Below are 130,056 nucleotides of genomic sequence, written 5' to 3'. Positions count from 1 at the left end.
GCCAGCAGGTCCCAGCATGCACCACTGCACCCCAGCCCTGGGGGGATGACAGCTCCCAGCATGCACCGCTGCACCCCAGCCCTGGGACATGCCAGCAGGTCCCAGCATGCACCACTGCACCCCAGCCCTGGGGGGATGACAGCTCCCAGCATGCACCGCTACACCCCAGCCCTGGGACATGCTAGCTCCCAGCGTGCACTGCTGCACCCCAGCTCTGGGACATGCCAGCAGGTCCCAGCATGCACTGCTGCACCTCGGCCCTGGGACATGCCAGCTCCCAGCATGCGCCCCTGCACTGCAGCCTTGGGGAGATGACAGCTCCCAGCATGCTCTGCAGCCACACACCCCACTGGGATGGCACAGCCCATCAGTGGATGTGCCACTTGATGCTGGCAGCCCACACTCTGCCTCCCCTTTGCAACTTAGATTGAGACAAACCCCCTCATTTTAATCCCAGGAGTCCTTGTGGCCACACACAGCTGGTGTCCCTGTTACTTTTTTGGTTGAAAGGTAGCTACCTCTGAAATGCAGTCACTGCACCCCCATTCAGGATCTTTGTCACACACTGCATCCCAGTGTGTGTGTGGGGAGGGGGTCTGGCAGGTTGAGAGGTGTGATCAGGGCAGAGCACTGCAGGCTGCACCTCTTTATTAATGACACTATGTATTTGTGGCTGAACTCGGGGGGGGAAAGGGCACATTCTGCCTTCCCCTAGAGTAAACTTCCAATCTTCCTCTCTTGTGCTAATAGCTCAATAAGTTAACACGTTCATGGATGCTTCCCTTCTTATGTATTGGGACCAGGTCCCTCTGCCTTCATTTCCTGGACTATGCTTCTCACCTCCTCCTCTGTTAGGTCAGGCTCAGGCACCACATTAAGATCATATGGTGGCACTTCTGCCCTAAAATGGGTTTGTCTATTTAAGAGACTCTCAAAGTATTGTTTCCAACTGTCCTTTTTCTTGTTTGGGTATTACTAGCAATCTCCCATGACCATCATTTACAAATGGTGTTACAATACCACCCTCTTTCCCTCAGCCCTTCATATGGGTTATATCTCAAAATTAAATAACTACTGGATCTTACAGATTTTTATCACAACATAAGGCACAAATCCTCATCATACCCTCTGATACCAGAGAAAGCATTTTTAAATTCATAGAAATCTGGGGCTAGGTACAATGCTAGGTACCTCCAGGAAATAGCCAAAGAACTTTCCCTAGAATGTGTAAAGTATGGTCCAGTAACATCTGTCAGCAGCCAGCATTCTGAAATTGACACCGCAATATAAGAGCCTAAAGGAAGAGATAAAGAACTAAGCCCCAATTCAGGAAACCATCCCTATTTGGGACAGCACTTGAGCACATGCTTCAGGGCTTTCTTGAATTGTGGCCTTAGACTACTCTGCTTTAATACTCATTTAACAAACAGAAAATCAACACAGAGATTTGAGATTTAAGCAAAAGAAGGTCACTGCCCCTGCCCGGATGAGCAGATTAATTCTTCTTCATTATTCATATCACTTTCCTGCACACAGAAAGGAGCAATATTCAGTGCAAGGTTACTGATTTACCTCTAGGTTACATTTAAACCAGGAACTTGTAGTATTTTTATTTTTCTGTAAGAAAGGAAATGTGATTTTTTTCTAGGGCAAAAAAGCAACCATTTATGTTCAAGGTCACCAGATCGTCACCTTGTGAGTTTTTTTCCAGGTCACTTGACGACTGGTTCATACATTTGCATTTATACACACCACTGGTTCATATGGGTATTTTTATGTAAAAGAGACCTTACTGGACAGGGGCAGGAATTCATCCTCCCTTCTCTTCTTTATTTTCTGTCTGAGTCATGCAAGCTTTTAAAATGACACTATCCACATTAAAATCCAAGGAGAAATGTTGAACATATTCAGAAATCCATTCTTATGGCCTTGCAAAACTACCTAGAGAGGCATCACTTTTTAAAACTGAATTTGTTTTTGATTGCTAGGCCAGTAGCAAAAGAGGATGAAATTTCCTTTCCTTCTTACAGTCTGTGATGTTGTGCATGCACACACAGACACACACACACACTCTTTTGGTGTGAGTAAGATGGATGAAATTTCTATTAATGACAGATCCTTGATTTAGTTTATTAAGGGGAAAGAGTGCTAAATGAGGCCCTGTTTTTAGAAACTGTGGAAGACAAATGAAAAGAAAGCAACATTACAGCTGGTCTGCCTATCTGTGCTGGCAACAAGTCTGCCTTGTCTGATTTATAAGTAACTTTGAGGCTTACTGCAAACGGAGAAAAAAGTGAAGCAATAATTTTCCTGAAAAAGCCCTGCCAGCTCTAGTACTTTTTCTGAGAAATGACTCACAGAGACTTGGGAACTTTTCTCTTCGTGCTTTGTGCTGGCAAAAAAGCTTGAACTTGGACCAGCCTGTGCACTGACCGGACCTTATATGAAGTAGGAAAAATTGCTTTGATTTTATTCCAGTCCACTGGGCTCAACCTGTACTCTGCTCAGCCATCTGTCTTTGATTTAGTTTTCTGGTGATATACGAGAATGTACAGCTCCCAGAGAGCCTCGTAAATATTTCTCTGTCTGTGTAGTTACCCCAGAGCCCTTCTGGTAACATTAATTTTCTATAGCCTCATCCCTGAGGAAATTTATCTCTAGGGATGGGAGGGCACTTATGTTATCCATATAGCTGAGGGGGGTCACATGAACTTGAACTGTTACCTACTGGGCCAGGGTCCCTACAACATCACGGCCAGTTTCCATGCTCTGCCAGAGTCCCCACGGTGCCCATGATCACACAGGCACTGAGGAGGGGAGCTGAGGGGGGGTGTTGTAAGGGGGGCCTCCACTCATAGAGCCAATGGGGGGGGCTGTGGGGGACTCCCCTTGGGACACTGGGGGGAGGGGAGCTGAGGGGGCTCCCCTTGGGTCACTGGGAGGGGTGTTGTAAGGGGGGGCTCTGCTCATAGAGCCGCTGAGGGGGCTCCCCTTGGGACACTGGGGGGGAGGGGAGCTGAGGGGGCTCTCCCCTTGGGACACTGGGGGGGTATTGTAAGGGGGGGCTCTGTTCATAGAACCACTGAGGGGGGACTGAGGGGGCTCCCCTTAGGACACTGGGGGGGAGGGGAGCTGTGGGGGGATCCCCCATAGAGACACTGAGGGGGAGGGGCAGTGGCGGCAGGTTCCCCGGGGGTGAGGGGATTCCTTGCAGCACCTCACGCACATGTACGTCCTGACGCGAGGGTCACGTCGTACGCGTGACCTCCATCCCGGAAGTGAGCTTCTAGCCCGCGGTTCGCGCTTGCCTCGGCTCCTCCGCGTCCGGTGCCGCTGCCCCACGGAGCCCCCTGGCCGGGGCGCCGCGTCCGTTATGTGAAGGCGGCGGCCCCAGGCTGGGCGGGGGAGAGCGGCCCGTCCAGGTGCGCGGCCTCCGGCTGGGGAGTCCGGGGGCCGCGGCTGCCATGGGGCGGGGCTGGGGGTCCCCATCCAGTGGGGTCCTGCAGGGAGAGGGGTTCCCTGGGCGGGGCCCGGAGGGAGAAGTGGGGACAGCTGAGGCCCCCGGGGAAAGGAGCGGGGCTGGAAGGGTCTCTAGCCAGGCACGAGCCCTTTCCAGACGGACACATCGCTAAAGGGTCCACATTTCCGCCTTGGGTAGGCGGGGCAGCACTTTACCCCGCGAGCATCTCTAGCGGGATGAGCTCTTGCTCTCGGGGGAGGGTGAAGGGCTGCAGGGGCTAGCGAGCAGCTTTGGTCTCATTGCTGCAGGTCTGGCTGGTCCGGTAGAGATTCTGCTCTCTTCCTGCCTCAGGGATCTGACTGTTGTGGAAAACAGCTTGAGGGTGTCTGCTGCTGCTGTTAATTGTTGCACGGGCCGGTGGAGGAAGCTGCTTTGTATTTTTATGAGCTGCCCTATGAACTTCCCCTCTGTATCTGTATCCCTTCCTGCAGGCTGCAGTGTACAGTAAAATGGAGCCCACAGCCTCCGGTGTGTTTTGCAGCAGGGTGCTAAGTATGGTGAACTCTGAAGACGTGAACGCCATCATTTTGGCTCAGAAGAATATGTGAGTGACGTGGAATCTTATCAGCCAAAAAACCCTGCTGTTCTGTCCAATAAATATACAAATGTCCTTCTAATTGTGTCACGGACTCACAGATCATGCCCACTCGTGGCCCCATGCGGTCCATGGGGGGTGCCCCTTTCGGTGAGACAGCCCTTTTCAGGGATCCACTCTCTCTCAGGGTCAGGCTCCTCCACCTCCTGGAGCTGCACCTCTCTGAGCCTTAGCACATCTGTCTCTCGCCGTGGGCCCCCTCAGGGAGTCCCCTCACTCTGGAACCCCCAGGCCTCCACCCCCAAAGGGATTGATGCAGCCCTGTTTTCTAGACAAGAGCAACTCTCAGCCAACATAAAACAGGAGGGTTTATTGAGAGTTGAACACAGCACAGGAAACTCGCAGGGTCTCAAGCCTGGCCTCCCTCAGCCCAGCATATCCCAGTCCCCCTGCATCCAGGTGGGCTCTGCCTGCTCCCCTTCTCCAGCCCCCTGCTTCCCAGTTGGGCCTCCAATATCCCGGTCCCAAGCCCCACCTCTGTCCATTGTCTTCTCTTCAGGTAAACAGGGTCATAAACAGGAAGGCCTGGGTCTCCCCCCCCTCTCAGCCCTCCTCTGGCTGGAACTGGCTGGTCAGGTCACCAGGGTCCTCTCTTCACAGCCCATTGTCCTCCCACTGGCCAGAACTGGCTGTGACTCCTGAGCTGGGCCTCCAGGTCACTAGTCACCGATTGCAGGGGTCTCCATCCTCCAGGCCATTGGCCAGGGTCCAAAGTCCCTCTCCAGTGTTCTGTAACAACAAACTCCCTCTCCCCTCCCGTCATTAAACCAGTAAGGCCCGGGGACACTGAGTCCCACCCCGTGTGCATGCAAACCACTGGAAAACCCCAAGAAACCCCCCCACACTTTGTCGCAGTTAGTAATTCATAGAAACTGAATGATTCAATGGGGTTAGGATGTGATACAAAACCCCTGGTCACTACTTCAAATCTGTCCTAGGTTGCCAGTGAGTAACTGACAGCTGTTCTGTTCAGTGCCTGTCAAAATGAGTTGCAAGGTCTTCGTTCAGTTCCTGGTGGGCATGTATCTGGGCTGCAGAAGAGAAGGTTACATTTGCCACTTGTAGGCTGCCCTAGCTGAGAGATCAAAACGGAAAGAGCTGATCTTTCCAGGGCGTGGGTGAGCCACTTTGTGGTAATGGAAGCTTCCTCAATTGCTGGTGCTTTGTCAATTCTGGGAATAAACAGAGGCCTTTAGTCTGCAGTTCTGTCAGGTCAGCACCATTCTTAGTGCTGAATTCATTTCCTTTTTTAAACAAATTGTAAATATTAAGAAAAGTCCATCCGGCACATCTTAGCTGATCTTCATGTCTGTTCTCCCTCTTGCTGCTGCTTCAGACTCCTCAATTCACTTGTTTTGAATTCTTCCCTCCAGCCCCAAATTTCTTGACAACTTTCCTGTCAGGAGAAATAGTCAATTAGACTCTGACTGATTTCACTAGGGTTTTGCCAAGGGTGGAATTTTGCATGCCAAAGTTTTCTGGGCAGGTTTGGGGCTTTAATCACTTTGAAAGCTTTTCAAGGTGGGGAAAAGAAGGATATCATTTTCTTTCTGACTTTTGTGGGTTTGTGCATGTTTTGATAAAATTGTGAAGAATCTTACCTGGTGTGCTTTATTTTTAGGAAACTCATGGACAAATTTCCCATGTTTCTTCCTCACTCTAGGCTCGATAGATTTGAGAAAACCAATGAGATGCTGCTCAACTTTAATAATCTATCCAATGTACGCATGCAGCAGATGAATGAAAGGTTCCTGCATCACACTAGGACGCTGGTGGAAATGAAGAAAGATCTAGATAGTATATTCCGAAGAATCAGGTGGGTTCTGGATTCAGGATCTGGGATGCTGCGTCTCTCTACAGTGCCTCCTGTTGGATGATAGAGGAAGGGCCCTGAGAGGATTCCAAGGGTGTCCTGCCCTGCTTTCCCTGTCCCAGACAAGGTTACTGAGACACAGTGACCTCTGTACAGCACCGCAGGAGGGTCACAAAACAGCAGAATGGTGACTAACAAACACGTTCAGAAGGGGAGTGAATAAAAGGCATAGGTTGCTTTTACTCTGCAAAAGAAACCAATGTGAGAGGAGGAGGGATGTGGTGCTTTCCATAGTACATTGGGTGTCAGGGCTCCTGGCTTCCAGTCCTAGCTCTGCCACTGACCGTGTGACTGATCAAGCTACTTCACCTCTCCATGCCTCTGCAAAATGGGGATAATGCAGACCCACCTCACAGGAGCCGTATGTGGCTTAATGCTTATGGGGGTGTGATATTCTTGGGTAATAGGCTGTAGAGAAGGTTTAAATATTATTTAAAAACTTCTGATTTCAGTTCTGGGGACAGCCTTGTCTTTGCTAAGGTGGAGGTAAAGTCATGAGACTGTCGAGTCTGCGCAGTAGTAGAGTATTTGTTGATTTGTAGTGAATTACTTTATTTAAAAGCTCTGGGGCGGGGGAGTGTTTTGGCCCCCTTACTTATCAGTGCATGGAGAGCAGCAGCAGGTGCCCCGGTCATATGGTGGGGAGGTGCAGCAAGCAGACAGTCCATGAAGAGACTGGGAGGCTGCTGGAGCCATCAGGTGTCCTGGAGCTGCTGCTCCTTGGTTGGGGTGCATGACACATCTCAACGCAGCAGTGCCCCATTTCCAGGGTGGGAAGGGACCTCAGGCTCCCTGCTTGCAATGGGGTTTAATAAAGTGCTTGAAGGGAAATGTCCCCTTGGGGAACATCTGGCAAGAAGAGATGTGGTCAAGACTGTATCACTTCTCTCCTCACATCTAGCCTTTGTTCAGCAGCGTCCAGAGCTCAGGAGGGCCTGGGATTTCTGTTCCTGCGACAGCATGAACGAGCAGTGCAAGGGCATTTTATCTTAATCCACTTAAAGGGTTCCTGCAACAAAGCTTGTTCTGCTGAATACTTGGCAGCTCTTTCGTTGGAATGGAGGGGGGCAAAGGGTTGTTAGATATATTTATGTACTTTGTTAAAACTCAGCTCTCTCTTTCTTCTCCCTCCTGCCCCCTTACAGGACCCTGAAAGGGAAGCTGGCCAAACAGTACCCAGAAGCTTTCAGCAGTGAGTGTCTCCTTGTTATTCAATCTGACTTACAGCCTTTATACTGGCTTCCTTCCACTCTGATAAATCAGGACTTCTGCTTACTCTAGAGTCCCAGGGCATCCGAAGTTAAAGAGAGAGGTTGTTTGGGCCAGGGGCTGGCAGCTTGCAGTGGGGAGTCTCTAGTAAACACCTCTGTGTTACCCAGTGAAAGGTGGCTGTGTGTAGGGACAAAGCTCCAAATGGCTGCCAAGTTGAGTGCACATCACAGCAGAAGAGCTGGCAGGTTTTTTGTTACTACAATAATGAGCAGCCGGAGTTTTTTGAAACAGAAATTGTAAGTTCTAGCACTCTTGAGTCCTTCCTGAATCCATTTGGGTGGTGTTTGAGGATTCCTTCTGCACTCATCTGTTTCCTCTTGCTGATACCTGTACCATGTCTTCTTTACCCTGGGTAGCTGGAGCAGCTTATGTGGCAGATACCTGGAGTCCTGTCATCTTTATGCAGATAGAATAAACAGCCAAGGTAAATTGTCTCTCTCCTTTCAGATATTCATGAATCTCCAATTCTAGAAGACGATGATGATTTTGACCTTCTTCCAAAAAGCACGGCCACCACCATTGCTACCTCTGAGCAGAGCACAGAGTCTTGTGACACAAGCCCTGACATTATTTCTCCAACCATGAGTCAGGATTTTGAGGATTTATCACAAGGCCAGTATGATTCTCCAGCTGTAAATGGACAGAGTCTAACAGATGATGAAATGGCCAATGAGCTGGACTAACACATACTAAAAACTAAGGCATCAGCTGAATCAGCTGTGTGGACTGTGGAGTGCAACCAGAGAATCTCCTGTCCTCTATTTATATATCTGTGTTTCTTTGGCCATATATTTTTTTGTGGGGAGAGGGAAAGTGAAGGCTGAGTGGAGAGGAGCCCATCCCATGGTATTAAAACTGCCATTTTAATGCAAACGTCAAGTCTGGATATGGCAAACGTGCAAAATGTTTGGATTAAAATGATTCTCGTCTGTTCTTGTTTGTGTGTTCAGGGGAGAGCAGTAAACCCAAAGTTCAGCTTTGATCGTTAGTTTCTGGACAGAGATCGTCTCAGAAGAGCACTCGAATGGCTTTTGTTTACTTTTCTTAAATAATTTACTTTGTTTTACACAGAAATCTTGAGGCTCTGTAACTTACAGTGCATGCAAACCCAGCCTATAGCCTCCTTACTGGCATGAACAAATATCTCTCAGCTGTGGCTCGCAGGAGCGTGTACTTGCAAAACAACAGCAGCTTGCTTTTTGGGGTCGTCTCTGCCTTCTGAGAGGCCTGCCTGCACTACAGGGCCATGTAGCTAATTAAGATATGCTAATGATTTCTCTAGCACCTGCAGAACCTCTTTTCCCACACAGTGGCAAGAACCTGAAGTCCTCTTTCCTTAAGTGCTCAGCTGTCCTGTGCCGCAGCTCGGATTTTCATGAGGGAGTCTTTCATAACTGCACTTACATTGCTTAATGGAGATCCTTGAATGGAACAGTTTGACAACTGCTGTGGCTGTACCTTGCTCTCTGTTAGTGTTCATCATATGTTAAATTATCAGATAGTTTCTTTGGGTAAAACTTTTCATTTTTCAAAGAGTGATAAAGACGCTGTACCGAAATGTCTGCTTCTTGTCTGTTTTCACCTGACTTTGTCAATGTCTGTGTTACTGTATTGCTGAGAGCTAGGGTGGTAATAACTAACCCTGTGTAAACCTAGGACGGAGGGGAAAAGTGCCCTCTAATCCTCAGTGGTTGGGATCAGCATATCTCCAGAAATATTATAGTGAAAAAATATTTTTGTATAAGATGTTTACAAATGCTAGACGAAAATAACCACTAGAGACTCCGTTAATAAAACATCCATCCAAACCACTTCACGTTCCTTCTTTATTAGGTGGAATTTGTGCATGAATGCTCTAACTTCCAGTCATTAGAGGTGACATTTGGTTTCTCTGATAGCTGTAGTGGCTGTAACTCTTTTAGCCTATCACATAAGGGACATAGGAGTGAGCCTAATTATAGAGATGCGATCACTACACCATGATTAAGAGTGTGAATTTAAATGAAAATAGGAGCAAAATAGGTGAGCTTTACTGGACAAAGCAAAGGCCAGATTTTGAGAGCAACTGAGGGAAGCAGGTCAGTGCTTTATGAATCTGCCTTTGCTCCCAATTCAAAATATTTAATAGCAGTGGCCAATAGCACCACTAAATTAGCTATAGCACAGCGGTATATATTGCTTTAGGCAAATGAGGATCCTGCACAAGGTTCACAACCTCAGCCCTGGATTTTATAGCCAGATACAGAAAAGTGGCCATGTTGGTGGAAACTAACACTTTAAACTAAAGCTTCTTTGTTTTTAAAGTGAATTAGTGTTGGTGCTACATACATTGAGAAAGCATTCATTGCTGTAGAGCTGGGGTCTGCCCAGGCATGTGAACAATGCATACTGGGAAAGTTACTTCCAGAAGTTAGCAGAAGTGATCAAAGGCTTTCCGGTAAATGAGAAAGGAATGTTGTTTAATACTGGGAGAAAGAAGCAATGCAGACCAGGAATGAGTAACAATGACAAATGGATATGAGACAAAACCCCAACATGCTGTGAATTCTGCCCTGGACAAATGCTTGGTGCGTTGGTGGGGAGATTTAATCCCCAAACACTGAAGCTGTTTCCTGGGTCAGTGTGTCACGTACAGCTGGTGTTAAGCCCCAAACACAATGCAGAGTCCTGTAGGTATTTTATCTACCTCTGAGAACATCTTACATTTTGGCAGCAGCTCTACAGTACCTGATGCTGAGAGAGCATTTTGAACTGTCCATGTGCATGTGTAGCATGTGGGTATCACACGGAATCCTAGAACCGGAAGGGACCTCAAGAGGTCATCTAGTCCAGTCCCCTGCACTCATGCTAGGATTATGTATTACCTAGACCATCTCTGACAGGTGTTTGTCTAACCTGCTCTTATAAATCCCCAATGATGGAGATTCCACAACCTCCCTAGGCAATTTATTCCAGTGCTTAACCACCCTGACAGTTAGGAAGTTTTTCCTAATGTCCAACCTAAACCTCCCTTGCTGCAATTTAAGCCCATTGCTGCTTCTCCTGTCCTCAGAGGTTAATAAGAACAATTTACCTCCCTCCTCCTTGTAACAATCTTTTACATACTTGAAAACTGTTATCATGTCCCCTCTCAGGCTTCTCTTCTCCAGACTAAACAACGCGTTTTTTCATCTTCCTCACTAGGTCTGCTTTTCTAGCCTTTATCTTTTTGTTTGCTCTTCTCTGGACTCTCCAATTTGTTCCAAATCTTCCTGAAGTGTGGCACCAGAACTGGAACATACTCCGTTGAGGCCTAATCAGTGCGAAGTAGAGCAAAAGAATTATTTCTCGTTCTTGCTTACACACTCCTGCTAATATTCTAGAATTGTTTGTTTTTTGCAACAGCGTTACACTGTTGGCTCATATTTAGCTTGTGAAAAGAATAGTACTTGTGGCACCTTGGAGACTAACAAATTTATTGTAGAATAGCTTCATGGCCTACAGCTCACTTCATTGGATGCATGTAGTGGAACAGAAGGAAGATAGATATTATATACAGGGACATGAAACATAAGAACGCTGTACCGGTCAGACAAAGGTCCATCTAAGCCAGAATCTGATCTGACAACTGTGGCCAATGCCAGGTGCCCCAGAGGGAATGAAGCTAACAGGCAATGATAAAGTGATCTCTCTCCTGCTATCCACTTCATCCTCTGACGAACAGAGGCTAGGACACCATTCTTTACCATCCTGGCTAATGCCATTTATGGACTTCACACCATGAATTTATCCAGTTCTCTTTTAAACACTGTTATAGTCCTAGCCTTGCACAACCTCCTCAGGTAAAGAGTCCACAAGTTGACTGCTGTGCCGCGTGAGGAAGAACTTCCTTTATTTGTTTAAACCTGCTACCTATTCATTTATTTGGTGACCCCTAGTCTTATATTATGGAATAGTAAAATAACTTTTCCTTATCCATTTTCTCAACTACTCATGATTATAGACCTCTATCTATCCCCCCTTAGTCCCTCTTTCCAAGCTGAAAAGGCCTAGCCTCTTAAATCTTCTCTCATATGTAACCCTCTCCAAACCCTTAATCATTTTATTTGCCTTTTCTGACCGTTTCCAGTATATCTTTTTTGAGATGGGACAACCACATCTGTACACAGTATTCAAGATGTGGGCGTACCATGGATTTATATAAGGGCAATAATATCTTCTCAGTCTTTTTCTCGATCCCCTTTTTAATGATTCCTAACATCCTGTTTGCTTTTTTGACTGCTGCTGCACACTGTGTGGACATCTTCAGAGAATTATCCACGATGACTCCAAGAGCTTTTTCCTGACCCGTTGTAGCTAGATTAGCCCCCATCCATATTGTATGTATAGTTGGGGTTACACCCATTGTTTCATGTTCCCTGTGTATATATATATATCTTCCTTCTGTATTTTGTCCTTATTGAATTTCATCCTATTTACTTCAGCCCATTTCTCCAGTTGGTCAGGATTATAATTCAAAATGATCTGATTCTCCAAAGCACTTGCAACCCTCTCAGCTTAGTATCATCTGCAAACTGTGTAAGTGTGCTCGCTATGTCATTATCTAAATCACTGATGAAGATATAGAACAGGACTAGACCCAGAACTGATCCCCGCCGGACCCCACCCGTTATGCCCTTCCAGCATGATTGTGATTCACTGATAACTACTCTCTGGGAATGTTTTTCCAGTCATTTTTGCACCCACCTTATAGTAGCTCCATCGAGATTGTAGTTCCCTAGTTTGTTTCTGAGACGGTCATGCTAGACAGGATCAAAAGCTTTACTAAAGTCAAGATGTAGCACATCTACCACTTCCCCCCCATCAACAAGGCTTGTTACCTGTGAAAAAAAGCTCTTAGGTTGGCTTGACAGGATTTGTTCTTGACAAAGCCATGCTGGTAGGTAACACCTTACTATCTGCTGGTGTTTGCAACCTGAATGCTTCATTGTCTGCCCCATTCTCTCTCCTGGCACAGAAGTTAAGCTGACTGGTCTGTAATGCCACCTGATTTGCCCTTCTCCAGGAGTCCGTCCTCCTCCCGCGGCTCGGCTGTCTCCTCAGGCGGCCCCTCGGCGCCCCAGGGTGCAGTATTGGGGCGGGGGGGTGGGGGGTTAGACACGTGGGCGCACAGCCCAGCCCCGGACCCCGCCCCAGCCCCGCGCTGACTCCGCCCCCGGAGGGACTCTCCTGCCCGGGAGCTGATTGGTGCGGAGCTTGAATAGGGGCGGGGCGCTGGTTATGACGCAAGAGATAAAGTGGGCGGGGAATCTATTATAATCCTGCGTGCGTGGGGCGTCTGACGTACAGCCCGCGTGCGCTGGGCTGTTTCCGGTTCCGGGGGAGGCTCTTTCTCTTCTCTCCAGCGAGGCGGCGGGGTGAGCGGCGTGGGGCCCGGCGGGTGGGGCTGGGCTCGGGGGAGCGGCGGGGGGGGCAGGGCTGCGGCCCGACTCTGCAGCCGGGCCGGCCCCCCCGCACGGTGGCCGCTTGGCCCGCTGGGGGGGACCAGTGCGGAGCGGGGGTGGGCCGCGGCCCGGACTCGCCCCGCGGGCTGCGGCTGGCGCTGAGCGGCTGTTGGCTCTTGCAGGGGTCACGCGCGCGCCAAGATGCAGATCTTCGTGAAAACCCTGACGGGCAAAACCATCACCTTGGAGGTGGAGCCCAGCGACACCATCGAGAACGTCAAGGCCAAGATCCAGGACAAGGAGGGTAAGGGGCGGAAGGACGCAGGGGCTCGCTCGGCTCGAGGGCAGGGGCCACAGTTGGTAAATCTGGGGCAGTCAGTGCCCGTCCCCTGCACCGCCTTTGGGGGCCCTAATGTCTCCTTGGCAGCTTTACTCTCCAGTGGGGTCTGGACACACCCCCTTTATCTAATATGGGGGGCTGGCCCCTGCTCAGAGACCCGGGGGGGCGGGGGGCTGGCCGTACTGGGTCTCATCTGTTTTGATCCTGTCCTCTTTGTCCACCTCCGCTCCCCTGCTGTGCCCCAGGTCACAGATGAGGGGACAGCTGGGCCACATTTCAGTCAGTGGTGGTGTTGTCAGTGTTGGAAGTTGCAGTTTCTGTGACAAAATTGTGGTCTCTGACCTCTTTACAGCTTTACAAAGAATGGTCCCTGACATACCTTCTGTCTGAGCTCTTGGGCTCTGCACTCCTGAAAAAGGGTGGTGGGTAGATCAGATGAATGCTGTTTACCTACCCCTAAAATGCAACTGCGAAGACATGGTAGCAGTTAAACACCTGCACAGCATTGCTGCACATAGGGCTGTGCAACTAAGTGCCCATGTGGTTCAGAGTGGGGTTCTAGCCATGATGGTCCCAGGATGTTAGAGCGGCAAGATGGATGAGGCAACTTTTCTTGATCCAATAAAAGATACTGCATTGCCCATCTCCTCTCTCTATTTGGTTCTGCGGCAAATTAAAAAAAAGTTTAGTTTGACCCAAAACATGTTTTGAAACTTTTGGTGAAAAGTTTTTTGTCAACCAAAATATTTTGTTTAACTTTTGAGGAAATTCCAAAACAAAACTGAAATGTTTTACCTCTTCATTTAGGAAGTGGCAGACTTTGTGAATTGTTTTGATTGACCCAAATCTGCATATTTTTTTTGGTGAGAAGGTTTTGCATAAAAATGTTGTGGAGTTGACACGAGTGCCACCACCCCAGTAGTGCTAATGAAGACCTCCTTATGCTATGCTACAGCAGATCACTTCCATCAGGTCTGCTGCCTCCCTGTAGTATAGTGCCCCATGGGTCATGGTTTGTTCTTCAAATAATCTCAATGTGATGACGACAAAAACAATTCTGTATTCCATGCATGGATGTCTTGTAGGTATCCCTCCTGACCAGCAGCGTCTGATCTTTGCTGGAAAGCAGCTGGAGGATGGGCGTACCCTCTCAGACTACAACATCCAAAAAGGTATCGTTTGACAGCATATTACCACTGTAAAAGACTTGGGCTCAAGTGTAGTTGCTGAACAGTAGCTTAAAGAACCACTAGTGGAAACTCAGCTCTTTCTGCCTGCAGAAGCTATCGCATGGTGTCTTCTTCAAGCACTGGGGAATACTGAAGTGAATTCACATCTCAGAAAAGGATTTCAGGGTCATGGTGGATAACTTCTATAGAATGAGTTTGATACAATGAGGAAGCTAAGAGCAAATGTCTTGACAGTGTAAGTAGGGCAATAATGACTGGAAGTGTAGTGAGGAGTGGTGTGACATCAAGTGTTAATAAGATGGTTATTGGGATACTGTGTCCAGCTCTGGTATGAACATGGACTGGAATCTCTTCAGAAAAGAGTTACAAGAACAAGGCATTGTCTTGGAGAGCCTGCAACTAAACAAGCTCAGTCTATATTAGATTATAGGTTAGATTATCTCAGGGTGGTTGAAGGTTAGATTATCTCAGGGTGGTTGAAGTACCCACATGAGGACTAAACTTGATAGCAGTGGGCTCTAGTCAAGGCATAACAAGATCCAATGAGGCTAGATAAATTCAGACTAGAAATGAGGTGCACATTTTTTAGTGGAGTGTAATTAACCATTGGAGCAAATCATCTAGTGATGTGGATTCTACATGTGCAAGTCTTTAAACCACAATTCATAAGTCGCTTTACAATGTGTGTCATCTCAACTGGAAGTTGTGGTCTTGATGCAGGAACTACCTGGTGAAACAGTCTGGCCTGTGATGTATACAAAGTTCTTCTAGATCACAATGGGCCCTTCTGGCTTTCAAATCTAAGAATTTGAGGTTTCATGTAAGATGCTGTTGCTGTCTTCTGTGTCTATAGTGTATGGACTCTTAGAAATGGCTTTGAAAAAACTGGCTTGGTGGTGTTCACCACTATCCATAGATGACCTGGGTTTGTGGGGTTTAGGCTGTGACACCCGTACAGTGTCATAAGAACAATAAGGGGGGCCCAGGTGTCTAAAGAACTGGAGAGCTTGTCCCATTTGCCTTTCGGATATTGCCAGGAGGGAGGGTTGGGAGAGCCATGACAGTCTGGTTCTGCAGTGGGAATTGAGTTAATTTGGGGTTGAGACTGAAACCACCAGAACTGATGTAGTCACTTTTCTGTGGCAGTAGCACTTGGAACCTGGAGTCCCATTGTGCTCAGCCCTCTGCAGACAGTCTATGTGCCAGCTCTGAAATGCTGCTAACTTGGTATTTCTACTTTCAGAATCCACTCTGCACTTGGTGCTGCGTTTGCGTGGAGGCATCATTGAGCCTTCCCTTCGCCAGCTTGCACAGAAGTACAACTGCGACAAAATGATCTGCCGCAAGTATGTGCATCTTATGCAATAGACTCAGCATTACAGCCTCTGGAGGGAGTGTAGCCGCTGCCCTCCGGGAGTGAACAGCTTTGAGCAGCATTCTTACATCCTTGTTTGTGCTCTGATGTGTGGTGGATATCATCAGGTGATCAGTGGGCTAGGAGGCAATTGGTAATGGAATCTGTCATAGAATAGACTGCTCTGTCTTTGGCCTAAAGAGCCTGAGGAGGAGCTGGGCTGAGTAGCTAACTGCATTGGGCAACTACAGCAGTATCCTGGCAGCTTTAACACCTTTTACCTGTATCAATCTCCTAACCTTCAGTCACTGGGGCTGGGAAGGGCCTGCGATGGGTCACCTTGCCCATTCTGCGTGGGAAAGAAGAGATGCCATTATTCCTCAGATTGGTGGGTGTCGCATTCTCTACTGCACTGGTAGCTGTTCATTAAAATTTCTTTGCATCACAAACCCAGAAGGCTAGAACAGATTTACATTTGTCCTTCCTATATAATTTAAACTGACCTCATTCTCTTCAGCTGCATATTCTTCCCGTTTGCTGCCTCTAGTACGTATGCTAGTAGTGTTTACAGGGGAGTTGACTGGAATCTTGCCATGTGAGGCAGAGCCTCTTCGGAGTTCCCAACCCCCAGAAGAATTAACCACTGTTCTTTTGCCTGTTTCAGGTGCTATGCCCGCCTGCACCCTCGTGCTGTTAACTGCCGTAAGAAAAAGTGTGGCCACACCAATAATCTGCGTCCCAAGAAGAAGGTCAAGTAGAGGGAGCTACCTGTCTTCAGCCTGTGTGGCTGTGCGCTGTTGAATTCAAGTTGGGTAGTCAGTCTGCTGCAATGTAGCTTGGTCCTGTGTGAGGCAGGGTGTGTTGAATAAATCTACTTCCAGTGCTCAGCCATGCATCTGTCATCTGTCATTTGTCCTCTGCCCTCTTATCTGCACAGTTGCTGTCACATACTTTAATGCATGATCGTCTCTGCATATCCTGTAAAATGTGTTCTCACTGCATGTCTTTTCAACATGAAATGTAGGGCTTGATTGAGACACTTCTCTGCCAATATTCCTGTACAATAGAAACAGAATTCAGGAGCTAAGTCCATGGAGTGTATAATTTGCTAAAAGCACACATCAGATTCAAGATGATACCTATTTTCTTGTTGGTTTAAAGGGAATAGCCTCTAGGAATAGGTTGAAGATTTCTGTGGCTAGTTTACACCATCCTAAAGTGGCAATCAGGGTTGCACCAAAACCTGTTCTGGTGGCTGGGGAGGGTGAACCCTGGGAGATTCCAGACCCCAGTGGTTGGAATAAAAGCCCAGCAGTAGTGAAGCAGCAGCTACAGTACTATAGGGGCAGCACTGGGAAGACAGCTTGTTCCTCATCTCCATCCAGAAAGGACCATGTCAGTTGGGAAGAGGGGAAATGCTTTTCCTCCTACCAAAATAACTCACCGACGGGTAAGAGGGGGCAGGAGAGAGTTAGCCTCTTCCCTTGTGTTCTAAGTGACTGCCCCTTGGAATGGACAGATCCTGGTGCCACACTGAAAAGGCAAACTACATGGCAAAGCAACAGAACAGAGCTTGGTGCCATCCTAGTGAGCTGAAAGCCTGGACAATCCATTTGGGGAATTGTTTGCTCCAGTTCAGCACAAGCTCCTGCTCAGATGTACTAGTGCCTGGCTGGTGGCTGGAGTTTGATTTGAGCTTGACCCTAAATCAGCTGCCCTTGTAAGGAAGGGGGGTTTACTAGCCCATTGTGTCTGAGAGGGGCTTTTACTCAAAACACAGAGATAAAGGGTAGGAATACTTGTGGCACCTTAGAGACTAACAAATTTATTTGATGAAGGGTGTTTTCTAGAATGAAATGCAGGTGGAAGGTTCCTGGTTTAGCTCTGCCAACATACCTCATGCCTGGCCTGTGATCTTGTATATGAGAAGAAACACCATGAGAGCCCCCCACTTCATGGCCACTTGTTACCTAGGTCAGGATTTGAACTTGGCTAGTGCACAGTACAGCTCTGAGAGATATAGTATTCTAGTTCCTAGCTCAGAAGATGGGGGTCATGGAGCTGAGTGAGTCTCCAATTCTAGAACCCAAAAGAGCAGGTGTAGACACCTTGTTCTAAATGAGGAAATATTTTACCTCTGCTCTGGGACTTTTCATACTAGTCTCCAACATCAGCTTGTGTGAGCTTTAGCCCAGCAAAATCTGCATCAAGGCTCCACTGCAGGAGGCTGCCCTCTGGTTCAGGTGACTGGGAATGGCAGTGTGGGCTCAGGAACAAGATAGGGTTAGGAAATGGGATACCTAGTCCTGGGTCTGCTGTTGTCTCTTGGCTGAGTCCCCCCTGTAACATGGGGATGATCCTAAGCTCCCAGTGAGAGCTAATTGAGTGTAAGTTCTGTGGCATAGGGACAACCTTGTTCTGTTCCTGCTCTGCATGTCCAGGTAGAACAGCAATATAAATAGTGATCTAGCTCAGAGGTTTTCAACCATTTTCTTTCTGTTCCTCCTTCCCCTGCTATAAAAACTCCACCGCCCACCTGTGTCAACTGCATAGGAAAGTCCTGGGTTGGCACGGGGGGCATACCAGGTAGGGCAATTGCCCCAGGGGCCCTAGTGAAGCCAGGGGTGGTGAGTTGTATGGGCCTGTGGTGCCCAGGCTCCAGGAATATTCAGGGCTTGGCTCCACCAATGTTCAGAGCTGGGTCTCTGCCCCAGCCCTGCCTGTGGCCCCTGCACACAGGGGTGGCTCCAGGCCCCAGCCAAGTGCGTGCTTCCGGCAGCATGCCACAGTGGGTGCTCTGCCGGTCGCTGGTCCCATGGCTCTGGTGGACTACCTGCAGTGGGTCCATTGGTCCCACGGCTCCAGTGGACCCTCTGCAGGCACGCGCAGGAGGCCCACCAGAGCCACGGGACCAGCAGAGTACCCCCCGCAGCATGCTGCCATGCTTGGGGCGCCAAAATGTCTAGAGCCGCCCCTGCCTGCTGTCACAGAGTCCCCGGGCAATGCTCTGGAACTGCTCCCCGCAAAGCCAGTCAGGACTTTGGGGAGCCTCCTCTCATTTGGAGCAGACTTTTTTAGGGCAAGAAGTTCACACATCTTCACCTGGGTCTCTCCTTGGAGCATTCAGCATCCTCTGCCTCTCCCTGCGCTTCCCACAGCGAGCCCACCCCAGCGGGGTCCGGGGGGGGCCACAGGGTCCTGCACCCCCACTTTGCAGTCAGACTTGACTCTCAGCCAGCCAGTATCACAGAGTTTATTCGATGACAGGACAGGGTCCAAACAAAGTTTGTAGGCACCGCAAACCGGACCCCTCGGCCGGGTCCATTTGGGGTCAGTGAGCCAGACACCACGTCTGCCCTCACTCTTCGTCCCCAGCAATCTCCAGACTAACCACCCCCTCCACCCCTCCTCTCTGCTCAGCCCCTTTCCCGGGCCAGGAGTCACCTGATCCTTTGTCTCCAACACCTTCAGCTGGCACCTTTGCAGGGAGGGCCCAGGCCATCAGTTGCACAGGAGACAGAGTGCCAGCATTTAGGTGCACTGGCCTTTGCTCTGCAGCAATCACACACCCTTATCCACCACCTAGATACTTAAGAACTGCCATGGGAACACTGAGGCACCACACAGTATTCAGAGCAACATTAAGAACAGTCCAGTTCGTCCACCTGCTGTCCCCAGGGTGATTTAAAAGGGCCTGGGGCACCCACCACCACCGAGCTCAGGCAGCTTCCGCCCAGCCTCGCTCCTAGGCCCGGGGAGGTGTCTCTGCCGCTCCCCCTCTGGGTGCCAACTCTGGGCACCCCCAGAAATGATACAAACCTGCCACCGGGCTGAAGCTACATTGCTCAGGCTTCAGCTTCAGCGCCTGGAGCCCGTGCTGGCGGGACCCCAGCCCTGCTCGCTGGGGCAGTTACCGGGCTGCACCCGTGCTGGGCTCCCGCCCTGGCCCGGCCCGCCCTGAGCTGCAGGCCCTCCCTGCTGCGCGGGGCGGCGCCGGCCGGGGGAGCCTGGGCCTGGCTGAGCCTCCTGCCATGGTGAGCGCGCTTTCCCGGGGGGTGCCGGGCCGAGCCGGCCGAGCCGCTTCCCGCGGGAGGGCGGGCAGAGCCTGGCCGGGCCGGGCCGTTTCCCGGGGGGGGCCGGGCCCGTTTTCCGGGGGGGGGCGGGCCGAGCCGCGTTCCCCGCGGAGGGGCGGGCAGACCTGGCCAGGCCGGCCCGTTTCCGGGGGGGCCTGGCGGGGCCGAGCCGCTTTCCCCGCGGGAGGGCGGGCAGAGCCTGGCCGGCCGGGCCCGTTTTCCCGGGGGGCCGGGCCGAGCCGCGTTCCCCGCGGGAGGGGCGGGCAGAGCCTGGCCAGGCCGGGCCCGTTTTCCCGGGGGGGGCCTGGCGGGGCCGAGCCGCGTTCCCCGGGGGGCCCCCCGCTTCCTGGTCGTGCACAAGGAGGAGGCTGCAGATTCGCTTGGTAGCTCGGAGCCGGGGGCGAGCGGGGGGGCTGGTTTCTGCCCCTTCGCGGGGCCGGGGTCGCAGCCTGAACCCCTCCGCCCCGGATGCCGGGCTCGCCGTTCCTTAGCGCGCTCCTGGGGCCGAGACTGCCCCCATCCCGCCCCGGGCTTGTGGGTCTGGGCTGGGGGCTGCACACACGCAGGGTGGTGGGGATAGGAGGGGGCTGGGACTGGAGCCGGGTGGGGCAGAGGGGAAGTGACTGAGGTGAGCATGCCAGGCGCTGTCAGGTGAGGAAACCCGTCTATACAGCTCCTCAGCCTGCCCCGGGCTGGGCCCCTTCCCACTCTTCGGGGCAGGAGCCTTGGTCTGTGCTGAGACCTTTCTCTCCCTTCCTGGGTTCCTGACTTCAGCGGAGGCTCCCCAGTTGTGCCCCCAGCAGAAGGCTCAGGAATGCCAGCCCAGTTAAGGGGACCTACCCATAGAAATGGCCCTGTGTTGAGAGTCAAAAGCTGCAGGATGTGTCTGGTCCACCTGGCCTGTCTTCATTCTTCTGCCACCATTTGCCATCAGTTGGGTCGGTTGTGACAATGGCTCTTTACTGAGCTGACCTGTCTTAACCCTTTCCCCTTCCACTGGTTCATTTACATCACGAATAGCCCAGGGATAATGTTTCAAAGGGAGTAAATACAAAAATAAGATTCTTTAAAAATGAGCAAACAAACATGTTTTTCCTCTCATAATTCACAGTCTCAGCAGGGCAAGAGCAGAGCTGGCATCTTTGTGATGCGAGTTGGTGCTTTGTGGCTGCAACTCAAAGCTGCAAAATCCCAGGTGGAAGCTCAGTTTCCCCCAGCAGCCCTCCTTGAAATAAAATTGAGACAAGGGACCAGGGCCAGCGCAACCCATTAGGCTATTTAGGTGGTCACCTAGGGCACTAACATTTGGGGGGCAGCGACCACAGTGGCTGGATATTCGGCTGCCGCGGTCGTCAACGCCATTTTGGGGGCGAGACCCTCCGCTGCCTGGAGCGCCAAAAAGGCTGCCGGTGCTCCTGCGAGGGATAGAACAGGAAATCCTTTCCTCACGTGTGCAGGGTCCCTGTGGGACTCCCTGCCACAACATCACTCTGAGACCAGGAGTTTAGCAGGAGTGAGAAAAGGGCTTAGGCCTGAATGTGGATAACTAGATCTGTGCTCCTCTCCTACTCCTGCTGGAGTTCTGTGCCAAAACATTAAAATTCTGCACACAATATTTTAAAATTCTGCATATTTTGTTTGTTAAAATAATGCAATTATTAACAGATACTTTAAACTGTCAGGGGGGTAGCCGTGTTAGTCTGGCTCTGTAAAAGCAGTGAAGAATCTTGTGGCACCTTATAGACTAACAGACGTATTGGAGCGTGATCTTACACTATAGTACAATGGATGGAGAATGGGAGTGGGGGGCACTGGAGGAAATCCCCAACCCCCCTCTGTCTAATAGTAACATAGCTAATAATGACCCTTTACTTCTAGTTATTAGTCAGAAAATATATGCAGCCATATGCTCAGTGTTACATCACAGGCTACTGAAGACCAGGCAAGGGCTGGGGACTCCAAGCTCACAATTTATACTGGCTACTGACCGTCTCGGGGAAGGTCAGTAGCAAACAGTTCATGGAGCCCATTTTGATAGGAAACTTTTTCAGTCCAAAAATTTAGACTAGTTCTAATCACTAAAGCGCCATAATCATTTCGAAGGTCATACTGTGACCTTTACAATCACTCTGGCCATGCAAGGGAGCCTTAACATTTTTACACCTGTTTTATACTCCTGAGGGAATTCACTAATAACGGGAACAATTCACTAAACAGGCAGGCTGCTACATTCTGCTCTGCCAGAGGCACAATGCCTGCCCCACACTTACCCCGTCAGAAACATCCCAAAGCCCTGCCCCTCTTCACCGAGCGTGCCGCAGTAGGGAGTGAGCACTGAGAGGGACAGAGTGTGTCTCTCTCACACGCATGACCGTCTAGCCCCCTTGCCCCAACAGTGATTTATGTCTCTAGTGGTTACTCTGAGCACCCAGAGCAGCCTGCCTGCGCTGCTCAGGGGGGATGCATGATGGCTCTTGCAGCTCACCTTTGCTTCCCTGTCAGAAGTCATTTTTCTGTGCGGAAGCAAAGAAATCTGTGGGGACCATGAATTCTGCACATGCACAGTAACGGAGAATTCCCCCAGGAGTAATCTCCATGTGAGTCGAGAACATGAATAGCTAGCGCTAGAATAGTAACTATTAGAAAACAAACCCTTATGCTACAGGGCACAAGCCAACCTATGACCAACGGGGTCAGGAGGGATCAGGTCATCCTGTCTCTGCCTGCTGTTCCTTCCCCTGATGCTGCTGGGGCTGGCCCTGGAGGAGAGAGGAATCTGAGCTAGATAGGCTGCTGCACTGCTCCAGTCTGGTGATCCCAAGAGGATGCCATGGCCAGTGTCTGCTGCCACCCTCTCAGGTGTGCACCCTCTAATGCCTCATAGAGCTTGGGCAATGGCGTGCTGGGTGTGGTTTGAGCTCCTCGTGGGCAGTAGCCGTGCATGGAGGATCGTTAGGTCGGAATTTACTGTCCCTATTAATTGGGTGGGATACCGCAACTAAAACGCCAGCCGGCCAGCATGTTGCTAAGACAGCGCTCCCTCCCGCCCACTCTCTGCCTCCCCCAGCCCTCGCCCCATTTGGAAGCAGAGGCGTTAGGGAGCGGAAGGCGCTTTGCTAAGCCCTGGCTTAGAAAGTGCTGGAATTGTGCTTTGGAGACTTGTCAAGCATGCAACCCGCTCGGAAGGTCGCAAGGTCGCGGTGCTGGCTGCAGACGGCGGGGGCGCTCCCGCGGTGCTGGGTGAGATGGTGTGAAACCTCCATCGCCCGGCGAGGGGCTGCCCAGCCCTGGGTGCTCACAGGTGGCTGGGCGGAGCTCGTGGGAGTCCTGGGCGAGGCTGGAGCAGAGCCTCCCAGCTTGGTGCTGGGGGCCAAGGAGTCGCTCAAAGGCGATGGGGTTGGAACTGGAGAGGCCGGCCGGGGGCTTTGCCAACAGGAAAGAGCCTCTGGAGCTGCCAAGTTAGAAAACACAGCTGTTGTGTTGGGGGTTGGAGGCCTTGCCGTGCGCTAGACCCCAGCACGGTGAGAGCTCTGGGGAGGCTCCACGCACGCACTCAGGCTCTGCGACTGCTCCGCAGCTCGGAACAGGCCCATGGAAAGAGGCTTCTGGGAGCCTGTGGAACCTTCTTTTGGAGAGTGAGAGAAACCGGATCTCGCAGCTGCGGCAGCGAGGACTCTGGCCCCAGAACAGCCGACTCTGAGGCCATGCACTCCTCACCGGGCTCCCCACCCCGGCCTCCCTTTGAGGAGCAGCTGCAGCCCCCTGCACCCCCTGCCCCTCTGCCTCAGGCGTGGCATCTGAGAATGGTGGGGAAGTGGGAGTGCATGCAGGGGGTGGCCACAGTCCATGTTGGTCACTGGTTCGAAGCCAGCCCCAGGTTAGAGGGGACAGGATGGTCCCTGGTACTGGGGGAGCCCTGGGGTGCTTTCATCTCCGTGGCCCTGGCTCCAGCCCATCCCTCGGTGGGGCGATGCAATGGGCCCCAGGGAATGGGATATAGAGACATTCCTCGCTACAGCCCTGGGTTCCAGCTTATCCCTGTTTTGGGGCGACTGGATGGTCACAGGGTTAGGAACCCCTAACTCCACAGGGTGGAGGGCCTGTCACCGGCTCCAATCTGGGCTCATTCTGGTGCACTGGCTGGCTTGGGGGTTGTGGAATAGGACATGGGCCCTTTCCCATCCTGCTCCAGGGCAGGGAACTGGCTGGCTCAGTCAGGGAAATGGGACACGGGGCCGTTCCCTTTATGGGGCATGGCTCTGATCCGTCCCAGGGCGGGAGACTGACTGGCTCGGAGGGCCAGGAATGGGGCATGGGGTCTTTTCCCTCTAGGGCACTGATTCCCATGTGGCCCCAGGTCGGCAGTGGCAGGCAGCTGTGACATTGTGGCTGGGGTTAGTGTCGCAGTCCCTGGGTGGGGAGCCCTGCAGTGGGGGAGGAGGAGGTGCCCCATCACCATGCAGTGCCCTCCTGGGGCTGGTCGAGGGGTGGAGGGGCTAGTTCAGGGGGGCTGCAGCAGGGCCTGTCTCGCTGGTTCAGAGCCATCCGGGAGCCCGTTGCCCCAGGGCCGGCGGACGCCCTGAGTTTTACGCTGTCCCTTTCTCTCTCCTGCTGGCAGATGGACGACGCTGTGAAGCTGCTGCTGCACCGCTTTTACACCCTGCAGGGGGAGCGGGTGGAAGCCTATCGGCTCTTTGAGGAGTAAGTGACCCCAAGGCCGGGAAATCCCTGGCGGCTGTGGGCTCCAGCCCTGGTTCCCTCACGTGCCGGATCCCATCCTGTCCTCTGGCCCGGTCGTTCTTAGGGGGATCCGCACCCTGGTGTGTAAGGGCAGGCTCAGCCCCGTTGGAGACACCGATGTGCTGGGGCTGGGTGGGGCTCCAGGGTCTCAGCCTGCATGCAGTGTGTGTTTGGGTGCAGACTCTGCCCTGGCAGACGACGCGGCCCCAGGCCGGCTCGGGCTGGGAGAGCACCCTGTAGTGACTTCTCCTTCCAGCCCCAAAACAAGGGAGGCTAACTCCTGCCAAACAGAGACTTTCAGGCAGATTCTTCCTGCTGCTGGCTCACCCTGGCCGCTCCCGTTATTCCCAGGCACACGTGTGGGGGGTGTCACTCCACCTGGAGGCCTATGCTGGCCCCTCTGCCTGCAGGGCGCCCCAGACTGAGTTTCTGATGCTTCCCGCTGCAGCCTTCTTCCTCTCCCACCTGTGTCCCAGGGGCATTGGAGGGATTCCTGGTGGGGAATGAAACAGGAGGGGAAAACTGGGCCGTCCCCTGCCCCATTGACCTTAAACCCCATGGCTCCGGCTGAGGCGCGTGCTGGCCCCGGGGCCATTCCTCCCTTGCTCCTGTGCATGGTACCCAGTCTCTAATGTTCAGACCTCCCCACCTGGCTGGCACAGGATCCCAGGAAGCAGCAGCTGCCGCTTGCTGCCCAATGCCTGGGCCCGGCCCCCGCACTGGGGCTGAACATCGGCTGGCCAGGGGGACCCAGCACACCAGACACCTGTAGCCCATTTCAGCGGCGGCTGGGAGATGATTTACTCATCCGGATCCAGGCCCTGGATTTTAACAAACAAACCAGCCCCGAGCCAGGCCAGCGAAGGTTAAGCTGTTGGGCCTGGTAATAATCCTCAGTAATGAGCCCTTCCTGAGCACTGGCAGCCAGCGGAGGTACTAGCTGCTAATTCAATAATATCGTGGAAAGGCTGAAGAGGAAAATACCTGAGCCGCTGACTGCAGGGGTCATGCAGAGGGTAGGGAGGGGGGCCGTGCGCCTCTCTGCGGCACCGAGCTGAAAGCAAAGGCTTTGGGGCTACGAGTCCCTGCCTGCAATTTGCTGCGCCTGGAAGTTATTACTGTAAAACCCACAGGCAGGCCTCCATTGTGCCAGGTGCTGCACAGAGAGCCAGGGAGAGACTGTCCCTGCCCCAGGGAGCATCATTACTCCGTTGAGGGGCTGAGGCCCAGTGGCCCATACAGAGTCAGTGGCAGAGCTGGGATTTGAACCCAGGTCTCCTAAGGCCCAGTCCGGGGGGCTCTCGGGGGGGCTCATTCATGTCAGGTGACCAGTTGCTTTGTCTGACTCGCAGGGGCCACCGGGCGTATCTGGGCAGCGGGCCGCACTACGACTTCCTCCGCTACCGGCAGCTGGTCCATGAGATCACACTGGCCTTCAGCGGCATCTCCCGGGAGATCCTGCAGCTCAAGGAGCAGCTCCAGACGGAGCACGGGCGGCCAGAGCTCGCTCAGCACCTGTCCAGGGTCCAGCAGAAGGAGAAAGACAAGCTAGAGCTGGTGAGAGGCCCTGTCTTCTCCCCTTGGGCTGGGGTCTTGGTTTACTCACAGAGCAGGTGCAGTGCCAGCGTAGGATCCCCGCCCCCACCCTGTAGGGCCCCTCCTCCCCCATGAACCATCCAGCCTTCAGAGCCCCATCAGGCAAGGGGGCCTGCTGGTGCCCGCTGTGGGGTGGGGTTGTACTGTGGACGCTGCTTCCTAGGGGCTGGGCTGAGCCCTAGCAAACTCATCTCATGCAGCACCCCCCAGCCGTGAAAGGGCAGGAGCTTGCACTCCCGGCTGCTGGGCTACTGTTGTGTGTGAGGCCCCAACCGAGATCAGGGCCCGATCGTGCGGGGCACTGCACAGCCCCAGACCCTGCCCCAGAGAGCTGCCACGCTGAACAGATGAAGTGAGGGAGGCAGTCGTCTCCCCACAGCTACGCGGTAGGTCAGTGGCATTGCTGCTCATAGCCCCGAGGCCCAGCCACAGGGTCACATTGCCCCAGCTGCAGCCTCTGCTTAACTGGGCAACTGAGCATTTGGCATGAGCCTCTGCTCCCATCACTCTCCTGTGCCCGGGGGGCCTTCGGTACAAGGCTGGGGTGAGGTGGGGTCACTCTGAGCCTGAGCCGCCCTGGAGTCATGTGGCGTTGGTGTTATTGTGTGCGGCAGCCTGGGGTAGGGGTTGGGCCCCGAGGTGCCAGGTACTTTGTGTCGCTCTGTGGGTGGGGTTGGTGTCTTCTCCCTCGACTCCGCTGCCTCCCCCTTGCAGACGGCCCAGCTGCAGCTCGCCAGGCAGAACGCACAGGACCAGCCCGGGGTGCCGGCCCACCAGCAGGAGGTGCAAGAGCTGAAATACAAGTAGGTGCCCCAGGGAGCTGGGCGCAGCAGCACCACCCCATTGCCGCCCACGGCACTCTGAATGCCGCACACCTCTGAGCCCTATGGTAGGGAGGGGGCATCGCCCCCTGGCATAGGGGCCAGCGGGAGCCCCCCCATGAAGCCAGGCAGGCATGGCTCCAGCTGAGCGTGTGGCACGACGTGGGGTGAGGGCTGGGCACTCAGCAGCCTTTGGGGAAGGAGCAGTGGGGAAGTTGCACTGGCTGTTTATTTGTGTAGTGTTTTGCATCTCGGACCCTCCAGGCTGGGGGGCGACGGACGTGACCGGCCAGGAGGAGTGGGGGGAGTGTGAGCTCTGGGATGGGATCCACCAAGGGGGCGGTGGAGCGGGCTGGACTTGGCATGTGCTGCGCCAGGCCCTGGCAGCTCCTTTATCATCGCTTTCTTCAAGGCTGGGGCTGGAGGAAGGGGGCCGGGGGGGATGAAAGCGCCTTCCCCAACCGCTCAGCCCCCTCCCCTTCACCAGGGCTGAAGGAGACCCAGATGGTGCCTTCAAAAGCTCTCTTGTTTGTAGGCCCTCTGGATTGTTTAGCGCTGCCGCATGGCTTTGGTGCCGATCAGCCTCTCCCCGGCCGAGTGTTTCATAAACAGCGCCGGGAACGCGAGGCGGCCCAGATAATATGCTCCATATGGCCTTTATTTATAGTTTCCATTCGCTCTTCTAGGCTAATTAAAACCATTGAGGCAATCAGCGAAATTCTCCAGGACCTCAAGTACGATTCGGAAGAAGCCGAGTGATGGGTCTCCCCGTGGGAATGGCCGGAGGAGGCGGGAAGCGCTGGAGGGGCCCAGCTGGGCAGAGCACTGGGCTGCACTGCGGGGCTCTTGCTCACGTCGGGGTCTCGCTCCATGGCGGGATCCTCTCCCCAGCAAACCCCGGCCCTGGCACCCCTGCAAAAGACATGTCCAGGGCCCTCTCTGCCAGGCGGGCAGCGGCCTTTGCAGTGGAGGAGCAGCTTGACGCTGGGCTGTCCCAGCACAGGGGCAGGTTTGCAAAAAGGCTCCACAGCCAGCAGCTCCCACTGGGAACAATGGGGAACCCACTCCCGTGCTTAGTGCAAAGGAGAACCCCCCACTGAGAGCATCAGGAGCTTTGGAGGCTGAGCCCCCTTGACAAGCTTTCCCCTAGCGTCCAGTTCGGTGCTGGGGGGGTGCCCTCAAGCCCGTCGGGCAGGGTCAGCGTGCAGCCTAGACATGGCGCTGTCTGGCCAGCAGGGCTGAATGCCCCCTCCTGCAGAGCCAAGGGCCCTTTGAGTACAGACAGAGCCAAACCTGCAGAGTCGGGGAGGGATCTTCCAAGTGCCAAGGTGGCTGTGGGGGGGTGCTGTGCTCCTAAATCCTCTGGGTGCTTGGGAAAGGCCCCCCCAGTGCAGCAAACGACGGGCTGCGACCTCTTTCCAGTCAGTTTGTTTTAAGAATGAAGCAAAGAACTCTGGCGTTATGGAGGCAGGTAATGTTCTGTGGCGGGGTCTTGTCCTCGCTGACTGAGGCGGCTGCGCTTGTTTGTGGCTCAATAAAAGGCAGGTGAGAGCTCAGAGTCCTGTCGCTGTCTCCTTTGCTCAGTGAGATCCCACAGATGCTGCTGCCAGCCCAGGCTGGTGGTGCCAGGGGCTGCCCAACACCGTGCCCTGGAGGGCCAGGCTGAATGGTGAGAGTGTCCCCTTTTGTACCCAAGCCCCTGGGTCACTCTGGCCACTGGCTACTGTCTCCCCACGGACCTTCCCACGAGCACTGTGCCGGGCACCTCACAGCCCTGCCACCTGGCATGCCTGGGAACGGGCATGCCCCATGCCCCAGCCAGCTGGTCAGATGCTGGGCCAGAGCAAAAGACAAGGTGGGCCAGGCTGTGCCCGTTCCTCCACAAACTCAGTCCTGACCTGCAGGCCCCCTCTCCCCTGGCTCTGCCGAGGCCCCTTGCCATAGGGGAGATGAGTCACAGCCAGTCGTGTGACCGGTGAGTCATGCGATTCAGCCAGGCCCTGGGGAAGATGTGCCCTTTGGGTGGAGCAGAGGAAGGCACCTCCAGTAGCCCTGAGATCCCGGGGTGGGGGGCAGCCCAGTGAGGGAGTGACCTGGGCTGCAGGCCGGCAGTCTGCGCCCAGCGGGGAGGCCTCAGGGGATGTGGGGCGGCTGTGGCAGGGAAGGCTTTTCGCTTTCTTTGTGGCCAGCTGGAGAGGCAGGGCTCAGGGAGCAGCTCTGGGAGGAGGGCAGTGGCGTCTCAGCCAGGAGGGAGGGGTTGCGTCTGCAGAGACCCTGGCAGCCATGTGTAAAGCCTTGGTCAGTTGGACCCCAGACAGGAGAGCTTGGTTTAAATGCTCGTTACTGGGAGAAGCAGGAGGGACATGAGGCTGGGGTGTGTGCAGGGCCGCCCCACGCCAGGAGAAGGGGTGCAGTGGAGCTGGTGTCCCCACTACACCTCAGGCCTGACCTCCAGCCTCCTGCTAACCTGCCCTGAGCTCTGCTGCTGCCCCTCAAGCACACACAGCTCCCTTCATGCAGTTCCGCCAGGGCATCTCAGGCCTGAGCCCAGCACCTCTTGTTTGGGCCTGCGCCAGTGCTGGGCATTCACTGCAGCTTCTTGTCACACCTCCCCTGGGAAAGGAGCTGGATCAGGAGTGCCAGCCAGGCTGTAGCGTGATCAGTCACGTCTGGCAGGGCCCGGGCCCAGGGCTGAGGGATATGTAGCTAGCCGGGCTGTGCTGCATGTGGCTGCGCATCCCACTCAGGCCTGGGCTGCACACACTGCACTGATTTAGTTAAGTAGGGGGCAGACTTGGGGTGGAGGCCGATTTGGTCTGAGTGCTTTATTGGGGTTTAACTCAAACCAGTTCCTGATCGACTTCTGCATCAGCAAATTATCCCTGAGCTGGTGCCAGCTAAGAGCAGCCAGGTGGCCTTTTGCACTGTTCTAACTACACTGGTTTGAAGTCACACCTTACATTAAAGTGGTGCACCACGGGAGACAGACAGACACACACCCGCTTTTACACCCGCAGCCCCACGTGCCAGGGGCCGGTGGCCCCTTGCTCACACCCACTCAGGCCAGACCCTTTTTTCTTCCTGGTTTTCTTTCCTTTATTAAATAAAACCAAGGGGCGCGCGCCTCCCCGCGCAGACCAAGGTAGGGGTTGGCTAAAGTCGGCGACGCTGAGTGTGCAATGAGCGAGTCCATGCAGGCACTGGGAGTGATGTCTGTTTGGAGCCCAGTGCTCGGAGAACCACGGGCCTGGCTTCAGATGCAGAGGCCTCTGCGCTCTGGTGTTTAATGTGCAGCCAGAAAACAAAGACAGACAGTTTCCCTGACACCTCGGGGTGGGGCAGGACTGGGCTGGGCTTCAGGCCCCCAGGGGACCCAATGGGGGAGGTGGCCGTCATTTCCATGAGGCACCTCATGATGGATTCTTATGGTGGCTGGGGCCCTTTGGTGCAGCGTGGGCAGTGTAAAGGTGCCATGCAGTCGGTGGCACTGCCTGGCACCCCGGTGCGCTGGCAGGGCCATGCACAGGGGCCTCCATGTGCAGCATCCTGCCTGTCGTTTGGACTTTGCCCGAGGGGGATTTCTGGCAGGTAAAAGGTCCCGCTGTTTTTCCCACCCAGCAGCGGTGCCCCTCCGTCCAGCCTGGGAGTGCCCTTGGGGTGAGGGGAGCTGGTTCTACTCTCAGCCCTCCCAACAGTGCAGCCTGGTTAGCACCAGTTACCGTGGTTGGGGGGCTGGGACGCTGCTCCTGTGGGGACGGAGCTAAGACCCTACAGACTCATTTCATGCAGGGGCTGCTGATGGCAGCGGATGTAGGTTGCCAGTGACCAGGACTGGCATCAACCAGTGCCCTGCCTGTGAATGGTCCAAGGTGCATTAGACCCCTCTGGCCCCCCCTCTTAATTCTGCCCCAGGAGCAACCTGCAGCTGAGGCCCAGCTGACAGCAGCCTGATACCCCCCACCTTTGGGGTGTGCTTTGTAGGCACTCATAGCGCCACCCTCCAGTGCTGGGAGGGCCCCTCCTCACCGGGGGTGTCTCGGCAATGCTGGGAACCCCACCCAGCAGTGACAGGGAGGCTGCACCAGAAGCAGGGCTGGGTGCTGGGAGAGGAGCGCCTGGGGGAGGCGTTCGAAGTCCAAGTCTGTTTCTTCCTATCCCTGCTGGAGAAGAATGATGGGGGGGGGGGTCTGTGCCCTTCCCCCAGTCCTGAGGGCTGGGTGAGGTCCAGCCACACGCGGGTGCCGTGCAGCTCCAGCCCACTGCTCCCTCTGCTCTCCTGCCACTGCCGAGCGCGGCGCGGGCTACAGCTTATCGCCGGGCAGCACCTAGAACGAAAGCACAGCCCAGCTTCCAGAGGCAGTAACCGTGAAGCCAAATGTGCCCCCCTGCACCCGCCCGGCCAGCCACAGAGCACCCCTCCCCTGGTCCCAGCCTGTCTGCGTCCCGTCAGCCTGTTTGCCCTCCAGCAACTGTAAAGCATGCTGGGTGCGTCTGCTTCCTCCTATAACCTCGAGTACTGGCTGCTGCATGGGCACCGAGGGCTGGGGCATGGGCTCAGGGCCAGGCGGGAATGTCTCTGGGAGGCCGGTGGGGCAGGGGGAACAGAGCCGGCTCCAGGACCCAGATTCCCCAGAGGCTGCAGCTCAGCTTTGCTGGGCAGGATGTGCAGGCAGCTGCTTTGCCTCTCCAGAGTGGGGCAGGACAGCCAGAGCCTATGCGTGCTACTTTCCCCTCAGAGCCTCATGGCCGGGGCAAAGCATGCTGCCTCCGGTGGATGAGGGCATGTATCAGGGTGCCACCCTGCCTGGAGCCAAGGACCCTGCAGGCTCCCCTGTATAAATCCAGAGGGCAGCCCTGTCTCTGCTTCAGCCTCTGTGCTACAGGAAAGTGCAGAGGCCTGACTACCTCCGAGTGCCGGCTCCCAGGTGCCCCAGCCTGGGCCCCCATCTCCAGATCACCGGGGCTGGCGAAACCGTGCCCCGGGGCAGGCGCTGCAGCAGGTGAGATGCCCCTTCAGGGCCATAGAGAACAGCTCCCAGGGGGCAAGGGGGATCTGATGGTGGAGAGCAGCAGCCCCCTGATGGAGGCAGCCTTGTGTATCTGGAGACTCTGCTCCTCGCAGGGCGAGGTGACGTGGGTGGGGGGCACCTGACGCCCAAACTCCCTGCCCACCTCCCTCTCGGCACAGAGATGTAAGGAATCGGAGAAGGGTCCTTACCTACCTGGTTCCGTGTTTTGTGAGATTTCTGCAGCCAGACGCGCCACTGGTCGTAGAGCTTGATGCTGAGGTTGGAGCAGCCGTAGGCGTGTTTCTTCACCCAGCCGAAGAACTGCTTGAGCTCCCGCCGCAGCGTGGTGTTGTGCTCGCCACTCTTGGGGTCGCACACGCCCGGGAGCCGATCTGGGCCAGGGAGAGCAGAGGGGGTCAGAGCGGTGCTGCTGGGAGTCGGGATGCTGGGGGGAGGATGGCCAAGAACCCTGGCACGTCTGTGGCCCCGGATGCGCTCGTCTTTGGCCATGTTCTGGGTTTCATGAGCAACATGGGAACTGCGGCCCAGGGTGCAGCTGTGGCAGTGCCAGCACCGGAGGGCGGGGCGGGAACCCTGCCGTTCTGGAGCTGACGCGAGGGGGCCATTTCTCCCCGGTGCATGTTCCCTGCTGCTTAGCTCACCTGTGGAAGCAGGAAGGCTCCTACCCCAGCTCTCTGGGGCTGGGCCTGTGATGCCTGGGAAGGCGATTTGCAAAGCTGTCTAGACAGGACCCTCCTGAGTTTTAATGCCTCCAAATGACCTAAAATCTTCTGTCTGCCTAAGAATTCCCCTCCCTCTGGCGCTGAGCCCCCAGCGACTTTTCCTGGCTGGGGGCAGCTGTGGGGGTCCCAGTCCTTGCACTGGCAGGTCCCGGGCTCCCCCTGTAGTGCAGTCCAGAGGCTGAGCCTGCGGGTCCCCCAGCGAGTGCTAGGGTGGGGCAGAGCTGTTCCCCCACTGATCCTGTGTTACAAATGCCCAGGGAAGGTGTGACATCGACGTCACATCATAAATAAGGGCAGGCGAGCCCTGCTGAACGGCCGGGCCGTGCTGGCGCGGCGGGAGGGGTGGAAACAAGGTTCACGCTCTCCCTGCTGGGAAATCAGAGCTCCGAATTGGCTCCTTTGCAAGAAATCCAGGTGCTGGGCACAGAGCGGGGCCAAGGGGGGAACAACCTCTCCGCACGTCCAGCGCTCTCCGGAAAGTGGGGAAGCAGAGGCTGGGCTGCTGGGGCCTCTGCAGCCTGCCTGGCCCCCCACCCCACCTGTCCCTTCCCTTCCCAACCCCACTGCCCCAAAAGACAATGGGAATAGCAGCCAATTTGCATATGGCGCGGGAGGAATGGCTGCCCCAGCAGGACTGAATGCTAATCTAATTACTGCCAGAGCCAAGGGGCGGGGAGGGGTGACCCTGAACTCCAACAGCTGGCGGGGTGCCAAGACCCCCGGCACGCCAAGGAAAGTTACATCTCCGGGGGGAATGGGGGAGTCGGCACTGGGCTGGATTTCCGGCCCTGGTCTCTTGCTCCCCACCCTGGGCTGAGGGATGTGTGGGGTGTTGCAGAGGCGCTCGGCCTGCTGGGGAGCCCGGAGGGACCCCTCCAAGGCAAGTGAACTGGGGGGGCTGTGATGAGCGACAGCCTCAGCTGGAGAAGGTGGAGTTGCCGTGCTGCCTGCAATGGAGCTGGGACTGGGGCTTTCCATAGCAGCTGCCCCAGCTGTCAGAGCCCCCAGACACCATCTGGGGGGCAACGGCTCTGCCTCAGCCCAGGCCAGGCAGCACCTCTTGGACAGGGCATGGCTGGTTCCGACCATCCTGCAGGGAAGTGCCGTGTCCAGTGCCCCCAGCACTGCAATCCCGAGGTACCCTGTGGCTGAGGGCATTCACCTGGCTCTCTCCCACCAGCTGGGAGCCCATGCGCCTCCTGGCAGCCAGGCCCATGGGCCAAGTACCCGCTGCCAGCCTGAGGCCCCTTGCTGCAGCCTCTCCCACTGGAGGATCCCGGGTCCTGCTCTCCAGTGACCCATGCAGATCAGCTGGGAGCTGGGTCCTTGGCAGATGCCCCAGGGCTGGACATTGCCCCAGTCTCCTCCCCTGTGACCTGCGGGCCGTGCTAGTGTGGAGGACTCAGAGGGGCCCTTTCCCTCCTCCCCCACCATGGTTATTGCTGCAGGGCCGTGCTGCTCACCGCTCCGAGGGGTTGAGGCCGCCGTGGGGTTGCTCCAATCGCTCCAGATCCCGGCCTTTTTGGAGCCATAGATCCCGAAGGGGTTACACCGAACTTGGACGAAGTACACGGTGCCGGGCCGCAGCCCTGCCAGCCGGCAGGATGTCTGGTTCCCTACATCATCCACCACCTGCCGGGACAGGAGGAAGGTGGGTTCCAGGCCTGTAGCAGAGCTGGCAGCTGTGCCCTGGAATATGCCTTCCCTTGATGCCCAGAGATCCACTCGGAGCTTGTTCCCCAGGGAGGAAGGATGCTCAGAGAGCCACATGGCTCCCATGCTGAGCGAGGGACAGGCCAGGCCCAGGCAGGGCTTTGAGCACCAGCACCAGGCCAGTCCCTCTCTAGCAGGCGTGCACGGCTCCAGTCTCCTGGGTCCCAGCCATGCACGTGTTTGCTCCCTCACGCTCACCTTCCACTCTGAACTCTCCTCCACCCGGTACTGGATCTGGTACTTGGCTTGAAACAGAAAATCCTTCAGCGCAGGCGGGGAGCTCCAGCGAACGCTCAGCTGGTCCTCCAGGTCCCCAACTCGGCTCACTGTGACGTCCGCTGGCGGGTCGGTGGTGACTGCCAGGGGGAGAGATGCATTAAGCGCACCAAGTACAGGCAGTGCCGGGGAGAGGGCTGCTCGCAGGACCTAGATGAACACCCCAACCCGGAGTGCTGCTTTCGGGGGGCCCACGGTGCCACAGAGAGATAGATGGGGCATGTGCATGGAAACGGGGAGTCACTAGCAATAGGGCCTGGCCAGACAGCAGCTGTGCCCAGGTCGTGGCTTGCGTTTTCACAAGGCCTGGGAAGGGATTGGGTTGCTCCTCCAGGGGAGGCTTTCAGGCAGGAATCTGCTCCTGTCTCGTTACTTTCATGCCAGGGCAGAGTAAGGTGTAAAGTGCAGAAGCATCTTGCATGCAGGCAGCTCTCCCATTCTTGTGGCCACTAGCGTGTGATGCAGGGAGCATGTAGTGGGGTGGGTACCCCCTCCTGCCCTGTGAGGCTTGAAACAGCCTCGGAGAGGGCTGGGGCTGGGGAAGGGAGCAAAGCCCCGGCTGATTGGGGGAAGTGGCTGCAGCTGGGGCCATGCCCCAGCCCCAGCCAGACTAACCCGGCCTTATAAGAAGGCCAGGGCAGCCAGAAGCTGAGGAGTCTCTCTCTGTTTGTAGGGAGAGAAGGGCTTGGCTGCAGGGAGCTGAGGAGGGTCCTGGGATGAAGCAGGGCTGGGGGAAGGCCAGAGCAGCTGGGGAGCTCTGGCCTAGTAAAGCCCCAGGTTGTGGGCCTAGCTGAGGGCCTAAGACAGTACTGGAGCTGCACAGGGGCAGCCCACCCTTGCCTGTGATGAGTGGCTGACACTGCCCTCTGCTCCAGGGAGGGGGGCCAGATGGGGACTGGCAGTAGCCTTACACTGAGGTGAGGTGAGGTTAGTGGGTGGGGAGACCCAGAGTGTGGGGGTACTGCCAGGGGGACAGCAACCCAGAGAAAGGGGCAGTGGGATCCTGGGAGGGACATGGGGGTCAGCAGTAAGGCGGATCACCAGCCTGCAGGGGGCGCTCCAGGATGCTGAAAGAGCTAATTCCCATGGATGACCAGCAGGAGGCGCTGCAGGGGTGAGTCCACTCGCTTACAGAGCATGTGGGAACAGGAGCCTCATGTGGCTGTGGGGCCCACTGGTGCTCCTCTGGCCACGGAGGTGAGCTGCTAACGCTCCAGCCTGGGGGGAACTCAGGGGGTGGGGTGCCGGGGTGATGAGCACCCAAGCCACTGGGGAGCTCTCTGACCCTCTTGGGGCTGGGGGTGCAGGACCAAGCACCAACAGTGTTTTGCTGTGCTAGACCAGCCCGGTGCACAGATGGAAGGGAGGAGAGCTGGGACTGGGGAGGGGGGCTCTGAATGAAGCCCTTCTTTCAGCCTCTTGCCCCATTGGCTGCTGGGGCAATCAATGGGCATTGTCTGGGGCATTTGCTCGCTTTGCTGCTGTTGCTGGTGTGTGCAATGCGGGGGGGGGGGTGCATGTGCATTGTGGGACACCCACTCCCCATACTAGGGGGAGGGATACTCAGTGGTTTGAGCATTGGCCTGCTAAACCCAGGGTTGTGCGTTCAATCCTTGAGGGGCCATTTAGGGAACTGGGGCAAAAATCTGTTTGGGGATTGGCCCTGCTTTGAGCAGGGGGTTAGACTAGATGACCTCCGCAGGTCCCCTCCAACCCTGGCATTCTATGATCATGCTTCTATGATCTATGGGCCTTAGCAACTGCCCATTCCTGGCCCGCGAGGGGGATGTGACATCTGCCTCCTGGTGGGCCCCATGGATCAGCACATCATGCTGGGGTTACACTGCCTCCAAAGTCTACGATACAAGAGGAAAAAGGGGCATTTCTTCCTCCGGCCATGAACCAGGGATGTTTTATGTTCTCCGCAATGCAGGTTGGACATCTGGTCTCAGGTCGTGGCAGCCCTGCCCCCCTTGCCTGGGCCTGGCAGCAGGCCTCAGGATGGGGGTGGAGCTCCTTTCCTGGCCATGTGCCTCATGGGGCAGAAAGGATTAAGGAACAACAGATGCCTCCAGGAAAACGTGGAGAAACATCCTAATTAGATTAGAAGCAATTCTGCTCACATATCGTCCATTTCCTGCTGCCCTTCTCCGTCCTTCTCTATTACCAGGGAGGATGCCATGAACCCAGGATCCTGGTCCCCCTTGGAGCTCTGCTATGCCTCCCCTGCAGCTGAGGTCATGATCCCTTATGTGTGACATCACAGTCATCTCCGCAGCAACCAGCTGTGACATCACAGTTGGGAGGGCTGTGGCTCCACCTGGGGAAGGAGCAGGGCAGGGACTATCCTGTTTGCAAGCAGTGCAGCAGGAGGGGAAGGGAATGCAGAGATTGGGGCGCTCAAGGAAGGATCAGGTCTCACCGCAATGGGCTGTAACATTCTCCATGAGGTGTCAGCAGCTCTTTAGCATGTGAGAAGCCCCCCAACTCCTGTTGGCGCTGCTCCAAGCAGCCGGGGCTCAGATTACCAGAGCCGCTGTGCTCCACCCGTCTCGCCTTCCAGCACAGCCAGAGGAAGGAGGTTAGCTGGGAGCAGAGGCACGCTGGTAATTAGGGACGGGCCGCCCTAGGCCTTCCCACCAGACTTTGACTGAAATCCTTCGGCTCCCCTCTCGTCCCCTGTGCACAACTGCTCCCCACGGTGTCCAGCCCCACAATGGTGCGTTCAGCCCCACGGGGAGTGGGCAGCAATGGGAGGTTCCAATGGAAGCCCTTTGGGCTGGGATTCCACCCCGGAGCACCCAATGGAGTGGCTAAGCCCCTCCTGGGCTGGGGAGGGGGCGGAGATCATGGGCTGTTTCTGAAGGATTTAGATCCCCCTCTCAAAAATAAAAATCTACTCTTAAAAAAAAAAGAAAAAAAAAAAACAGCCTAAAATGGAAAGAAAGGAAAGAGAGGCGGGAAGCACATGAGCAGTGGTCCCATGCAGGAAGGGGGTGGCACAAGCCAATGTCTCACCCACGTCCAGTATGTCGAGCATGACGACTTCAGAGACAGCCACGCCGAGCCGGTTGGAGGCCTCCACCCAGATCTCATAGGGCGTGAAGAGGGCCAGGTCTTTGGGGATGTGGCAGGAGTACTGCCCTGCAGTGCGGTACTCCTGGCACGTGTTATCCCGGCCGTACCACCTGCAAAGAAGAGGCACCAGCCCTCCTGTCAGGTCGAGCTCTCTGCTGGTGAATTGGCTCTGGAGTCAAGGGAACTCAGTCAGTTTGCACCAGCAGAAAATTTGGCCCTTGGTTTCCGTCCAACCTTCCACAGACAGCTGAAACTGCTTCCGGAACTCTGCACATGCACATTGGCTCCACTGCGTGTGCAGGGATGTCTGGTTTCCTCACTAGCAGCTTTTGATATTACTGGTATTAATCCGTTGAGCGATAGGCATGGACAGCACTGCCAACTCTACACCCTCCCAGGAGTGGCTCTGTGTATTTTGCCATCCCAAACACGGCAGTCAGGTGGATTCGGCAGCATGCCTGCGGGAGGTCCCACAGTCCTGCACCTTCAGTGTACTCGCTACCAAATTGCTGCCAAAACTGCGGGACCGGCAGGCCTCCCGCAGGCATGCTGCCCTCATGGCGACCGGCAGGCCACTCCCTGCGGCTTGCTGCCCCAGGCACACGCTTGGAGCACTGGTGCCTGGAGGCGACCCTGCACCCTCCATATTAACACAGGAGTTAACTGCTCCTAACACAAACTGTGGTTCATTCATCTGCTGTCTAATACTGGCAACATCTCTTTGCAAGGTATTAGATTCCCAGCCCAAAAGGCCAGCGTGTGCTGTTTATCCTGAGCAAAGAATTCATCTCCCTTCCCCCGCAGCTTGCCCATACCTGAGTTTGTATTTGAGGGTGTAGTTGGTGTGCAGGTAAGTCTCGCCTTCCGTGCCAGGGGCCCATTTACAGGTGAGGTCTTTCATGTTTTTGGACCAGCAGGTTATGTTGACTGGTTTTTCTGGTGGCACTAAGAGAAAAGAACCTTAACATGAAACTAGTTCTGCAAAGAAACTGCCTAAGCTTCCCCAGCTCAAAGCAGCATAGAGACTTACAAGGGCTGAGCCTGAGAACTTTGTTCAATAGATTTAACAAACTGTTTTAAGATTCCTGACTAAATGCATTTAGATGCTCAGCTAAAATCAGCTCATTTGTCACTCACCTGCCAGGATCCAAGGTTGGAATTCTGTGATTCCTATGCAAGTGTGGATGATATCATCAACATCCAGAACACCCCAGGGAACACAGGAAAATACCCTGAGCTGGGTGCCAAGAAAACTATCCACTGTTCTAGGAGGAAGACAGGCTCCTGAACTCAGGTCTTGGCAGGTGCATGAAAGAGCAAATGATTTCCAGCTCTTCATTTAAAATGTAAGTGCTTTTGTTGGGTTGGTTTTTTTTTAAACATCTGCCCATTTATTCTGTTGCTGAGCTGAGATCTGAAGCAGTTTTCTTTTGGGAACAAACAAAAAAAACAAATGGTTTTCTGTTCCCAGTTAAGCCTCTGTATTCTGAGAAACTCCTAGAAATGTCCTTAAAATAGCCTAAGATAAAATCTTATGATCGTTGATTTGGACAACAGTAATTTTACCAGTGGTTGCCAAATAGTCTTTCTGCTGTTGTGCGCTCTCATGCAGAGGCTAAAGCCAGCTCTGATAACTCCCAGAATTAGAGTTCCATTAATGAATGCTGGGAAATGAGCAGGTAGTGCAAATTATTACAAGGACATTAAAGGTGCAAAGGATTAGTGTACAAATTACTGTTATTGCGGGGCTTCTCTGACTCTGTCCTTGGTAACCAGCTACACTGTTTTAAATTACTCCGTTTGTTCTAATGAAATGCTCAGCCCCTAATGAAATAGGCGGAGACATGACAACACGCGGCTTCTCATCTGGAAAAGAAGCAAAATCCCTCTGAACGTCTTGCCACTGGTAGAAACCAGGGGAACTTTTTTGGCAAGAGCTGGAGTGTTAAGCCTAGTGTCTGGGCCAAATTCCAACTCGAGTGGTTCTCTCCTCTCTAAATACCCCAGGGCAGTTTTGATTAGAGATTTTATTCTTAATTTCTCCTCCTAAATGCTATTGAGCAGTGCTGGCCAGGAGGTTCCACCCCAGAAACAGCTGCATGTCGGTGGGTGGGCAGCAACTGCTGTATCTGTACAGTCCGTGCTTTGGGACGCCTTAGGATAAAAGGTGCAATCTAAAGTTAAGGTCTATCAATGAACAAGGTAAATATCCCTCTGTAGCCAGATTCATCCCTGTGTAAGCTTCCAACTCAGCAGACTTGTACCAGGGATGAATTTGGGCTGGCTTGTTTTTCTGGCTGTGCCTGGGGTGTTTGGGGCAAAACATCTCTCTAAGCAGAACATTGCAAACATACATCCCACATAAAGACAGGAGCCAGCCAGGATGCTGCCGTCTCTGCTGTGACACACCAGGTTATCTCCTGACTGCTGCCTGGACCCGTTCAGGTTGGCTAGAGCCACGCTGAGGGTGGTACCATTGAGGACCTTGTAGGACTCTGGGGGGAGACGTCTGCCATTCAGAGTCCAGTATAGGTCCTCTGCTTTCAGGTGTAAGTCAGAGTTCACTGAGCAAGCGGCGATGAGCGAAGAGCCAATCACCAGAGTTGGATCTTGGGGGGATATGACTGCAGGATCTGCAGCAAAAAAAAAAAGGAAAATCAAGGAACAATCTCTTACAGGGCTCAACCTCTAACTCTTCCCCCAAATAGACTCTGATCTGCCTGCCGGGTAAAAATCCTCCCTCTCTTTTCCTCTGATGAAAGCCTAGGAGATGCCTGGGATTTATATAAGCAGATTTGGCAGCTTTTTCCCGCTTGGATGGTGAGATGGAAGTGGAGTGTGGATTTCTCTCCAAGAATAAGCTGCTTGTGTCAGTGGAGAAGGTGTCTCTCGCTCAGACTGTTTGTGGTTTGCTCTGGCTTTGGTTGCTGCAGCCTATGGGGCTGGGTTTTGGTAGGGCACGGCTGCCTGTGGCTGGTGTGGTGGGTGGGGCTTGTGGCAAAGGGGATTTCAAAAACAGCTATGGAAACACTTTTTCAAAAAACACATTCACAGCCAGCCCTCCCTACACCAGAGAAGGAAGTGTCAGGGACCCAGAGCTGGCCAGTTACGCACTGTTCTGGGGGGCTCCAATTCAGCAAGGCACCAGAGAACCTGCTTAACTTTAAGCATGTGCGTAAGGCCTGAGTTTGGAGCATATGTCCGTCTTGTAGGCACCTGCGTCCAGTTTTGGCCCACAGTGATGCACAGGACTCCTGCTGAGACCCTGGAGGTGCCTAAATTTCCTTGTTGTCTAACTTTTGGCAGTAAAAGCTCCCTAGACACCCATGTTTCTGCCTGTGAATGTGCACGTGGCTGCGTCCCTGCACCCAACCGATTCCCAAACCAGGGAAAGACAGGCCTGTGTGTGGCCATCTACCTTGTCCAAGGTGCTGCTCAGAGGAGAACTTCCCTCCTATCCTGTATCCTAGTGATCAGGGGTACTCACCTGGGATGTGGGAGCCCCCCGTCCAGTTCAAATCCCCCTTCCGCCTGATAGGGAGAAGGGATCTGCCACCTTTCAGGTGGGGGCTCTAACCACGGGCATATGGGATAGTCCAAGCTGGGGAAAATCCCTCAAAGCTCTCACAGTGAAGCTGTTGTACTCTGGATAAATAGTCATTGGAGCAGCGGGGCTGGATCCTGGGTTTCCTAGATCCTGGGTGAATGCTCTAACCACCAGGCAACAGAGTCCTTCTCACAGGGCTACCCCTCCTCCTCCCCAATCAGCATGAGGCGCACTGGACTCCAAAGCAGGTTCCTGGCTGTGAATTGGAGCAGAAGCAGGTGCCTCCTGGAGCTTGGAGACCCCTCTCCTTGGCATCTCCCATGGGAGAGCCTAGCATACTGGCTTTTGTGAATCGCAGTCTAAGGAGCCCCTCTCGCCCCATTCGTTGTACAGGAGCCAAGATTCCACTGCCCGGCACCTGAGAGCTTTGTTGAGTCGGAGTCTGGACCTGCAGATCCATCCCCTACGCTTGGGAGCACGATGTGTACCCAGAGTGTCACCCAGTGACATTTGTACACTCCGGTTCGCACACCTAAGCACCACCTGCTGAAAAGACGCAAGCTGTTACAATCACGCTCCCTCCCTATGCCCCATTACCCACTTGACACAGAGCTCAGATGCCCATTTGACAGTGCAGCCCTAAATGTATAGCCAGAGTCGCAGTATTGATCTCACTCCGGGCAGCAGTGAAAGATACCGATTCAGCACAACTCTTAAGCTCATACTTTCATTAGCAGTACTACTCACCTAACTGGAATTGTTCATGTGCTCAAGGCTAAGCATGTATTTAAAGGGTTCGCTGAGGCTTTATCTGATTTGGTTGTTTATATTCCACCCTCTGTGCCACAGGGCCGCCCTGCCGAGCTCTGGGAGATTTACACAACATTTCTAGCTATCAAAATATAGGAAACGCCACCGATCTCCTTCCCATAGAGACTAAGACGCTCAATGTTCCAATGCCACTTTGGTTGCCCTGGAGATACTAGAATCAATCACTGCTGAGCAGATGCCACTTTAGAGCTTTGTCAGCCGTGCAACTGCTTCTCCAAAAGGCTCATGTTCTGCTCCTGGCGGTGATCTTCCCCCTGTGGCCACCTGCCCAGGGATGAATTACGCCTCAGGGAGCTAGACAAGGCATTTATTTGGGATTAATTCTCCGAGCCCCTGGCCTTCGGGGCACCCTAAAAGCTCCCAGAGTGAGCAGGCAAAACAGCCCCCCTGGATTGCAGCGCTGATGACAAAAGAACACATTGTGCCTTAAGCCCCAGGCTTGTACAGATGCTGGGCAAGGAGCTGAGTCCACAGCGCGGTCCCTGATGTCAACGGAGTTGGGCCCTGGTATTCCAGTGGCAAACTGGGCCCCCACTGCATTACTATTTACTCATATTGTGCTAGTGCCGAGAGGCCCCAGGCAAGGCTCAGGGCCTCGTTCTGTCTGGCACGTGTTCAGCACTGCCCATGAACAGGGCTGCCTGGCATGGGGATACCTTGACATCGCTTAGCAAGGGGGTGGCATTTTCTCTTGGGCCAGCTTAGTCAGCATGAGCCTAAGCTAGCCCCATAGAATGGCCTACGCGTAACTAGACGCCTGAACAAGATGAGGAACCGCAGCCAGAGGGACCTTTCCCTCATGTCTCTAGCGTGCAGAGCTGCCACTGGGGAATGTGCAGTACAGGTGCTGCACAAAGCTTTGCCTTTATGTTCCCCTTTGCTAAAAGCAAAGGCCCATCCCACTGCTGTACGGCCCGAGAGCCCCCCAAGTTCACAAAGAATCTCTGCAGTTCAGAACATCCAGCCCGATGTGTACGACAAAATGCGCCTTGGCCTCCAAAAGGGCCTCTGAAAACGTAATCACCCTACACACAAGCATTTCCATCCACTAGCATGTCAAAACCCCGAGGAGCTCTCGGTGAGAAAGCTGCAACCCTGCGGATAAAAGCAGCCAATGCTCTGGACCCTAATTCTAGTAAATCTTAATCTAAACACCACTGGAAACACGTCCGAGCATCATAAAACAGACACGTTTCCCGTCCTCCACGCAAAGCCTTAGAGAGGGCGTGTCTGCAGGGGCCAATTTTTTAAGCAGTGTTTTTTCGAGACAGACCCAGAAATGAACATGTGTTTTAAAAGGGAAAAGTGTGAAGTTTTCAGATTGGAGAGGAATGGGCCAGAGAGACACAGTCAATGTGTGGAATGTGCAGCTCGGAACTAAAATACCTGCTAGAAGTTTTATTACTTTCCTATTAAACAAAAAATGCTGATCAGGTGCTAAGTAATACTATAAAGTAAAACCACACGTCTAAGGTGTCAGGAGCGTTTTTTCTTTTCTTTTGAATGGCTGGATTTCATTTTATTTTTATATTGGAAGTTTAAATGCCTGGGAAAGGAGGGAAAAATCTCTGAGAAAAGCCTCTGAGATCACACAGCAAGAGTGTGCGTTAACTGGGAATTGTAAAGATTTAAAAAAATAATTATCTGCAAGTTCCCCAAAGGGGAAAACAAAGGAGAATTTGTACCGTCTCAAATTTTGTAAAAAATACAGTTAATGTTCCCGCAGATCCTGAGAAATGTGGTGCACAGACGCCCCATGTTGCTGTGTCAAAGTGATGTGACAGTCCCCGGAAACCCCAACCAAAAGAGCCATTTCAGCCAAAGGCTTTGTTCCTTCGCAATCTTCCTCAACCTTTTTTTTTTCCTTTCTGGTTTTGAGGCTGAATTTCTCATGCTCCATCCCTCAGGTGACTCTTTTTAAATGTTTTATCAAACTCACTAGAGTCAAATGTGTATGTGTGGCGGGGGGGGGGGAACCAGTAATTTTAAAAGTGCTTTGGTTTATTTTTGCGTTCTCGTCACTTGAAAGGGCTCATTTCTGCATGTCAAAGTTGGCATGGGCTTAGCCTTCAGGCAGGGTGAGTGCCTTGGACAGAATTGAAAAAAAACGTATAAAGTTATAAGTGACTGAAAATTACCCGCTGGCCTCTGAACTAAGGGGGGGGGTCTGTGTTTTCCATTATTCAGAGCAATCCTAAGTATATCCACCCATGCAGGCTGAGTTCATAAAAGAGCACAGCAAAGCCGTATACCTTTGCCGAGGAGAAAGGACGGGCTTGTGGGTAAAAGACGGTTCAAGTCCTAACCCTCTTAAGAGACTTTCTGGGCACATCACTCTCTGTGTACACCAGCCCCTGGGGGTGTAATTCCAACACACACCCCAGAGGAGGGATTTGGTACTCATGTACCATGGTCTATACCTTGGGAGTGTCCTTGCATGTCTCACAGCCCAGGAGCCCCATAGGAAAGTGTGAGTCCCCAGGTGGGCATTGTGCCAAGTCTGTGGGGGCAACAGAAATGCCATACGCAGGCCCGTGCCTGGCTTATTGTGTTCTCATCACCATTCCCTGCCCGTTTCCATTGTGACCCTCTTCTGGGATGTTTTGTGGGGAATCTAGCTGTGATGGGGGAACATGTTCCCAGCCTAGAGGGGCCATCCCTCTCCCCCACCAACCCAACAGCAAAAACGGGAGGAAAGACTTTCGACTATAGACTCTGGAGATTTAGGGAAAGGGCACAATCCCCCCCCCCTCATGACAACTCCAGACAAGCCACTGTTAGACATTTCCCCTGCTCTCCCCTAGCCCTGTTCATTTAACAGACCCTCCTCCATTTCTGGCTGTTCCTTTGGGTTAAGAACATAAGGTACACCTGGCTGTACCGGGTCAGACCAAAGGTTCATCTAGCCCAGAATCTGTCTACCGACAGTGGGCAATGCCAGGTGCCCCAGAGGGAGTGAACCTAACAGGCAATGATCAAGTGATCTCTCTCCTGCCATCCATCTCTGCCCTCTGACAAACAGAGGCTAGGGATACCATTCCTTACCCATCCTGGCTAATAGCCATTTATGGACTTAACCACCATTAATTTATCCAGTTCTCTTTTAAACGCTGTTATAGTCCCAGCCTTCACAACCTCCTCAGGCAAGGAGTTCCACAGGTTGACTGTGCACTGTGTGAAAAAGAGCTTCCTTTTATTTGTTTTAAACCTGCTACCTATTCATTTCATTTGGTGACCCCTAGTTCTTATATTATGGGAATAAGTAAATAACTTTTCCTTATGCACTTTCTCAACATCACTCAGGATTTTATATACCTCTGTCATATCCCCCCTTAGTCTCCTCTTTTCCAAGCTGAAGAGGCCTAGCCTCTTTAATCTTTCATTTAAGGGTTACCTTTTGATGCATGGGAGTGCTCCAGCCAGGATCAAAGGGCTGGATCCACTGAACTCCAGGGAAACCAGGAGAGTTACCCAAGGAGGGGGTTAGGGCTGGCAGGTCACATCTAGCCCAGTTCTCCCCAACCCCAGGTGGGTGCCTGAAAACACAGACTCCAAGGCAATTCCATACAACCTATGCTGCCCTGGAAAGACTGCTCCCCAGCCTAACAGACAAGGTTTGTCCGCTAATTGAGCTTGAGTTTCTTACCATCACCCTAATCTGGCCACAAAACCCCTAAACAATCACCCCCTGCCAACGTAGATGCCCATCAAATACCTCCAGACTTGGACATCAGTGTCTGTGCATACCTGGGACCTTGCTGACTGTAGCAATGCCAGGGCCAGCTGGCATGTGGGACACCCACTAACACAGCAAGTGCCACCCACAGAGTATTAACCCAGGAGTGCCTGGGGACTGGTCCTGTGAACCTTCTCCATACAAAACTTCCATTGACTTCAATGGAGTGGGAGTGCAGGATGAGACCCGGGAACTTTAACTCCAAATTCCTCAGTTTGGGTTCGTTTCCTTGGCACGAGCCCAGCTTAGCTGTTATTTCAGTTCCAAATAACTAGCTATTGCTGTTTAATAATCAGCTGCTAATGGTTCTTATTAATCAATCCTTAAATAAGTCATTGCAAGCTACTTACTGCCTGTCAGGAAAACACAACTCAGCACTGTGGAGCCACAGCCTGTATTGTTACTGTTAATATTGGCCATGTCCAGGGTGATGCTACTGAGAGTGCGGGAAGTCACAAAATACCCCTGGCACTGTGTGTTCCCAGGAGCATCCAGCAGCAGCATCCCAGGCAGGTTCTTTCACCACAGGTGCTTGGGAGCAGGACTGTCCTGGCTGAGGTTTGGGGCGTCCTGCTGCAGCGTTATGTGTCACTGGGGTGGTCTGTCCGGCCCAGGCCAGGCTAGGGGGATGGCTGATGCTTCCTAAACAACAGCAGCAGCTTTTCTTGGCCAGACTAGATCATGTGTTTGCAGCAAATATCGTCTTGAGAAATTCCCATCATAAAAAGGAAGCACCAACTTCCTGCTACAGGAGAAAGGGAATTCCCCCCCACCCCCTTGCTTGGGAAACAAAAACACAACTCCAGGAACCAAAGGCTAATTTGTGTTAACAGCACTTCTGGGGCCTTAGGAAATACACTCCCTGCTCTGAGATACAGGCACACACACACACTTGCACACAACTGTCCACACCCAGATACAGGCACACACACATCACAAATACATACACACAGATACACTCCCTCCACTACACCCAGAGACACACACCACATACACACATTTTCTTGGTGAAATGCTCATCCCAACTGAAGGAGGCAGAAACTGGCCCCTACCCAAACCCAAACCCAAACCCAAACCCTTCCCCTGGGGGGAAATATCTGGGTCCTCAGGAGCCAATGAAGGGCCTGTTCTGCTCCCCTGAGTGAGCAGAGGAGCCCCGCTGCCCAAACGGGACCCGAAGTGGGACTGAGAAGTCCCTTCTATTGTTCTCAATGGGGGGAGGGGGATTCTCCATTGTTCTCAATGGGGGCTGCGCTCTGCGGGTCCCGAACTGGGAACGGGGCCCTGCGGGAGTGCGAGGCTGACCACACGTCCCCCGGCCCGGCTGCCTCCCGGATCGCTGGGCCCCGCGCCAGGCGGGTGCGCCCCCGGGGTTGGGCTGGGCTGGGGTGGCGGCAACCCCAGGGCACTGCCGGGGCTGGGGCGACCCGCTGGCGGCGGGGGGGGGGGGACAAATGGTGAAGGGAGCTTCATTCCTGGGGGAACCGCCCGCACCTGGCCTCAGCCTGCGCCCCGGCGGCTCTGCGGAACGGCACCCAAAAGCGGGGGCTGGGCGGCTGGTGACGGGGAGACGAAGCCCGGGGAGTGATTTTTTCCGCCTCCCCCCGGCCTGGCTGGTCTCACCGAGGGATCTGTGCGGGGGCGCAGAGCCAGCCCAGCGCAGGGAGACGGGCCCGGCGTGCGCCCCGCGGGGGATTTAGATTTGCAGCAATAAAGCCCTTTGTTACGGCCTTGGGGCGTTATCCTGCGGCGCGCACCCCGCCTTGCTCCCGGCGCGCAGCGCTGCGCCAGCGCACCCCCCCCTTGCGCTTGGCGCGGAGCGAAGGGGTCCCCCTCTCCAGGTGCGGTTCCAGAGGCTCGCGGCGGAGCGAGTCGCGGACAAGAGTCCCCCTCTCTGCGCGCAGGCTGGGAGCCGCTGTGGGGGCTTGAGGGCTGGGAACCCTTTGTCATGTCAAGGGCCCGAGCCCGGCACGTTCGCCTCGGACTCGCCCAGCCAGGCTCGCAGTGTGCCTGAGACAGGATGTGTGAGACCCGGGGAGCACAGCTGGACCCGGGGGGGTAGAGAGAACCTGGGCGGGGGGGTTATTATAGGGGCCGGGGACCCCCGACCCGCGCGCCTCGGAAATCCACCGAGAGAAATGAATGGGTCTGGCGAAGGAAGAAAAGTGAGGACTAACGAATGAGGGGGCAGGGGCCTTAGAGGACCCCCGGGGAAAGCGCCCCCCCCAGCCAGGGGGCCGGGTACAGGCAGGGAGGGGGGCGCATTTCGCCGTGGTTTGCTACAGACGGTCAGAGGAGCCGCATTTCAAACCAGCATCACCGATTTCTGCGCTCGCCTCTCCGCAGCTGCGCCAGGGGCGCATGGAGCTTCTCCTGGCTTCCATTGCCATTGTTGGTGCCTCTCTCTCTTGCACGGTATTTTGGGGGCAGATCCGTGCAGCCGCCGTCCCATGTGCGCGGGGCAAAGGGCTCGAGCAGACCCCGAAGCGTTTCGCGGGGAATTCAACAACTCCGGGCGCCTGAAAGCAAAATCTGCCCCGCGCGCCCCACCCCACCTCTTGGATATGGACTGGCCGTTTGCGCCACAACCTTGCTCAGCCCTGGCGGGCTCTGCCCCTCCCCTTCTATCTACAACGATCCTTCCCTCCACCTTTTGTCTTGTCTCCGAGGCAGCTTTGCCTGGGCCAGGCGACCCCCTTTTACCAAGCGCGCGCTCCCACCTTGCAACTGCCAAGGTGACTTTCTCCGGGCTTCTAAAAATTCCATCTTGCTGGAGTTTCCTATTTCCCTAATACCACCCCCCCACACACACCTTTTCGCTTGTTCCCAGCCAGTTATCGATTTCTTGCTAACATTATCCCATCAGATACGGTCTATTACTGACTTGCGAAACATCCGTTTATCTGCTGCCCACCTTCCCGAGAGCAGGCCCGGAGAGAACGGAATGCAGGCGTTACTTACATGTCAAGGATTCCACTCGAGGAAGACAAAGCCAAAGGAACAAAAAAGTGATCATATTTCAACACTTTTTGTGTGTGTGTGGGGGGGACGTTCTTCACCTCGAGGGGCAGAAATGTTTCCTTTCCCCCGGCAGATGTTCCCAATGGGGAATGGGGCTCCCCGCAATTTTTTTTCCGGGTGTGTATTTCTCACACCCCAATTTTAAATTTCAGGAGATCTTGAGAAATGCCTGAAAGAGGAGCGGGGGGTGGGGGGACAGAGAAATACCGACAAGTTTTGGAAAGTCCTAAGCAAGTCTGAACAACTGAAATTGACAAGCTCCTTAATGCGCCTCTGGCCCCGCCTCACACTGCCCGGTCCCGCCCCCATGGGGGGACAGAAATTTACAAACCCGAGTCAGAAGAGATCCTCTAGTATTTCCCCTATTGTCCCCCCCTCCGCTTGTCTCTGGGTTGCGGCAGAGCGAAAGAGAGGGGTGTGGGAGAAAGCGCCCCCCGGCCCCCCCATCTCAATGACATTTCCTGAAATCGCTCTCCTCTTACTCAACCAGCGACTTGCAAAGATCAGCTGTGAGTCACGGCTGTAAATCCTGACCCGGCCCGGGTTCTCTGTGCGCTGGTTGTAACCTTTGGGGGCTTTGGAGTCTGTTCGCAGCCAGCCTCCCGGAATAACGCGCCCCGGTGTCCCGCCCGCCCCCAGAGCTGGGAAGAGACACATTCCCTGCGAGACGAGGTGAGTAATCAACCCTCCCAACGGAGCCCAGGAACCGGGATTTCAGCCCCCAGGAGGGCGCCTGGAGCTGGGCTCTCCCACGTGTGCCTGCCTGGGAGCCCTGGCCGCCTCCCCCCAGACCACAGCGGCTCTTCCTCCTAGTCTGGGGCTTGTCTGGCTGGGAGTAAACCCGCCATTTCTGGCCCCCTACCCCAGAAAGTTCGTTTGCTCATGTGCTCCTGCCCTTCCCTTATTAATAACACTGCTCTACAGCCAAAATGCTTCTGAAATAAATGTAGTCAAACTTTACTAATTCTGGGTCACTGAGAACGAAAATGATGCTTAAAATTGTTGATTGGCTCTAGTCTAGCTGTTGGGCTCCAGACTACAGCAGTGGAATCTCCTGGCAGGTGATGTTAGGGTTTCCATGTTCCGTGACCGTCAAAAGGATCTTGTCCCATTCTTCTTCATGGAAGGTGATCTTGTAGCCTGCAACAACATCGATGGTGTGATGGCAGCCCTCAACATCGTTCACGATCCAGATGAGTGGAGACTGTTCATTGATTCATCGAAGACGAGTCTTAAAGCTGTTTTGCTGCATAATGGCAATGTTTTGCCATCAATTCCAGTTGGTCATGCAGTCCATATGAAGGAAACCTATGACAACATGAAACAACTTTTGAGGTGCATAAACTATGACCAACATCAGTGGCAGCTTTGTGGCGATTTGAAGGTTGTTGCTCTCTTGCTTGGTCTGCAGACTGGATACAGAAAGTACTGCTGTTTTCTCTGCGAATGGGATAGTCGTGCAAGAGATTCCCACTACATCAAGAAAGATTGGCCACTCCGACAGTCATTGGAGCCTGGGAGGAAAAGTGTTCAGCATCCACCACTTGTTGAATCAAGGAAGATTTTGTTACCACCCTTACACATCAAGCTGGGTCTGATGAAGAACTTTGTCAAGGCCATTGACAAAACACAAGCAGCTTTCAAGTACCTCCGTGGAAAATTTCCAAGGTTAAGTGAAGCTAAGATAAAGGAAGGTGTCTTTGTTGGTCCTCAGATTTGTGAACTTCTTCGAGATGATGCATTTGACCATGCACTGCGTGGCAAGGAAAAGACGGCATGGAAAGCCTTCCAGTTAGTGGCAATAAATTTTCTCGGAAACAACAAGGCAGACAACTACAGGTTGTTGGTGGAAAACCTCCTCAAGGCATACAAAAGCCTTGGTTGCAACATGTCACTAAAGATACATTTTTTGCACTCTCATCTAGATTTTTTTCCACCGAACTGCGGAGCAGTGAGCGACGAGCACGGCGAGCGATTTCACCAGGACATTGCAACAATGGAGAAATGCTATCAGGGCAAATGGAGCCCATCAATGCTTGCAGACTATTGCTGGACAGTGACAAGAGATGCTCCATTTAATGAATACAAGAGACAAGCCAAGAAGCGCCGAGTAGACACTGAATAGGACTAAACTATGTACATAATAGTTTTTTGCCTTTTGTTTCATAATAAATTTTATTTATATAACCCTTTTGCTGATTTTTAAAGTGTTACATAAACAGGACAGGTGAAATATTATCATGTAAAGCAACCATAAACACATGAAAAGACCTAGGTTTACAATTTATGATTAAAACTCTACTATCTACACAATATACATAGACATAAAATGTAAAAACTTAAATATCTTAGAAACAGTAGCCAATCAGTTGTTTTAATTGTCATATTTGAATTCAGCACATCAAAATACATAATAAATACCACATTTTAGCTCTGAAGCAGACAACTTCTCAAAAATTGTAGACCAGTGTAACAGGAGCCGGTGTCTTCCGTCCTGCAGCCACATAGAGCCCCTAGGAAGCGCTCAGTGCCTGGTGTGCTTGGGGATGTACAGACAAGGGACAAAGGGCTTCTCTCCGCACAAGGGTTGCGCTGGTTTAACTAAGATCGGCAGAGAAATCAGTTACTTGCCAGGCACTCTTCACAGCAGGGTGGGAATCGGTTTTCTTCCCATGGACAATTTGTCTTTCTTTGTGTGTGTGTGTGTTTGTCCCCCAAAAATTAAAATACATTTATTTTTAAATTATGGGGGGATTTTGGCAATTTAAAGACATTTGTTTTTTTCAGTGAAACCAAAATTCAAGAAAAATAGACTTTTCCGCTGACCATTTCCATTTATCTGAAAAGGCAAGTTTCCCTTCCCTGTAACTCGGCCTTATATCTGTGGAGCTGAAGGCAGCAAGGGGGCCAGGTCCATTTAAATCAATATAAACCAGGTTTACAGGGAATTAAAAGTGACCACAGGCTTTTTGAGTGATACTGATGTAAAGACCCTTATGTGAAACTGGTACAACTTGGTGTGTGGACTGGGTCAATAAGCCAGTCCCTGTCTCTGTCCCAGTCCAGGGCTCACAGAGTAAAGCCAGCCCGCCAGAGGGCCTATCCAGTTAAGGATGGGACAAGACAGAGAATATGCTTCTTTCAGAGAGAAATTGGGCTCTTAATGATCTGTCCAGGATCTAGACTCTGCTGCTGCTGAGGGCTTCCTACAAACATAAATAAACAGGGTGTTCTTGGCAAGGCTGGATTTTCTCACAGCAGAATTTCCTTTCTTGCTCCTTGCCAGCCACCTTGGTTCCCAACACACCAATTTAACAATCCTACCTCCATTCACACCTAATGCGAGCTAGCCAATGTGGCGTAAGGGTTCTCTCCAATGGCCTGTGTTCATGTCATTACAGAGGGTATCCACGCATGTGCACGAGGATTAAAGCAGCCTTCAGTCTGGCCTTCCTAACTGGGCAGTGCTTCACTCTGCAGCCTTCAAGTTCTTTGATGTAACTCGCTGGGACATGGTTTCCTCATTTCAAACCGCCAATAAAATGGAACACTTGACAAAACAAAAGTTCCATGCAGTGGACCCACAGCCACACACGGGTCCTTGGCGGAGCTGTGATCTTTAGCTCTACCAGAACGATGGCAGTAGAAGGCTGTTATGTTCTGTGGGGACCCAGCAGTAGAGGGGAATGGAGACACACTTTGCCGGAGGGCTGCAGAGCTACCAGCCGACAGGGAAGGAATGCAGAGACGGGAACCCTGGGTTCCACGCCAGGGTCTAGAGAGGGGTGCATAGTTCTGGTCACAGACTCTTCTACCCTCCCCAACCCAGAAACTCTCCCTGCCTCACCCCCTTTACCCCCAGCTCCCGTACTTTGCCTGCTGCCCTTTGGAACTGCTCCCTGTCACGGAGTGTGGGGGAGTCAGGGCCCTGCACCCCAGCTTCCTGCGATTCACCAGGATTCTCAGCCAGCCAGTAAAACAGAAGGTTTATTAGATGACAGGAACACAGTCCCAAGCAGGACCCCCCAGCCAGGTCCCTCTGGGGGGCAAGGATCTTAGACCCCAGACTTGGGGTTCCCTGCCTCTTCCCAGCCAGCCCAGAACTTAAACCAAAAATCCCTCCAGCAGGCTCTGGCCCCCTTCCTCTCCCCCTCTCCCTTTGTCCAGTTTCCAGGGCAAAGGTGTCGACTTGCCCCACCCCCCTCCTGGCTCAGGTCACAGACTCAGGTACCGTCCCTCACCTAAAGTTACCCCCTGCTCTCCCATCCCCCATGCAGACAGCCCCAGTAAAACTAAATGACATTCCCAGGTCAATCCACCCCGCACTCTCCTGTGTCACACTCCCTAGCTCCTGTTCCCCACCCTGTATCTTCCTTCTTCCTCACCCCTCTGTGTTCCAGTCAAGCTGCTCTTCCTCCTCCTCCATGTGGCCTGGGCCTGGCAGGTGGGTAATGGAGCACCTAGGAGAGACAGTCACCACTGATGCCTACTGCAGCCCCACACTGTGGCAAAGAGCAATCACAGGGCCAGTCCTGCTCAAATTAATTATAGGTGGTGCTGACAGCTGTTCGTACGATGCAGTAACATCTTTCATCCCAAACGATCCCATCACGTTTCACTGCCTCTGAATAAAGTGCATTGAAAAGCATCTGCCTCTGAAGTGGCATCTGTTTAAACAACACAGAAAAATATTACCCAGCAGTGCTGCAGGAGAAGAAGCAAAACATAATTTCTCCACTTCAGAGTCCAGGTGGAATCATAGCAATGGACCTTGATAGGTCGTCTAGTCTAGTCCCCTGCACTGAGGCAGAGCCAAGTATCACCTAGCCCAGTGTTTCTCAACTTTTTTGATACCAGGGACTGGCTTGCTGCCTTCCCAAACTGTGTCAGGGAGCTTTCAGGGGCTGGCGCCAGTCCACAGGCTGGCTGTTGAGATTCACTGATCTAGCCCCTGACATCCCTGACAGGTGTTTGTCTAACCTGTTCTTAAAAACCTCCAGTGATGGAGATCCCACGACCTCTCCAGGTAATTTGTAACTTACAGCTAGGAAGTTTTTCCTGACCTAAATCTCCCTTATTGCAATTTAAGCCCATTATTTCTTGTCCTGTCCTCAGTGGCAAAGGAGAACAATCAGTCACCCTTCTCTTTAAAACAACCTTTTCTATAAATGAAGGCTGTTATCATAGCCCCCCTCAGCCTCTCTTCTCCAGACTAAACAAACCCAGTTCTTTCAACCTTTCCTCACAGGTCAGGTTTTCTAGACCTTTAATGATTTTTGTTGCTCTCTTCTGGACTTTCTCCAATTTGTCAGCACCCTTCCTGAAGTGCGGTGCCGAGAACTGGACACAATACTCCAGCTGAGGCCATATCAGCGTGGAGTAGAGCGGAAGAATTACTGCTTGTGTCTTGCTTACAACCCTCCTGCTAATACGTCCCAGAATGAGGTTTGCTTTTTTTGCAGTGATGTTACCCTGTTGACTCATATTTACTTTGTGACCCACTATGATCCCCAGAGCCTTTTCTTCTGTGCTCCTTCCTAGGCAGTCATGCCCGTTTTGTATGTGTGCAGTTGCTTATTCCTTCCTAATTGGAGCACTTTGCATTTGTCTGTATTGAATTTCATCCCATTTATTTTAGACCAGTTCTCCAGTTTGTCCAGATCATTTTGCATTCTAATCCTGTGCCCCAAAGCACTTGCAATAGCTCGGTATTGTCCACAAACTTTGTAAGTGTGCTTTCTGTGCCGATATCCAAATCATTTATGGAGACACTGAACAGAACCAGCCCCAGGACAGATCCCTGCAGGACCCCATTCGATTTGTCCTTCCAGCTTGACTGTGAACCATGATCATTACTCTCTGAGTACAGTTTTCCAACCAGTTGTTCACACACCTTATAGAAGGCTAAATGCAGTTACCCAAGTTGACGGGTCCTTTGGTCGAACTCCTCTTCTCTTGCAAAAAGGGCAGTGGGGTTTTTAATAACCACGAGTTTTCAGGCTCTTGATTGTTTTTTTAATCTCATCTACAAGGTCCCACCAAACCTCCAACCCAGGATCCAGTGCAGGGAGCTGTGCGGGGCCTGTGGGACAGACACCCAGAGGGTAGTGCCACTGCAGCAGTGTAGCACAGCATGCGGATGGACAGAACCCGCGCCAGAAAAGCATGTGAACACGCTGCATATTTGTTGCTTAGGACAAGCAACTGGCTCAAAGAACAAATGCTATGTTTTTTGGGGAACAGAATCGGAAGCCACCACACGGGGATGTTATGAGTTTGTCTACCAGGATTCATCCCACTCTGCTCTGGGAATGCCTCTGGAAACATGAGCAAATGACCTGCATGAGGGCACCCATGCAGATGCTGCTGAGGTGCAGGAAAGCAAAGTGGGTAAATTAATGGCTCTAGCAAGGAAATTGCAGACTGAAGGCAAATCTGGGGGCTTTCTTATAGGCTCCAGAGGTCAGAGCAGCTGTGGGGAAATAGTTAGTTATAAAACCCATATGCTTGTGAATGGAACACCAGAGTGTGGGAAGAGGGAGGGACAATCTGTTCCTGGTGGCAGGACAGAGGGTGCTAGCAATGGCCAGGAAATGACCAGGGTGCACTGAGTGGGACTGAACATCAGAGCAGCACATTCAAGGCCATTCAGGCCCTTCCCTCACTGAGAGACCCACAGACTGTGCCCTGGAAACTTTGATTATTCAGTCTTATTTGTGCTGCAGGCCCCAGGCAAGGCCAGGATTGCGTTGGGCACTGCACCGGCACACAAGGAGGCCTTGGGGGTTGGCAATGACTGTTGTGGAAGGGGCGGGAAAGGCAGATTCTCCTGGATAAAAGCAGGGGAAGAGCCGGACCTCTCTGTCCCTGTTTGATTTTATGGACAGGAAGGAATTCTATCCTGGCTGACAAAGCCCCAAACACAGCACCTCCCTTCCCCCCACAAAACAGGAAGAGGGGAGCATGACTGTCCTGGGAGAGCAGGTGCTGGCTGCCAATAAATAATGACAGATGCCGCAGCAGGCAGCTGAGGGCGCAGGAGGCCTGGCAGGATCAGGCCCTCGGAGGCAGAGGGGGAGTGCCAGAGACAAAGGCAGAGCGGAGAGAGCTCCTTTCCCCACTTGCTCTGAGTCAGCGCTTCCACCACAAACCAGATGTGGTTCGTTTCGCCCTTTGACAGTGACCTTTAAAGAGCTGGCTCCGTGGCTGTGTCGTCCTGCCCACAGACTGACCGTCACCTGTGGCTCACCAGGCGCCACTGAGCGAAGAAAAGGAGCCACGTGGAGCAGTGGCCGTAGCCTTTCGTGGCGGGGTAATGCAGCCCCAACATGCAGCATGATTTAAACTGGGGACTTGCTGAGCCGCTTTGCACAGATTGTGTCCTGCCCACGGGGGAGCAGCCACAACCATCCCTAGAAACCACTTTCTAGGCTGCAGGGTCCTGCCACCCCACCAAGGCCAGCGCTGGAGGGGACCCCCTTATTGTGTATGCTATGGAAGTACCTGGAGACCCCCGCCCTGCTGTGCAAGGCGCTGCACAAACAGTATTCACAGCTCCATGGAACCGCGTGGGGAAGAAGCCTATGACACAGCTGGGTCCCCCCGGCACAATCAACTCTGTAGGGCAGATAGGACTGTCCCCCCTGCATAGGAAACCACATGTACCATCCTCTCCTCCTGCCCTGTGTCTGCCTTGCCTGATCCGCCTGTTTCTCCCTCTGGGTCTGTGCAGCCCCCGGCAGGAGGGGGCTCAGAGCTGGGCTGACGAATCGCACACGTGTGGAACGAGGGCCGTGTTGTAAGCTGGTCAGCAAGAGCCCCATGGTAACGACAGCCCCTGAAAGTGGCTCAGGTGACTGAACCCAGGGCCCCTTCGTACTTGGCTCAGGTTCAGCACTCCTTTGGTGCGGCCGGTTTGATTGGCCAGTGGACCCTCATCGTCCTACCTTGTGTATCCTCAGCGCAGATAGCTCTTGAGTTAATCGAATTACTTCATTTCCCAGCCAGGGGCTTACTCCATCAAGTCCTTGGATAGCGAGAGTATCTGGCTCCAAAGCTACGGTGTAAAAAACCCCAGAAGAAATCCTCAACCAAGCCCACAGCAGATCTTTGCATATTACTTTCTGCATCCTTTTAAAGTGACCTGGGGGAAAAATAAAGAAGCTAGAAATGCAAAGAATCCAGCAGTCAGGCTTTTCCTTATATTCTTCTCAGTAACATTTCCACATTAATGGGTAATTTACAACCCGTTTAACCCCTTCCGCACTACTGACACAAATCTGTTCTCCTTTGTGCAATAGCCCTCTTTGAAAAAAGCCAGCCCCGCCTTTTGGCTAGTGTTTGCATTGAGACAGCACAAATAATTCCAGAGAGTGCGGGTGGATTGGTTTGCTAATCTCTAAGGAGGGGAAAAAATGTGACAAATGTTGAGCATGGTGCTTGAGTCTGAGAGTGGCTGGTTCTCTGGGGGTCACTCCAAGGGCCAGGGAGGGTCCAGCCAGGGGAGGGGAGAGGTGTCTCACCGCATGGGACAAGTGCAGTTTTGGTGGAAAAGTGGATTTTCGCCACAGACCAAAAAACCAAAGCCCTCATTAACTCAGGTGTGTTCGCTGGGATCCGGGACCCGGGGCCGCGAGTCATTACCTGTTGTGCATTGGGGCTCACCTGGATGAGGTATTCAGGTAACCATGTGGCCCAAAGGCCCCTAGCAATGAACCGGCCAACCCAGTTGGAAGGATCGGCGTGAGGCGCCAGTAGGAAGCAGGGGTCATTTCTGAGAAATGCAAAAGGCAGTAAGTGTTTGTACTGAAAAGGGGAGAGCGGGAGGGGGAGGGAGGGAGGTTGATGATCAGGTGTAAATATTTGCCAACTGGAATAGGATTGCACGGGAAGGTTTTTTCCATTAAAATGTGAGTGAATTTAGTGCTTATGAAGTTGAGGAGCTGACAGCGCAGGCTTGAGCCAGGCATCTTGCAGACAGGTGCTGTGTACCTTTTCCCGCACACAGCTCTGCCAGTGCACTTCAGTCCTGACCTGCAGCCCCCCTGCTAGCCCAGTCTTGGGCCCCACACAGCTCTGCCAGCGTCCCTCACACTCTGCTTGGGCTCCCTCCAGCACACTGTTCGTTCAATCCCTGTAAGCCTTACCTCCAGCTCCCCCACTTCTCTAGTGCGGGGCATCAGTCCCGCCCGGCAGCCCACCGTGCTATTCCAGGCCTGGGTTTCTCCTGAGTAGGCTGAAAGCTGCATGGATGTATTTGTGATGGGCAGCAAACCAGGCTGAACTGAGCATTTTTCTCTTTTAACTACAACCCCGTGTCTCTGAGTGGGGACTCCTAACTGAATGGTGATGGCATCACTCCACTCGGGGAGTCGTGCCACCCGCACCCATTCCCCCCCAAGACTGAAAATGGTACTGTAGCTTCTCCAGCCACTGAGCCCTTAAGATCCAAAAAGACCATAAAAGTGATCCCTTCCCAAGAGCCTTGGCACAGTGCTGGGGCAGGAACTTTCCCTGACATCTGGTACAGGGTACTGGCCTGGCACCTGGGCTTTGCACCCCTCACTGCCATTGCTCTGCTGCGTGCCCTGGGGCAGGCCCCAGCTGCTCAGTGAGGATAATGATGCCACCTTTGTACTTTGCAATTGAGGGATTAAAGGTAGGTGCAGAGCATGACTCTTACTGGAGAGTTTGCAAGAAGAGCAGAGTATCAGGGTCCTGCAAAACCCAAGCCAGATTAGTTTAGGGTTTAAGTCCCAAACTTTCAGAAGCATCCTCCACTTCTGATTGCCCAACTTGAGACCCTTAGAGTCTGATTGGCAAAGGAGTCGAGCACCTGCTGCTTCCCAGACTGCATCTCTGCGGGCCCACAGTGCTGCAGCCGGGGCTCCCCATGCGCAGGGCCCTTGATGCCAGGCCAGAGCTTCTGGCAGCCCCCCTTCCCTGGGTGGCTCAGTGTCTTGAGCGTTGGTAGTTCAAGACACAGGCATAGATCCCCAGCTGGTGCAATCGTAGCTCTAATGAAGCTACAGGAACGGTGCAGGCCTTGGCCCACGGGTTTGCTGACACCCCCGGGCAATCACCAGGAACGCGGATATCAAGGCCTTAACTAAACTGGAGTGGCTGAGAAGCATCCGTGCAGAGCTTCGTCCACTTGTTCAGGGGAGTGGGCGGGTGCTTCCCAATTACTGCCCTGAACAAGTGGACGAAGCAAGCCTGGGACACAGCGTTCTTGCTGCAAAGTGCACAGCGTCCTGCTCCCCCTCCCCCAGTGCCAGGGGCTTGGCATGCTCGCAGGGGAGTGCGCCTAACAAAGGCAGGGCTGTGCCTTGGCCGGCTCCTGTGAATCTGCACGCTTTGCCAGTGAGATCAGCGCGAGCGAGCAGCTCTGGCTTTTTCTGTGCAGCTGGGAGGGAGTGCTGGGCAGAGGGATTCTGCTGGCCGCAGGGCTCTGGAAACCCTATCTGTCAAGCATGTGACTCCGCTCCCTGCGTGATTTACTGTGACGGCTTCAATCTATTCAATTTACTTCGCCATTACTCACTGATGCAGGACTTGGAGCCTGGCTCAGATCCAGTGGGGGGGACGGAAAGGGCGGAACAGGGGAAGAACTAAAGCCAAACTGGCAGCATCATGAGCAACTTTTCACCCTGGCCCCGTTTTATTGAGCAGAATAAGCTGGCAGGACGTGTCAGTGTGAGCCACCTGCCCCTTCGCCTTCTCCCTCCACATGGCCCGGATCCTTCTCCCATGCAAATCCACCAACTTCGGAGAGCAGGCGGAGAAGCACAGGGAGGGTGGGGAGAGCAGGACTCCCTTCCCCCTCCGCTCCCTGGCTTGGGTAAGCAGTGCTCCCCCCGCCATGGGTAGGTCCAGGGAGAGGGCTGCCCTGCTTCCGCTCTGCTCTACACTCACTGCTGGCGATGCTGCTCCATGCCAGCTGAGGATCCTGCCCCACGTGTTCCCCATTAGGGGTGTGAGGTTATCAAAGCCCGTCAGCAGCTCCAAGCACGCTTTGGGGGGCTGTGATAAATAACCATAATGAATGGAGCAGTGACAGCCCACGAGGAAATATTGCTCTCCCAGCACGAGATTGACATGATAAAGACGAGGATGTTGGGGTGGGAATGAGGCACAGGTGGGGGGCTGGTGGGCATTTTTCCTCCTGCCTTAAAAAAACCCCCTGTGAAATAAAAGTTATAAATCTAGCGTGTCAGGAAAGGCCCAACAATGTGTATCTTTGTTTGGTAATGTCCCTCGCCTAGGAACTGGCCTGGCTCGGCGGCTGATCCGTGTGCACAGGGATGTAATGAAAGATGCTCACCTCAAACCCTAACTGCCGCCCTCCTGATGGCCAGCTCCACCCTCAGGATCATTAGGGGCATGGCAGCTAGACAGAAACACTGGCACTCCCACCTCGCCAGCCTTGCCCTCTCATGCAGCGAGCCGGGAAGGGCATGACCCGCAGCCTGTGTTCCAGCAGGGCCTGGGCACTGGGGTTGCAGGTGGTGACCATTCCAGAGGGCAGCAAGAAGGATTTCTGGAAACCTGACAAGAACGCAAAAGCTGGGCCCAGCCTCAGACCTGCCGAGCCCTTTACGGCTTCTTCAAGTAACGAAAGCCAGGAGGTAGTGGGAGAAGTAAGAAAGGAGCCTAGAATCAGTGCCCAGGTCTAGGCCCAAAGCCACAAACGGAGTTAGGATTAGCGCTTGTTGTGGAACCCAGGAGTCTCTGGCTCTAACCATTAGGTCTCCAGAGTAGGAGTGGGGCACAAGGTCATGCGGTGAGACAGTGGCAGAGATGAGAATGGAACCCAGGAGGCCCAACTCTCAGTCCTGCTGCTGGAACCACAAGCTGAGGATGAACTGAAATTCTCACATACAGGAGGAGAATGATCGGTTTAAGGGTGCCCCCATGCTCAATTAACGAGGTGCAGCTGCACCGGTGTTCCTGGGGCAGCTCTGGTGCCATGGCCCATAATCCCTGAGGCAGGTCCACTCTCCAGCCTGCTAAAGTCACTACGGAAATATCTCAGGCTTGAGGCATGGCAGACGCCAGCGGTCCTTTCTGACTGGCCGCCAGTGATGTCACAGCCACGCCACTAATGCCCAGGAAACGCCTGCATCTGGTGTCTTTCCTCTTTGCAGATTCCATCTCGTGCTAGGCCTCAGATGCTCCCTGTGATTAGCTGCTCTTCTTGGGTGGTGAAAGCACGTTGGCCCCCGGCCCTGCAGCCCGGCCCGATGCATATGGTATAATTGCCCGGGAATGCACAGCTCCACGGGGCTCTCCCCAATCCAACATACACTTGCTCAATTAGCTGCTGCTTCTCACACCACGGATAAGAAGCAGCCAGTCGCTTGGCCTCCGCTTTAATGCTGGAAATGTGGCCGGCTCTCTGAAGCTGCCCGGGCCTGGCTCTTCTCTGTGCCAGCCCTCATGCTCTGTGCCCACCCAGTCTGTCTGCAGAGGCCTCCGGCCACCTGGCTGGGTGCTGCAGGGTGTGGACCTGCCCTGCATGGCTCTGGAGCCCGCACAGACAGCTTTCATCAGGGTGTGAGTCTGCCAGGACCTGCGTGCAGAAGGGAGATGCACTTTCAGGCTGGCTGGGCCAGTCAGAGAAGCCCAATGGGCTCCCATGTCAGGTGACTGAGTCTGGGTTAGGTGCCACCCCCCCTTCGGGGCCCCCAGAGCCTGAGAATGTCTAGAGAGGGAGGGACACATCCACGGGCCAGGCCCTTCGCCAGTGCAACCCGTCCCGTCCCTGTCTCCTTGCCCATGTCGCACAAATCGCCTTCATGACCACAATGGGCACTGACCGGCCCCCTCCACGGCACCCCCAACATGAGGCAAAGCGCTGGATGGGCTGCAGAGGCTGGGCGACCCACCTGTGCTCTTAGGGCCTGCATGGAGTAAGCAGTGCCAAGGGCTTTGACTCGGCACCAATCCACACAAACCCTGGGTATGGGTGGGGCATGTAACGCTGGCTGGGTACAGACCAACCCCAGCCCAGCCTGCCCCCAGCCTGGCCCATGGGAGGTGACTCATCCCAGCCCAGCTCCATGTGGCTCATTCTGTCTATGCCTCTGAGCCTCTCCTCTCACCTGACACAGCTGGTCTCTACCAGGCTGGACTCTCAGCAGTGGTAGCACTCAGGCCACATGCCTGGCATCCCGCACCAGCGGCTGCTGCCAGGTTCCTTTCCTCCCCAGACCTGCCCTCAGCTCCCATCGATCCCAGCCAGCACCTTGCAGGATCGAGCCCTTGTGATTCAGCAGGTTCCAACCAGGGCTGGCTCTAGCCATTTCCCTGCCCCAAGCACGGTGGCATGCCGCGGGGGGCGCTCTGCCGCTCGCCGGTCCTGCGGCTCTGGTGGACCTCCTGCAGGCGTGCCTGCGGATGCTCCACCAGAGCCACGGGACCAGCAGAACCTCCGCAGGCACGTCTGTGGGAGTCCACTGGAGCCGCCTGCTGCCCTCCCAGCAACCGAAAGAGCGCCCCCCATGGCATGCCGCCCCAAGCACGCGCTTGGCGCGCTGGTGCCTGGAGCCGGCCCTGGTTCCAACAACAGGGTCACTGCAGGGTCACTGTGCCTGATTCACACTTTGCTCTGAAGAGTCAATAGCTCCTTTCCATCCCTTTAATGGCGGCTCTGTTACTTTCGAGGTGAGGCTGAGTAAAAGCCATTCACTATAACTGAACAGTGCATAGTCTGTCTTTCTGTCTGTCCGGACTAGGCTGTTGCTCTGTCTGAGGGAGAGAGGAAGCTGCCACCAGGAAGGCAATGACTGTAAATCAACTCACTGGTACTAAATTAGCCCCCACTAGCTCCCGTCCTCCCTATCCCCCTCTCCCCAGCTGATTCACCAGAGATTTGGCTCAGCCTGGGAAATGGAACCAGGCCTGTTGCACTTCCCTGGGCCTTGTCCACCCAAGGGTCTCATCCCTTCATCAATTAATGCAACCCTCGCTGTGATAATTTCACCTGCCACTGAAATGCAGCCAGCTCTAGGGTAGAACGTGGTACCTGTTGAACAGCTCACAGCAACACCACACAACAGTTTTAGGATAGGAAGTGAGAGAGAATATTGTTGGCAATTGCATTTGCAGTGGGGGGGGGGGGCACAGTGGGATGACTTAGGGCCCCAGTGGAATGGAATAGGCAATGATTATTGCTTTATTCTTGGCTGTTCCCAGCATCTCCCTTGGGTACTGTTCACCCAGCTGCTATGAATCCAGGGTGCTCCTCCACCTGTCATTTCACTGATGCCCTTGTTAGTTCACTAGGAACATGCAGGGGTGTGCACTGCTGTTCTCCGTCTCATCTATCTCACTAGCATGCTGGGAAATGCCTGGTGCCTTAAGTGTTAATCACAGCAATCAATAATCATCTAATCCAAAGGAACGCACTAAACGCCTGACTCATGCACCAATGCTCAGTGCTTTGTGCTCCCTCCTAACATGCTCTGGCCTTGGCTGGAGCGGGAAGATCAGAACCGTTTAGCAGAGAAAGGCAACAGCTGGCCAGCTGTTCAGGTGCCCTTTGCAGCAGAGAGCTGCATCTGAGAGGCCTGGATACGAGATGCTGAGCTCCCTCACTCCCTGCTTCCTGTGCTGTGCAACCAGTGCCGCCCAGCTGCAAAGGTGCATCCCTTGAAAGCCACCATGCACCCTTGGTTTGGCTGGCGTGACCAGTCAGTGCAGAGTATGTCGTACTCGTGGACAGTGATGCTAATATAAGAGTGTCGGGCCTGTACCTAGGAGCATGCTGGGATTTCCGCTCCACCTAAGAGCCCAGGAAAGGTGCCTTCACCCAAACTCTCCTATCATGCATCAGCTGGTGAACCTCCAGAGCCCCGCCCGGGTCCTCTTGCAAGATGATTGCCTCATAACAGAGCATCTCTGATAACGAGGAGACTCCAAGACACGAGATGGGCAGGTGGCCCTGACATCTTCTCTGCCTCTGCACTCCAAGGCAGGAAATACAACACTCTCCTGGAGGACACATGACAGAACTCTTCGGTACCGTGGAGTCCCTTGCCTGGGCCCCAGGCAGGATTTGTCCTGAGGATCTACTCTTCATGGCTTTCCCTTGTCCTGTTCTGAATGACTCAAGTCACGGGGCTTCCACCACTTCCTTGGGGAGACTCCATCTGTCCATGTTTCGGATGTGCCGATTTCCTAGTACCTAGATGATGCACTTGGCTTATAGAAAGGCACTGGCAGGGGACAGCCAGTTCTCCACCCTTCTCTTGGTTTAGCCACCGTATCCCACTGCTCGGCAGATCCCACACTAACCTGCCCCCTCCACTTTCCATTGCCTCCTTCCCGCCTCCGGCCCACCCTGCTCCAGTCCTCTCCCCGCTGCAAGTGAGCTGACGTGAGAATTCGTGATCCCAGCCAGGCCAGCCCCAGTGCGGACTGCGCTGCAGGAGAGCAGGCCTGGCTGCACCATCCTCCCTAACGGGAAATCCCACGGCCCATCAGGCAGCCCCAGTGCAGGAAGGGCAGGGCCGCCGGGTTCGGGCCCCCCAGCAAGGGCCGACCGGCTAAACAGGTGGACGATAGGGTGACCAGATGTCCTGATTTTATAGGGACAGTCCGGATATTTGGGGCTTTTTCTTATATAGGCTCCTATTACTCCCCACCCCTGGTCCCGATTTTTCACACCTGCTGTCTGGCCACCCTAGCCGAGGAAGCCGGGCCCCCTTCCGGACCGCAGGGCCCCGGTAATTTGTACTGGCTTCCCCCCACCCCCGGTCCCCTGGGGTCCCTGTGGCCTTGTTACAGCCCCGCTGAGCTCCGGCCGGAGGGAGCCCAGGCTCCGGCTCTCTGCTTCGCCAGCCGGCAGCCCCTGCAGCAGGGAGGCATGTGGCTCGGCTCCAGCCCCGGCTGCCCGCCCTGCCTCCGCCCGTCTCTCTCCCAGCCTCCCTCGCTCTGTGCAAAGCGCGTCACGGGGAGATCGGCACCGCGCTCTGCCCGGGCTGCAGCCCCGCACTGCGAGCGGCCGGGGGGAGCCATGCGAAGGGCCGGGATGGCGGGGCCCCTGCTCGCCCTCTGCCTGGCGCTGGCATCCGCCGCGGGCCCCGGGGCTTCCTTCTCCGCGCCGCTGGGGGACATCGGCGCCTGCCAGAAGCGCTGCGGCCACCCCCCAGGCGCAGCCCGGGTGAGTGCGGCGGATCCGAGCCCGGGCCGCTCGGTCTCTGCCCGCCTGGGGGCGGGGGAGAGGAACAGATTTATCTGGGGTGGGGGGGACCTGTGAGCAAAACACCGGGAGTGCGGGGGAGGCGTCCATCTTCCAGTGTCTTTGCATCGTGCCCAGGACGCTTTCGGGGGCGGGAGGGGCATTGATTTGTTTTGCAAGGAGGAAGGGGGCTGATGGGTCTCGTTATTTTTTTGCAGCAGGGAGAAGGTTTGTCATGTGGAAGGTGCCCGGGCGGAGGCTGCTGCCCAAGTGCGGGGGGCTGGGGCGGGCGATGACGGACAGTGTTGATAAATTTGCTGTTCATCCATTTTATTCTGCAAGGCACCAGGTGTCCAGTTAAAGAGCAGGAGCCAGTGACTGGATCTGGTTGTATTATGCAGCCGGACACCTGCTTTCTTTCCCACGGCTCCCCCCTCAGCTGAGAGGTGCCTGTGTAGTCCTCTCCCCGCCCCAGCCATTCCCCAAAAAACCCATGAGTGAGAGAAAAGCACTGAACCCCGGGGGCAGCTTCTCCTTCCAGCATGCGTCCTCCCCAAGTGGGGAGGGACATGTGGGAGATTGAGAACTGTCAAACTCCTCACACACAGCAGTGGATGCAGCTGTGTTAGTGCTGGAGCCAATAGTGCTCTCAGGAAATCGCTTGAGTATCATTCCTCAGAGCTGCAGTGACAAGAGCCATGCAAAGAGCTGCATCCGACGCAGTGGGTATTCACCCACGGAAGCTCAAGCTCCAACACGTCTGTTAGTCTGTAAGGTGGCACAGGATTCTTTGCTGCTCACACAAACAATAATCATTGAAAAACCCCCAGTTCTGGCTTCTAGACTAATAACTTCTAACTAAGGCCTGGGCTCAGAGTCTGCCTAGCCTTGCTGGGATAAACCTACTGAGGCCCTACATGGGCAGGTAGAAAAGGCCATTGAAGATCCATGTGACATATCCAAACACAGCAGGGAAAAAGCCCAGGTGATTGTTTTAAAACCAGTCACACTTTCTGCTGTTAAAACCGGCTCAAGGGAGGGGGGATGCATGCCGTCATCAGACACCTGCCATCCGTAATACACCAATAATAACAGTTTAGTTAAAAAGTAATTGAAATACTCCCCACCCCCATTCGTGGTATCCACTCTGGTCATTCATCAGAAAAGAAGAATCCGGTCTTTGTCCTCCCAGATTTGGTAACTGATCCTTTGGAACAGGATTATCTGCACTTGGTGTCGACCCCTTTCAACCAGAAATGGGACCAACTTTTGTTTGTGCAGCAACGATAAAAATCCTTTAAAAATGCCAAGCCCAAGAGTTTTCCATGTCCTGGTCGTGTCCATTTTAGCTTTTGTTTTCTGGATTGTTCGTTTGCAATAAATAATGCTTCAGGGGAAGGATTTTCTCAAACGAACAGGAAGGTGGAGCGGGCAGGACTGGGGCTGTTCTGTTTTTGTGCATGTGAGAACTTGTGTTATTCTAGAATGGGAAGGCTGATTTCCAAGCCATTTGGGCTGCTTTCTGGTTAGCAATCCTGCTTTGGAGGTGAAAGTGTGGAGTCCCTGTGGGTTCAGCCACAGGAGCAGGGTGCGAATTGAAAAGATTGGGGGGCTCTGTAACTTTATATCTCGCAAAGACATGCTTAAAATATGAAACCTGCTTGAAGTACATGACACGTGCTGCAAAAAGGAAAAGCGTACAGCTGGCCTTAGCACCTAGCCCAAGTGTGTGAGGGCAGAACCTGGCTTGTATGCTGTTCAGCTGGTTGCAGCCACCTCACTGCGGCTTGTGGAGACTACAGGTCCCAACATGCAACTTTCCATGGAGAGCTGAGTGCCTTTGCTGGAACACGGCATGCTGGGATCTATGGCTTCTGCCCACTACACCTCCATGATTAAAAAAATCGGGGCAGCTTTGGGCTGTGCTGTAGAATTCCCGGGGTTGCTTTTGCACAAGGCTTTGGCTGCCCGTGATGTAGCAGAGAATGGAGGGGAGTGGATGCTGCTGCAGGCCTCTGGATGCCAGCATCTCTGTCCTGCTGGAATAACTCCTCTGAGCCAGGACGTGCATAAAGCAGTGATTTCAGGGGAAGAGCTACCGTCCTAAAGAGTAAACTGGGCAACTTAGGCTCCTCTGGTGTATCCCCTTGCAAGTGGCTGTTTGTTTGTGGTGATAAAAGTTGTTTGTTTTAGTGACCCTGGACAGTGTGGTGTTAGGTGCGTCTCCCTTTCTTAGCAAGGATGATCCTGCCCTGCTTCCGTGCCCTAGGGCGTCCCTCAGTGTACAGGCCAGTTGCCTGATACATGGCGCCTTGAAGAGGAAGTGTTAACTGGATCCTTCTAAAGGTTTATGCCGAAGGGCATCCAACGGCGTCTCTGTTCTCCGTGCAGCATTTAAGCATGAAAAATGCAGGGCTGCGCTCCCATTGCCTGGCACGGAGACGTTTGGGATTCAGCCCTGGTGTTCTGTGCAAAGCAGAGGTTATGAAGCTGTAGACTTAGGTAAATAGTGTGTCTTTGTCTGTCTGTATGTCTTCAAACGCGACCATAGAAAAATACACATGGAGAAAAATACACTCCCGGGCTGGGAGGTTGCTGAACAGGTCGAGCTGAAAGACAGACTGGTAGAGATGGGAAATTTCCTTGCCCCCTTTTGGAATAAATCACTCGTGGTCTCAGAAAACTAATGGTGCAGTTCTGTGGGCCCCATTTGCCAGCCAGTGCTCAAGTTATTCCTAGGCATTTTCCTTTCTTGCCCTTGTGTTAGTTCTAGGTTTACTGGCATTTAGTCTCATGCAGTGAGATCGCCACGCACGTAGGGAAGAGGAACCGCAGCCCTGCTTACAATTGCTGGTCCAGGGCCACTCGGACTTCCTGCCAAGCTTGCCTTAAAACTCACCTCTTTCACCCTCCCTGCAGAGTGCTTGGCGGTGACTGGGTCATGTGCTTGTCAGCCTGATGGGAATATCTCCTGCCTGGGGGCTCCTGCCTGGTCTTTGTTGGGTCTGTTTGCTGTCTCTTGGCTAGAACATTGGCCTGAGACTCAGGAGATCTGGGTTCTATTCCTGGCTCTGCCACTGGCCTGTTAGATGACCTTGGGCAAGTCACTTCCTTGCTCTGTGCCTCAGTTTCCCCATCTGTAAAATGGGAGTAATGATTTCAAATCTACTCATGCAAGGAGCTAGGTAGTGGTATAGCTACTTTACCATGGGACAGGGACCATCCTTTTGTTATGCGTGTGTCCGGCGCCAAGCATAATGAGCCTTGATCCCAGCCAGCATGATCCCAATACACACAATATTGGTGATACTGATACTGGGGAGGAATCAATACTTCACACCCGTGCCAAGTGCAGGGCCTGAGCTGTGCTGCCACAAGAGACTCAGATGGATGGCTGCTGCAGGTGGAAGCATCGCACAGCTGGTTTCCAAGCAGCCTCCTCAGTGGCCATGTGGGGCAGAGGTGAGCCCAGGTGAGAGGACTCAGTGTTGGCCTCGCCTCACAGGGCTGCTCTGCGTGATTGCCTGGCAGAATCTGGCCCTGGGAAAGACACCTAGGCAGGGCGGAGCGGGCTATGTCTCCTGCCCCGAACTCCCCCACTGCTGGTCAGTGATGATACGGGTGCAGGTTGCTGGGCACAGCACCCAGGAGAAGAGTGCAGCAAATGGCACCTCAGTTCTCTTGCTGAAGCTGCTGTGTTTGCTGAGGCCGGAGCAGCTCTCGCTGGGGCCCGGCCCCATGGTAGGAGCTGTTTCTCTCAGGCCAGTCAGGATTCTGGGCTGGGGGTGAAGGTGCCCTCAGAACTGTGCCCACTCAGTGAACATGTGTGTGCACAGCTACACGCAGACTCCCCCACGTGCATGGGCCCACAGAGTCTGTGTGTGAGAAACGCATATCCTGTTGGCTTGCCAGGCCTATAGTTCTTGGGCAGCCAGAGGTTTCCAACATCACGCTGAGTTTTTCAGAGAAACATGTGGCGCTGCAGGCTGCCCAGTGCCATGAGGGACCAGTTAAAGATGCAGAAGGCCAGCTTGGTCTCCTCTAGTTCAGGGGGTTTTCAACCTTTTGTCATTTGCGAATCCCTACAGAAATTCGAATGGAGGTGCGGACCCCTTTGGAAATCTTAGACATAGTCTGCGGACCCCCAGGGGTCCATGGTCCACGGGTTGTAAACCACGGATCTAGTCCATTCCCCTGGGAGCCCTATCCCCGTTCCTTCTCTACCGTGTATTCTGCAGGGCCATGTCCAGCCTTGCTGTAAATGCCCAGCGCACTGGGGTTCCACCACCCCTCCTGGGGGACGGTGCCAGCATCTAGACGTAGTGCTAGGTCTTGGTGCTTGTGTTCCATTGACAGGTAGGAGGGATCTGGAGCTGGTGTCCTGGTCCCATGCAGTGGATAGCACCCTCCCACCCTGCCCCTTCCCTGCTGCCCCAGTCCCAGAGCACAGCTGGGTCCTCAGGGGCATTCGGGTATTTGCAGGGCGCTGGGGTGCAGCTACTGCACTGTGCGTTGTACCGGCTCCTAGCTCTTCTCTTCCTCTCTCCAGGATGCTGTGCTCAACGCCTGTTACCGAGGGTGCCGGCTGTTCTCCATCTGTCACTTTGTGGATGCAAGCGCCGAGCTGAACACAACCAGAGCCGAATGTGAATCAGGTAAAGAACAGCGCAGTCAATTAACTTTCCCTCCCCTCTTCTCCCGTGGCCCCCTTAGTTACATTGTCCAGAAGTGGCTTCTCCACTTATTCCTGTCAGGACAGAGGTTGCTTCTGCTCCTTCTGCGCTCCCATGCTGTCCAGACAAAGTTCCATGGCCATGATGCACCGGCAGTGCAAATCCAGGCTGGCTCTGCTCACTCCCTTGTGCAAATCTGGCCCGGCTCTGCTCGCTCCCTGGTGCAAATCAGGGCCAACTCCACTAGCTCCCTGGGGCAAATCTGGGCCAGCTCTGCTAACTCCCTGGTGCAAATCTGGGCCAACTCCGCTCGCTCTCTGGTGCAAATCCTGGCCAGCTCCGCTCGCTCCCTGGTGCAAATCCGGGCTGGCTCTGCTCACTCCCTGGTGAAAATCTGGGCCAACTCCGCTTGCTCCATTGTGCAAATCCTGGAAGTTGGAGGGTCACGTGGATGCAAGGCCCCACATGAATCCATTAGGGCTGTGGCCACAGCAAATACCAAGGGGATTAATGATGTTCCGACTGTGAGTTCAACCTCTCAAAGGGATAGGAGAAGACAGGGGAGGATCCTCTGCTGAAGCCAACCCCCCTGCCCCCCTGCAGTTCTAGCCTCACCGCCAGGGAACTGCGAAGATGGAAGTTTCCCACAGCAGCGACTGAATCCCCCCGCCAGGCCAAAGGCTGTCCAGCAAGTTCCCGGTGCCCTGTGAGCAAACCGGGCTTCCTCCCTGACCCAGGGATGATGCGCTAACCCCCTGGTGCCTCTCATCACAAGGGATCTCAAAGCACTTTGCAGCCTCACTGAACTGCAGCCACTTCTGGGGCAGGGCAGAGCAGCCAGTATTCAGCACCAGGACTGGGGGACTTTTTAGCCGAGTCTATTTGGGCAACCCCCGCTACTCTTGTGAAAGTGTTCTGGGGGCTTTAATGTCCCTGCAGAGGAGAAAAGGCCTCAGTGTCTAAGGTATCATGGGGAGACGACCCCCCCATGCCATGCCGCTGGGATCTCAGGATAGCTGCTTGGAACATTGGCTAACGCTCTGCTCATGGGAAATCTGGGTGTTTCCTGTTGGAAGCTGAGACCTGTCTGGGAACGTTGTGCTGATTGCCTTGATTGATTAGTCTTTGGGCAGAACTGAACTAGGACATGGAACCTGTCAGGCAGCCCTGTGTGTGCCCAGCTCAGCCCGGGGTGGGGCTCTCCGGGTGACTCCGATGGGCTGGTGGACACACCCTGGAGCTGGGTGTTTGACTCAGAGCTGGGGGGGGGTCTCATCCGAGTCCAGAGGGGCGTTTGTCAACGTCACAGGACTTGGACTGTGACCTGCCTCTCTCTGTGCAGGAGTCCAGCCCTGGAATAGCAGTCAGGGCTGAGGAACGCTGACAGCTGCCCGTGGGAGCCCAGGGCTGGCATTGGAAGGGGCTCTGGGTGCCCTGGCAGGGCAGAGCAGCGTGGGCTGGATGAACACCCCCGCTGCACTCTGCCTGGCTCCAGGCCGTGCTTCCAGCCCCTTGTTGTCCTGAGCTCCGAATTCGCTCGTGTCCGATGGCTGCAGGGTGCCCAGGTCCTGACCGTTCCCTTCCCCTCCTGTCTTGCAGCTTGTGTCGAAGCCTATGGCAGCGCCGAGGAGCAGTTCGGCTGCACAACTGGATGCAGGAAGCAGCTGCCCGAGACGCAGAGCTGGAAAGACAAGGTTTCAGCCTCCTCTTTCCCTAGTGCCAAGGGGCTCTGCTGCCTGGGTGATGGGCCTGAAAAGAACAGATCATAGCAGGGGGGACTGGAACAGTGTGTACAGTGGGGGGCTGGGAGCCATTGAACCAAACTGTAACCTCTGGGTATGATGGGAACCACTGCAAGCTTGGGGGGCAGCAGCCCCCCCCAGCAGCCCTAGTTCCAGCGCCTATGGATCGTAGTGGGAGATGAGCACCAGCAGAAGGCCCCTCCCATCTCCAGCTCTGCCGCGCTGGCAGGGAAGCCAAGGAGCTGAAGGAGTTTCATTCTCCCACACAGGGAACTCCCACCATGGCCCAAGGCTCCTGGGAGGAGGATTAGAGCCAGGGTCCATTCCAGGTGGGGGCTGGAAGCCAGCTATTGCTCATCTCTCTGCAGTGCTGAGCTGACCATCTGGCCCGCAGATTGGGTGAGCTCGGCCTCTTGCCTGGGACAGCTGGGAGGAAAACCTGGCTTGATTGCACCTGGAATGGAGGCCCCCTCCTGCAGACAGAGCCCTGCCCGTTCCAGGGTCAGAGGGATTGAGGGGCTGTCCTCAGCCCAGCTCTGGGGGATCCCTGTGGGAAGGCACAGGCAGCAGTTCATGGCAAGGAATGGGGGAGGGCAAGTTGGGTATAGGACCGTTCCCTTCCTCCTCATGCTCTTGTTATCTCTTGGGGGCCAAAGCCCAGAGAGCTCTGCCACCAGCGCCTGTTGGCTCAGGGTGCCGTGGACGTACCTTGCCGACAGGGTGTCCTGGAAGAAAACGATCCACTGGGCAGCTGGGGAGATGAGTGCAGGACTGGCGGGATCTGCAGATGCAGAGGAATTCGCTGTCTGACTGAAGGATATAGGGCGAGTTTGCCCTGTCCCCTCTGTCTAGACTCTGCATCCCGGAGTAAGTGGAGCAGAGGAAGGGCACATGGACCTTGCATTGATTCGACCTGGCAGGAACGCGTGGAACCCCCTTGTCCGGCAGCACGTTCTCCTCCCTTCCTTTCCCCTTCTTCCCTCGTCATTGTTTGTGCTGGCTAAAGGTGCAACGGGAAAAGGGACCCAACCCAGCTGTGTTCAAAGGGCCACAGCCAGGCCTCCCCTAGAAAGGCAGCGGGTGGATCCGGCTGCACTCATGGGAGCATTTGACCTTGTTTCCCCCCTTTCTGGTGGTGGTTCTGGCACAGTCCCCCAGGGGAGCTCTGCACTTTTTGGGCAGGCGATGCAGAGCTCCATCCCCTCTTGGCAGCTGTCCATGGTGCAGCATTGGTGCCAGTGCCCTCGTGGGGCAAACCAGATTCGCCATTTCCAGAGCTGGGAGCGGGAAGCAGCAGAAGGGCACAGTTTCTGGAAACCGACTCTAATCGGATTACAGCTCCGTGGTCTTTCCGTCCCAGGAGGCCGAGGCTTGTGCATTGGCTCCTTCTCCAAAGTGCTTGTGGGCAGAAGGCGGGGAAGGCAGGGGCTGGGAACATCCCCATGTGAGAGAGTCACGGTGCATCTTTTCCAGAGGAAGTAGGCATCTGGGTTGCCATGTCCTCAGAGCCAGTCAGGCAGTGCCATCCGGCAGTTAGAGCAGAGAACAGGGAGGCAGGACACTTGGGTTCTCTGCCCGTCCTTGGAGGGGATTGCTAGCGAGTGAGCCAAGCAAGACACTGGGAGACAGGACTCCTAGCTCTGGAAGTGTCCAGCGAGTGGAGCACTGGGGCTGGGAGGCAGGACTCCGGGGTTCCATTCCTGGCTCTTGGAGGGGATTGGTATGTGTCTAGTGATTAAAGTGCAGGAGTGAGAGATTCAGGGGAACGGCCGGTGTATTTCCCCCTACGTGCTCCCTCACGGCTGTGTCAGGAAGCGTCATTCAGCTCTCAGCCATCATCTCTCCTGGGTGGAGCCTCGTGTCTCACTCCCCTGTCACTGCCCAGCTCCCCATGGCGATATCCCCAGCGGGCCAGGCAGCCCAAACAGCCAGCGTTGGTGCTTTTCTCTCTCTCCGAGGGCTGAGACCAGCACGTTACCAGTTACCTCCCAGCTCTTGTCAGCAAGCGCATTTATCCTGGAGGGTAAAAGCAGTATAGAGAGAGCCTCTAAAACCAATAAAAGACCCTACCTGCCTTCTACTGAGAGGTCACCCTGACTCCGGCCCAGGGCCCTGGTAGTTGTCTGTCCAACTGGGCCTTTCCTCTGGTTACAAGTTCATATCGGTCTTGAGATCAGGAACCAGAATGAAGTCCTGGTCAGTCCCAGCTCAGGCTGTCCAGGCCAAATCTCCTCTCTCTGTCTGCTCGGCTCTGGAGAAGCCAGGCTGGACCAGAAGCCTGTAATCTGAGTGATTTGCCTTCATCACCCCCTGCTGTTTTCCCTTCCTGGAGGGGCTGTGGTAACCCTCCCCCTCGGTGGAGCGCATACAGTCCCTGGTCCAGCCACACAGACACTCCATGCAATGTGCTCTCCTCCCGTCTCTGCTCCAGAGCCCCTCAGTACTGATGGTCTGGCACTGTGCAGCCAATCTAGGGCCAGACCCCCCACTCCAGACTGATTGCAAGCCCCCACCGTGACCCTCGCACCCCTTGGGAGTGTGTGAGGTGTGAGCCCTGTGCCTAGCAGAGCCCCAGGGAATGTGGTGAGGGGGCATTGCTACCCAGATGCCACTTTTATTGTTTTCAGCGGAGAGGGGTTGGGTTTCATTCAGCCCCAGCATGAGGTGTTGCATTGAGAGCACTGGGGTGGATTCGGCCCTGGGATACCCTGACCTCCACATGCCCTGTGGGGCGTTGGGGAGGCTGCCTGAGACTGGGCCCCTGGACGTTCAGTTTCACGGTCGCATGGCAAAGCTGCAATGATCAGACCTCTCCTGCTGCAGAGCGTGAGAAGACTGCCTGGAGCAGCGGGGGCTGGGAGCAAATCCACTCCTTGGCCCCACGTACAGCACCCTGCATCTCTGCCCAGATGCACCTAGGGAGCTTTTGTCTCCTTTGGCAGCACTGGGATTGGCAGGAGGAGGTGGCCTGGTCTGGGATTGCAGATTGCAGGGTCCTGTGGGCGTGTGATCAGTACCTTCTCCCTGGGAGATGGGGCCTCCATGCTGCTCCAAGCAGACACATGGCTGCTCCTCTGGGAGCCGTGCTCAGGGCCTGGGTGCAGGAGGATCCATGCTCACCCTCCAGTGGCTGGGGCAGTGGATCCTGCTCTGCAGCTGTCTCACAGGGGCTGTTGATGGGGTGGTCTGGGGGCCAGGGGATGTGGACACGTGGGCGAGAGAGCTGCGCAGGCAGGGCAGCCTGGAGTCGCTGCGGCAGACGTATCTGTGCTGACAGCTGCCACGGCAGGCAGCCTCAGAGGAGTGACTGGCTGTGCCTGGCAGTGGGGAGGGAGAGTTGCTCCTGGCCAAACCTGGGGTTTAAAGCTTGCTGGTGGGTCTGGTGTCTAGTACAGCTGCTGCCCCTCTGCACAGAGCCCAGCCGCATGCCAAGGGGGTGATACCCTGGGGCTTGTTCCGGTGACGGGGTCAGGGGCAGAGAGGATTTTAAAGGGACTAGGAGACAACTTCTGTCTCAGAAACCCCAGGAGGAGAGAGCGCTGTGTGTTCCGATCCCAGCTGACCTGCCCCTGTGTGGACAGCAGAGGCAGTGAGAGCTAGTGGGCAGGGTGCAGCATTGACACCTAGGTGGAGCCATGTCTAACGTGTCTCAGCCTGCCCGTCAGGAAGATGAGGTCAGTCGCTCTCTCCCTGCAGTCCCGCCATGTGGGTTAAACACTCTTCCACTGGAATGGATTCATCTTCCACCATGCCACCTCCCTGCCGGTAATCCCCCCGCTCGCATTTTGGGAAATGCTGGTGCAGATCTGTACAGTCTGACCTGTCCTCTCCTTTCTCACATGCTGTGATGAGCAGGGAGGTTGGATCTGAGCTAGTACTGGTTGAAATGCATGGGGCAGTGACCATCTTGGAGCTATTGCTTCAGGCTCTCTGCAGACTCAGGCAGGCATCACTCCACCTTGTACGCTCATGTCACCTTTGGAAGGTTTTCATTCCAGCCGTAGCAGCTACAGGCTGACTTCTTTTGTAAAATGAAAGCTGAGAAGATGCGAGAGGTCTGTCCATGCCCCCAGCTACTCCATCAAGCCCTCTACTGGGGTGTACCCTGCCCGTTGGGAAGGACTGCTTTATGCTTCCCAGCCTCCCAAAGGTCCCAGCATGCTTTGCAAACTGTACTGAAACAGGAAAACTGTAGAGCCCGGTTGCCATTTCCCCTTCCCGATGTCTCTCTCTTTCCCCCACAACACACACTCAGCAGATCAGCTGGCTGAAGATGGAGGCGGCTGTGATAACTCCTCGTAGGCCGCCTGTCTGAAGCACAGACATCTGGCCAGCTGTCCCCTGTTATTCAATTGCCCCATGTCCACCTTGCCACCACATGGCAGCAGCCATGTGCCGTACCCCTACATTGCAGTGTCATTACACCAATAGCTGCAGCCCTTTGGAAGAACGCTGTCCTGGCTCTGCGCTCTGCAGCTGGGCATTTTGAATCTCTGCAATCTCAGGTCTTTGCGGCCCCTCGCGCAGCAGTAAAGTTCCCCATTAGCAAACAATACTTACAAATATTTGACAGCAAAAAGGGATCTTTGCTTATTTCATGTCCTTATCATTTCCCCTCTGAGAATCCCACCAGCATGGCACACCTTCGGGGTGTTTGATGGTCACCAGGTACCTGGGATGCAGGAGACAGGTGAATGGCGCCAGTGCTTCCAGGGAACCTTCAAATAACATTGCCCAGGGAGTGGATTGGTCTGGGCTGTGTTGGAAGCAGAACCACCCAGTGCAGGGCTGTTGTGCTATTTAAATCAAATCATAAGCAGCAGGTTCATTGCATTGTGCTAGGCCTGCCGCTGATTTGGGCTAAGCTGGGGGATGCTGTTGACTTCCCAAGATGGAAGGTTCTTACCGGTGATTATTCCAGGCTCCTTGGGTTTTGATTGGCTATCCCTTTCTCCACCTCTTTTCCTCCTTCATTTAACTGATTCAGCTTTTGCCCAAATAACTGTGTTAGCCTTTGCCCCGGGTAGAGGCTTTCACCTTTGCAGGATGGCTTTCTGCAGTAAGGAGCAAGGATCAGGCATGGGAATACAGTGCTGCCTCTATAGCTTCTCCGTGCAGGAGCTCAAAGTGCTTTCTACTAATTAGTTAATACTAATCTGGGAGGCTAGTAACAAGCATTAAATATGGGGAAACTTAGGCATGGAACGGTCCAGGGACAGGCCCAAGGTTGAACACAGAATCAGTGGCAGAGGTCAATGTTTCTCTTTGTGAGAAAGACGCCTCAGTTGCTTGGCTGTATTGGAGTGGCAGCTGTCCCTGTAAAGGGGACAAGCATCTGTCCCTGCTTCCCCTGAAAGACTAGGTGGATGAAACTCTGTGAAAGGCCAGGTCCCAAACAAGATTGCCCCCTGGCGATAGCGTTCCAAACATTCCCTGATTCCATTCATTCCACCCAAAGCATGTTTCCTTTGGATTCCTGGGCAAGCAAGCAAAGCAGATTTAGCACAATAATCAGCTACAGAACCTGACCTATTTCTTTCCTGTTTGCTCATCTAACCGTATGAGGGGCTCTGGCATTCCCAGCCTTGGAAAATGTTCTACATCCATGGCAAGGAACAGCCAAGCAGATTCCAGCAGGGATGCTTTAAAACATAACAAGCCTTGCAAAGAGCCAAGAATCTGGGGCATGGCTAAGCTGCCAGGAGAGAAACAACCTCAGCATCTCAGCTCCTCTTTAAAACATTTTCATGTGGGTTTAGTGCTGGTTGAAGGAGCTGGGCTGGCAGCCATGCAGCCCCCTGTTTATCCCCAGCGCCTCCTGCCCGGGTGTATCGACTCTGAGCTCCGTGGCCCGCTCAGCTTGGGGCCTTCGTGCTGAGGCTGACAGTGCTGAGGCCAGTGGTCCTTCGAGAGGGCACGGGTGCCTGTGCAAGGGGCCCTAGACTGAGTCCTACTAATGCATTTCATGCCAGCCACTGCTCTGGGTGATGTGGAGGTTAGCTGTCTTCTGTCCCCCTCATTGCAATATCTGAGAGTCTTCATATTGTCAATGGATTAATCCTTGTGGTGCAGGGCTGTAATCCCCATTCCACAGGTGTGGAAACTGAGGCACAGAGAGGCTAAGGGACTTGCCCTTGGTCACAGAGAGACTCTGTGGCAGAGCTGGGAAATGAGGCCAGGTCTCCCAAGGTCTAGGCTAGTGCTCTAACCACTAGACCATCCTGTCACTTTCAGGAGGGTTCATAGCTCATTAAGGCCAAGAGCACTGTGTGGGTCATTCAGCATTGGTCAATAGACCTGCTTTAGAGCCCTCAAGCAGAGCCTTGAGCCCTGAACTGCCTCTCCTGTGCGCTAGAGAGCTGGGGCTGGGGTGGGGCAGGACGACGTGGAGGTTCCCAGCACAGCGAGCTGGTGCTCTTCTCTTTGCTGATTTGCAGAGTCTGGAGCTGCAACCTGTGTCCTTCTCCATGTTTGACTTGGTCTCCAGCTTTTGCAACGACATCGTCAGCTCTGCCCAGAGCTTCATCTCCTCCACCTGGACCTTCTACCTGCAGGCAGATGATGGCAAAGTGGTGGTGTTCCAGGTAGGGCAGGATCATGCTGCTGAGGTCATCAGTGGCCCTGCGTGGCTGTGGGAACAGGGCATGGAACCCCATGCTTCACGGCAGAAGCTAATGCTGCAGATTCCCTCTTATCCCACCCGTGCCGAGCATTTCACCAGTGACCAGGTATATTTGCCTTCCTGCAAAGCATCAGGTATTGGCCAGAACCAGGAATGGGACACCGCATTAGATGGGCCAGTGGTCTGGTACAGCAGGGAGGTAGGATACTGGGCTACCGATGGAGTCATGGTCTAGATTGTATCATCCAGTGCTCAGACACTGCCGAGATGACAGGTGCCCGAGAAGTACAACGGACAGACAGACAGGCTGACTGACAAACCAGTGTCCGAGCCTTTGTGGCAAGTCCTGCGTCCCTACAATAACAACTCTATTGTCTGTATCTGGTGCAGCCGAGGATGGGCACTGAGACTGGCGGGGCCGCATTGTGCCAGGTGCTGCCCAGGTGCAGTGAGAGGCTGCCTCTGGCGGTTAATGCAGGAGGGATCTGACCCTCACTATCCTGCGTGCTTCCCCCCATGGGCCAGTCCTGCCCCCACAGGAGGTTTTGTGGCTCAGTCACTAACTGCATTTTGGTCTTTTTTGTTTCTTTTTGAACGCCGGCTCTGCAGTCCCAGCCGGAGATCGAGTACCCGGTGCCCGAGGCGCCAGCATCCAAGTCGGAGCTGATGGAGAAGTCCTGGCCTGTGTCCAGTCCTAACGCCCTGAAGGCCCACACAGGTGAGCAAGGGGCAGTGCTTGGGCCCGTGTGGGCCAGGTGGGACGAGGAGGCGAGGGGGCTGGGAGCTGCTGGAAAGGTGCTTCCAGCTCTGAGTCGGTTTCTCTAGAGCCTGTGGCCTCTGATTAGCCCCCCGGTACATGCACACATGCTGGGCTGAATCCTAGTGCAGGCCTGATGTCTGTCTCTGCCGGGCTTCTACCCCAGGGGCAGATAACCCATCCTGCCCCATACCCCTCCTCCACTGAGCTGGGACCAAGCTTCCTGAGGCTTCGTCCTGACCTGGGGTGGGGCATCAGACAGCTCAGGTGCCCTGTCCCCTTCCCTCTCCAGCCTCTGCCGAGGCTGCCAGCATGAGGCGTGTGGGGGTGGGTTTGAGCTGTGGACACCTGGCTGCTGCGAACCAAACTGAGAAGCCACCAAACTCACGGGCTCCTGACCAGTCACAGCTCTCCGTTGCGACGGTCCGGGGAGGGTGGTGGTCTGTGCCCAGCCTCCTGAGGGATGGTCTCATTCTAGGCTGCTATCAAGTAAGCCAGGTCAAGACCTTGCAGTCCTCTTTGTCCTGTTTTCTACCCTCCCCTTCCTGGCCTTGGCACGCAAGCAGCTGCCCCAACTTCACTGGAGGTCTGGGTGGGTGGTTGTGCCCAGCCTGCTGTGGCAGGGGAGTCACTTGGGTCTGGGTGTTGTCCTGCCAGGCCCCCAGGAAAAGCTGGAGAAACCCCCCCTGAAAGAGCCAAAGAGCAAAACGAAGCTCCAGCACCTGGAGACTCAACAACCAGAGCACGACTTCCTGGGCTGCATGTCCAAGTAAGTGCAGGCCTGGCCCTGCAGGGGAGAGGGGGGCAGAGGGAGAGGCAGAATGAAAAGCCCTGGCAAACTGGGGGACGGGTATGTGAGGGGGAGGAAAGGGGACAGGAGGCTTGAAAGGGGGTGGGGATTTCCATTGCAGAATAAACCACTCTTGCAAAATGTTACTAGCAAGGGATGGGGTTATTTGGTCCAGGGGCAGGGCTATCTGGGTGCGGGGTGGGGTTATTTGGTCCGGGGGGGGGTTATTGGGTCCGGGAGGGGGTTATTTGGTCCAGGGGCGGGGCTATCTGGGTGAGGGATGTGGTTCTGGTCTGATTTGAGGGTTGGCCCGCTCTTTGGGGGGCACAGTTGGTCCTAATCCTAGTCTCTGCCTCTCTGCCTGCAGGGAAGGCCAACCACAGCAAGTATGAATAATGACCCTGTAAATAGTTTTTCATATTTTTATTTTTAAAATGTTTTAAACAGTTTTAAATCCACCCCAGTTTCATACAAAAATTTAATTCAAGCCCTGGTAATTCATATGAGAAATGTGAAGGGTGAGATAGCAGCAAGGTTCCCTTTTAGGGGGAGCAGCACATGGCTGGGGTTTTGGCCAGCTTTGGCTTTTGTTAGCTGTGTTTTATTTTGTATTTTTTTCTTTTATAATTTAGTTTATGTACGCTTGTGTGCATTCTTTTTGCCCTAGGGCTGACAGTTCTGGTACCCTAGTGGCAGCCACTCCATCTGCAACTTAAACTTGTAAATAAAACCTGTGCAGCTGTGTGCTGTGTCAAAGACAACTTCTGTGTTGATCTTCTGTCTTTTACAATTGTTCCCCATGGGGGCCCATAAATATGTTTGNTATTTGGTCCAGGGGTGGGGCTCTCTAGGTAAGGGGTGGGGTTATTTGGTCCAGGGGCGGGGCTCTCTGGGTAAGGGGTGGGGTTATTTGGTCCAGGGGCAGGGCTATCTGGGTGAGAGGTGGGGTTATTTGGTCCAGGGGCAGGGCTATCTGGGTGAGGGGTGGGGTTATTTGGTCCAGAGGCGGGGCTATCTGGGTAAGGGGTGGGATTATTTGGACAGGAGTGAGACTGCAAAGGGAATGCTGCATGGAGGAGGCAGACTGGTGGTAGCCAGGGGAAATCCTTCCCTTGTTGGCCTGCTCTGAGTCCTGTTTGTGCCCCCTCCACCCTGATGCCCAGCCATAAACTTGAACTCTCTCTTTGCCGGGGGGTGGTGGGGTGCTACAGGCGCTCAGGCCTTCCTCGCTGGATCCTGGCTGCCTGCCTCTTCCTCTCCATCATGGTGATGCTGTGGCTGAGCTGCGCCAGTCTGGTGACCGCCCCGGACCAGCACGTCAAGACCCAGGTATGGAGCCAGCCGGCATCCTAGGGCAAACTCAGGTGCAGATGCCATTGAGCCGCGACCGTTCGCTGAGCCCAGCCGCAGCCTGCTGGGGGATGTCTGCGTGGGCTGGGGGCAGTTCATACCCTTGGCCTGCGTAGCACAGTCTGCTGGTGGTGACACTCAGTGGGGAGGAGAGCCTGGAAAGCACTAAAAAATAACCCGTCCTCGCACATGCCCCCAGTACACCAGGGCTCTGGCACTTCACAGCCTGACGTTGGCCAAGCAGTGCCCAAGACTGGTTTATTTCGAGGGGTTAAATCGTGGCGCCAGGTGGGAAATGAATCCTAGAAACTCGGGGAGCTGTGGTGATAACAGACTCTGAACTGGATCCCCGATGGGTGCAAACCTGCGCCGTGCCGTGATTCATTCCCCCCCCCCCCCCGCTGCCACAGCCCCCTCATCCCCGGCCATGCCCTGTCACCTGGTGTCTGGCTCTGGCTCTCTTCCAGCCGCTGAGCATTAACGGCGATAAAGAGGACCTGGAGGACCTGGACGGCTCGACCCCCTTTTCTCTGCACCCCGTGATCGCTGTCACCATCTGCCCAGCGGAGGACAATGAGGAGGCGGGGCCGCTGCCGGTTAAGGTGGATCTGGACAAAACCGTGCTCTAGAGCCCCTCCCCCACCCCCCACTGGCCTGTCATCTCCATGCCTTATTTCCTGTGAACATTTTAATGCACCCCCCCCTTTGCTTTGATCTGCCTTCCCACTTTTTGCTGTTTTAAACCCCTCCCTGCACTGTGTTTGAAGATAACCATCCTGGGCCGAGGGGGGCGGAATCCACTCCCGGCCCCACCTCCATCCATTGTCCTTGTGTGCAGGAGGGGGAATTGTTTTCCTCCCCTGTTCACAATCCCAGCCCCAGCAGGGAGCGGTACTGAGGGGGATCTGGTCGGGGGGTTTCTTGGCTTGTGTCTCCGGTGCTCCAGGTGGGAGCTTTGATGAGAACAACACGGTCTGTGAGCTTTGTTGCCTGGAGTCAGATGACTGGTGGGAGCAAAGAGGGGAGCATGTGGGGGCAGGGAGAGAGTGCACCCTGCCGTGGGGGGTAGGGAGGGAGTGTGGGAGTTGGCGTGGCAGCGCCTGTCTGGAACAGGGAGCTGCATGTGGTGAGGGAGCCCTCGGAGTTCACGGCAGAGCCCTCACCTGGCAGGCCTCAGGGCAGCTGGTTTTGCAGTGGTGCAAATGGGCACGAAGCAGATGGGGGCTCCACGGGGAGAGGATGTGACAGTGGGGTGGCTCCAGCTCTCGGTTCACTTCCCTGGAGGCTACGCGCTGGATGCGCCCTGCGGGGAGGGGATTGGCACTGATGCTCGGGCGGACCCTGGATGCGACGCACTGCCCCCATGTGAAGGGTTTGCGCTGCTGCAGCTCTGCTCCATCAATTAGGGTAAATCCGGCAGGGAGACAAGGCCCAAGGCTGACACCACAGACGTGGTTTCTGTCTGATCCTGGCCAGCCCATGCTTGGTGCAAGGAAAGCTGCTGGCTGCAGCAGCCGCGCCCTGGCCAAGAGGAACCTGGCTCTGAGCCAGATGCTGAGGAAGTTCCCTCTGGGGCTGCTCTAATAGCAGTAGGGGGGACCCCCATGGGGAGCTATTTGGAACGCCCTGCAGCCTGTTCACGCCAGATCTTCAGGTTCCCCAGTGGGGATGTGGCTCCTGTGGAAGGGCCGGGTGGCAGGCCCCTATGCCGGCGTTGGAGCCAACTCAAGCCATTTTCCAGCTTGGCACCTCACCCCACCCCCGCCCCTCTAGCACCAGCTCCCATGGAGCGTCAGGGCAATTCCTGAGCCATACCCCAGGATGCTTGGACAAGGCCTCCCAATTCACTCCCTTTTGCTGTTGGTGATTGTGCTCCTGTGGCCAGGCGTGGGGTGGGGAGCCCGTTTCACGGACGTTCCATATCCCGTGACTTCACGTCTCATTCCCTTGCGGTTTTGTTGTGCTGGCATGGGCCGCTGTCCCTGGGCACTCTGCATGGGCACTCACGCTGAGAACACCCTTCTGCAGTGGAGGGAAATCTGGTCATCTGTCCATTCGCCTAACGCTGTCTGTATAGATTAACTTATTACCTAGGACTCCCTACCCTTGGGTTTGAAAGCTGTATCTCTATTGACCCTTTACTTTGACGCTGCCTCGGTTTCACTGGATCCTGTAGGTTGTTATTGCAAAGAGACTCTTTCATCCTTCCCCCCTTCTAAGTTCTGTATCGTTCTGTATCACTTTAATGTGTGCAACATATCTGTTTTTTGGAGAGGGGGGAGGGCAGTTTGGGGAGGGGGCGGGGATATTTTGTGTACGTGCTGGGATCCATCCCACAATTTTTCATGATAGCTTTTCGGCAGATCAGCTCAGTGAGGTGACGTTTGTAGTATTGTCCTGGCAGGTGTATTCGAGCCAGCTGGGCCTCTCTGCCTTTCGAGTCAGCCATTAACGATCCCGGAGTGGAAAGCCCTTCGCAGCTGCGGCTCCGAGGGAAGCTGGGTTGAAATGGGGCAGGGGGGACTGGAGAGTCATCCGGGAATCCATGTGTGTCCGGAATTGTTGGAGAGAGCTGGTTTGTTGTTTTTATCTAAAAAAAGCTGTGACAGGAGCGTGGAGCAGGCTGGGAGGGGTGGGGAGAAATGGAAATAAAGGTTTGTAAAAGAATCAGCAGGGCCTGTGGCTTTATTGAGGTCACCGTGGGGAAGGGGGCAGTGGGTCCCCATGTCGGTGCACACCCACGGGGCATGCAGTGAACCAGCTAAACGCTTCTGTACCCCACCTCCCACCCTGCAGAGACAGGGGATGTCTCCGCAGAGCACAAACAGATATTTTCTTGGTAGAGAAACCGCCCCCACCCCCAAACCCAACAAGAAGCAATCCCTACTCAGGCACGGGGTGGCAGGGGTTTATGGGCCCAGGTCTTCAATGCCCTGGGAGGCCAAGGAGCACCGTGTTCCCCTCCCTGCCTTTCGTGGGAGCAGCTGCCTCATTTTACTCTGCAGCTGGTGCTTTGCCAACAGGAATGGTCAGAGCTCAGTGTGCTGCCTGGCCCGGCATGGCCTCTCACCCCCATGCCAGGGGCAGCTCGATTCTCCAGCTCTGCTGTCCCTTTCTCTGCCTGGCTTCGAACTGATGCTGCTTCTCTCTGAGGCTCTTTCTCTCACTGTTAGCAAGGCAGGGCTACCAGCTGAAGCCAGCCGTGTGCAGCTCCCACCAGCGTGGTTAAAGGGAGGATGCTCCCATTCAAGACTCCTGTCAGGTCAGCCGAGGACACAGCCTCATCCCTTCCCTGGAGATGAGGCCCCTGGAGCCAGGCACTCGAAAGGCACAAAAGGGGGACCAAAGATCTGCGTGGAACAAACATCATTTGTCACCGACTTAACGAGAAAGGAGAGGTACCATTCCTGGGACAAGATAAAAGCCACCCCCTCGCCGCGCAGGCAGTGGGGCCTGGGCGGGCGCCATGAAGTGGATTTCAGGAGTGGAATGCATGCTGTGTCTGTGTGATTTGGGGGTTGTTATGGCGACAGTGCAGACTCATTCCAAGTCAGCCAGCAAATGCTGGGGTGGAAATCTATGTGAAGGGCTGGGTCTCATGTCAGAGCCTTCCCGGCCATCTCTAAGACAGGCAGCCGCGAGTATCCTGGACGGAGAGCCCGGCTGCTGGTGGGGATGGAATTCACATGCAGCACGAAAACTCCCCCACGGAGAGATGCTCCCCTAGGGAATCTCCTCTTACAAGAGAAAACAGCTGCCTGCATCCAGCAGGACGCAGGGCTGAGGGGGCTTAGAGCTCCTCCACAATGGGGCTTCGCCCTACACTTACTCCAGACTAAGGGCATTTCCCTCCCAGGCAGTGGGGCCGGCGAGGGCTGCGGGACTGCCCCCTCCCAGGGTGCACAGGCCGGTCCAAGGAGGGAGTGGAAGACAGCGCCTGGCAGGGAGGATGGTGTGTGATTGCACAAGTGTGTGGGTAGGTGGGTGGGCAGGAGGCTGTGGAAAGATACATAATTGTTGTGGGCTGTCTGGGGAAAACGGCTGCCCTGTCTGCTGGGCTGTCCAGAGGAAGGGGACTCCAGGGACACACGTTCTACAGACACACTCCCCGCACCCCCCGTGGTGTGTGCACACATGCTTGTCCACATGCCCACAGGCTCCTTTCCCCACATGTTCACCCCCTGGGAACGGGGGCCCCTGTCAGCTCCTGGGAACCCTGGCTGGGAGGCCCTCAGTGAATCCAGCAGCATGCATAGCCCAGTCAGTACCTGCCCCACGTGTCGGTACTGCTGTTTATCCTCCCGGTGCAGCACAACATGGCCGCAGATCTGTGAAGCCCCCTTCCTGCTCCTGGCTCAGCCGTTCATACTGCTTGTGCCTCAGCACTATCCCCCTTCAGGCTTCTCAGCTTGCAGAGGACCCCCCTTTTCCACTGGGGCTCAGTTTTCTCCCTGACCTGGCTTATAGGGGAAGCAATTCTCCGCCGCCCCTGGAGTTCCCTTCATTTGACTTTCCATCTGGGAGAGTTTCCCACTGTTCATCCCCAGAAGCAGTGTTCCTTCGGTGGGGGCAACTCCATTTCCACCCACAGGCCACCACCCCAGGGACACCCCACAGACTTTTGCCCGGTGTCTATCCCATCCCTGATAGGGCGTGCTAGGCTCTCTTCGGCCCACTCCTCGCAGTCTGGCGGATTTTGTGCCCCCTTAGGTGTTAAGCCTTTGGGCAGCTCTGTCTCCTCTGGGCCTGCTCCCTGGGTATGGGGGGTTTGCCACTGACTCTGGGTTGTCCCTGTACAGGAACCCCTTGCTTCTTCACCCCCTTCTCCGGCGTCTCTTCTGCCCCACATGTCCTACATCATGCCCACTTTCTTGTTTTGTCATTTCTTGTCCCGGAGTTACTCATCTCCCCTGGCTGGGCTCTGGGCACCACACTCAACCCCAGTCCTCCTCTTTTCTACCCTCCAGTGAGGTTCCGTCCGCTGGACCTCCCTCGCCCACTTGAAGGGAGTGGAGTCCAGTCAGCCCCTAAGACCACAGGACGGGGCAAAGTTCCCACTACCCGACGCTTTTCCATTGGAAACTCCCCATCCCGCCAATGCGCTACTGCCACCGGAGATGTGTCTTTTCTCCCCATGTTTGCACGTTATGCCTAGAGTGTCCCCTCCCGAAACCACACCAGCCTGCTCTTCACAAACAAGGACTCCCTGGCCACTGAATCACTAACCCTCATCTCCGGTCTTCAGCCCCCACCCCCTTACAGGGATTGCTTTTACTCCTTCGGAGAGCATCCCCTCACCCCAATCCAGCTGCTGTATTCTGGCAGTGTGTGTTCCACGGGCTGGCAGCCCCACGGAATCGGGCCTCTTCCCCTGCACGGGCAGCCAGCTGATCAAAGTGATCTTATTTTCTCCCTGCCTTGCACCCGCAGGTCTCACTACTGAGGGAATCTCACCTTTCCCCCCCTATCCTGACAAGCCGCTTTCCTTGGGAAATCTGCCTGGACACACTCCTCGGCCAACTTTACCGCTGCCTCCATCGCCTCTGGCTGGTGTCTCCTCACCCAGACCTTAGTGGTATCTGGGAGGTCCTGCACAAATTGCTCTAATGCCATGGCATCCATGACCACGTCCAATAACCTCAGCCGTCTGGTGGCCCAATCAGTCAACTGCTGCACAGATGCGCTGGCTCTTACCCCATAAGTCCACCTGGCTGCCCTAAATTTCTCTGGGTGTCTTTCCGCTGACAAGCCTAGCCAATCCAGCACAGCAGCCTTTACCACGCCATAGTTCTCTGCCTGCTCTTGGCTCAACGCTATGTAAGCAGCTTGAACGCCCCCACCAGCTAGGGGCTAACCAAACTGCCCCTAAGCCTTGATCCCAGCCCCGCTAGGTGCAATCTGTCAGTCCCAATGCATCCCCAGGCCCACTTTACAGAGTCCCAGCCCCCACAACTCCCATTCCCCAGGGCAGGGCTGGTCACTTTCTGTATTAACGGCTGCTCTCCCTGGGCCTGTTCCATCACAAATACCTGAAACGTTGGCGGTTGCACCGCCTGCCACCCAAGCAGGGCTTGTCTCTGGTTTCTGGAACGCCTCCAGCATCCACTGCATTGCCTTCCACTGCTCTCCCAGCCACTGCATCGCCTCCTCCATCATTCCCAGGTTCAGCCTGTCCTCCCACGGGCCACCTCTCAAGGCTCCCTGGCTCTATGAACGGGCTCCCCCATCAGCTCCAGGAAACCACGTCTGAGAGGCCCTCAGTGAATCCGGCAGCATGCGCAGCCCAGTCACTACCTGCCCCAGATGCCTTTATTACTGTTTATCCTCCAGATTCAGCACAACATGGCAGCAGGTGTGTGGAGCCCCCTTCCTGCTCCTGGCTCAACCTGGCTTCTCAGCGCTATCCAGCTAATAACTTCATTAGCTCAACAGGCTCCCTGCAGCGCAAGTGATCCTGGCTACCCTTCCAAACCCCAACTGCCAAGGGCCTCCTACACCCCGCGTGCCCCGGGTGGGCTAAGGAACCAGGAGGATGCTTGCAAAGGCTCTGTTTATGGCTGTTAACAGCACTTCGTCACAATGCTGTACACACACATACTCTGACACAAATGTTTCACACACAGACATTACACGCATGCATGCTTCTCCTCCCCAGAAGACATATATCTTCCCCCCACCCACACAGATAGACCCTCCCCCCATGCACACACTGGACAAACACATTCTCCACACAGAGTGAAAGGGGAATTCCTGCAGTGGCTACGGCTCCCTTCATTGTGAGCCTGTCGCTCCAGGGAACCCTCCTTGGAGCTGGCCGCAGCACTTGGTGCCCCAGGAGCCTGGAGTTCATTGCTTTGCCCAGGGCACATGGTGACAGGCAGAGCCCTGGGAAGTGACAGGATCTCTGCACCCAGAGCCTCAGCCTGACACCCTCGCTCAGGCAAATCTCCCAGCAAAGCCCAGAAATGCTTTGGGTGAGTAGAATCCAAGCCAGGACAGGGGGACGGAAAGTGTCACATGCAGAGTGCCTCGGGCCCATGTGTCTCAGCCGTGCTCTGTAGGGACCCTGGCAAGGGCTCTTGGGTCTTCATGGCCCCGCAGTGCCGTGCTGGGGAATTGAGGCCAGCACGTACTGCAAAGGGAGACCCTCCCATTGGCTCCGCCACAGTACCATGCCCCCAGCTCCATGCTGTGGCATTGGGGCCAGTCCTGACTCAGAGGAGAGAGTGCCTCCAACTGAGCCCCTTCCCTGCTGTGGGGGTGGCTGTACTGAGGTTGCTTGGTTGGTACTGATCCATCCCCCCACGGCCGCTGCCTCTTCTTAGCTTTCAAGAGTCCTTCAGCCTAATTCTCTGGCTGCATGAAGGGCTGTGTGGAGTGGCCCTGACACTGCGCGACCCACAGGTAGCACAGCCGTCATGTTTCCCAGGCAACCCATGTTCTGTGGTTACACTGGCCTGTTTCTCGCTAGGGAGCTCAGTTCATGGGAGCCCCAGGGGGCCGGGGAAGCGACACCGGGAGGGGAGAGGAAGCCACCAACGCAGCTGAGCAATGGCCTAGTCCTAGGAGCCGGACTCGCAGGCTGAGCTGCTGCTGTCACTTCCACCTTTGCCTCCAGGTCCCTGTTATAGAGCAGGCTCAGCAGTGGCTCTGGGGGGAGAATGGCCCAGAGATGGGCTGGATTAGGGGTAGGGAAGCCTGTGTGAGGCCTAAAGGCACATGGCCCGTCACAGGGCTCCCCTGGGAAGCAAGACCCCTGTTGGGCCACGCAGAGGCTCTGTGCCCACCAGTGTGGGACAGGCCAGTTGTCTTTGAGAAGGCGCTCGGGCTCCAGGAAACCTTGGCCATTGCACTGGTCCCAAGTGTGCTGTGGACTCCTGTGCCACTAGAGACTGACTAAACCCAGCCAGCTGGCATCCCGCAGGCTGCCTGGCAGCTAGCAGGAGTGGCAGCGGCTCACAGTGGCCTGAGATAAACTCAGACAGGGATGCAGAGGTGAGAGGCTCCATAGGCCAGCTCCAATGCCCAGGGCCCTCCTATTGCACAATTCTTATCGATGGGAAGTCGCTGCTGGGCAAAGTGCTTGGGCTGCCTGGAGTGGAGAACAGCTGTACAGTCCTCTCAGTGGGATTCACCCCAGGGCAGAGGCCCTGTATGAGGCCTGGGCACCTCTTCAGTCCCATGTAAGCCTGGACGGCTCATGCACAGGGAAAAATTCCTCCTGTGCCAGCAGCTGCATTAAAGTCCTGGTGAATTCTGACCCTCACCCTGCATCATCCCCAGGCCCCAGTGCGAATCCCCTGCACAGGCCTGACACCTTGTTTCTCACTGGGGCTGTGAGAGTCCAGTTCCTCTTTGCTGGCTCTAGGTTCATGAAACAGCCTCCAAGAGCAGGTGAAGAGGATCCCAGCTCTAACTACCAGGAGATGCATGAAATTAACCTGTTCCACTCCCCCCAGCAGGCGACCAATCCATTTTTCTTTGGATTCCCCCCTCTCCCCCCATGTTGTTTATTACAGAAAAGACAAAAATCTCCGTGTGTGGCCCCATCTGTGAAGAAAAGAGAAATCTGAAAATCAATCTGCAATGGAATCGCATCCCTCCCTGCCCCTAACTGCAGCTGATTGTATGGTGGGTTGTTCCCCCATAAGTGATCTCCTGCAGCAGAAAGCAGCATTTGTGCTCCTCTATGTCCACACAAGCCTAAACAGCCCCTACACATCCAGGCACAGGTTGGAAAGAAATTCCAGACCAGTAGGTGGGGCCTGTTAGCCGCAGTAGAATAGAAAACACAAGTGACTCATCAGCACAACTGGTAGACTAGAAAAACAAGCCTGTCTCCCCACCCCCCCTTTAAATCTATGCATCTCTGTCTCTCGTTGATTTCTAAGGGAGAGGGCCCTTCCCAGCAAGTCAGAGATAACAGCCTTGCAAGGAACTACTTGGGTCAGTGTCAATTCAACTGCCTCCATCAAGTGCAGGGTTTGCAACAGGGTGAGCATGACCGTCATCATCTGGCCCTTTCCATCAGTCTGTCCCTCTTTCCAGCCGAGCAGGGGCTGTGAGAACTGAGTTGATCACATGCACTCTGTCAGCTGACCTGCCTGTTCAAAGGTTACCTTTGCTTCCTTCACATGGTACAAGTGCACAGACACAAGTTTAATGGCTCTTGGAGTAACTGGCTTTGTCCAACCAGTGTGCTGTGGCTGGCGTCCTCATGTCATGCTATTCTTTCCTCTCTCTCTGCTTTAAAGTGTGATGTCACATGATGTGGCCACACAGCACTGCAGACTGCTGGGAAACTGGTTGCTGCCCCAAGCCTGCATGCACAGAAAGTTCAGTCCATGCAAGTCTCGTGAGTGTGTTTCCTCTCCCACCCCTTGTTACTAGAACTAAGCCAAGAGGCAGAGCTGCGGGTGACTCAATAAAAACAAAAACAAATGAAAACCAGTCTTCTCCTGGCGATAATGGGATTGGTTCTGTCTCCACCAGGCACATTCCAGAGAGGCGTGAGGGGCTGGGGGGAACATTAATGAAACCAAATGATTTTCTGTATTCAAATGTCAAAGTTCAGTGAGGTGCCGCTGGCTGCATCTGGTGCAGCTGCTGCCTGGTGGCAATGCGGTGGGAAGGCATCGCACCCTCTCTGCAGCCAGCACAGAGCGTCTGGTGTGTGCATCCCGCCTTCAGCCAAGTGACATGCATTTTCCATTCCCTGCTCTTCATTACTTTTTGGAACGCGGACAGCGTTACTCTCGGCCACAAGGGGCTTTGTTTCCCTTTGTATTTATTTTCCCTGTGTTTTGCTGTCATGTGCTTGCTTGCCAGACACGAAACTCAGCAAACCTGGTCAGTGAAAGTACAAGTGTATGGCTGTGGTTTGGCTGGGAGGATGGGAATGTTACTCCCCTGATGCCGATCCAGGAAAGCACTTAAGCACCTGCTTAACTTTAGGCACTTGAAGTAATCCTGTTGATTTCGCTGGCACATCAAATCATGCGCCTGCATAAATGTTTGTCTGGATTGGGCCCTGGGGTCAGTGGTTTCTACATAAGCTGTTAATGGTACTTCCAGCTTTGGTGCCTGGTACAATAAGCTCCCCCTGCCTTTTCTAGGGCCTGATCCTGTGATGAGCCAGGTGCCCTCAGCTTTCATTGACCTGAGTGGGAGTTGAAGGAGCTAAGCACCTCACAGGAAGGTGCTAATACTTCCCCTGGGTTGGGCCTCAGTTCAGCACTTCTGCCTGCCTCCCATTCAGCTGTGCACCCTCTAGCCTGCAACGGGAATTGGGCCACTCTTGGGTTTGCAAATGCAGAGCAAAATCCCAGCTTGAACTAGGAGGAGGCTGGAAGAGATGAGATTTTTATCCTAGGAGCTGGCACAACTGCCTAAGAAGGCACCGTCTGGCACCGTCTTGCTGTCTGGTACCAGTCTGAACAGCCAAGTTGCCTGCAACCTGGGGAGGGAGCAGATATATGGCAAAGGACCATGTATTGCTCATATGCTGTAGGGTAGTTTCAGCAGCATTTTAGCTTTACATTCTTTTTCTTGTCTTCCCTCCATGAGAAAGAGAATGAAGCCTCATCTACTTGATCTCTTCCCCTGGCTATTTGGATCTGTGAGTGTGAGTTTGTTGTGTCTGAGTTCATGCAGTTCTCCCTGTATGCTTACCTGAAGAGGTACCTATGTTCATTAGCTGACCAAAGCCACAGCAGTATTTGCAATGGAAATCGGCAGAGCAACTAAGAGGAAGAGAAAGGCTGGTATTGAAAAGGTCCCCAAGAAAATGTGTCACCTTAACCAGCCTCCTGGTGGAGAACAAGTTATGCTCCAGTCATCAAAAACCTATCGCTATGATAACATGATTGTGAAGAGACCCAGTCAGTGCTAATGAAGGACCTGACAAGCCAAGATCCCAGGTGTCCAGGAATCAGGTCCTGCAGTAATTACATTGCAGAGCAACCCACTCATTACTCCCACACTCACCAGGGTACATGCACATGCTCTGTCACACGTGCTCTCCCCCTCCCCCCAAGGATTATGGGGGGATTAAGGAAGGACAGTCTGTCAAAAATGAAGAGTGACCAAAGCCAGCTGAGACACAGACACAGAAAGAAGCAACACACACACACCCACACACATTAAAAGGATGGGATATACTTATTCTTCTCGTTAGGTATTTTTTCTAGACCCTGTGTCTTAGCTACTTAAACTATGTTGCTGTACCAGTGATTCTTGCAAGTTAGCACAACACTGTCGCTATGAGAGCTCAGCAGTACCCTCAGTTTTGGAGAAAAGGAGAGATCAGCTTGCATTACCAGCTGGGCAGCTGTTGAGTTTAATCAGTCAGATTCAGGGGAAAGTCACTGCATAACTAGTCCGGTGGCTGGCTCGGTCTATATCGCACTTTGGAAAGCTGAAAATGATGCCTCTGAAGCCGAGATAGGCCAGAGAGACAGTTCGCCCTCCCATTTCTCCATGACAATAGCAAGTAAAGACACTTAGATGATCTTTTGTGCCTGGAATACTACAGTATAGCTGCTTAGGAGCTGTTCCCTATCCCTATCACCTCCATCCAAATGTGTAAGTGATAATCCCGTGTGTTGTGAGAGATGCTTGTGTATAAATAGTTAATAAATAATGTGCCAGTAGATGGCGCTCAAGAATATGCAGTGTTGTATCTTACGGTTTTATCCCTAGTCTGGCAATATTTGGTGTCTTTCTCGGAGCTCCAGCTTCTGGATTCATGTGAATATGTGAGAGAGACACCTTTTATTTACAACAATAGTTTATAGCCCTTGTGGTTTCAGAGTAAAGCTTGAAAATGTGAGCTGAGGGCACCTCAAAGGCTCAAGGTGCAAATGTATTATTATTTTTAATAACTCCTGATTATTAAGCCAGTCTCATTGTGAGAGGGGGGACTTGACACATGATTTCTGAATGTTTGAGGTTGGCAATACTGGATTCCTTCCTTCAGCCCCTTTGCTATCTTGTTATTTGCTTCCTGCATTCATGCCTTTGTTTATACTGTCAGGCTGCGAGCCCTATTACATATCTGCAAAGTGTCCAGCCTGGCTTGGGTGCTATATGAGAAGGAAGGTTCAGGCACTAGAAGACTTGGGTTCAAGTCCCGGCTCTGCCATAGACTCCCTGGGTGCCCCTGGGAAAATCACTCTGTGCCTCAGTGCCCCATCTGCACAATGGGATGACAGCTTGGCCTTGCCTGTCAGGGGTGTTAGGAGGATAAATACATGAAAGACTGTGAGGTGCTCAGATAGTACAGCAATGAAGGGCATAAAAAAAAAAAAAGGCCTTAGAGAGATACATAATAATGGTCACTCCTCGGGACCATCTCTGCCCTCCCTAGGGCTAAGCGCACTCAACAAATAATGAACAAAAGTAAAATAAATGGCACATGCAAAGCTCCTGGATCTGTTGTCAGAGATCAAGTCCCATCAGTATATGAAATAATCAGAAATATCCTCCACTGGTTTCCTTCTCTGCATGACATGAGGCAGCACGCCTGGTCACCAGAGAAGTTATGGAATCCAGCATCTTATAAAGGTGTTTTTCATGCTTTGACAGACCTGGTGGGGTTTCCATTAACTGGGGTCTGGGGAACATGTGAAAGGCATTTACAGCATGCGGCATAGTCTGGCCTTTTCTGCAGTGGAAGCAGAGGTGTGATGTTCATAGCTCCAATCCTTTGATCTGCCTCTCCTCGGAAAAGGCCTGAGTAAGGAGTAAGGCTGGGAAAACCTGCAACTGGAGGGCAGCCTGGCTAGACGAGCATCAGCAATGCTGTTTTATTGCTGTGCATATATTGGGATGAGACTTAACAAATGAAGTCAGAGGGTTTCTTTTAAACAGGTAAAGCAGCAGGGGGGCGTGGGGGAGAGTGTTTATAGTACACAGCTACAGCTACAGAGGGGAACCCTTAGGGAAAGTGCAGATTGATGAAAAATGAAGTGGAGACCAATTTCAGAGAAAAGTAGCATGTGCATGGGGTTGGGGAAGCATCGAGTACAGGGTCGGAATCCATCAGAAACACCAGCAAACAGGTTCAGGTAGCGATGTTTCCTCATGTGGTGTGTAAACTAGTGGTAAGAGCAAGGGACTGGGAGTCAGGACTCCTGGATTCTGTAACTGACTCTGTGTGATCTAGGCAAGCCATTAACCGCTCTTTGCTTCCCCATCCCAAGCTGTAAGACAGGGATAGTAACAAGAGGCATTGTGAGCCAGTAGATTGGGCATTAGAATGAAACTCAAGAGACCTGAGGATCTGCTGTTAACCTGCTGTTACCTTATGCAAGTCACTTCTCTCTATGCCTCTGTCCCCACCCCCCTTTACTTGTCACAGCTATTTAGACTATCAGCTGTTTGGGGCAGGGACTATCTCTACGTGTAGGTACGGCATTGAACACAATAGGGCCACATTCTTGATTGGGGCCACTGTATGCTACAGGAATACAAGTAACAATTTAATAGGGGTGTTGTGAGGCTGAAAACGAATGTCTTTAAAGTGCCATTAGATCCCAGGTGAAAGGTGCCAAATATGTTGAACTGCTCCAACAGATTTACAAGGATCAAGTCTGAAAAATACAGAATTCCACTCTTTCAGATAAAATCGACTCCTTGAACTGCAGCAGCCTCAGCCAGTTCTCATCATGCTGCCTTGAGAGAGTATTTTGAGAAACGAAGTTTTCCAACTACACCTCTACCCCAATATAACACTGTCCTCGGGAGCAAAAAAATCTTACCGCATTATAGGCGAAACTGCGTTATACTGAACTTGCTTTGATCTGCTGGAGTGTGCAGCCCCGCTCCCTGGGAGCACTGCTTTACCATATTATATCCAAATTTGTGTTATATCGGGTCAGGTTATATCGGGGTAGAGGTGTAAGTTTATTCTCTTGTACAAATTCCTTATCCCCTCTTTTCAGATGTGGAAACTGAGGCATGTAAAATCCAAAGTGACTGGCAGGGCCAGGATTAGACGATATCCTGATTTCCAAGTCCCCTCCCCTGCTTTCAGCTTTCACTAGTTCTCTGCCGACGTGCTTGCTGCATATTCTTAGAACTGCACTGATGTTTATAGATCACATGGAGGATGAGCATTTTGCCCAGCTGTTGATAACGTGCCTCCCTTAGCACACAGCCAACAGCAATTATGGTGTTCTACATCAGTGGTTTTCAACCTGGGGTCTGCAGACTATATCTAAGATTTCCAAAGGGGTCTGCACCTCGATTCGAAATTTTGTAGGGATCCGCAAATGAAAAAAGGTTGAAGGCCCCTGTTCTAGGTGCATTGGGAAGTGGTGAAGAATTAAGTTTTGGACAGAGTGGTAAGAAACTCAAGACGTGAGGATCTTTGACAACAGAACTGCACCCTGTGGACGGTACTATTGTTCTTCCACAGAAGTGTTCCTTTCAGTGAATGCTGGCACAGGTAGGCTGTGGTCTAATAATTACGCAGCTCAGGATCCTTGCAAGGCTTCTCCCACAGTCTGCAAACAGTAGTGAAGTACAGCGTGTGCTGGTCCTGTACATGGGATACAAGACACAAAGGACAGGGGCTGCCTGTAATGCCTGCGCAGGGAGACTGCGTAGCCTTTTCATGGGAAGGCACTGCCCCCTCTGAAATAAATCACATCCCAAAACCAAAGTGGAAATGTTACCCACTTTGGTGAGGTCTAAAGTAGGTGCATGAAACAGTGTGAAATAATAATACACTGGAAGCAAGAGATGGACAAGAGCTGCTAGATCAGACTGTGCTCGACACAAGGAGCTCCCAGGGTCTTCTGCGAGGGAGCCTTAGAACCTGGGGGCAATTGATGCCTCTTGTGAGCTGTGATAGCAGGATTATTGTACAGCCACAGGTGTGTTTGCCGTGCGACAGCAGCAGTGGCTCGCACCCTTTGGCACCTCAGTAACTGGTGCACCCTGTGGGTCACACCAGGGATCACCTTCAGCAGCCTGTTCTGTGCCAGGGGGCCTCTTTGGTGTGAATCTCTTCAAAGGGTCCCACCTTCAGGGCCCAGCTGCTTTTTGTAGGGCAGCACCATTGGGATCTGGCCAATTCTGTGGGGGTGGCAGCACCACATGTCCCTCCCCAGGCCTCTTTGTGGGGCAGCATAGGGGGCACCAAGGACCAAGTCTCCTTATGGGGGCACTGCAGGGCAGGGAGCTCCTAGGGGCAGCATAGGGGGCACCAAGGACCCAGTCTCCTCATGGGGGCTCCGTGGGGCAGGGGGCTCCAGGGGGCAGTGCTGGGGGACACCAAGGACCCAGTCTCCTCATGGGGGCACCGTGGGGCAGGGGGCTCCTGGGGGCAGTGCTGGGGAGCACCAAGGACTCACTCTCCTCATGGGGGCACCGTGGGGCAGGGGCTCCAGGGGGCAGTGCTGGGGGGCACCAAGGACCCAGTAGGGGGCAGAAATGCGGGGGGACGGGGAACGGGGCCAGGCGGGGGACGGGAACACCTCCCAGCGCAGCCCGCGTCGCTCCTGCCCCTACGCGGCGGCGGCTCCCAGGTCCAGCCGACCAGCGGCGCCGGGCCGGCGGAGGCGAGGGAAGATGGCGGAGTCCGGCGGGGCCGAGTCGCCTTGGAGCGGCCGAGCAGGTGAGCGGGGCCGGGATCAAAATGCCTGCCCCATCGCTCCCCTCCCCCCGCTCTGCCCCGTTCCCCCCGCCCCCCCGATCCTGCCCCCTCCACACCTGCCCCCTGTTCTCATCCTCTCCCCACACCCGTCCCGAGCCTCTCTCCCTGACCTCTTTCTGCTCCCCTTTCCCCCCGTGCTCCCTCCTTAGCTCTCTCTGCTGGCTTCCCACCTCCTCCATTGCCCCAGCCGACTTGCAACACCCAACCCTGCTGCCCTCCCCTCGCCTGTCCCCCTGCACTACTCCCTTGCTCAACCCACTCTGGCCCCGCCTCCTCCACAGACACCAGCCTGTGCCCCTTCCTGCCCAGACTCTACCTTGCCCTGTGCCCCCACAGCGCACCCACTTAGACACCCCCCACCACGGTCCCTCTCACAACAGAAGAAAATAAAAGTCTGGAGAAATTTTTTCCTGCTTTGAGACTTAGACTTTGAATTTCTGCAAAAATATAAATAAAAAAAGTGTCTTTTTATACAAAGTAGCATTTGCTATGTAAAATCATAGTTTGATAGATGTAGAGTGTTTTCCCTGAGTATAGCTAAAGTCAGTCCTGTTCACACCCATTATTCCCAGGGGCAGGGCCCGGGCAGTGCTGGGGCACCAAGCACCTCAAGGGAGCCCTTGGGCAGGGTCTCCTGGGGAAGGGGCTCTGTGGGGCAGGGGCTCCAGGGGGCAGTGCTAGGGGGGCACCAAGGCCAGCAGATCTCGGAATGGGGGCTCCATGGCAGGGGCGTGCTGGCGGGCACCAAGGCCCCAGTCTCCTCATGGGGCTCCATGGGGCAGGGGGCTCCGAGTGGGCAAGTGCTGGGGCTCCAAGGCCCAGTCTCCTCATGGGCACCGGCATGGGGCAGGGGGGCTCCTGGGCAGTGCTGGGGGCACAAGGCCCAGTCTCTGGAAGGGGCTCCGTGGGGCAGGGGCTCAGGGGGCACACCAAGGCCCAGTCTCCCCTGGATGGGGCTCCCATGGGCAGGGGCTCCAGGGGGCAGTTGCTGGGGCAACAAGGCCCAGTCTCCTCATGGGCACCGCGGGCAGGCTCCTGGGGGCAGGGTTCGCGGGCCCACGGTGCCCATGGGAGACTGGCCTTGGTGCCCCCGCATGCTGAGCCCCCTCCAGACTGCTGGTGCCAGCAGGCAGCACTGCCCCGGAGCCCACCACGGTAGCCCCTTCCAGGAAGACTGGTCCTTGGTGCCCATTGGCATCCCTGGGGAGCCCTGCCCCACGGAGCCCATGAGGAGACTGGTATCTTGGTGCCTTGCACTGCCCCTGGGACTGCCCAGCTGTGCCCCGTGAGAGATGGTCTTGCTGTCCCCCCCACCCCAGCACGGCCGTGAGCCCCTGCCACTGGTCCATGAGGAAACCCACACCTGCCCCCTGTTCTCCATCCTCTCCCCCACCAGCCCGTCCCCGAGCCCTCTTCTCCCCTGACCTCTTTCTGCTCCCCCTTTCCCCCCGTGCTCCCCTCCTTAGCTCTCTGCTGCTGGCTTCCCCACCTCCTCCATTGCCCCAGCCCGACTTGCACCCACCTGCTCCCCTCGCCTGTGCCCCCTGCACTTACTCCCTTGCTCACCCACCTCTGTGCCCCCGCCTGCCCTCCACAGACACCAGCCTGTGCCCCTTCCTGGCCCAGACTCTACCTTGCCCTGTGCCCCACAGCGCACCCACTTAGACACCCCCCCACCCACGGGTCCCTCTCAACACACAGAAGAAAATAAAAGTCTGGAGAAATCTTTTTTCCTGCTTTGAGACTTAGACTTTGAATTTCTGCAAAAAATATAAATAAAAAAGGTGTCTTTTTATATCAAAGTAGCATTTGCTATGTAAAATCATAGTTGGGATAAGATGTAGGTAGTTTTTCCCTGAGTATAGCTAAAGTCAGTCCTGTTTCACACCCAGTTTATTGTGACTTGCTACATCAAGGTAAAAACTACAGTGGCTTGTCTCCACTAGGTTTTTACATCAAAATAGCTACCTTGGTGCAAAAACACATCTTTTCTGCAGTGAGGACATAGTCAGATATCGCAACTGAACTGGTAGGGGAGGGAGGAAAAAGAATAAAAGAATATATTTAATGATCCCTTGTCTCTGATATCTGTGAAAACAAGGCCTAAATGCCATTATTCATGATTTTCAGAAGGTGTTTGAGTTATTTAGATTGATTGATTGATTTTTTTTCTTAATAATGTCCCTTATCAATGGGGATTTATAGGACTGGGGTTAAGTGATCCAGGAAGAAGTAAATGTTTCTATCAAAAATGACTAGTTATAGCTGTTGTTTGTATGCAGAAAAACATTTGATACCATTTAAGTATTACTGTGTTTTTGGGGCCTATTTTAAAAATACCAGGTATTTATTTCATATAGCTTTTCTGATCCGAAATACTTTATATAGGTTCCCTCCCAAAATCAAGCATTGCTGCTGTACTGGTAACATCCCAGCCTTTCTTATCGGGCAGTCTAGCAAGAGCACGTGCAGGGTGCTGGGTTTCTCTGTACTTGCGTGTGTCGGGCTTGCCTTCCGCTCATCCTGTTTGTCTTCCTGTGATCTGTCAGGGGCCTGAAAAGTACAAGGATCCTCCTGCACTTTGTATGTTTCAGTCCCTTGTGCTCAGAATAATGGAACCAGACCAGTGGTGTAGAAGGACAGTGTGGCATCTGTGAGGCTGGGCACGGAAGCAGAGCGGGGAGGGCTGGTTTTTTGGCTCACTAGACACCACAATGTCCCCTTTAAAGGCTGTGTAAGATTAACAGCTGATTCAGAAAGCCAGCTCCAGATCTCCGTGCTGCATTGTTCAGTGGGAGCTCTTCCATGTATACATTAAAACCTCTTATACTTCTGGGGTGTGTGTATAAAATACATATCTGTAAAACCTGTTCATTGCTAAAAGATGTGTAGTTCCTTTGATTGTCGGGAACAGGCAGCTACTTAATACAGGGTGGCAAAGACCATTCAGAGAACTTTTCAACGTAGGCACCTGCAATTGCATTGTTGTTTATACATTCTAAAACACTACATACATAAACCATACCCCCCTCTTTGCAAGTTAAAATTTATAGTTGTTCAAGTGACATTCTTCACATCTGGAAAAAATCCTGAAGAGACTTCTCTTCCTGGCTGCATTAGCTGGTGACTCCAATGAATTTAAACCAATGACCACGTCAAGGTGAGACTTGCTGTAGAGGGGATAGGAAATTTCTCAAGGATGGAGATCTTGTCAACCACTAGCACAGGTGACACAGTTAGTACATGGCTGTAAATACAGGTTTGATTGTGTAAGATGTGGGATTGCCACATGCTAGTTTTTCTGGTTTACTGCATGCGTTTGTTTTACTCTCATGATCTACGAGTTGTTACAGAACAGTGCTCAGTAACTTGCATTCCCTGTCAATTCTAAATCGTATATGACTGTATCATTCCTTCACTTGGGAGGCCAAGTGCGCCCTCTCGACTTATGCTGTCTGCATTTGCTAAAGTCATAGTCAACACGTGTATCACGCTGTCGGGAGGCAGTGTGGCTAGTGCACAGGATTGGGGAAGAGGCCTTTCTGAATTCTAACCCTAGCTTTGCTCCTGACTTGTTGTGTAGCCTTGGTGTGTCACTACACTTCTCTCCACCCCCAAGCCCTCCTCCGTAGAAACAGGGACAGTAATACTTACCTGCTGCCTGTGGATGCTGGGAAGGCTAGTTAATGTCTGCATCGCGTTGGGAAGATTTACAGTGCTATGTGAAGTGGTGTGATTTCTTCTGGAGACACCATAAACCATCCGGAATGGAGCTTCAGCAGTTTGTTCCCTGCCCTGCAGAGAAACTGTTCTTGCATCGTTGCATGTTGGTTGTCTTGAAATAAAGGGCTCTGCCACTCTAGATACCACGATTGCTTTCGTAAGGGTGGGTTTGTGAGAGAGTTCAGGTGTCTGCAGGAAGCACCCAGCTGGAGATAGTGGGCACCATATGCAGTCAGTGGAGTGTGAGGGAGAAGCTTTAAGGACACCTCCTACAGACCTTTATTTTAATTTGTTGTGCTCATTAACTATTTATTCTCTAAGGCAGATGAAAGAGTCCTTCCTTGCAGTTCACATACCGATACCAGTTCAGTGGTGCAGGGCTGTTCAAATAGCTGGAAATTCTGTCTGTGCAGAGGAATTATAACTGCACTGTTATATAACTGCTATTCACTTTAAAATAACACAGCAACCTCCTAGAAGCCAGGAAATTCAGCTGCGTCAGCCACACGTCCTATAAACTAACCCAGTAAGGCAGAGATGGTCTCAGAACTGCATATGGTCTTGCATAGGCTGTGTGCCGCAGTACTGAGGCACCTAGAAGGCACAGACAGAGGAGTCACTATAATCCTGAATTTGCCTGGGTTTTGCATAGTAAGAAGTATGTGTGCACACATACTGCACGTCCGTTCACATATTTTTGCAACGCTTTTCAGTTACATAATTTCCCTTTTGATTGTTTACAAGGCTGCAGTAAGAATTTAGTACCTTTAAAACAAAACCAAACTGATCCCAAATCCAAACCTTGTCTTTTGAAGTTAATGCTTCTTGCTTTTTGTGCAGTTAAGAGTTCATGAATGCAAAGGGCTGTTACATCCAGACCTTTCTGTCTGGGTGAGGGAGAGAGAGGTTCAGGATACATAACTATCTACATCTGGAGGAATGGGAACAGCCCAGGTCCTAAAGGAGGATTCTGACTCCAGAGAAGGTGGGTACAGAAGAGACAGTGAGACTCATTTGGTGTCCCCTGAGAGGAGAAGCATCCTGAACTGCACATTAGATTGAGGGATGGGTGAACTTCACTGCAGTGTTTGAAGACGAGAGGAAGGGTCATGTTATGCTGTAGGAAAAATCCTTTTGGACTCTAGGGAAAGGGGATTGTGCAGAGTCCCTGAGTGAGAACTGACTAGGGGGGGTCTCAGCAAGGTATCGATTGGGAAGAGCTGTGAATTTGGAATAATCTACTACAAGAAATAAGAGAAGCAAGTGGTATAAATGTTTTTAGTAAACCAAACGCTCCCGTTCCCCTATCCCCCCCCCCCCAATAAAACCCCCCCAAGAAAAGGGAAAAAAATTGTTTCTTGCCATTTTTCACAGTCCCCCAATGTCAACACAATGCACCTGGGTAGGGAAGGCTATGCCTCCCCAAACAGCCCACCCCCTATCCATGGCTCCCTCTTCCTGCCCCCTGACTGCCCCCCTCATAACTCCTGACCCATCCAAACCCCCCTGNCCCCCCCCCCCCCAATAAATACATAAAGCCTGCACAAAAGGGAAAAATGTGAAATATTTCCCACAATCCAGGAATCCTATAATATACTTTGGTGTCACCTGCCAAGAGCAGAGTGAATGGATGCAGGAGACCTACGATTTTCTCCAGTTTAAAAAATGCATGTGTCTCATTTCCTTCCCATCAAGAGCAAACAGGTCTGTTTTTTTTCTGCCTTCTAAAGAAGGTGGGTGAAGAGATCAAATGTATCACGAAGGAGGGCAAACCCAGTACAAGGGGAGATTATGGGCTGAACTGAGAGGCTAGGATTGACTTTACGTTGCTGTAACCTAATATACCTTTACTGTGAAGTCTGGTCCATTAGGGGACTTTTTTCCTCTAGGAACTACTCAAAAATTCAGTTTTGCATAGATTTATATTCTGTGCATTTGCAACAAGGAGCTATTAAAACAGATTTAGCTGCCAGCTATGGTAGACATAAATATATACTGGTATAAATGTTTATGTTGTAGTTGAGTCACTGTAAAATGATTGCTGCTTTTTTTTCTTTCAACATCTAAAGCCTTCTGGGCTGATGGTTTCAGATTATGTAGTTTGAAAGTAAACTTTGGAAGTGCTTTACAGGCTTGTGAGTTACTCTCTAAGTAAACATATACTGCATTATAAGAGAGAATCCTGCATTAGTAGGGCAAAGGACTAGAGCAGGGGTTCTCAAACTGTGTGTTGGGACCCCAAAGTGGGTCACAACCCCATTTCAATGGGGTCGCCAAGGCTGGTGTTGGCCCTGGGCCCCAGAAGTCTGAAGCCCAAGCCCTACTGCCCAGAGCTAAGGTTACGTGTCCCCTACCCAGGGCAGAAGCCCTTGGGCTTCAGCTTTGGTCTCCCCACCTGGGCCAGCAAGGCTCAGGTGATGGGGCTCTGGTGGGCTCGGTCTTTGGTCCTCCTCTTGGTATCATGTAGTAATTTTTGTTGTTAGCAGGAGGTCACGGTGCAATGACGTTTGAGAACCGCTGGACTAGAGCACCGGTTCTCAACCTGCAGCCTGAGGGCTGCTTGTGGCTCAGTCAGCATGCAGTTGCATGTGACAACTTCAGGGCCTTACAGGTAATATATATATTGTGTGGATGTGGCCCAGATAACACAGAGAGAGCTGTGTATGCAGCCCACAATAGTAAATCAGTTGAGAACCAATGAACTAGAGGGCCTATGAAGACTTTTTCCATTTCTAATTTATATTAACTATAATTCCTGACCTTTCGTAGAAGGAGAAGAGAAAATGAAATGAACTGCCCTTTCCAAAGGAAAGCCATTGCAGCACTCAGATAGGACTTAGACTGGTGTGTTCAGTTAACACAGAGCAGATGGAGTCAAGACGCGTAATGGAGAACCAGTTTATGTCCCAGCCAAGACTCTTCAGAAATGCTGTAGGAGAGCTTATAATGGGCACATCCTTACCCAGACTGTAAGTGAAAAGATGGTAGCTAATGCGGGAAATGAGCGATATTAAGAGAATTTGACCATACAGAATTTGGAACTGGCATTATAATTCCAAGTGCTCATGCAGCTGCTTGCCAGTGCTGCAAACTCGGATTTCTTGTCTTTGTGTTAAAGTGTCAGTGTTTAAAATGCCCTGGCAGGCAAAATGATGGCGTGTTTCTTGGGCTGTTTTTTTCCCCCACTCTTGCTTCAGATTGGCAGTGGGTTAGCAGCACCAATCTGGTGGGTGGGTGTTTATGGAGGGAATTACTCCATGGGTCATGAAAGTTGAGCCTTAAATTCCCATCGCTTTTACTATATTTCACATTTTGTATGTGTAAGTAACAGAGGTAATTGATACTCTGTCACTTAGGGTGTGTCTACACTGCAATTAGACACCCACGGTTGGCCCATGCCAGCTGACTCGGGCTAAGGGGCTGTTTAATTGCAAGGTAGATGTCAGCCCCAGCTCTGGGGCCCTCCCACCTCGCAGGGTCCTAGAGCCCTGGCTCCGGACTGAGCCTGGACATCTACACCACAGTGAAACAGCCCCGGAGCCCTGTGAGCCCAGGGCAGCTGGCATGGGTCTGCTGCGGGCTTTACATGGCAGTGTAGACACACCTTTATAGTGCAGTAATGCCCAGATGTCCCAGTTAAGTGCTACAATGACATATAGCAACAGAGACATATCCTGACCCAAAGAGTTCACAATCTGTCTTTGAAATAAGTTGTGGTGAGTGTGGAAAAAGGAGGAATGAGAGACAGTAGGGAGGACGAGCATAATGAAAATACCATGGCAGGGTTACGGAGGCAGCTGCCACAGAAAGCGCTGAGTCCAACACATCAGACGTGGGGTAGATTGATAGATTTTTAAGGCCAGAAGGGGAGGGAGAAGTGTGATTAAGTAATGTGACCTGCTGTGTAATGGAGCAGAAAATTTCACCCAGTGACTGAGTGGAGGGAACTGTTCTTCCCTCCTCTGTATGGGGTGTTAGTATTCTGTGCGTGTTTTGTTTTTTAATAAAATTGGCTCTCTGAGAGAGGTACAAGCTAGCCATCGCTGACTTGCGATAGGTGTGGATGCAGGGCTGGGTCTCGAGAAGGGATTTGAAGGCGGAAGCAGTGACCTCGTGGATTAATTCGGGTAGGGTGTTCCATGGTACCTGGTTCTATATTTCAGTCATGTGCGCATGCTCTTGAACTAGAAGTATTGCTGGGGCAGCGTGGGAAATGAAAATTAACCCAAGACCCCCACGTCGTTAAAGCCTGTTTGGGATCTGAATGAATTACTGCACTTCAGTATGGACACAAGCGGGTTCGATGTAACTTTTGCCTGCTGTGCTGTTTGGCACCACTAGGTGCCTCTCTGCTTTTGCTGAGTTGTGGTCAGGGAGGCATTGTATTAGGCAAAGAAAACAAACAACGGGTAGAAAAACCGGGTCCAATTTTGGGGCCTAGGTGCTACTGTGCTGCAGATAATACATCATGATTTTAAAAGAGGCTCATTGTATGTAGTTGGGATTGGATGTATTTGGCTTGTTTTAAACTTGTGTCGTTTGCCTTCAGTTTGGTTTAGAGACGATCTGGAGGATTAAGGGACTATGACTGCAGAGGCTGTAAGCCAGTCATGGACGCTTTCTCAGTCGTATCAGACAGGGCTATTGCACGTAAGGAGTATCAGGACAGGGCACAGAATTTGTAACACTTTCCTGTGTAACCCTTCGTATCTGGCCGAGTCTTTCCATCTCTCGAGGTCCTTGTGTGTTTGAATCATCCTGAAATGTTCGGAATGGAAGAGAGTAGCTGGTTGTTTTATATGATTGGGATACTGTGTAGCTGCCAGAGTAATTTGTAGGATTAGGATAATTTGATATGGGCCCAAGGTGGAGTCATTCCTGTAGCCCAGCAGGATTAGGATTGGGTCTGATGATAGCACAGTCTTCATTACTGAGTGTCCCCTTTTAGGATCTTCCCGGGACCAATCACTGCATGGACATAGCTTGAATGGTATTAAAGTGCAGTATGGGCTTAAGTGCTTCGCTAAACTGGGTTTTAGACATGCAGGCTCAGGAGATCAGGATGCAGTTCCAAGTTCGCTACAGATTCTGTATATGATATTGGGTAAATCACATAATCTCTGTGGACCTCAGTTCCCTATCTCTGAAATGGGCATGATGTAAGGTTGCTAACTTTCAACACACACAAAACTGAACATCCTTGTCCCGCCCTCCTCCAATGTCCCACCCATACCCCACCTCTTCTCGCTCATTTTCACCAGGCTGAGGTAGGGGGTTGGGGTGCAGGAGGGGGTGAGGGCTCTTGCTGGCGGTACGGCTCTGGGGTGGGGCCAGAAATGAGGAGTTCAGGGTGTGGGATGGGGCTCCGGGCTGAGGCAGGGATTGGGGCCTGGGAGGGGGTACAGGCTCTGGGTTAGGGTGTGGGTTCCAGGGTTGAGCCAGAAATGAGGGACTCAGGGTGTGGGAGGGGGCTCTGGGCTTGGGCTGAGGGGTTGGGGTATGGGGGGTGTGAGGGCTCTGGCTGGAGATGCAGGCTCTGGGGTGGGTCTGCGGTTGAGGGGTTTGGGGAAGAGGAGGGTGCTCAGGGCTGAGATTGAGTAATTTCGAGGGTGGGAAGGGGATCAGGGCTGGGGCAGAGGTTGGGGCACGGGAGGGGGTCAGGGTGCAGGCGCTGACCTCAGGCAGCTCCTGGAAGCTGCAGTATGTCCCCTCTCTGGCTCCTATGTGGAGGTGCGGCCAGGTGGCTCTGCGTGCTGCCCCATCCACAGGCACTGCCCCACAGCTCCCATTGTCTGTGATTCCAGCTTGGAGTGGGGGCCCACTGGCTGCGCCTATGCATAGGAGCCGGAGTGGGGACACACCACGGCTTCTGGGAGCTGCATGGAGCCTGCCTTAGCCCCACTGCTCTGCCAATCAGACTTTCAATGGCTCCGTCAGCTGTGCCGACCGGAGCTGCCAGGGTCCCTTTTAGGCCGGAATTTCTGGTCCAAAACCAGACACCTTGGCAACCCTAGCGTGATGGTAAGACTGTCTTGTCCACATAGATTGTAAACTCCTGCAGGCAGGGAGTGTCTCCTAGCACAGTGGTTCTCAACCAGTGGTACGTGTTCCCTGGGAGTACACAGAGGTCTTCTAGGTGGCACATCAACTCACCTAGATACTTGCCAGTTTTACAGCAGGCTACATAAAAAGTACCAGCGAAGTCAGTACAAACTAAAATTTCAGACAGACAATGACTAGTTTATACTGCTCTGTATACGATGCACTGAAATATAAGTACAATGTTTATATTCCAATTGATTTATTTTATAATTACATGGTAAAAATGAGAGAATCGGCCATTGTTCAGTAATAGCGTGGCTGTGACACTTTTGTATGTTTGATTTTATAAGAAAGTGGTTTTTAAGTGAGGTGTAACTTGGAGGTACATGAGACAAATCAGACTCCTGAAGTGGATACAGTCATCTGGAAAGGTTGAGAGCTACCATCCTAGCTATGTATTTTGTATTTACAATGCACGGTTGGGGCGTCTAAGTACTCCCAGAACATAAATAGCAATGGTTGCTGTCCTGTTGATGAAAAGGCATTTAATTTTTAAGAACAAGTAAAAATTTCCTCCCCAAAGGGCAGATTTTTCTTAATCTCAAAGGCTTGAAGTGTAAAGGAAAGGGCAAGGTTTTCAAAGGTGACTAGTGATTTTGGGCTGCCCAATTTGAGGCACCTTAAAGGACCCTCTTTTGTTTTGTTTTTTCCAGAAACTGCTGATCCCTCTGAAAATCAGGCCCATTGAAAGGGTCTCAGTTTGGGCATCCAGATCATTGGGCACGTTTGAACCGCTTGGACAGACATGTTGGTCCAGAGCTCGATGCTCGTCCTGATCGTTCATGATGAAAGACAAAGATGCCAGGGCACAAAAAGAGAAGAGGGAGAGGAGGTGGAGGAGGGAACAAAGAAATGAGCGAAATTTCTGTTATTCATTGATGTTGCTTCCTAACGGTGGTTTTGTTTCTCTGGAAAACAACCCCTCCACTCTGGTAATGTTGAATTAGCTGCTGATCAGTGTTAATTTGGACAGGGAGATGATGGTAGATTGTTGTTTCTGATGGTGGGCCGCTCAGATTCCTGCTTGCTGGTGCTGGGCGTGTATGTAGGTTAATGGGCCAGGTATTTTTAAGAGCCACATGGTGGAATAGCAGCTAACGGCCCTCCCCCTCCGAATTCCAAGCCTTCCATGTTAGTACGGAAGGAGCCGGATTAGGGGTTTTGGCAGCGGGAAAGAGGGCCAGAGAAGTGGTGTCTTCAAGTCAAAGCACCTATTGATATGACTCCATCCAACAGCAAACTCTTCAGCGGTCTGTTTAGCCTTGCTGCTCCTTGGTAATATTTGTCAGCGTGAGTTGCTGAAAACAACGACTTTATCGTTTGGGCGTGTGAGATAAAGCCTAAGGATCTGAAATATTACGGTAACCATGGCTACCACTGACTTATCCAAGGGAGTTTGACTGTTTTGTTTTGATTTTAAGTGTCTAATTGTAGTTTAGAAATTGGAATCTGAATGTGCTTTTTACATAGGCACAAAACTGAAGGCATTTAAATGAACTACCTTAGTAAAATCTCTCTCATGCTACCTAAAGAAGGCACTTTGTATTCAGACCCTGTGTGCAAATTCAGGTGAGTCTCTCCGGCTTCACTTTAGTTTTGCAGTCCTCGCTGATGTGGGCTTAGTGCTGCCCGATGGATGGCTTGAGGGTCTGAAGTCTTTTTTTATCCACAGAAAAGATGTGCCAGTGCAAGCTTCATGCATGTAAACCTACCCGGGCTGCTTCACACCGCACCCCTGCAGTGTCTTACCTTTAGAGACTTGCCTACCGTAGGGACTCTTACAAACACCGTCTCTCCGGTGCTACCCAGGGTTAGGACTAGTGGCAGCCTTAGTGTAGATGGGGCTCTTGTCTCAGACCTGTCTTTACCACTGTCAGTTGTTGCTGTTGTTTATTTGAATTACAGTAGTGCCTAGAAGCCCTGTCTGGTGTCAAGGCTCCAGTGTGTTGTACAAAGGACGAGACAGGCCCTGCCCCAGGGAGTTTGCAGTCTAAACAGACAGACAAAGGGTGGGAGGGGAAATAGATGCACAGAGAGAGGAAGTGACTTGCTGACCAGTGGCAGAGCCAAGTCTCCTGAGTTCCAGGCCAGCGCCATATTCGCCAGACCGTGCTGCCATGGGAAGCCTACAGAACCCTGCGTACTCTGGGGCTCGCAGTGGCACCAACAGTGTCAGCAGTGGTGTTAAAATTCCCTAGTGTAGACACAATGGAGATATAAGAGGGGAGCTCAGTATCCATGGGCCATTAAGTCCTTGGCCCTTTTTTTTTCCTAAGGCCTTGTCTACATGGGGAAATTGTCCAGCATAACTTTTGCAGAATAAGCTCTTCTGCAATAGCTCTGCCATGATCGCTTCCCTGTGGACTCTCTGTTCTGGAATAAAAGTGACTTTTACTCTGGACTAGCACCCACGTGGGAGAGTTACCCCGGACTAGCTGTGCCCGTTCCTTTCCCCTTTATAGACAAGGCCCGAGACTGCTGTTTTGTTCTGCCTATACTGGGAAAATGCGTCATGTTAGAAAATGCGCTAATGAATGTTAACTCCTAGGGCTGACCACGATCAGCTGATTTGTCTTGAAACATGAGAGTCCTTGGCCACACAAAGGGGAAAAAACTGTATTAAACATGTTAGGTAAGACTCATGTTTTCTAATACGATGTGTGATGACCAAATGCTGCAGGTTTTTTTTTGGGAGACAAGGTGGGGGAGGTAATAGCGTTTACTGGACCAACTTCTGTTGGTGAGAGACGAGCTTTCCAGCTTACACGGAGCTCTGCTTCAGCTGTTTGTTTTTTTTTTTCCCCCTTCCTTTGTGATATGTACCATTGAGACCCACCAAATTCCTTTCCCATGGGCTACGAAACAGCTATCGCACAGTAATTGTTTTCAGGCCTTTGTAGCTTGGGCTGGCTTCAGAGAGCAGCAGAGAGATGAAAGGTGTTCGATCCCGTTACCTGTCTCTGAGTCAGACAATCCCTTTCCTAAATAGAACTGTGACTCTCACAGAGCTTATGGGAACATTTGGCCACTAGCCTGGGCAGTGCCCGTGAAACAATCACATACAATGAGCTGCACTTACCTTACTCAGGGCTTGTCTACACTAGAAAACTGTACCGCTTGAACTGGTCTGTTAAAGCCGTACAATCCAATCCCCCTGACTGGATGCACATAGACTGGTAGAAGGATGCTGTGCACTGGAACCACTGTTCCTATATGGGAAGGGGAATAATTATACAAACCTTACATAACTGTAAGTCATCATCTTAGCAGTGCAACTGTGTTAAAAGCCCATATCCTGCAAATGCTTTCAGGTCCTCTTAAAGTTAGTGTCTAAAGCCCTCGAATGCCATGTAAATTGAATATATGTTACTGCTTTGTGTGACTGTGGCTTTTTATTGTTGAATGTTTACATCAGGGTAATTCTGACTCGTTAATACAGACAGCCACTTCACCTTGCTCCCTGAGCTGGGAGGAACTTGAAGTGCTACAGAAGCAGTATTCTCAGCTCTTGGTGAAAAACATTTGGCTTTTCTCTAGAGGTCTCTGTAGGTCCTCTGAGAGGCTCTGCAACAGAGGGGGTGGGTGGCCATAACACTTAGCTTTGAGAGTGAAGAAATAAAATAAGGAAAATCCCCAAATGTCCCCAGTCCTATCTTATGAAAAAGGGGGTGAGCGAGAGAAAAGGGAGCAAAGATTTGCAGACCGAGTGAATAGCTCGGCACAGTTGTACAGTGAAGAAGGCTCTGTAGCTTGAAGGCATGTTCTGAAGCACAGAGTGGTAGATGGTGACTCTTCCTTACTTTTGCCAGGGAGGCCGTTTCTTCTCTATCAGACGGTTACAGCGATAAGTGTACGGTATATGCAGATGATCTCAAATTAGATACGAACAGCCTTGCAAAGGCACTTTCAAATATTCAAGGCTTCCTTTTGTGCTTCATAGTCTCTGGCATTCAGCTTCTGCCTCGCCTCGTTTCTCAAGTAGCACAAAGCACGGCAGCAAGGCCACACGGTGTAATGTATTGCACCATTATTTTGTGCCCTGTGGTATGACAGACAGACTGGTCTGAGCCTAACCTGTTTTTATCACAAATCCCCTTTTACTAACTGCAGTGTTGTGAGACACAGGGCAGTGCTTGTTCCTGCCTCCCCGCCCCTTGGTTTCTCTGCGCCTCTTCTTCTGCTTCCTGTGGTTGTGATTGTTTGTCTCGGTTGGACTTAGGGTTTCCAGTTTGAGCAGTTTATTTGGTGACAGTTTTGGAGTGGCACTTTTCAGTAAACCTAGCAAACATGGGCAACAGTAACACTCCTGCCGCTATTGGAAGTTTTCATGTGTTTATCAAAAGGAGCTGAAGTGAATTTAATTGTTGGCTCCTTTGCATTTTCCGCCCAAAAGTGTAAACATGAAGGAGACAGAGGAATTGTTGAACATGGTGCAAGGGGTTATGACTAGGAGTAACGGATTGAAACTAAATGAAGGAGGAATATTGGTACGAGGTGAACTTGTGAACAGTGAGATCTCAGGCCTGCCCTACACACAGATTTTATTCCACTTTACCTGTTTTGGTTCAGGGTGTGATATTTTTTACCAAGATAGACTAGCACAACCCCTAATGGGGTTCAGTTAGACTGTTGTAAAGGTAGCTTATGCCATTATGGCTCATTCCCCATCCTGGATGGGAAAAGCTGTGCCAGGTTAGATTCATAGAGTTTAAAGCCAGGGGCCATTAGATCAGCTAGTCTGAGCTGTGTATCACAGAGCACTACATTTCACCCAGTTTAATCCTGAGTTGAGCCAAACAACTTGTATTTTGACTAATGAAAAACTTGGGTTTGGCTAAAGCAGATTTCCCAGCCAGCCACACTACCACAGCTTTGTGGCTTGAACTATATTGGTATAGTGAAAGCAGTGCAGCCCTTGTGTGTAGACAAGCCCTTATACGGTAGAATAGGCTCCCATGGGAAGATCTATGTTTAAAACTGAACAGGAGACTTCTGAAGAGTGTTCCGTTAATGAGAGATCCTGCCCTGGGGGAGCGACCAGATGTAACCCGATAAGTCTCTTCCATCTTCACTTTCCAAGATTAACAGCTAATAAGAGGAGATGTTTTAAGCCGTGTTTTACCTGCACCTTTTTTTTTTAAGTTTCTCATTTAAACTGGACTTTGTCCAATAGTTATTTCACAGGGTACAGAGCTGGGGTAAGGCGTCATGTGCTCCAACCTCATTTAGCTTTAGCCACTGAAGGGGGCAAGGGCATTTTAACCCAAGCTACAGGCAGGAGAAATAGGTGGGGGCTAGTGACATTTTCACTAAAGTAAAACCGATGCCAGGACTGGATTGAGCTCTTTGAACTAAGACTTCGTCGTACTGGCAGGCAGCTGATTTGTAACAGTGAATTACGTGTACCCAGCCCAGAGGGACGCTGCCACACCTGATCGCCCCCCAGATATAACCTTACAGTAATGCTCTGATGCACCACAAAGTGCTCTACAGTGACTTGCATGTGGCACTCCTGATTAAGGTAGCTGCCTCGTGGGCAGAGCATGACAGCTGACCAGAACACTGGCCAAGCTCTCAGGACTCTGATGGATTTTCCTTAACTCGGGCTGCCATAATGCACTGCATACAGGAAACTGCAATCTGATCACAACTAGGCAGTTGGCAAGTTGTGTTCACGGCTTCTTATTGGCTAAGAACTGGGCACATCCTGCTGATCTTGCTACCCTGTCTTCTCCTCCCCCCAGCTGACCTGCTTGTTTGTCTCATCCACTTCTTCTGTCTCTCGTTTTTAGATTGCAAGCTCTTTGAACAGGGATGGTCATTTCATATATATTTGTACAGCCCCTTGCACAATGGGAGCCAACCTGTTTGGCCTCTAGGCACGACTCCAAAATAAATGTTAATAGCACCAATCCTTCCCCCACCTATTTAGTTAGAATACTGTGATGGAGTAGGGACTGTCTGTGTGGGGAACGGGAAAGCAGGGGATGTCTGTAGGTGAGGGACAGGTAGTCAGGTTGTAATGTGAGCCGGCAGGGGGGAGGGGGAGCTGCTGGGCGGAGGAGAAGGAGGAGTCTGCAGCTCGACCCTGGCAGAGAGGTGGTGACCTCAAGAAGGGCTGGTGCACTAGGGGTCCCCCGGAAACCGTGGGGAGCGGCGAGCACCCCGACCTGTGAGTGGCCAGCAGGAAGATGTACGCCAAGCGGCGCAAGTGTGACCTGCTGGAGCTGTGCAAGCAGAGGGGGCTGCGCACAGGGAGACTGACAAGGACCAGCTGATTGCCCAGCTGGAGGAGGGAGACCGGAACCCTGTCTCTGAGGGAAGCAGCCAGGCAGATGCAGCGCAGTCACCAGTGTCTGTCCCCCCGGGGAGTGGTCAGACGGCGGATGAGGGCTTCCCGAGACCCCCCCTTCCTAGCCCTAGAGGAAGGGCGGGGAGGAGCCCAGCGAATGCCGAGGGCACCGTGACCCCCCGGCCGGCAGGGGATCCTGGCAGCGAAGCTCACCCCCCAGCAGGGGATCCTCCGGCGCGCTCGACAGCTGTGGAGCAGCCGTGGCTGGAAGAGGAAAGGAAGTTGAGACGGGAGGAGCTCGAGTTAAAGAGGCAAGAGCTGGGAGAAGTGAACCAGCGTAAACAGCGTAAACATGAGGAGAACCAGCGTAAACATGAGCTGGAGGAGAAGGAGAACCAGCGTAAACATGAGCTGGAGGAGAAGGAGAAACAGCGTAAACATGAGCTGGAGGAGAAGGAGAAACAGCGTAAACATGAGCTGGAGCTGGCCCAGCTGAGGAGCCGTGAGCCCCGGCTGCGGTGAGTGAGGGGGGACCCAAGCCTACACCGAACTTTGATAAGCGCTTGCTGCCCCGGCGTAAGGAGGGGGAGGACATAGATACTTCCTGACGGCCTTTGAGAATGCCTGCGAGCTGCAAGGGGTTGGCCCTGCAGACAGGATCTCATTTCTCACCCCCTTACTGGACTCCACGGCCGTGGAGGTGTACAGCCGACTGAAAGGGGCGGAGGCGGGGGACTACGAACTGTTCAAACAGGCCCTGCTCCGCGAGTTTGGGCTGACTCCTGAGATGTACCGGAAAAGGTTCCGGAGTCAGCGTAAAACCCGTGAGATCACATACCTACAACTGGTCAACCGGGCGCAGGGGTATGCCCGCAAGTGGACAGCTGGGGCCCAAACTAAAGAGGACTTGCTGGACCTGTTCATACTGGAGCACCTGTATGAGCAGTGCCCGTCCGACCTGAGGCTGTGGTTGAGGGACCAGAAGCCGGAGAACCCGCAGCACGCAGGCCAACTTGCCGACCAATTTGTGGACAGTCGGGCAGGGGATGGCAGGGAGGAGTCTCGAAGGAGCAGGCCTGCCTCAGCGCAGAGAGAGAGTCATCATGGGACCTCCCAGCGGGGGCCTATGGAGAACCCCCCAAAAGGGGGAACATCCAGTGTCAGGTCCCTCCGACCCCATTCCAGGGGACCCACGAGACATGGGCTGCTATCTATCAATGTGGCCAACGAGGCCACATACGGGCCCAGTGCCCCAAGCTCAGGGACAGACCAAGCAGACCCAACCCGCAGAGGGTGGACTGGGTAAAAACCCAATCGGAAGATGGGCTACCCTCCCGGGAAAGGGGGGCTGGCAACATACCACCTATGAAGGAGGGAGGAGGTCCCCAGGTCAGCTCCTCTCTGGGGGGCTGGAAGCGCCAGCCTCCGGGTTCTTAGTTTACCGGGTGGGCGCGGGGCTGCCCCTCCGGAAAGAGTGCATTGTTTCCCTGGGTAGTAGATGGGAGGGAGGTCACTGGGTACTGGGACACGGGGCAGAGGTGACGCTTGCCCGGCCCGAGGTGGTGGGCTCAGATCGGGTGGTGCCCGACACCTACCTGACCCTGATGGGCGTGGGCGGGACCCCATTCAAGGTGCCCGTGGCAAGAGTACATCTGAAGTGGGGGGCCAAGGAGGGCCCCAAGGATGTGGGGGTACACCCATATTTGCCCACAGACGTGTTAATGGGAGGGGACCTTGAGGACTGGCCTAGTAGCACTCAGAGTGCCCTGGTCGTGACTCGTAGTCAGAGTCGGCAAAGGGCACTGCACCCCGACAACGGGGAAGGTACTCGGCCCGAGGTGCAGGACCCTAACCTGGGGGGCGGGGAGCGCCCAGGGGCAGGGCTCAGAGAGCTGCTGCGACCTCAGCCCAGCCAGCAGCAAGAGAGAGAGCTGGTCCCCATCCCTGTCCCAGCTGCTGAGAGTTCCAGGCGGAGTTGCAGAAAGATCCCTCCTTGCGGAAGCCAGGGACCAGGCTGACCTTAGTGCGGAACAGACCCTGAGGAGAGGTTGCAAGGAGAGGTTTCCTGTGGAGAGGGGTTCCTGTACCGAGAATGGGCTCCCCCAGGGGAGGTAGAGTCATGGGGGATCAGGAGGCAGCTGGTGGTTCCCCAGAAGTTTCGCCACAAGCTGCTGTACCTGGCCCATGACATCCCTCTCGCAGGACACCAGGGAATCCGGCGCACCAGGCAGAGGCTGCTACAGAACTTTTACTGGCCTGGGGTCTTTACCCAGGTCCGACAGTACTGCCAATCCTGTGATGTGACCCCTGCCAGAGGGTGGGGAAGGCCCGGGACAAGGGAAAGCAGCCTTGAGGCCTTTACCCATCATAGAAGAACCTTTCCAGAAGGTGGCCATGGACATAGTGGGACCTCTCAGCAAGATGACCCGGTCAGGGAAAAAATACATCCTGGTGGTGGTGGATTTTGCCACTCGCTACCCCGAGGCGGTGGCCTTGTCCTCTATCGAAGCAGACACAGTGGCAGATGCGCTGCTGACGATTTTCAGCCGGGTGGGGTTCCCCAAGGAGGTCTTAACGGATCAGGGGTCCAACTTCATGTCGACCCTGCTCCGGTCCTTATGGCAGAAATGTGGGGTGCAGCACAACTGGGCCTCAGCGTATCACCCCCAGTCCAACGGGCTGGTGGAAAGGTTCAACGGGACGCTGAAGATGATGCTAAAAACATTTATGAACCACACCCGCAGGATTGGGACAAATACTTACCTCACCTGCTGTTCGCGTACAGGGAGGTACCCCAGGAGTCTACCGGGTTTTCGCCTTTCGAACTGTTGTATGGAAGGCGAGTAAGGGGGCCCCTGGACCTGATGAGAGATGAATGGGAGGGGAAGGCCACTCCCGAGGGAGAGTCAGTGGTGGAGTATGTCCTGACCTTCCGGGAAAGACTGGCCGAGCTCATGGGCCTGGCCAGGGAGAATCTGGCCCGAGCCCAGAGGAAGCAGAAGGTCTGGTATGACCGCACGGCCCGGGCCCGAGCCTTTGCCACCGGGGATCAGGTGATGGTTCTCATCCCTGTGAGGAAAAAACAAACTCCAGGCCGCCTGGGAAGGGCCCTTCAAGGTTATCAAGCAACTGAATGAGGTAAACTATGTGGTGGAGCTGTCAAACCGGGCACATCACACCGGCGGGTGTACCATGTGAACATGATGAAACCATACTATGACAGGGGGAATGTGGTGTTGGCCGTGTGTGGACACTGGGAGGGGCAGGGAGATGACCCTTTGGTGGATCTATTCCCTGGGACAAAAGCTGGTTCCCCCCTGGAGGCAATTCCCCTCTCTGATCAGCTGACCAGGGCCCAGCACGCTGAGATCAGAGGGGTGCTGCATCATCTGTACCGACAGCTGTTTTCCAACCAGCCTGGACGCACTAATTTGACTGTCCACAGGGTGGAGACTGGGTCACATCCCCCTATAAGATGCTCCCCTTTTCGGGTCACTGGTAAAACTGCCCAGGATCTGGAAAGGGAGGTCAGGGACATGCTGGCTGGCTTTGGGGGTGATCCAGCAGTCTTCCAGCCCTGGGCCTCGCCAGTGGTGCTGGTCCCCAAGAAGGATGGGTCAATTCGGTTCTGTGTGGACTATCGAAAGCTCAATGCCATCACCGTATCTGATGCCTACCCCATGCCCAGGCCTGACGAGCTCCTAGACAAGCTGGGAGGTGCTCGGTACCTCACCACCATGGATCTTACCAAGGGCTACTGGCAAGTGCCGCTGGACGCAGATGCCAGGCTGAAATCGGCCTTTATCACCCCTCTGGGGCTCTACGAGTTTCTGACCCTGCCCTTTGGCCTCAAGGGAGCGCCGGCCACCTTCCAGCGCCTGGTGGATCAGCTACTGAGGGGGATGGAGAGTTTTGCCGTGGCCTATATTGACGACATCTGCGTCTTCAGCCAGACCTGGGAGGACCATGTGTCCCAGGTTACCCAAGTCCGAACCGAATTCGGGAGGCTGGGTTAACCGTAAAGGCTGAGAAGTGCAAGGTGGGGATGGCGGAAGTATCTTACCTGGGCCATCGGGTGGGGAGCGGCTGCCTGAAGCCAGAACCCGCCAAGGTGGAGGTGATCAGAGACTGGCCTGCCCCAAACCAAGAAGCAGGTCCAGGCCTTTATTGGGATGGCGGGGTACTATCGAAGGTTCGTGCCCCACTTTAGCACCATAGCCGGCCCCATCACTGAACTGTGCAAAAAGGGGAAGCCAGACAAGGTAATCTGGACCGAGCCGTGCCAGGAGGCTTTCCGGGCGCTGAAGGAGGCTCTGGTCAGTGGCCCAGTTCTGGTGAACCCAGATTTTGACAAACCCTTTATGGTGTTCACCGACGCCTCAGACACGGGACTGGGGGCGGTGTTAATGCAGGAGGATGAAAAGGGGGGAGAGACACCCCATCGTGTACCTGAGTAAGAAGCTGCTACCCCGGGAGCAAAACTACGCGGCCATCGAGAAGGAATGCCTGGCCATGGTGTGGGCCCTTAAGAAGCTAGAGCCATATCTCTTTGGGCGACACTTTCACCGTGTACACAGACCACTCTCCCTGACCTGGCTGCACCAGATGAAAGGAGCCAACGCCAAGCTCCTGAGGTGGAGCCTGCTCCTGCAGGACTATGACATGGACGTGGTCCATGTGAAGGGAAGTGCCAACCTGATAGCGGACGCGTTGTCTTGGGCTATGGGGAGGAATTCAGGGGATCCTAGCTGGGATCCAAGCACCCTGAACCCCCAGAAGGACTCAGTGGAGGGGTCCGGGAGTGTGCCTGCAAGCTCTGCTGTAACCTGTGTTCCTGCTGTCCAATAAACCTTCTGTTTTACTGGCTGGATAAAAGTCACTGTGGGTCCCAGGAAGAGGGATGCAGGGCCAGACTCCGTGACAAATACCAAATGCACTCATAGTATGTCTTGCATCTCCAGATGAGCTTGGCAGCAGTTAATCGCCAGGTAAAAGATGCAGTGAACGTACATCCATAGATTACTGTGTAAATACAATGTCAGCAACTCATCAGGTTCGACAGGACCCACCTGGAACTCTTCTGTCACTCCCTCCCCTTTCCACAAAATATGCTAATTAGGCATGTTAATATCATTTAAAAAGTTAACTGGTCAAAGGATTAAAATTATATCATTTAACCGGTTAACCCAGGTCCCTCCAGCCGGCACGGCATGGCTGGAGCTGGGGTCGAGGCTGTTGTGGTCGGCCAACCAGCCCCGCGTGGCTGGGGTTGCTGTGGCCGGGTCCTAGGGCTGGGGTCCCTCCGGTCAGCTGGCGTGGCCGGGACCGGGGCTGCTCCAGCCGGCGTGCAGGGGGTTCACGGTAAGCCTAATGCTTACTGATTAATTTTATACATCCCTAATGCTAATTAAAATCCGATGATCAATAGTCCGAAAAAAGAATAATTTCTGCAAATCGAAATCATGGCTTGAACACTGACGTTCTTTCCAAAAGCCAGAGAAGTGTGGAATGTTGAGCAAAATGACAAGAATACGTGAACAGTGGATCAAATTTGAAAATAGGCCTCAAAAGTTATGTGAACCCCATTCCCAGTGTGGTGTGATTTCAAAGTTTGCAGGTCCAGCATCAGACAGGCTTGAAAACTCAGCCTAGACAATATACATCTTAATTGTAATTGTCTGCCCAGCTGCATGGAGGATCTGGCTCTGATGTTCTGCTCGCCCTGTCTGTGTGGGAAACTCACAGCTGCCAGTGAGAACCCTACGTGTAGCGGGTGAGGAAGTGGGCTTACGGCCCAGCATGCGGATCTGAGGGGAAAATTTTCCCCATAGCGAAGAACATGCACAAGATATTTCAAGAAACCCAAGAAGATATTTACATGGGAGGAGTCTAGTTACAGTGCAATACTGACTGCACTAAATGGCAGTGTCAGAGTTTGCATTTCCTCTTGGGTCATGGGTCAAGCTGGTGTGAAGGAAGCTCCGATTAGGGGTTAGCGGGGCTGGCCTTACAATATACAGGATGCCAAACTGACTTGTGCCCCACTCCAGCCGGGGCTGCTGCGGAGATTGAGCAGTCAGTTGCATTCCCTCCAGTGTCAAGGCCAGAGCTGGAGGTCCGGATGGGCTCAGCTAGTTAGTCACAACTGTGGGATCCCAGCAGTGTGTTGAATTACTTAGCCCTGTTTGGTGGTCTTTAGGCTGGCTCTGCTCTGCTAGCCGAGAAGCCTATGTCAGCTGCAGGCTGACAGCTTGTTGTCAGTAATGTGAAAATGTAATTTAAAAATTCAGAAATGTGTCTGGGGTTGTGGGAATGACAGCTAAGCTATGGACAGCAGCATGTTCTGCGCTGCTTTTGAGCTGGAGAACCCGGTCTGATTGCTATCAAACTGCTTTTCATCACAGCATTTCCCCATCAGGTAGCTCCATAGGTATATCACACATTTTAAATTTAAAAACCAGTCTGTTTTTCTTGTTCTATTTTTAGCATGGCTGACAAGAACAGCGCCCTGAAATGCACGTTCTCTGCTCCTGGCCACAGCACCACTCTCCTGCAAGGACTGGCCTCGCTCCGGGCTCAGGCTCAGCTGCTTGATGTTATCCTCACTATAAATAACGAAGCATTTCAGGTTCATAAAGTTGTCTTGGCTGCCTGCAGTGACTACTTCAGGTGAGAATCCGACAGGAAAGCAAAACCAGGCATCTCTTCCTCTGCCTTTCCTCTTTTGCTCTACGAAAGTTGGTGGGATGCTGTTTGTGAAAGTAAGCAGGGCTTTGGAGCTGTGCTCCGTCTCCGTCTCAGCTCCAGCTCCAGGCAAAAACCTGCAGTGCCACTGCTCCGGAGCTGCTCCATGCTCCAGCTCTGGGCTCTGCTCCAAAGCCCTGAAAGTAACTCACTCCGAGTAGCACCTCAGTCATGCTGAAGTCAGTGTGCGGCGTGAGCAGCTATTCAGTATTCAATTCTAGGTCTTGGTCTCCTTTCGGAGGCTGCCTGGGCAGCGCTCTCTGCCTGCCAGGGAGGGAAACAGACCTCAGGCCACCCAGCGGTGGCTGTTCCAGCTCATTAAAGAGGGTCATCGAGTGGCTCTGAGCTGGAAGGATCATGGCCACACCCACAGGAGCCTCCAGGGGAGACGTTAGGTAGCATAATGCAAATGCTACCTCGTTATTTTCAACTGTTACATATTGTTTTATCTAAGATTTTATGGCCCTATTAAGAACATCAGAATGGCCACCCTGGTCAGACCAGTGGTCTGTCTAGCCCAGTATCCTGTGTTGGACCAGTGCCAGATGCTTCAAGAGGGAGTGAACAGAACAGGGCAGTTACTGAGTGCTCCATCCCCTGTGGTCCATTCCCAGGCTTAGGGACACCTGGAGCGTGGGGTTGCATCCCTGACTATCTTGGCTAATAGCCGCTGACGGACCTGTCCTCCAGGAACTCAGCTAATTCTTTTTTGAACCTAGTTATACTTTTGGCCTTCGCAACATCCCCTGGCAATGAGTTCCCAGGTGACTGTGCGTTGTATGAAGAAGCACTCGCTGCCTTCTGTTTGCTTTAAACCTGCTGCCTGTTCATTGCATTTGGTGACTCCTGGTTCTTGTGTTATAGGAAGGGATAAATTACACTTCCCTATTCATCTTCCACACCCGCCATGATTTTATCAACCTCTATCATATCCCCCCTTAGGCGTCTCTTTTCTAATCTGAATGGTCCCAGTCTTTTTCATCTCTCATTACCAGAGTAGCTGAGCATCACACTTCGGCTGGATGTATGCTTCCAGCACCCCTGGGAGGCAGGGCAGGGCTGTCCCCCTCCTGGTACCAATGCAGAACTGAGGCAGAGAAATGAGCTAACTTGCCCTAGCCCAGATCTGGCGAGAGGCTGAGGCAAAGCAGGGCATTGGACCCAGCTGTCCTGAGTCACTAACTAGCATCCTCACCCTGCCTCTGTCAAACTGTTATTAATTTGAGAGTGAGATCTCTTCCTGACAGGGAGGCGGCAGTTTCAAATGCTAACAGGTACTGGGGGTCCAACAGGTGTTTTGATCCCTGTGTGCAACGAAGAGTCTGAGTTTCATCGGAGTTCTCGCCGAACGGCCGTTCGACCATGGGAGCTGAAGGGGCAAAGGGCCCAGTAGGTGGAGTCTGCAGTCCCTGGAAGTGCCAGCTCCTGCGTGGCCTGAGGGCTTGGCTGCTGGATCCTGATGTCCAAGAACACCAAGCACTGTGTGCAGGGACGGCTCTTTGATTTTTTCCACCACGTTTTGCTGCCGCTCCAGGCTGCCTTGTTGTGTGCCTGTTTTCTTAGCCAATCCAGGAGCTGTGTTTTCCCATTATCGCTAGCCGTAAAGGTTTATTGCTCTCCCTAACAGGCAGGCGATTAACGATGGAGATGATCTTCCACCAAACGCTAATAGCACCATTTGTATTCATAAATGCTGCATGCAGTGCCACAGCTCCTGTGTTTTCACTGTCAGCCATAATTGCCTAGTAGGTTTCTTTTATAACTTCTGTTGTGTTAAGCAGGGCTGGCCTGGGGAACAATGGTCTATAATCTAGCCTTTGAAAATACCTTGTTTTTTATTCAGGAAGGTGTGTGGCGAGGGAGAGCAATAAATGCCTCTTCCATACTGTTCTGTAACCTGTATTTCAGAACCATAACACCTGTCAGAGGAATTGCATTATTTCATTGTTTCACAGAATCATAGGACTGGAAAGGACCTCGAGAGTCATCTAGTCCAGTCCCCTGCCTCCTTCCTTCTTCACATTCAGCTTCTCTACCTCACAAATACGGGTGCATCCCAGGTGGACCGAGAGCAGTAAACTGGTTCTGTGGAGGGATTGTAATATAATGCTCCTTTCTGTTGCATGGACATACAATACCAGTCAATAGTATTACTGGTCACTGGGCTATGGAAGGCCCATTTTATACCCACGTTTCCCACTTAGCTCAGCTGTCTGTGTGCCCACACTGGACTGCACCAATCCTTTTGGCACAATTTGGGGAGGGGAATTCCATCTCCCCTTCCTCTGATGAAGTCCCCAAGGCCTTCTTTTACTCCTTTGTCTAACTCCTTAAAGGTACAAAGTCAGTTTCCTGCTCTCCAAGGTGCCCCAATTTAGGTAGCCATGACCGCCTAGTTAAGACCTTTTAAATCAAAGGAAAGGCCATTGGAGAAGAGGTCAAACAAGATCCCCATGGAAAGCCTAACTCCTCCAAACTGCCAGATAGCTGTGAGGTTGGGGAGGGGCACTTTCCCACTTCCTGGGTCTGTTAGGGTCTCTGTACCCATGCAAGCGAAGGTGTAGCTAGTGCGGGTATGCCAGCCCATGCCAGCTTTCATCTGGATAGTGGGGGGAACCAGAGCAGGGAAGACATGGCAGCACAGGCTTGTCGTCCCAGTACAAGCCTGCCAGGGACCCTGGCTCCGTACTTGTGCTGAAGGCCATGCCATCCCGTCTTCATGGCGATTGTTACCTGCACTAGCTAAATGAAAGGGAGTGTGAGTATTCCTCTAGGCGCCGCAGAGAGAGCTTAACTTGCAGTGTAGATTGTGGCTGTTCCTTGACATTTCTGCAGCTTCCTGCAGCAGCCCCATGGTGATGTACAAATCTGAGAGGGTGGAACTTGGAAGAGAAAGGCAAAGGGGGCCAGTTGTGGGGTGGAAGGGCCTAAAGTGGGGGGAAGCACATATCCATTAAAAGCCCTTTTTAAATTGCAGACCCTTTGAACCTTTTGCAGCCTGAGCCTGGTTTTGACGAAAGTGGCTCCTCGTTGCTTCTCCACTAACCTATTTGCGAGAGGCCTTTGCTCCCCGCGCCCCTCTGGCAATACTAGCTGAGGCATGTGTTCACAAAACAAACCTTTGCACTCAAGGTCCCCAGAAGTAACATAAATGGTGCCTAAGTTTAATGTAAACTTATAAATGCTACGCGGATACAGCCCCGTCACGCCACAGAGCGTGAATCTGGGAAACGCAACACTTAGCTAGAACAGGTTACTAGCTTTGCCTGCAGCACTTGGGTCAGCGTGTACAGCCTGTGGAATTTAGAAACCTCCTGACAAGGGGATCCAGGCCCTAATCTGTGCAAGGCCTGGTCAACTGATTTGCTCATAGCTGTGCTGTAACTAGATGTTGTTTTTAACTGCCTGCTAGACCCCTGCTGTCCTCCTGCAATACAACAGCAGCTTTTGGAAGATGTTGCAAACTCACAGTTTCATAGGGAGTGGAGAATAGCCCTCAAAAACAGCAGTAGCTTGCAGGGAAGTATGTAATTGCAGCCAATGTTTGTAGCTAAGTAGTGCTAAACCTCCTCAGGTAAAAACACTGACAGTCCTTTAATAGGCTTGGTCCAGATATTTCTGTGAAGTGTAAGACTCAGCAACTGGTGCCCGTCACTCCTAGAGTGGTGGGTGTATAAGGGATGTGGCCAAAGCGTGCTGGGCATTAGCTTCCGGCAGGGTGTCTCAGTGACAGGCCAGCAGCATGCTCTCCGCAGTTCTCCATCACAATTACCAAATGGAATTTTACACTCAAGAAAAGTCAGATCCTTGTACTGAGATTTGCAGCCAATTGCAAAGTTCTCCATGTGTCCAGAATCTTAAAGCCATTAATAAGTTCACACACAATCAGTAGGCCAAACTGAAATCCTTGTCTGAACCGCCCTGCTCCATGTAAATCCAAAGCATCATTGAACCTCCAAATACCAGTGCCTGTAGAAATCTGTGCACTCCCATTGCATCCACAAAACCCCCATTTGCACATGCGAATCAGGAATTTAGGTGTGCAGTTACCACCCCTGGTTGTGTTTGCAGGAGCAGGATTGAGACCTTATTTTTTTTATAACTGTAATATTTGATTCTTACCTTCATTGTATGTTCCATGCATAAGTTTAGTATCTGTTGTTTTGTGCTCCCATCTCTCTTCTGCAGTTAGGCCTTTCAAGATGCTGTGCTTTGATTACCAGCTCCCCCTGAAACCTCCCCCCAAAAAATCTTAAGATAGATAGTGTACCACTTTACACATGATTGGAAACAAAAATGTCTCTTGTGTTTTGACCTTCAGGGCAATGTTCACAGGAGGGATGAGAGAAACCAGCCAAGATGTGATTGAACTGAAAGGGGTATCTGCGAAAGGACTGAAACACATAATAGACTTTGCTTATAGCGCTGAAGTGACTCTCGATCTTGATTGTATTCAGGATGTGCTGGGAGCTGCAGTCTTCCTCCAGATGGTGCCTGTGGTGGAGCTCTGTGAAGAGTTCCTGAAGTCTGCGATGAGTGTTGAAACCTGTCTTAATATCGGGCAGATGGCCACCACCTTCAGTCTCACGTCCTTGAAGGAATCAGTGGACGCATTCACCTTTAGGCACTTTCTTCAGATTTCTGAGGAAGAGGACTTTCTCCACCTGCCCCTGGAGCGCCTTGTCTTCTTTCTGCAGAGCAATAAACTGAAGAGCTGCAGTGAAATAGACCTCTTCCATGCTGCCATCCGCTGGCTGCAGTATGACCAGTCCCGCCGGGCCAACGCCAGCCAGGTGCTCTGCCACATTCGCTTCCCGCTCATGAAATCGTCCGAGCTGGTGGACAGCGTGCAGACCCTGGACATCATGGTGGAAGACGTCTTGTGCCGGCAGTATTTGCTGGAGGCATTCAACTACCAGATCCTGCCCTTCCGCCAGCATGAGATGCAGTCTCCTCGAACCACCATCCGCTCAGACGTCCTGTCCCTCATCACCTTTGGCGGCACCCCGTACACTGACAACGACCGGACTGTGAGCGGCAAAGTCTATTACTTGCCGGACACCAACGTGCGTCAATTCAAGGAGCTCACTGAGATGGAGGTGGGCAGCAGCCATGCCTGTGTTGCTGTGCTCGACAACTTTGTCTATGTTGTGGGGGGGCAGCATCTGCAGTACCGCAGTGGGGAGGGAGCTGTCGATATCTGCTACCGCTATGATCCCCACTTGAACCAGTGGCTGCGCATTCAAGCCATGCAAGAGAGCAGGATACAATTTCAGCTGAACGTCTTGTACGGCATGGTGTATGCCACGGGTGGGAGGAACCGGTCAGGGAGCCTGGCCTCCGTAGAGAAGTACTGTCCCAAAAAGAATGAGTGGACCTACGTGTGTTCTCTCAAACGCAGGACGTGGGGGCATGCTGGGGCCACAGTGGGAGGCAAACTGTACATATCGGGTGGATATGGAATATCAGTGGAAGACAAAAAAGCCCTGCATTGTTATGACCCGGCAGTTGATCAATGGGAGTTTAAAACCCCAATGAATGAACCCAGAGTCCTGCATGCCATGGTCAGTGCAAATACAAGGATTTATGCCCTAGGAGGGCGCATGGACCATGTTGACCGTTGTTTTGATGTATTGGCTGTGGAATATTATGTGCCTGAAACTGACCAATGGACAACTGTGAACCCTATGCGGGCAGGTCAGTCAGAAGCTGGTTGTTGCTTGTTAGAGAAGAAGATCTATATTGTGGGAGGGTACAACTGGCACCTGAACAATGTAACGAGCATTGTGCAAGTGTATAACACGGAAACGGATGAATGGGAAAGGGACCTGCATTTCCCAGAGTCATTTGCTGGCATAGCATGTGCTCCAGTTATACTACCACAAATAACAACCCAGAGATAACCATGTGCGACTGTGCTGTCTGTGAGCTCATCTCTTGTGTTGCATAGTCTTAGGACTGTGTGTTGTCTCTTTGTTGTTTGCAAATAACGGTGTGTGTTTCATTTGTTTGGGGGGGAGGGCGGGGGAAGGAAGGAGGAAAATACCTTGCATTCCCTTCTCCAGGAAATCTCCTCCTCCTCTTATGTAGCATTCTGGCAGCGTGTTCCAGCAGAAGCACTTGTTGGCCAGTTAGACTTAACATATGCTACAGCTAGACAAGGCTTTTGTTGTTGTTTTGGGGGGAGGATGCATTTCTCTGGCTGCCCATCTTTTTAACCAGGTCCTGGATTGCAGACAGGGACCGCTTAGGAGTGTGTTATGTACTGTGGGATGTTTAGATGAGTTCCGATTTGATTTCATTAATGTTCCCCAGTTCCAGAAGCTCGCTGGGCTGTGTCGATTTGTATCATCTTGTTGTTTTTAACAAATAAAACCAAACTCTTTCTACCAGACTGACCTCCAGAAGCAATAAGGGGATGCTGGGAACTAGACGAGATGAAGTGTATGGTCTTGGCTTCCCAAGAACGGATTTTTTTCTTTCCTTTTGTCTAATAGGACACAGGTTCTCTGGCCACTGAGGTCTGTGTTGATTCTGTTTGCTCTTCACCAAGTGGGATAGTTGAATGAAGCTCCTCTTCCCACTCCTCCAGATAACCATGTATTGTCCTACTCAACAAACCCCCCCTTCCCTTGGGGCACCCAACCTTTGCAACCTTCAGGGGCCAGGTTGGCAGCTCACCAGGAGCCGGAATGCATTGCTAATTGATTCTAAATATGTGTGATTTTTATAATCGCCAACAACGGTTGTGACACATCCCTGGCAATAAGAACCTTGGAGCTGTTAGAGGCAGAAGGCCCCCAGGGCCCTGTTGACTGTGTCTTTCACATCTCCTTCCCCTCTGAGCGCATTTCCCCTCCCATCCCCTATGCAAATTTACCCAAACTGGGTTTTTTTAAATACTACCAAAGAGCCAGGTGGTGCTTGGCCATTTGCGAAAAGGTTCCCCCACCACTCCATTTATGGATAAGAACCGTCTGCTCCCAATAAAACAGAAATCTGTGAAATGTAAATTTCTGTTGCCCCCAAATGTTTTATTCTTTAACTCGAGATTCATTTTAAGAGGGCTTTGTGGTGTGTGAAATAGATTTGTGTTTTCTGCACATAGAAGGTTATTACCTCTCAGATACGTTTTTTTTCCAGGTCAGCTTTCTAAGGAAATTGACCTGTTGGAGCATTGAAGTCTCTTCTTTTATCAGGAATTCTATGCCAAGGGCTTCATTATCTTTCTCTTTTTTGGTGTATGCAAAATTTTGAGAAACAGTTAGGGTCTGGCATTATATAAATGCTGAGCTGTCACCTTTTATAGGGTGTATAAAACATCTGTTTTGCTAATGTATCATTGATCAGACCTATTTCTGCCCAAGTGATAAAGCATGAGCTTCATAATTCAAATTCATGTTGAGATATCTTTCTCTAAGACTTAAATTCAGGTATTTGAAGAAGTGATACGGTAAGTATGCATGTTACCCAGCTAAGCCCCAAATCTGACTTGTTTTAACACAAATCTGGTGGAAATTTAATTCTCCATCTTCATTCTGTATTTTGCCAGTGATGAATTAATAAAAATAAAGCCCCTGTTTGCTGCGGACGTACTAGAGACGCTGCAAAAAAGGTGGCGTACCAACGAACGGACAAAGTTTGAGAGGAAATAAATGTTAATAGAAGCACTAAAGCAACAAAAGAGCAGAGCCCCTTTTATTAAAGTATTCTACCCCTGCATGTTTATCAGAAGTTAGTAAACCCCAAGTGTAATCTGCCTTTTTTCCTGCCAGTTGCAAAGTCCATGTAACTTTGTGTGGGTTTCCTCCCAGAGGAACACTTAAGGGCTCGTCCTATTTTTTTTCTAACCTTCATATAAATACTCTTTCTACACCAGCAATGCAGAGCCAAAGAGCAGCCCTCTGATAACAAAGCAAGGTGCATATTCCCAGTGCTCACAACTACCCTACGGTAAACAAACCAGAGAGTCTGCATGAAGGATGAGGTAGGATCCTGGTGCTAAGGAAAATTATTTTTTTTCATTTCAAGCTTTGACAGTGGTGATTAAATTGTTGCAGGGAAAGACAAGAGGAATATACATTAGAAATTATGAAAAATACATTCTTGAGGTCCTTTTAAAATTACCCTTATGGAAAAAAATCAGTTGGAATTTCTCTTTGGAAGGGTGACTACCTTGATAGTAGGATATAAAAAGCCATTCCGAAGTGGGCATTAATTAAGCACACTTACTGTAGCTTGACACTTACCCACTGAACTAGCCCAGTCACCGTACTCCCCTTCCAATTCTCCATGGAATCTGTGCCAGGGTGGCTTTCCTGATTCTCTAGCTGGAGACGGCTGGCAGAGCAGTGCTATGCACCATCTGTGCTTTAATGGAATGTTCTTTTTATAGATCTATATAAAAATAAAATTATTTTTCATAATGTTAACTTTCAGAATTCTAGTTGTTCTTAATTTAAAAGAAAGTGGCTGAACTCTTGTGAAAATGTGTATCTTGCCTACCTGTAATAAAAGTTGTTTTACTCATGTAAAATACATAGTAATGGCTCTGAACTGTTATATACCTAAGCTCTGTTATCCTGAAAATAAACTGGGTTCTTTGCTGGATAGAAGCTACTTGAATGAACACAGGTCTCCATTACAATAATGCTGCTTTGTTTCTCAGATGCACAATTCAACAACTTTGAGTCTTAAAGGGACTCAGTGAGGGCAAAAGGTTCAGCTTTCCCATATGGATTCTTCTGTTACGAGTCTGTCATCTGGGATTGAGTTTGCTTGGAAACCATCTTCCTATGTACAAGTAGCATGGACCTGTTTGGGTGCAGATTTCTCCTTCTCTCCTTTGCTCTGACCTCACTGGCTTTGTGCCTGTTGTTTGATACCATAGTGATGGGCTCAGTAGAAATACGCAGATAGATTTGTCCAGAATTCATTTTGGGGAGGGAAGGGGTGTGAAAGGACTCGCTTCACTTTTTGTTTTTTTTGTAGAACTCCTTACTGACTACGTTTTGCTGGGGGAGCTGCACTCGGCATGGGATCCTCTCCCCTGGAAGAAAGAACAAAGCCAAACAAATGTTTGCTTGCATTCTGAGTCCTTTGTTAGATTCAAAGCAGCAGTAAACATTACAAGAATAAACCTGATTTGGCACATTTTTAAATACACTTGAAGAGATGGGAGCGGTAAAAGCAAAGCGTCATTAGTTCTAGGTGTTTGTGCAGCGCAGGCACTTCCCATCAGGGGCTCATGACACTACCAGGATAATAGCCTCTGTCATTTTATGGGCCTGAAAATATACTTAAACCTGTATAAGAAAAATGGGAACTCTTGGCAGTGTCCTGTGCTTGACAGTGTTAGTTTCACACAGCGGTGTCATTTAATACTTTCCCAAAGCTCTATCTGCTTCGTAATCTACTTTAGTTTCCCCCTACAATTCTCTTAATAACTCCCCAGGGAGGCTGATGCTCACAAGTATACCCCAGCCATCTCACCCCAGTCCTCAAAGTTTTGAGAGCAGGGACTATTTTCTTTTGATTTAGAATGAATGAAAGCGCTCTTCTGCTAGTTCCAAGCACCCTGCCAATTATTTACAATGACAAAATACAATACATTCGGCTCGGACCTTTTAGCAAGCCACAGCACGTTTATTCAAACACTCCCACACCTGTCCAGGGGCCAGTACCTCAATCCATCTACCCCTCTTCAGTGACCAGATGAAACAAACAAGCCTGCAGTGTCCCCTGAATGTTAGCAAATCCCAGGGCCTTTCTTGAGAACGTCTTGCCAGCCACACCAGTCTCTGTTCTAGCAAGGGTGACCTAGTATCACTTGCTCTGCTGAGCAGTGGATCATGGGGAGATGTGCCTGATAAGATGTCATACTAACACTCAGTTCGTAATCATACTGATGGCCTTTGTAAAGCACTTTGAGATCTACTGAGGAAAAGCACTAGTGAATGATTCAAATCTAACGACTTTTTTCAGAATAAATGATCAAAGTAACTTTGTGATGCACCTCGGTGTTTTTAACTCATGTTTGTTAGCAGACTTGTTAAGGGACCAACTTCTGTAAGTTACAGTAGGCACCCATCATTAGTGTGAATCAACAGGGTTTCACTGCAGGTGCCTTAAGGCAAGAGGAAGGATTGCATTGCTTAATCAATCTAAAGCTCAATTTAAAAAGAGCGGGGCCCATCCCAGTATTTCAGCTGGATATGGGGCTTTTCCAGCAGTACCTCCTAGTACTGCCTTTGCTGACGCTCGCTCAGTTTAGACCAGGCCTGCAGAACTCGTAAAGCAGTGAGGGCCATGTTACTCCAAAGAAAACAGCTTAGGGCCAAGGCTCCATGGGGACACACCCCCAGCACCGCCCGCCCTGTGGAAACAAACCCTCCTTCCCCAGCACTGCCCCACCGAAACAGCGGTATTGAACCTTGATAATATGTTATAGCGGGCCCCTAAGGTAGTATAATTTAGGTAAAAGAAAATGTCTTTTTGCTAGAAGTAGAATAAGATCTTCCCCCAACTTTGTAATCGATTTCCCTGTTGGATGAATGAGGTGTGACTGAGGAAGGCGTGGAAGACAGGCACCTCCAGACAAACTGCAACCCTTGGAGAGGGGATGGGAGCCAGACCAGATCAGTAGAACAGGTCAGCCACTGACTCC

General features: G+C 53.0%; 6 protein-coding genes across 9 annotated transcripts; 5 read left to right on the top strand and 1 right to left on the bottom strand.

The window, feature by feature from the left end:
- Positions 1–3,226: 3,226 nt before the first annotated feature.
- Positions 3,227–9,071, top strand: KXD1 (KxDL motif containing 1). The gene is given in 6 exon segments (XM_032782811.2): positions 3,227–3,297; positions 3,299–3,422; positions 3,952–4,064; positions 5,779–5,931; positions 7,134–7,180; positions 7,708–9,071. Coding segments are annotated over 6 exon segments (744 nt in total). The 3' UTR covers positions 7,944–9,071.
- A 3,498-nt stretch (positions 9,072–12,569) lies between these two features.
- Positions 12,570–16,454, top strand: UBA52 (ubiquitin A-52 residue ribosomal protein fusion product 1). Its single transcript, XM_032782813.2, has 5 exons — positions 12,570–12,656; positions 12,866–12,987; positions 14,109–14,195; positions 15,457–15,559; positions 16,232–16,454. Exons 2-5 carry the CDS (start codon positions 12,885–12,887, stop codon positions 16,323–16,325), a joined length of 387 nt encoding a protein of 128 aa, XP_032638704.1. The 5' UTR covers positions 12,570–12,656; positions 12,866–12,884; the 3' UTR covers positions 16,326–16,454.
- A 6,339-nt stretch (positions 16,455–22,793) lies between these two features.
- Positions 22,794–28,355, top strand: REX1BD (required for excision 1-B domain containing). The gene is made up of 5 exons (XM_075070957.1): positions 22,794–22,880; positions 24,259–24,341; positions 25,733–25,937; positions 26,691–26,779; positions 27,484–28,355. Exons 1-5 carry the CDS (start codon positions 22,809–22,811, stop codon positions 27,554–27,556), a joined length of 522 nt encoding a protein of 173 aa, XP_074927058.1. The 5' UTR covers positions 22,794–22,808; the 3' UTR covers positions 27,557–28,355.
- A 2,531-nt stretch (positions 28,356–30,886) lies between these two features.
- CRLF1 (cytokine receptor like factor 1) lies at positions 30,887–48,972 on the bottom strand. 2 transcript variants are annotated; one of them, XM_032782809.2, is made up of 8 exons: positions 48,692–48,972; positions 39,971–40,249; positions 38,432–38,561; positions 37,557–37,726; positions 34,461–34,618; positions 34,013–34,181; positions 32,016–32,198; positions 30,887–31,122 (listed from the first exon to the last, which is right to left on the bottom strand). In XM_032782809.2, exons 1-8 carry the CDS (start codon positions 48,744–48,746, stop codon positions 31,106–31,108), a joined length of 1,161 nt encoding a protein of 386 aa, XP_032638700.1. In that variant the 5' UTR covers positions 48,747–48,972; the 3' UTR covers positions 30,887–31,105. The 2 variants fall into 2 exon arrangements, with proteins under 2 accessions (XP_032638700.1, XP_032638698.1); XM_032782807.2 differs by having other exon boundaries at positions 32,020–32,198.
- A 15,797-nt stretch (positions 48,973–64,769) lies between these two features.
- TMEM59L (transmembrane protein 59 like) lies at positions 64,770–83,535 on the top strand. The gene is made up of 8 exons (XM_075070956.1): positions 64,770–64,916; positions 69,484–69,589; positions 71,207–71,301; positions 77,787–77,933; positions 78,581–78,689; positions 79,386–79,497; positions 80,730–80,847; positions 81,336–83,535. Exons 1-8 carry the CDS (start codon positions 64,770–64,772, stop codon positions 81,495–81,497), a joined length of 996 nt encoding a protein of 331 aa, XP_074927057.1. The 3' UTR covers positions 81,498–83,535.
- A 12,886-nt stretch (positions 83,536–96,421) lies between these two features.
- KLHL26 (kelch like family member 26) lies at positions 96,422–125,296 on the top strand. Of its 3 annotated transcripts, XM_032782803.2 has the most exons (3): positions 96,444–96,490; positions 119,133–119,315; positions 123,712–125,296. In XM_032782803.2, exons 2-3 carry the CDS (start codon positions 119,134–119,136, stop codon positions 125,291–125,293), a joined length of 1,764 nt encoding a protein of 587 aa, XP_032638694.1. In that variant the 5' UTR covers positions 96,444–96,490; position 119,133; the 3' UTR covers positions 125,294–125,296. The 3 variants fall into 3 exon arrangements, with proteins under 3 accessions (XP_032638695.1, XP_032638694.1, XP_032638696.1); XM_032782804.2 differs by lacking the exon at positions 119,133–119,315 and having other exon boundaries at positions 96,422–96,490; XM_032782805.2 differs by lacking the exon at positions 96,444–96,490 and having other exon boundaries at positions 119,228–119,315; positions 123,848–125,296.
- Positions 125,297–130,056: the final 4,760 nt, after the last annotated feature.

Source organism: Chelonoidis abingdonii, chromosome 11 (genome assembly GCF_003597395.2).
Source record: "Chelonoidis abingdonii isolate Lonesome George chromosome 11, CheloAbing_2.0, whole genome shotgun sequence".
In the NCBI taxonomy this organism is placed as follows: Eukaryota; Metazoa; Chordata; order Testudines; family Testudinidae; genus Chelonoidis; species Chelonoidis abingdonii.
Note: the sequence above shows the minus strand (reverse complement) of the source record. Positions and strands in the feature narration are given on the sequence as shown.

Bases quoted from the DNA above. Each gene is read 5' to 3' on its own strand.
- UBA52 (XM_032782813.2), top strand. From the start codon at position 12,885: ATGCAGATCTTCGTGAAAACCCTGACGGGCAAAACCATCACCTTGGAG. The intron at 14,196-15,456 runs GTATCGTTTGAC...TTCTACTTTCAG, and splicing joins AGACTACAACATCCAAAAAG to AATCCACTCTGCACTTGGTG. The intron at 15,560-16,231 runs GTATGTGCATCT...TGCCTGTTTCAG, and splicing joins GACAAAATGATCTGCCGCAA to GTGCTATGCCCGCCTGCACC.
- REX1BD (XM_075070957.1), top strand. From the start codon at position 22,809: ATGCAACCCGCTCGGAAGGTCGCAAGGTCGCGGTGCTGGCTGCAGACG. The intron at 25,938-26,690 runs GTGAGAGGCCCT...TCCCCCTTGCAG, and splicing joins AGAAAGACAAGCTAGAGCTG to ACGGCCCAGCTGCAGCTCGC. The intron at 26,780-27,483 runs GTAGGTGCCCCA...TCGCTCTTCTAG, and splicing joins GTGCAAGAGCTGAAATACAA to GCTAATTAAAACCATTGAGG.
- CRLF1 (XM_032782807.2), bottom strand. From the start codon at position 48,746: ATGATCACTTTTTTGTTCCTTTGGCTTTGTCTTCCTCGAGTGGAATCC. The intron at 38,562-39,970 runs GTATGTTTGCAA...CTTTTCTCTTAG, and splicing joins CTCCTGTCTTTATGTGGGAT to TGCCACCAGAAAAACCAGTC. The intron at 34,619-37,556 runs GTGAGACATTGG...TCCCCCTGGCAG, and splicing joins GCTCGACATACTGGACGTGG to TCACCACCGACCCGCCAGCG.
- TMEM59L (XM_075070956.1), top strand. From the start codon at position 64,770: ATGCGAAGGGCCGGGATGGCGGGGCCCCTGCTCGCCCTCTGCCTGGCG. The intron at 77,934-78,580 runs GTAGGGCAGGAT...CCGGCTCTGCAG, and splicing joins GCAAAGTGGTGGTGTTCCAG to TCCCAGCCGGAGATCGAGTA. The intron at 79,498-80,729 runs GTAAGTGCAGGC...GGGGTGCTACAG, and splicing joins TTCCTGGGCTGCATGTCCAA to GCGCTCAGGCCTTCCTCGCT.
- KLHL26 (XM_032782803.2), top strand. From the start codon at position 119,134: ATGGCTGACAAGAACAGCGCCCTGAAATGCACGTTCTCTGCTCCTGGC. The intron at 119,316-123,711 runs GTGAGAATCCGA...TTTGACCTTCAG, and splicing joins GCCTGCAGTGACTACTTCAG to GGCAATGTTCACAGGAGGGA.